At 39.3% G+C, this 131,459-nt stretch overlaps 7 protein-coding genes and 6 pseudogenes across 7 annotated transcripts; 2 read left to right on the top strand and 11 right to left on the bottom strand.

Moving 5' to 3' along the window:
• Positions 1 to 11,078: 11,078 nt before the first annotated feature.
• On the bottom strand, positions 11,079 to 11,978 carry LOC118728645 (taste receptor type 2 member 10). The gene has a single exon (XM_036455369.1). The coding sequence runs from the start codon at positions 11,976 to 11,978 to the stop codon at positions 11,079 to 11,081; it is 900 nt and encodes a 299-aa protein (XP_036311262.1).
• A 692-nt stretch (positions 11,979 to 12,670) lies between these two features.
• Positions 12,671 to 13,266, top strand: LOC118728646 (annotated as a pseudogene).
• A 16,986-nt stretch (positions 13,267 to 30,252) lies between these two features.
• LOC118728647 (taste receptor type 2 member 42-like) lies at positions 30,253 to 34,104 on the bottom strand. Its single transcript, XM_036455370.1, has 2 exons — positions 33,424 to 34,104; positions 30,253 to 30,405 (listed from the first exon to the last, which is right to left on the bottom strand). Exons 1-2 carry the CDS (start codon positions 34,102 to 34,104, stop codon positions 30,253 to 30,255), a joined length of 834 nt encoding a protein of 277 aa, XP_036311263.1.
• A 16,041-nt stretch (positions 34,105 to 50,145) lies between these two features.
• On the bottom strand, positions 50,146 to 51,096 carry LOC118728648 (taste receptor type 2 member 43-like). Its single transcript, XM_036455371.1, has one exon. The coding sequence runs from the start codon at positions 51,094 to 51,096 to the stop codon at positions 50,146 to 50,148; it is 951 nt and encodes a 316-aa protein (XP_036311264.1).
• Positions 51,097 to 52,093: 997 nt separating this feature from the next.
• LOC118728651 lies at positions 52,094 to 63,684 on the top strand (annotated as a pseudogene).
• Positions 61,197 to 62,190, bottom strand: LOC118728409 (annotated as a pseudogene).
• A 3,384-nt stretch (positions 63,685 to 67,068) lies between the features above and the next one.
• LOC118728654 lies at positions 67,069 to 69,371 on the bottom strand (annotated as a pseudogene).
• An 11,016-nt stretch (positions 69,372 to 80,387) lies between these two features.
• Positions 80,388 to 81,362, bottom strand: LOC118730130 (taste receptor type 2 member 31-like). The gene has a single exon (XM_036457866.1). The coding sequence runs from the start codon at positions 81,360 to 81,362 to the stop codon at positions 80,388 to 80,390; it is 975 nt and encodes a 324-aa protein (XP_036313759.1).
• Positions 81,363 to 83,022: 1,660 nt separating this feature from the next.
• LOC118730128 (taste receptor type 2 member 20-like) lies at positions 83,023 to 84,000 on the bottom strand. The gene has a single exon (XM_036457865.1). The coding sequence runs from the start codon at positions 83,998 to 84,000 to the stop codon at positions 83,023 to 83,025; it is 978 nt and encodes a 325-aa protein (XP_036313758.1).
• Positions 84,001 to 90,343: 6,343 nt separating this feature from the next.
• LOC118728655 (taste receptor type 2 member 19-like) lies at positions 90,344 to 91,503 on the bottom strand. Its single transcript, XM_036455377.1, is given in 3 exon segments — positions 90,344 to 90,547; positions 90,549 to 90,759; positions 90,761 to 91,503. Coding segments are annotated over 3 exon segments (1,143 nt in total). The 5' UTR covers positions 91,489 to 91,503.
• Positions 91,504 to 97,744: 6,241 nt separating this feature from the next.
• Positions 97,745 to 98,812, bottom strand: LOC118730127 (taste receptor type 2 member 31-like). Its single transcript, XM_036457864.2, has one exon. The coding sequence runs from the start codon at positions 98,810 to 98,812 to the stop codon at positions 97,835 to 97,837; it is 978 nt and encodes a 325-aa protein (XP_036313757.1). The 3' UTR covers positions 97,745 to 97,834.
• Positions 98,813 to 107,508: 8,696 nt separating this feature from the next.
• Positions 107,509 to 108,570, bottom strand: LOC118730132 (annotated as a pseudogene).
• Positions 108,571 to 125,559: 16,989 nt separating this feature from the next.
• LOC118728656 lies at positions 125,560 to 126,892 on the bottom strand (annotated as a pseudogene).
• Positions 126,893 to 131,459: the final 4,567 nt, after the last annotated feature.

Consider the following 131,459-nt stretch of genomic DNA (forward strand, 5'->3'; position numbering starts at 1 on the left):
GGGTGGAGCCAGCTGTGAAGAGGAGCTGTGGGTGGTGAGCAGCTGGCTCTGCTCCTGAATGGGGCCAATCAGGGATGGAGCTGACTTGGGGGCTGGGCCACAGGCTGACTGGGGTATTGAGGGCCCATTGCAGGTGGGGTTGCCTGGAGGTTGGCCAGCTGGCCCTGCCCCCTATTGGGATGGGGGACAATCAGGGCAGGGCTGGATGGCCCCACCTCCCGATGGTGCCAGTTGGCTGGCTGCAGTGGGTGTCATAACAACCAGTCATTCAGGTTGTTATGGCATTCTGGTCACTGGCTTTTTACATATATAGATATTTTATCTTTTTTTTTAAAATCCCCACTCAAGGATATTTTTCCATTGATTTTTAAAGAAAGTGGAAGATGTGGACACCAAAGAAAGGGTGTCACTACTATCACTACTAGCCCTTTGGCGAGGTCCAGAAAATGGACCTGGTCCATAGAAAAAGTAATAGACAGCCAGTATGAAATGGAATTGCCATGGCCTAGAACAAGGAATATCCTTACATGATATTATTTTACAATGTGATTAAATTTTTTTCCAGATTTGTGTTACCCCAATTACTTATAATAGTACCTCAAACCATTGGGGATCAATAAAAAATCATCTTTCTGGTGCTTGGAGACAAAAGTAACACATCTCTTAATATTCTAAAATTTCAAAAGCATAATATACAATTATCCCAAGCAAACTTACAAACCAATTCTTTGAATGTCTGGCAGCAATTTAAAACTGACACTAAGGGATTTAATCCCTTCCATTGTGTAAAGGGCCTCCCTGGAAGGCACCTGAGCATTCTATTTTGGCCCTTCTTGCTCTTTTGGCCAAGAGGGACTCTCTTCTCACAATCCAATAGCCCTCAACTGCTGCCTGAGCTTTCTGTTCATATCGAGGTTGAAGCCTCGTGATGACTGGTACCATGGATCTGTCTCTCACCCAGTGGGGCAAGCTAGGCCCTAACTGGAGAAGAAACCTGGTTCCCCAAAATATGTGATCAGTGCTGAGGCCACACCAGCAGGCGTGGGAATCCTAAGGCAGGAGTTGGACGTAGAGGCCATGGGGGCATAGGATACCAAGGAGACGAAACTAAACCTCACATCACCCTGTTTGGTCTTAGAGGATGGCTGGTTAGCCATTGACGGGTAAGATTTCTTAGGGAAGGAACAACCTAAGACAGGCACAAAGAGGGGCCATCAGGAGAGAACTTGGGAGTCAACTGAGGTGGGGGACAGACCCTCAACCCCAAAATTTTGCAGGGGCCTGAAACCTCACCCCTGCTGAGGGAGTCTTCTGGCCCCATGGCTGCTTAACTTCCCATGCCCAGCTCAAATCGGGACCCAGGTAAAAGACAGAGACGTGGCTGACAGCAGCTGCCCTTGCACTACCACAAGACATGTTTGAGTTGTCTTTTAAACATGGTGTGGGAAAGTGGGTTTTGGATATCTAAATGCAGCCTACCACCAGGAATGCTCAGGGTCTACTCAAGAAGGCAAATAATCCTCTCCCCTAATATTTACCCAGTAAAATAAGATTGTTTTTGAGTAATAAATTTAACAATAAAATAGTAGACAAGTTTTCAGGCTAATTTAAATTGGCTAATTGAAATAAGTGAATATCCTAGAAAAACTAATTGCACTGGACAAAAAGCTGTTCCTAAAGTGTTAACTAAAATTTTTATTGGTAGTTCATCTCAGGATAAAATCTCACAATAGGCAATGAACCTAAAGCAGTCATATTATAGTGCAAAAAATTAAAATTTAAAAGCTATCAAGACTACAGTATACAATTTTCAAAAGCCTCCTTATATTTAAATCAAAAAAGGGGGAAGGTAGAAGAATATCATGTAAGGAAAAATATCCTGACAGTAAATTACATCTAGAAAATCTGTACTTTAGAAAATTAATTGTAATGCTATCAGCAAGACACCCATGAAAAACACACATGGTGTCAAAACAAGTCAGAGGAAAATCATTTGGGGAAAAAATGAAAAAGGATCCCAAGTCAAATTTATGGATAATATTCCTTTATTAACTTTTGGTCGAGAATATGTTTATATATTTTCAGAAAACAACTCTGAGACCATGTAGATTCTGGCAACAGAGAGGAATTGATAGGACTACTCCAACCATGAAGACAATCAGTCTAGAGATGGAAGTCGCTGATGACCATAATAGCAGTCAGCAGCTGGGTATCACTGCAGGTTGCTCAGGACGAAAGCAGAGAGGGTTGGACTTGCATTACCACCATTTGCCCACCATCCAGAACTGAAATATCATTACTGTTTGACATTGAAATTAGGTCTCAAAAGAACTGGTAGCCCAGAAAGAAGCTCACTACAGACTGATTCATATGCCTTTCAGCATAATGATTATTGCTTGTCTCATTTTTGATTCTTATAAGTATATTTCTAGTAGGACATGATCTCACTCATCTAGGGGAAATGGTGAACAACATAGACTGATGAACAAGAACAGACCCAGAGATAAGGAGCCATGGGTCAGACTGTTGGACCTCAAAGGGAGGGTGGGGATAAAAGGGAGAGATCAACCAAAGGACTTACGTGCACGCATATGAGCCTAACCAGTGGCCGAGGACAATAGGAGGGTGAGGACATGAGTGGGAGGGGGAGGTGGAGATTGGAATGGGGGGTTGAGGACAAATATGTGATGCCTTAATCAATAAAGAAATTAATTTTAAACAATTGCCATTACATATATCATGTAACTAGAAAAATTTTCTGTTTAATAACCCTTGCATTAAAAGAAAATTACAAAGGATATTTTAAAATGCTTTGAGCTGAATGACTGTAGAGAGCCCCTTGGGAATGCAGATGGGTGACCTTTAATTATCATCAGCTGAACTCAAGGCATAGGCAGAGCCATGCCGGCCCTGAGAACATGTTTCCCCAAAAGGTGGCAGACTCTTATCAGTACAGACTTCTTATCTTTATCCCTCTGCTTGGAATGAGGAAGGAAGAGGACCTTGATTTACTCAGGTCTTGATTTGCTAAATCCCAGGAATGAGGGAATGAATAGGACCTGGGCACACCCAAAACTTCTTTTACCTTAAACGCCCCCCCCCCCCCTTTGGAAATCAATAAATGCACTGTGTTGTCTATGGTGGGTGTTGACTTTCCCTCCATCAGAGTGACAGCCTACACCTGGATCCCAGCTTGTATCTATTTCTGCATCCTGGTCTTTTTTTTCTTTTCTTTTCTTTAATTTCTTAATCCCCAGCTCCTCCACTCGGGATCCTGTCCTTTCCCTGCGGGTCGCAGAAAACAGAGAAACAGTCCCCACAAATGACAATATAAGAATTGTGTGTCAACATTGTGGAATATATTTAAAGCAATATTTTAGGCAGAAATATACAGTTTTGGAAACATATACTAAAAAAAAAAAAAAAAAAAAAGAAAGAAAGAAAGAAAGAAAGACTGAAAACAAACTAGAAAAACAACTAACTTTTGCTTTTAAGAAAATGGCAAACCAGATGTCTGAGGAAATATTTCCAGTGCAAAAATACATAAAAATATGTACAAACAAATTTTTAAGTTCACAACCCCAGAAAAGTTTGTGGGTGAAAGGGCAGGGCCGGGCGAGGATGAGCTCCCAACTCCGCCCCGTAGGGCGGAGTTATCCCTGGCCCTCAAAACCCCTGCACTGGGAGAAATTCTCTCTCTTCTGCCATGCTGCCAGCATGAGTGGGAGGAGCCCATTGCTAGCATGGTACAGGCTCTTTTGTTTATTGCATCGGACTCGGCTCCCTGGTGGTCCTTGGGGATCACGAAGTCTGGGCATAACAGATGGGGGCTCGTCCGGGATCCCCAGGACCATTAGGGAAAACCCGATCCGGAGAGTCTGACTGGCCGCGGTAGGTGTGTGCGCGCTCTGGAGGGACATAAAACCCCTCATGGAACTGGTGCCCGAAGACGCCTGGTGGACGCACCATGAAGGCTACGGGCAGGAGGATCAGAAGACGTTCTGACCTGGGAGGGCCCGAGAGGGACCCTGATGGGGAGAGGGATAAGCCTCTCCCAGGACGAGGTGAGCGGCATGAACCGTTGCCTCACCTGTGGAAAGTGAGCCTTTCCCAGGTCTGAGTTTGGTATCTGTGGGCAACATGGCGCCCCAGGATGGAGCCGGCGAAGTGTGGCCGGCGTGGCGGTGCTGGGCCCCCTGGAGGCATTGGGTCGGAGGGGGGGCTCCTGCGGGGCTCAATCTGCGCGTCGGAGCGCTGCTGGGCAGTGGTGGCCTCGCTCGGGGAGCAGGCGCTTGGGTTAATTTGCTGGCTGCCTGGAGAAGGGGAGGCGGAGCCGGGAAGCCGCTGGGGCGACCCGCGCTTTCTCCTCGGGGCCGCCTGAGTAGCATGGCTGGGGCAGTGGCCGAAGCAGCCTCACTCAGGGGGCCTGGGCCCGAGGGGCCTGGGCAGGCGTGGAGGCCATCCGGTCGCTGGCGACATCGGGTATGGGAGAAGAGCTCAAGGGCGAATCTCTGTGCTCAGTAAAGAGAAAAGGCCAGTTCAAAATGAGTGCGCATAGTTTTGGGCTGTGCTTAAAACTTTTCTGTGTACAGAATGAGCTTTAAATGTGGGGGAGATAACTGGGAGATAAATTAAAACTGGTTTCCCAAGTCATTGTAAGCAGCTTTTGAAATTCCCCGCCACCATGAGGCGGAAACTAGATGGTAATGGCTGAGAGTCTTCAGGTAAAGAATGTGTTCATTTGCATTTGAATGCTGCTCCAGCTTCAGGGAGTGGCAGGTCACAATGGTTAGTCTTCCTTGTCATTGGTATCAGCTAAGCAGAGTCATATAGCTACTTAAGTATGAATTGTGATTGACCTATGATTTTCTGACATTGTCTTAAATCCTAGTAAACTGCCTCTGGTGTGGAGAGGTCTAGGGGAGGCCGGAGAGTGCAAGACTATTAGCTCTCCTACAAAGAGATTATTCAGTGCTTTGTTTGAACTTCAGAAAAAATTTTGAGATCTGAAAAAATTGTATGATTAGATCTGTTGCTGAAACTTTACCCTAAATAAGCAGGATGTATTAGAAATGTAATGTTATTAATCTAAGAAATGCCAAATTTATTTGACTTGCCAGCTTTAAAAGTTCAAAGTATAAATTGAATTAGGAAAAGTTAATTGCAGTAACTAGATGCCTAGAATATGGCAGGCTAAACTGTATTATATATGTTAAGAATAAGCAGTAATGATCAAAGATCTCAAGGATTGATTTATTCTCATTTGTCAGATGAAAAAGTATGTAATGCTTACACTTGAAAAATTATTTTAAGTCAATGATGCAGTATTTTTTAAGTCAGTTTTTCTAAAGTAATGTTTTATATTTGATTTGTTTTGATTTTCTCATATGCCATTGTTGTGCATCTTGTATTTTGTTTAAACTTTGGGAATCATTTTTGTTTTCAGTCATGTGTATCTACTTTATAGGTTTAAGTAGACTTCATCACAAAGGTTTATAATTTATTTAGAATTGTGTTAAAACAATGTGAAAACAATTATTTGTATGATTTAACCCCCTGCGACTGCTTGGACAATTTTCACCGATGTTCTGCAGCGGGGAGTAGAGGGGCTTAGAAATGTAGATAGATCTGTATCTGTAGGAAAAATGTGACATTTTAAAATTCAAGCTGTTAGAGGCCTGGGAACAGGTATTGGACCTGCTCCCTCCTCCCTTGCCTTTTCTTTAAAATTTGAGGCATGGTTATGTATTTTTGAAAGATAAGGTTTTTATAAAAATTATAAAGAGTATGTCCTGACAGGTTAGCTAGGAGAGGCAAGCCTGTTAGTTTCCTGATGGGCATGGGGGCACCCTATTTAGTCTTGAGAGAGCCAATAGGACCCGTACATCAGCCCAGGAAGCCACCGGACAAACTGCCTGTTTTCCTTGGACATCAAGAAGGACTGTGGTCCTCGGAAGAAACACGTACTGGGGGAATGCAGCTGTTGAACTGGTCCAAAGTGGAACAACGGATCTTTGAGGAGCTAAAGAAGGTTCTCATCTCAGCAGCTGCCCTAGCCTTGCCGGACGTCACAGAGCCCTTCCACCTCTACGTGAGTGAGGTAAGAGACATTGCCAAAGGGGTTCTCACTCAGACTCTAGGTCCCTGGAAGAGACCTGTTGCCTATCTGTCTAAGAGACTGGACCCTGTGGCAGCCACAGCATTGTTGGTAAAGGAGGCAGATAAGCGGACTCTGGACCAGGAGCTAACCTGGATGGGCCAGGCTTTTCTCCTGGACCAGTCCTGTGTCCAGATTCATAAAACTCTGGCCATCAACCCTGCCAGCCTGCTTCCAGATGATGATGAGGAACCCATTCATGACTGCACAGAGGTAACAGACGACAAGGTACTGTTCACGGATGGGAGCAGTTACGTTCAGGATGGGACCTGATATGCAGGGGCAGTGATAGTCACCCTGGACCACCCCATTTGGGCACAGTTCCAGAACTTTTGGCCTTAATCCAGGCCCTTTGATGGAGACACTGTGCCATCCACAAAGAAAAGAGGGTTACCAACTGCAGCCAGAAGGAACTGGCTGACCAGAAGCAAGCCACTGAAGGACCAGATGGTTAATGGATCCTCCAGATGACAAGACTGTTGGTCCTAGAGGCTCTAGGTCAGAGTTGCCCGGTGACACCAGGTTAAGTGTCACCAAGACTTCTGAACTTCTGTGAGGCAGAGTTGCTAGAAGTACTGTCTGTGCACAGGTAAATGCTAAGCAAGGTAAGGGGATCCCCCCTGGGAATTCAGGTCCCAGGGAACCTCCCCAGGAGAGCATTGGTAGGTGGATTTCAGAAATTAAACCACCAGCATTAAGGTCTAGTTTTTATAGACACTTCAGATTAGGTTGAAGTATACCCCACTATCAGATAACAGCCCCACCTTGGTAGCTAAGGTATCTCAGAGTATAGCTCTAGCCTTAGGACAGGTAGGTGCGACTCGGGAGGAAGGGGGTTTAACTAAATGTGTCTTAGAATCAGTGAAAATTGGACCAACCCCCTGTCCTTTGCCCTCTTGAGGGCCAGGTGTACCCCTTACTGGGACAAGTTTCCCCTTTTTGGGAGGGGATCATGTATGGTAACCATTTCCTTGCTCAAGTCCTTACAGGCTCTGCAGTTTGCTTGTTCCAGATGCACTGCCAGTGCCCACCGCAGACCCTGTAGCCCCGGAACTCAATGTGGGTAAAGAAATTCGCTGCCCAAGGACTCAAAGGGATGCTGTACTTTATCCTGAGCACGCCCACTGCTGTTGAAGTAGATGGCACCCAGACCTGACTACATGACTCCCAGCTCCTGCGTGGCCTGGATCCTGGCAACTACAGGCCAGGAGGAGAACTGGTGCCTGCAAGAGGGGAACTGGACTTCAGTGAGGACAATACTGATGGGAACTGTGGTACTAAGGGTCTTGATAACTGTATTTGTTGTTTATGCTGAAAGGAAGTAGGCTGCTGAGTCAATGATTTGACTAGGCACATTAGACAAGGGGGGAATGAGAGGGCAGGGCCGGGCGAGGATGAGCTCCCAACTCCGCCCTGGGCAGAGTTATCCCTAGCCCTCAAAACCCCTGCACTGGGAGAAATTCTCTCTCTTCCGCCATGCTGCCGGCATGAGTGGGAGGAGCCCATTGCTAGCATGGTACAGGCTCTTTTGTTTATTGCATCGGACTCAGCTCCCTGGTGGTCCTTGGGGATCACGAAGTCTGGGCATAACAGTGGGTTTGTTTGTTTATCCTCGAGTACCAAAAATGGTGGGAAAGTGCAAATTTTGAGAGAGAGAAAATGCTGAAAATAGGACCTTGGGGCATTTTGAATCTTCTTTTAATCTAGAGCTTAGTTTTAAAGGATCATGTGCTTGGAGAATAAGATACCTAGCTTGGGCCTCTTCAAGTCTGGACATGAAATTGGATTCTATCACTATACTAGGAACACTGAAAGGCAATTATTTACAGAGCAGCAAGACAATAAAATATACCCAGCAAAAGGCTAAATTTTTAGGGGGAGTACCTCTCAACCATGACATGAATTGAAGGAAGGAAGGAAAGGAGATGCATTGCTCTGAGAATTTCTAATTATTACCTTGTACATATGTATATTTGGGACCAGAATTTGCACGACCTATGTAGCCTTTATTACCTTTGTAGTAAAATTGCAAGCTGAAAATTTAATTTAAAGAAGTTCAGGATTGGGGGATTCCCCATTCAGCATCATAGGTAATGTTAAATCCTTTCTAGCAAAGAACACTATAAACTTGACCTCAAAGAACTTCCACAGAGACTTGACCTCAAAGAACTTCCACAGAGAAAGTTTAATGAAACTGTGTTTCCAATAGAATCACAAATACATGATGATCAGAAGTCTATAATCAAGAGTCAGCACAAATAATAAAGTAAATAACAGACATTAGACCAGCAGACATCAGAGTTAGTAATTACAGAGTATATAAAAATGCTGAGGAATCCTCTTTTGCTCCTTTCTCAAGGAAAGTTAACTAGTTTTATTTATGTAACTTGTCTTCTATTTTATTACATTTCCCAGGCTACTTTATTTATTGCCTAAGTTATAGTACTTTTAGAAACCCATAGAATACTAAAAGAAGAAAATAAAAATCTGAAACCCTACTGTCCATAGTTAAGAGATATAGCCATTAAGTTTATATATAAATGCATTCAAAACAGCTCTTTAATCAACATACCTTCCTATATCTATCATAAAATTTATTGTGAAAACATAGTAGATACATGTTAACAATTAGTTTAGTGTTACAAATATATATAACTTTTCCTTCAGGCTTTTATGTGTGTGTGTGTATTTAATTTATGTGCAATAAACCATATTATTTTATCAGAATTTTTATTGATAAAAAGAACATGTACTAAGCCAAAATTTGCAAAAATTACAGAATAAGAAACCATAAAGGGAAACATATAGGTTTGCATACTTATAAATTATCACTTTATTTTCCCAAACACCATGAACTTATTTACAAAACAGTAAATAAAGCTAAAGATCAGAACACATATATAGCATGATGTTAATATGTAAAGTGTCACATAATTGATGAGAATCATAGACATGAGAAAATAAAAGTAAAACAATTTCTAACAATTTATGCCATTTGCTAATAATTTTGTAAAATGCTTGATCTCCCTAGTAGTCAAATACATTTAAAAAGATGTTTCTGTGATCAAAGTGATGACAACCTATATAATAAAAACCCAGTAACCAAATAGCAGAATGACCAGAACAACTAATTGACCAGCTGCTATACCATACACTGACCACCAGGGGGCAGACACTCAAAGCAGGAGCTGCCCCACTGTGGTCAGTGTGCTCCCACAGGGGGAGCTCCCCTCAGCTGAGCAGCCATTCAGAAGGCGGGTCCTCAGCCTTTGGGCTGACCAGGATGAGCAGTACTCCTACAGAGGGCTGATCCTTGCAAGGCAACACTCCCCACCAGGGCTTCTAGTTAATATAATAATCTTGGGTGATTTTGAGATTGGAAGAGTATGGATATATTTTCACTACTAAATTATTAGTTTAACTATTTCTGCAGAGCACTTTATCAATCTGGGAGGAATTTATGAAATTTAGAATTTCTCTTAAAATAATTTAAAATATTTCACCCTCTCTATGGGAGTCACACTGGACTTCTCCATTCCTAGAATGCTAAACTCTCCTTCCAGCCTACACAAATGCTGCTCCCCCACCATATTCTTATGAAATTGTCAGATCTTAAACCTCAATGGAATTATCTCTACTCCCAGGACCAAGTCAGGTTATTTGTATAGCATACTTTCGTTTTTCTCTCCCCAAATAGATATAATTAAGTTATTGTTTTCTACTTATTTGTTTTTCTACTAGAATATCTTACCCATTATACTGGGATCCTGTTTAGTATTATATTCCCAGCACATGAATTAGTGTTCAAAAATATTTATTAAATGAATTAAACCTTTATATTTAAAAATCTTCCAGGCATCATGTAAGTATAAGGCAATGAACTTTTGCAAGCTGCCAAAATAAGTCCACTTGGTTCACATCCTGGGTTGGATATAAATATCCACTTTAATAAACAATATTTGAAATATGTCCTTGAGTGCAAGTTTGTGCGTATGAGTGTGTGTGTGTGTGTGTGTAAAAATCCTAAAGCAGGACAGTTCATCCTTCACACTTATTCTATCCTGAGTCAGTTTGTGTTCATGGCATATCTCCTTGACTATGTGGAGTCCTTTAGATGTGTCCTTCTAGCAGCTTGTTCCTGAACTCTTATTGGTTCATGATTTTGCTTCATGTCACATCAGTAGATGTGAAGAACATAAAACCTGATTTTATTCGTGCTTTTATCCCTTTCCTCCAAGTAGACTCAGCTTCCTGACCTATTTTTAACAGAACCACACTTGATGGTATGACTACTGCTACTACATCAAACACACACCAGTAAAAAACAAACAAAAACACATTAGGATTAATATTTAAGCAGTCAAAATAAAATTAACCTTTTAAAGAGTTAAAATTGCAAGCTCAAAGAAACACCCATTTCTCTGCCTCTCAAGTCCATGTTTTCAATGTCAAGGTTGATCATCACTTTCTTTACTTTTATTTCTTTTAGTCTGGGTCTCTTGGTGACAGGGTGCCAGTGCTTCAGGGAAGTCAGGCAAAGCACAGTGAAGAGTCTGGTTTCACATGCTTATTCCACCACCATCAACTGTGCTGTGAATAGTCCCCATGCTTTTTTTTTTTTCCCCCCCTCTGGGAGATGTGTGGAACGAAATTTCAGGGTGTGGAAGCAGACTGAATCATGGAATTCGCACGTCAGGATACAATCTCTTTGAAGAATGAAATTTCCTGAGATGTCATCGAAATCATTGTGGAAGATTTTAGTGATGTTTTGTGACACAGTTAAAGCCAATGCAAGAATGTGATGCAAGTGAAATATATTCAGGCGTTTCTTCATTGGATTATTCTCACTGAGCAACGATTTCTCCCCAGGCCTGACTATGGAGTTCTGAGAGGTTTCTCCTTTCCCCGGCTGAATATTAGTTTAGTTATTTAAAGGCCATAGTACCTTCAGAAAAGCCTGCTTTAGCTTGCTGTTTCCTAGAATCAGGAGAAATGAGTGACCGCAGGGATAGGTGACTGTGGCGGCCATACCAAAAATAAACAGCAATTTGCTTTCTGGAACAGAAAAGGATGATATTTCTATGGCAATGCCTATAACATGCAAGATCAAGAGGATAAGAAAAGATATTAACACTTTCATTGCTTTCACATGTGCTTCTGTGCTGGGGTCTCTGACACCTAGGGCACTCGATTGCATTTGCCTGTTGTGTCTCCAAAGAGAAATGATTAACAAGAGGCATGAAATCAGGCACAGTGTAAAGAGGAAAATGACTCCCAGATTGAGCAAAATTTGGTAAGCAGCGTACTCAATTTTACTTGCGTTGAGAGGCCAGGTTTTGTTTCTATTACCTGTTTTATAATCATTAATAATCTTAGCAATCTGTGGGAAAATAAATAACCATGAAACAAACATCCATCCCATGAGAAGAGGAAGTACTCTATTGATTCTATACTTCAACCAGAGAAAAATGTGGTGGGAAAAATTAGCTATCTTCAGGAAATAGAAGATGCTGAGACTGGAGGCAAACAAGATACTTAAGTGATTTATAGTTATCCATGCGTAAGTAATACATTCAATTAGGATTCCAGAGGAGTACAAATGTGGAGAGAATAACTTTACTAATCCATCTATAATTATTATCCATATCAGAAAAATTCTCGAAGTAGCTAAGCCAATGAGAATCAAGCCAATTACAGAAAAGTTTTTGTTCTTGACACAGTCAATGCAGTTTACAAGTCCAATAAATCCATTTCCTAAAACCCCCAGTATTGATTCACCAAGTACTATAAAAATAAGGAGACCTTCTGCTATACTCAGCATAGCTTCCAAGCCCTAATATAGTTTCTGTTACATATATGCTAGATTACCTGATGCAGGAGGAGGAATGTGTTGGCTGGCTGTTGAAAGAATTCTTTTCTTTTCTTTCATTACATAAATATTTCAAAGTGCCCTGGTTAATGCTTTTGATGGAATCTGAAATACCTTCATAGAGACCCTTCCACTTTTATGTGTGAACTCAGCTCATCTAGAGAATGGGTTCCTGTCTGAATGTGCACCTACAATTTGTTAACATGCAAATAGAAGTTTGTTTAATGGATTTGACTTGTCTGAGACTATTTTGCATTTGTTAACCTGACTTGTTGTCCAGGAGAACCAAACACAATATCTCTAAGAAACAAAACACAACAGAAACAAAAATTGGATTTCTTTGTAATTTTCTAATATCACCATTAACATCATTATTTATCTTGTGTTAATTTGGGCAGGGAACACTTCTAGTTATAACATAAAGAGGACAATTGATTATGAGTCAATTACCTAGACACTGGCCGGTGTTGGGGAGTGGGAGCGGGCCGAGTGAAGTCAAGGGGGAAAAGGGAGACATACATGATACTTTCAACAATAAATAATTTAAATTTAAATATATTTACCTAGGCACTGAACTATTTATTAAATTATAGTTTTATTGATTTCAGAGAGGAAGGGAGAGGGATAGAGAGATAGAAACATTAATGGAGGTGCTTAGGGAAGTGAAGTTGAGCCCACAGGAGCAGCAGAAGAGATATCTCTGTGAGCAGCATGGAGAGAAACTCCAGCTCTTCTGCAAGGAGCTTGGGATGATTATATGCTGGCTTTGTGAGCCTTCTGGAGAGCACTGTGGTCACCATATATTCCTCATGGAGGAGATTGCCCAGTTGTGCAAGCATGAGCTCTAGGAAGCTCTAGATACATTGAGAGCAGAGCAGAAGGAAACTGAGAAGCTGATAGCCCACCTCAAAGAAGACACAACTCCATGGAAGAGAAAATATGTCCAGGATTGTCTTAAACAACTGAGAGAAATCCATGATAGTAAGGAACAGACGGAGCTGCAAAAGCTGGAGAAAGAGGAGGGAGATAATCTCCATGACCTGCTCAGACTGAGAGCATGTTTTTCCATCACAGGTAATTGTTTTGAGATCTCACCTTAGATTTGGAGCATCCGTTGCAGGGGTCAACAGTAGTGATGCTGCAGAATGTGAATGGCATCATAAAAAAGATTATGGACTTCATTCTGAGGAAGCCAGACACTCTCTCCACATTTCCTTACGTGAAAGTTGTATTACTGTGAACCTTCCCAAGAAAATTCCAGATGAAGATTTCTGAATATCGGAGACAAATGAGACTGTTAGGTTGGAAGGCCATTGTATAGGAACCATTCACTTCTCGGGAAGATGATTATAAGGATTGCAATATCCTGGGCTCACCGTTTACTACATCGGGGTAGCATTACTGGGAGGTAAATGTGTCAGAGAAATGTCCCTGGATCTTGGGAGTATATTGTGCAAAATGTAACATTAATAGTTTTTAACAAGATTATGCTAGATATTAACCTAAATTTGGCTACTGATTATAGAATCAGCTTGAATATAAGAATTTTATGGGTTTTGCCAATCCCTGGACCTCAGTCTCCTTCTTTCTTTCTTCTTACTATTCCTCCCCATTGTGTTGGGGTTCCTAGACAGTGCTTGCTCTGTCTCATTTTTTAATGTTACAAACCTTGGGTTTCTCATGTATAAATTCTATCCATGCTCTTTTTGTTTCTAGGAAATAATTCCATATTTCAATCTTATGAAATGTACTGGCCCCACGAGACTATGTTCTCTAAGCTCTTAAATCTCTTACACCTTCACCCACTTTTTTGTAGTGCTTCTGGCCTTGGGTACACATGCACTGAGCTTAGCTGCCTTCTCCGGCACGCCTGCCCCCTTTTTAACATCCTTCATTTACCAATAGAGTGTACAAGTTGCCCAAGTGCCTTGTGTTATATTTTCCCCAATGTCTTGTTTGCATTAGAAGAGAATTTTTATTCACGAATTTCTATAATCAGAAGCAAAATCACTAATGCTTCATTAAAAACACACACACACACACACACACACACACAAAACAGTATGGAGGTGATATCTCTGACAAAATTTCATTTCTTCTGCTACTGAAAAGAAAAGGAAAGCTTATAGACAACTGTATATATTATTTAATACTTTGTATAGGAGTCATTCACTACAGAATGTGTCCTCAGGAGTGTGTCAGTTTACCCATGATGCTCCTTAGTCATTAAGGAGTGAAGGAGAATATATAATAAATAACTTTGAGCCTGATCTCTCCATATACCTTCAGTGTGACCTTTAATTAGATACTTGAGAGCTGACTTTATTGTTTTTTTTTATTAAAGTCCTGGTATAAAAATCACACTATAGTTAGGATCATTGTGAGAAGATAAATGCCATCTATATATATATAAAAAGTCAGCAGGCCTGTAATGACCAAAATGACCAGTCACTATGATTCTCACTGTGGCCAGCAAACTGGCCAGATTTTGAGGTGGGGCCAGCCAGCCAACCTCCTGCGGCCCTGCCCACCAGCCAACTCACTCCTGATCAACCTCTCTCACACTATTGGCCCAAAGTCCCTCCCCCCAGCTGGCCCCACCTCTGATTGCCCCCCCTATACCAATAGGGGATGGGGCTGGCTGGCCAATCTCCTGCAGCCCCTCCTCCCACATGGCCTCACCCCAGATCACCCCCCTATCAGAAGCAGGGCCAGCCAGCCAACTGCCTGTGGCCTCTCCCCCTGGCCTATCCTGCCTTGCCCCTGATAGGCCCCCACTATCCCAATTGGCCTGCAGCCCCTCCCCCTAGCCGGACATGCCCCCTGATCGTCCTTCCTATCCCAATAGGGGGTGAAGCCAGCCAACCAATCTCCTGCAACCCCACCTCCCACCTGCCCCACCCCAGATTGGCCCTCCCACCTCCATCAGGAGCAGGGCCAGCTGGCCGAACACCTGTAACCCCTCCCCATGGCTTGCCCCATCCCTGATCCCCCTCCCCCACCAAGTGGGGGTGGGGCTGGCCAGCCAACCTCCCACAACCCCTCCCACAGAAGCTGACCTCTAATAAGGGGTGGGGCATGCCGGCTAATTGCCCACAGCCCCTCCCTCCAGTTGGCACAGCCCTGATCTGCTCTGATTGGGGCTGCACCAGTAGGATCCCATCTGTGCACAGATTCATGCACTGGGCCTCTAGTTTAGTATAAAACATGTAACTGTCTCAACTTAATAAACTTTTTCTCTACTAATTACTGAGAAATATAAATTGTGTCAGTGTTGCATGAAGCAGGTTTGTGCCTTCAAGGCACTATGGTGGTTTTTACTGAAGTCTCATGTTTTAGATCCCAGAAACCTCTGAGCTGGAGTAGGCTCTCCCAGTGACAGACAAGCCTGTGTGTGAGACAGTGAGAATTTTATTATAATTATAGCTTGCTATGTATTGGCTTAATTAGATCATCTAAATTTTGTGGGATTCAGTATCTCATTTGTAGAAAAAATGATGGAATTTAACTGATGTGTTATTGTGAAAATTGAACAAAAAATGTTTGTAATAACTTCAGTCATTTCTAGCATATAATGAATAATCAAGTATGCTACCTGTTTAATTTTTGTTTGCCTCTTACTGTGACTGAAATAATTTAAGAATACATAGTAGGTTTTTTTTTTCAACTTTATTACCCTTGCTCTGTTTTAAGAAGTAAAATAATGATGAAAAATGACTATTTTACTTAAATTTTAACTAACTATAAAATAAATGTTTCTAGCTGCCTCATTAAAAAAAAAAAAAAAAAAAAAAAAAAGTATAATTTGCCGAAACCGGTTTGGCTCAATGGATAGAGCGTCGGCTTGGGGGCTGAAAGGTCCCGGGTTCGATTCCAGGCAAGGGCATGTACCTTGGTTGCGAGCATATCCCCAGTAGGGGGTGTGCAAGAGGCAGCTGATCGATGACTCTCTCTCATCAATGTTTCTAACTCTCTATCTCTCTGCCTTCCCCTCTGTAAAAAATCAATAAAAAAAAAGTATAATTACATTAGATAAAAATGGACTAAATACTCCAAGTAAAAGATAATACTGACACCCAGGATTTTAAAACTCCAACAATATACTGGTTATAGGAAATATAATTTAAATATAAAGACATGCAAAGCTTGGAATTAAAATTATGGAAAAATAGACTATGCAAACAATATCCAAAAGAAATCTGGTATAATTATAATAACATCATATAAAGTAGACTTAAAAAGCAATATTAGAGAAAAAAAGAAGAAGGGTATTTTACAGATAAATGCTCAATTCATCAGGGTTATATGGCAATCCAAAATTTATACTCCAAATAATCTAGCATATTTTACAAAATTAAAAGAGAAAAGACAAATCTATAATCATGAAAGCCTTTAAAACATATAACTCAAGAGCTCAAAATGTACATGGATCCAAAATCAATAAAAACAAAGAAAATCTGAACAACACAATTAACAAACTTGATGTATCCAACAATGGAATAATTCATATACTTTTCAAGTACAGATAAACTATTTTTTTAACCAAAATTGACCATATGTGAGGCTAAAAAAATCACACAAATGTTAAATGAGTAAAAACTTTCAGAATATTTTCCTGATAACATATTGATAACATAAAATTCAATATTTATCAGCAAAATGCAAATCAAAACCACAATGAGCGAGAGAGAGAGAGAGAGAGAGAGAGAGAGAGAGAGAGAGAGAGAGAGCGCGCACTCGCACGCCGAATCCTAACCACTAGACCACCAGGGAGATTAAAACCGCAATGAGATATCACCACACACTTGTTAGAATGGCTGTTATCACAAAGACAAGAGATAATAAATGCTGGTGAGGATGTGGAGAAAAGGGAACCCTTGTGCGCTGTTGGTAGGAATGTGAGTTGGTACAACTAATTTGGAAAACATTTTGGAGATTTCTCAAAATTTTAAAAATAGAAACTATTGTGTGATAAAATATCCCACTTCTGGGTATTTATCCAAAGGAAATGGAAACACTATCTGGAAGAGATATCTGCACCCTCATGTTCACTGCAGCATTATTCACAATAGAAGCATCCTAAGTGTCTGATGAATGGATAAAGATGATGTGATATATAATATATATACATATTATTCAGTCATGAGAAAGAAGAAAATCTGGCCTTTAGCAACAGCATGGATAGGCCTGGAGGACATTATGCTAAGTAAAATAAGCCAGCCAGAGAAAGCCAAATACTATATGTTCTCACTTATATGGGGATCTAAAACAGCCAAATCATAAAATTAGAGAGTAGAATGGTAATTTCCAGGGGGTTAGGAATAGAGAGATGTTAGCCAAGGGGTACAAAGTCTCAGGTATAAGATGATTAAGTTCTGGGTGTCTACTGTACAGCATAATGACTATAAGTAACAACACTGTATTACTATGTGAAAGGTAGAGATGTTTACTAATCTGAATTGTGGTAATCATTTTGCAATATATACATGTACCTAATCATTACATTATATACCTTATATTTATTTTTATATATCAATAACATATCAATAATATTTCAATAAAACTAGAAAAAATTAAATAAACAAAAAGATAACTAAAGAAAAACCTAACTTACTGAAAATTAAAAAACAAACAAAACACTTATACTCATTGAGTTACCAGAGGTTAGAATGAGAGAAGAGACTTTTAGGACAATAGCAGGGTTTTTATTTTTTTTTTTATTTTTTTTTTATTTTTTCCCCTATTTTTTTATTTATTAAATTATTATCTGTGTACATATTTTAACTTTGCCCCCCCCCCCATACATACCCTCCCTCCCCAGAGTTTTGTGTCCATTGGTTGTACTTATATGCATAGTCCTTCGGTTGATCTCTTATCTCCCCCAGATCTCCCTACTCTCCCCGCTGTAATTTTACAGTCTGCTTGTTGCTTTACTGTCTTTATATCTATCTTTTGGTTTGTCAGTTTATAATGTTCTTTAATATCCATAAATGAGTGAGGCCATGTGATATTTCTCTTTCATTGACTGGCTTATTTCACTCAGCATGATGTTCTCTAGTTCTATCCAGGTTGCTGCAAATGATGAGAATTCCATCTTTTTTATGGCAGCATAGTATTCCATTGTGTAGATGTACCATAGTTTTTTGATCCAATCATCTGCTGACGGGCACCTAGGTTGTTTCCAGATTCTAGAATAGCAGGGTTTTTAGAGTTGTGTAGCTTTAATAACTACTTACATAATTTGTATTCATTAATTTGAATATCTCAAATTTTTCTTGGTTAAAGGAACATTTATTTTAACTCTACCAAAGCCCTTCAATTTTCTCTATTCTCTTTTCAAAGAAAACTAACTTTCAGGGTTACCACACAAACAAGATGCAAATATCACACACATATAGACAAAGAGAATTTCCATTTTACCAGGAACCAAAATTTTATGCAAAGTAGGGTAAGCTTTCATGGTAAATAAATCTCAGGTATCTGAAAGCTACTTTGGAAAGGAAATTTTTAAAATAACTTTTAAAATATTCAATAGTCATGATCTTTGCTGACACTTGAAAATCACCCAAAAATCTCTTTTAAAAGAGCCATTGTCAATATTTTGTTTACATCTTTGAAGTTTTACATATTTTTGTGAAAAACATGTGGAATAATTTCCCAATAAGAAACATATAATTGTCATTTTCTCATATAAATATGTTTCTCTATCATGATTGTTTAAGAGTCAATTACTTTTATGTTGACTTCTTGATAATTCCCCTTCTCTTGAAGTTTATGATGTTTTCAACTGTGTATAAGACTGAGGGTTTCCCAATCTCAGACACTGGCATTTTTGGTTAAATAATTCTTTATTTTAATTGTAGGTCATTTGGCAGCATCCCTGGTCTCAACCCACAAGATGCTGGAAGCACTTCACCAACTGTGACTACTGAAATATCTTCAGACTTGGACAAATGTCCCAGGAGGGGTAAAAAAATCACCATGGTTGAGAAACACTGATATACGATTTCAATTTTTATGTTAATAAATAATTATGTGTATGTATGTTTGAAAATATTTATGTTGTTTTCTTTACATTAAAGCATGTTGGCAATAGGTAAAAAACTATGAACTACAAATGTTTGCAAAAGTCAAAACTATACATATCTTACAAAACTTATACCCCTCCATAAATCTTCACATATTCTTGCTTTCCCAAATGAGAGAATGATTCCAGTACAAGTGGAATGAACACTAATATTAAATATGCTATAGATCACAAAGGAAGTCTTGACAAATTTTGGAAGATGCACATGTAAACCATATTCTCAATGTTGCTGAGCAATGTATAATTACATTAGTAAAATCCCAACAAATTCATATAAAATATAATCTAAGTGTACAAAAAGAGAATAAAACAGAAAAATACATGCAAATGAGTAATTGGCTTAGAAATGATCTATTTACATTTACACAACTTAACTGAAAGATAAGTGGAAAGTTTGAATAACATCAGAAATAATGTTTCTAAATTAAGAAACAAAAGATTGTAAATAATGTAAGTATATTCTCAAATATTTATAGATTTAGTATTTTTCCAAACATTGTCTTTAAATAATTATAAATAAAATTCAAGAAGATTTATGGTATTCATTCATCAAAATTTCAGTCAACAAAGATTTTAACCAAGTATTTATTGAAATATAAAATATACTCAAATTAAGAATATACACAAGTGCACATGTGCATGTTTTTTATTCAATTGATTTCTATAATATGATTTTCAAAGAATACATTCTTAACATTTCTATATTTTGGGGGAGGGTAAAGGTTGGGTTTTGTTTTGTAGGCTGGTAATTGATCAATATTTTTTATTAACTTTGGGTATTTTTAAAAATCTAGACAAATTCGATGTGTTTAATCACAACCACATTCTAATAATGCTCTTTTATTAATCTTAAGGTTCTATAAGACTATATTTTCTGATCCTTGATCTATATTAATAATTGTATGCCATAATGTATTGTTTTTAAAATTCTGTTGTGTTTAGTTTCATAAATTCTCTACTATTTTATTCAGCTTTTTTTGTTTATTTGCTCCTTTGTAATTTCCCTTTTTTAAAATAACTATTTTTATTGTTGACACTATTACAGATGTTCCCATTTTCTCCCCTTTACCCACCTCCACCCAGCCTTCACCCCCTCTTCCCTATGGCCATTACCACACTGCTGTCTGTGTCCATGGGTATGTATGTTCTTTGGCAAATCTCTTCACCTTCTTTTATCCAGTCCCCTTCTTTTATGTCAGTCTGCCCCATGTTCCCATAGTGCTGGTTTTATTTTGTTCAATTTCCATTTTTATATGTTTTTGCTGTTATAGAGTTTCTTATTTGTTGTCTTCTTTCACAGCACTATTTTCTTGAACTTGGTGGAAATATTTAGTAAATATTATCTAATATCAATTTCTGTTTTCTATAGTAACTTAATCAAGTAAGCCTTGAAGTCAGGCCTGCAATTTTCCCCCTGGAACCATGGAGTAGATTATTGGGCTATCTTATTTTTCATTCTTTCTTAGATTTAGATTGCCTTGTGCCCTCAAGTTGGACTGACTATGTCTCTTTTAGTGACTCCCAACGATGCAGGAAAGACTAGTGTCTACTGGCAATTCTAATAGAGGAACTTCTCCTCTGTGTTATCTCTTTGGTTTTTCAGAAGCTTTCTAGATATGCCTAAATGAGGCAGGTTAAATGTAACCTGATTCTCCTCTGAGCACGAAGATAGTTGTTGTTTGGTTTTTCCCTTTAAGAGCAAGTTTTTCCCCATCAGAATTATATCATTAATTTGGGAAAGCACCTCATCCTATCCAGGGCTTCTACAGCTCTGACTATGGAGTCTTCACACCATTTACCCAGTCAACCACTCTTGGCTTGCCAACTTGGTACCTTGGTCATTGCTCCATAACCACCTCCACAGGTTTGCTGTTGACGGATGCCACCTAAACTCTTGACAGACACAAAGCCTCTACCTATGATTTAGGATTCCCTCCTTTGTAGCAATAGAAAAAGCTGGCATGAACTGCCCCCACCTTCAGCCAGTGTTCTTCCAAAATCAGGGTTTCCAGGCTGCAATGGGATTGCCATCAAACACCTGGATATCTTTCCTCTGCAGTATTCAATATAAATTCAGGCTTTTGCCTGTTCCTAAAAATAAGTCTTTATATTTCTAGAAATAAACTGATATTCTAAAATATCTCAAAGGAGGATCACGGCAGAGGATTTCCTGGGAGTAGCTATATTCATGGCTATATGGATGTTTGGGGTTGTGGGAATGAAAGAGTCAGACTCTGTGGGTTGGAGCATATAGTAACCACGTACAGGAATGGGGCACAGTGTCAATGGGTAGCTGCATATATTGCCTGGAGGCAATCAGTTCATTCAGGGTTTTAATTCTCCAGATGCTCAGTTTTCTCTTAATTTATAGCACAATATATTTTTAGTATCTTCCTTTTTTATTTTTAGAAACTTTGTTGCTATTAAATGAAAAGGTCAAGAATACACATCTCTCATAGCCATACCTTTTAAACATTTGGAAACGATACACTTCCTCAGAGTTCTTGGAATTTTCTTTTCTTAACAAAAAAGTCCCCCACTGATTAACTTTATTTAAAATTTACCTTTTTTTACGATATATTTTTATTCTTAATTAAAAGTCAATCTCTTAGTTAATAAAAAGTCCCATAAAGTGGTGTGCCATATTAAATCAATTGATTTTGATGCTGTTATTAAATAATACCAATCAAAAGCTAACCAAAAGGGTCTAATGAATTCTCTTTTACCCATTCTTTTTTAGGTTCAAGTCAGAAAATTTGAGTTTGAATCCTAACACTTACACGTTACAGTGAAGTCACTTACATATGATGTACCTCAGTGTTTTTATCTGAGAAAATAGTAACAATAATAAATATTTTGTACAACCTTTGTGAGGATTAAATTAAATAATTATGTCAAATTGCCTAGGATATTTCGTGGAATCCAGGAGATTTTTTTCTCTTATGTCAGTAGCCTAGTCTATGGAGATTTAAAAAAAAACAAACAACTCATAGATATAGGAAACAGAAGGGTGGTTAACAGAGGGGAAAGGTGTGAGGTGAGGATGAAGAGGGTAAACAGGGTCAACTATATGGGTGACCAAAGGAGATTAGACTTTGGCTGGTGAACACACAACGGAGAATATAGATCTTGTATTGCAAACCTGTACACCTGAAAGTTGAAAATTCTATAGGACATTGAAATGAAAGCAATGGTAGAACCTAGGGGGCCCTCAGTGAGTTGTTTTTCAATAGGATATCAATAGTTCTCAGTTCCCCCATGCTGTGAAGGATTGCATTCCCTTGATACAGGACTCAATTTGCCTTAGCAAATTCACAGAAGTCTGTCTCAGTTTTCTGTTCTTCAGAATCATATTGATAGGGTGAATTGAAGGATGCAGCAACACTACAGTCTCACTGATCATCACAATTAATGAGCTTTCTGGTGTGGAGTAGAACCATATTATTAAGAAAACAAAAAACCCATTGAACCATAGTTTGTGAAATGTCTTTCTTTCTTTCTTCCTTCCTTCCTTCCTTCCTTCCTTCCTTCCTTCCTTCCTTTCTTTCTTTCTTTCTTTCTTTCTTTCTTTCTTTCTTTCTTTCTTTCTTCCTACCTTCCTTTCTTCCTTTTTAGGACAATGTAGGCATTAAAATAAATAATGATAGTAGTAGATAATAACCCATTGAATAAAATATGAATCTGTAAGTCCATACTGTTATAAATTAATAGGTGATGCCTGTAATGTTCCATGCTGCCCTCTGGTGGTCAGCGAGCAGTCAAAGTCCTGGTTGAACTCATGGTTGAACAATTTGCATTTTAGGCTTTTATTATATAGCATATTACTACAATCAAATTTCCAGCTATAGTAGCTGGCCATTACAAAAGGATTTTAACAATTTCAATGAATAGTAGACTATCTCATTTCTGCAATTACACCAGTATCAAAAATATTTTTAAAAATACAATTTAGTGTAAAAGATTACCAAAACATGAATTTAATGGCTAAATTTGTATTATGACAGAGACAAGGTGGTTACCTAGAGGAACTAAATGGTTTTAGGTACTAACACATTAATATGAGCTGGGAATCCTGGACGACAGTTTACATGTCCATCCATATTGACCTACTGACTTTTGTGAATGACTCCATGTTAATAATATAGATTAATAGGTGGTTTTTAAATATTTTTTTCTATTCAACTTTTTTCTCTGTGATATCTTACTACACCCACTCATTCAATTTTGTTGACTTTGTTTAATTTTGACATCTCACTTCTGTAGATGTAGATGTATATATTTATACTCCCACATATATACATTTATATATATATATATATATATTGATATATATATATTGATATATATATAACAACTCAGAAAGGTAATACTTCCTCTTCCTCTTCATACTTTTTCCTAGTTACTGAGTTATACCCAGGTTTAGAAAAATGATGCTCAGTGATACATTACACACACAAATGGAAGACTCCAATGAAGCAAAGCAGATCCCACGAAGATGTCTTGCTGACTCCTCTCGCAGGCCTACCTATAATATGTAGCCGAGAGTACCTTTCTTCTCAACCCTCGCTTCAGGTACCAAGGAATACGCAAGAAGGCTTTCCTCATTTGACTGTTTCCAAAAATCACAACATATGAATGCCCTGAAGGATATAAAATTCCTATCACATAATTAAGCATCACAACCAGCTTGCTCTGTGGCAAAAAATGCTCCCAAAGTGATGTGAAATAGGCGAAGTGCTGCAGTGCAAAGAGCACAAGAAAGAAAAACACAGTTTTCATCGCTCTGGAGTGGGCCTCCGTACTGGCATCTCTGGACTTCCTAATGTTGAGCTCCACCTGTTTTGTGTGTCTCCACAAAGAAAGCAGCAACAGGAAAAAGGAAATCAAGGAAACAGAGAAAGGAGGGAGGGACACAATCATGAACATAACCATCTGATCTGGATGTTTACTTCTTCTACTCACATTGAATAAGCCAGTCATATTTCCCTCATGTTTTGGGGGGAAATGATACCAGCAGATACCAAGATGATATGGCAAAGGAAAGCTCAGGAGCAGGAAGGGCAAAGATAGCAGCAGAAGTGTGAAAACTACCTTGTTAATTCTCCATTTCAGCCAAACAAAAAAAGGAGAGGAGAAATTGGCGATCTTCAGGAAATAAAAGACAGCCAGACAAGTAGCTAACCAAGTACTGAGGTGAGAGGCCAGCATCCAGAAACTAGAATAAATAAGGTTTCCTTCCAAAGTATCAGAGATTTCCTGATAGGACAGCCCTGAAAAAAAATTGGCAATTGATAGACACAAAAGAATGATTCTGCTGAAGGCCAAACTGGTAAGAATGAAGTCAACCAAGCATAACTTCTGATTTCTGGCCCAGGCAATGCAGTTTGTGAGTCCAATGAATCCATTCCCTAAAATTCCTGTTAAAAACTCCCCACTTGCTACAGTCACGATAACTTTCTCCAACATAGTCAACATGGCTTCAAAGAGGAAATCCTCATCTATAGTTTGTTGACTGACCAATTTCCAGATGATTTGCTAGATAAGGACATAGACAATATAGTTAATTACACAGTAGTGTTCTTCTCCTTGTGTTTTACTGTGGCTTTTCTTTACAGCCGTGAAACCCAGCGATCTGCAGCTAGACTGTGGAATCACTTTCTGTAACACTCTCTGAACGTTTCAACCTGCTCTAAGAATTTCCAGTCCTGGTCCAGATTGTCAGCTACAAACTGTACTATTCCATATGGGGAGAGATAACTGAAAGATCTAATTCTCATTTGCTAACATGTAAATAAAAGCATGGATTAATTTTCACTCTTTTGAATGAAAATTAATTCTCCTCTCCCAAGGAACTGCTTCATTTGATTTACAAATCTGAATGGTGAAATAGGAACCTCAAACACCTGTTTTCTCCACATTAAAATACTTCAAGATGTAAGTGAAACGAGCAATCCCTGTACTGCTGATCAATTATGAAGCTTTTGTAGTGTAAGTCACTACATTAGAGAGTAAGGTATAGAGGTTATAGAGTTGGAAATTTTCAGAAACTTTGTGTGCAACATATGCATCTAAATTCAGTACCATAATTTCCCATGGAAATTTTTTTTTTCTTTTTTCTTTGCTTTATAGATGCGGGCCTTTTAGCTCATCTGTCATTTGCATCTTAAACATTATTTTTTAATGCTAAGCCTTTTATGAAACATAGGCACTCCAAACTATAAATCACAAAAATTGAATTTATCTTTTTCCTCAGAAGTTTTTTTGAAGTATAAAAATGAGTATAACTTAAAAAAAAAAAATTCTTGAGAAAGTAGGGAGAGTAGGAAGAAAGAAAAGCATTAGCTAAAGCATGGAAATTCTCCCCTCCCTCCCCTCCCCCCCCCCCCCCGAAAATTGTTCAGATTACTTTATGGAAAAGTGCTTTAAATTTTGTAACTATATTTAGGACTATTCTGTTGCATATATTTTTGTTTTTAATACAAAATGCCTAAGAGGTATCTGTTCTAATCACCTGAAATTAACAAGAAGAACATTTTTATTTACGAACAGCTGCAACGCAATGGAACCAAGAGTAATTAGATGTCATCCCCAGCCCCACTTTTCTGATGGGGTCTTTAGAGCAAATAATCTAATAGTAAACCTAAAAGTTCAAATTTATGACCCAGCTAGCCTGAGGGAGGAGATAGTGTGAGCCACTGTTCCTGGAATGTGTAAAGGCAGGACCACATAGACACTTCTGCTACTTAGATGATGCTTTCAGACTAATTGAACTTGACACGTCAACCTCTCAGAACAAAAAATGGGGGTCCACCACAACCCAGACACAATAAAAGAAGAGATTATGGGTTTTGTTTTGTTTTTAATCATCAAGTTGGTTGCCAACAAATCACATTCAGAGAAAGAATGCACCTTCACTGTTTCATGCCCTCAGGACCAGAGATAAAATAAGAGAAATAAGAGAGATAGAAGATTGATAAAATTGATGATACCTTTTTTTTTTAATTCTCTCTCTCTCTCTCTCTCTCTCTCTCTCTCTCTCTCTTTCTCTCTCTCTCTCTCTCTCTCACTTTTTGTTAATCCTCACCCAAGGATATTTTCCCATTGATTTTTTTAGAGAGAGTTGAAGGGAATGGGAAAGACACAGAGAGAAACATGGATGTGAGAGAGACACATCAATTGGTTGCCTCCCACACACACCAATCTAACCTGTATCCAAGATTTGTGCTCTTAACCTTAATTAAACCCAGGCCCCCTTAATCCTCCAGCCAATGCTCTACCCACTAAGCCAAACAACTAGAGCTCTCTCTCTTTTTTAACCTGTCTAGTATTGAATGATTCACTCCATGGAATAAGGAGAATTTATAAAATCTGGTTCTTAATTTCTCAAACGAATCCAGTATCAATTCTGTAATGATAGAGCTAGTCCTTTGTAGGTCATCATTCACAGAAGCCAGAAACCTGTGTCAACCTGATTTCACCTTTGTTCACCTTTCACACGTATTTGGTTACTACATCCAGGTGATTTTATGATTTTAATGTCTCTCAAATCTACTCCCTGCTCACCAAGCCTATGGCAACCATCTTAGTTCATACCCTCATCATTTTTGCCAGTGATGATAAGATTCATCTTCTCATTGTTTCCTCTATTTATAATCTTGTTCTTTTGTAGAGGGTTTTCCCCAGTAATAACCTGATTATTGTTTTCAGAATGAATTCCAAATGCATCAATGTACAATAGAAAGTGCCCAGGAAGGCACATGAACATTTCCTTAAGTATTGTCAGCTGATTCCAGTGGTGTTGACAGAGCCATGTCCTGGAAACACACCTTGCCAGAGGTAGGAGTATTGTCAGCCTGACCTTCAGCCCAGGTGCCAGGAGGTAGGTTTCATTATCTAACTCCAGCCAAGCACCAGGAATGAATATGATTCCGGCCCACCCAAGAATGCATATAATCTCCTTTGTCTTGACCTTTAGTAAAACATCCTGGTTTTTGCTATATAAAATAAATGTGCTGTATTGGCTCTGGGACCCTGTCTCTCCATCAGAGGACAGTGGTCCCACCCAGTCCCAGCTTTCTCTACTTTATTTGTGTCTGTCTCTTTTATTTTCTCAATCCTTCATGGCCCCTACTCAACCACTGTCTAGATGCGCTGGACGTGGAGAAGAGAAATATTTATACATCAATATTTTCATGTTTTATTTCTGGCACTCATTCCTTCTCTTATTCTTATAGATACTGTTTTACATACAATTCATTTGGGGAAAATGACCCTCATTAGCTGAACTTGGACTTGGTGTCCTTTCCTTTACCCTGTGTCTAAAATTTTTAAATTACAAAGGAAACAAGAAAAGTATTTTTTAAAAGAAGACTGTTTTTACACTCTAAAAAAATTGAAATCAGTTTATGCAGATATAAAATACAAATGACTTAAGATGTATAAAATTACATTAAAATATATTTAATATATTTTAATATCTTTAATATCTTAAAATCTTAAGATATCTTAAGATATGTAATATCTTAAAATCTAAGTAAAAAATATAATTTAACAGGGCATTGATTCTTCCCAAAAGTTGCTGGATATAACTGGTTTTATAAAAGACTTGTTCAAATAACAGTCCTTTAATATGACAATTTATACAAAATGTTAAATAGAATAGAAATTTGCAGTTTCCTGATAATGTATATATCTATATATCATGAATCATTAAATATAAAGGTAATAAAGTGGAATAAGTGAAGGATATACAGGTTGTTTCTTGATTCTGAGAAACTAGTAACAAATATTTATAATTTTATCCTTACAATTGGAAAACTGATGTGCATAATAACATTTTAGTCAATATATGTCTGTCATGTATACTTTATTACATTTTTATTAAAATTTTCCGAAGAAGGGAGAACTGGAATACTATTAATATAATTTGTTGCTGGCAAAAGCTCTTATAACTAGATATTCCACTTAATTTTTTTATTGTTGATTTTATTACAGATGTCCCCCATTTTCTTCCCCTTTGCCTCCCTTCACCCCTAGCAGGGGAGAACAGTTAGGGGTGACCAGGCCAGCAGGGGAGGACAGTTAAGGATCATCGGCAGGCAGGGGAGCAGTTAGGCATTGATTAGGCTGGCAGTGAGTGGTTAGGGAGTAATCAGGCTGGCAGGCAGAAACAGTAGGGGCAATCAGGTAGGCAGGCAGGTGAGCAGTTAGGAGCCAGCAGTCCTGGATTGTGAGAGGGATGTCCGACTGCCTGTTTAGGCACGATCCCTGTGGGCCTAAATGGGTAGTCAGACATCCCTCGAGGGTTCCCAGATTGGAGGAGGGTGTAGGCTAGGCTGAGGGAAATCCCGCTCCCCATGCACAAATTTTGTACATCAGGCCTCTAGTCCTATCTAATAAGAAAACATGCAAATTTACCATACCTCCACTATGCCCACCAGCCAATCAGAGCAAGTATGCAAATTAACTCAATAAAGATGACAGCAGCCATGGAGCCAGAGCTAGCAGGAGGTTTGGTTTCCTCTGGCAATAGAGAAAGCCAAGCTTCCACCTGCCCTGGCCAGCCCTGGCCTCTGCTCAAGGCTACAAAGTTTTAATTATAGAAGATAAATAAATCCCAAATACCTGCTTCCAGCTGGTCCTGGCATCTGCTCAAGAAGACACTAAAAAAAAAAAAAAAAAAAAAAAAAAAGGAGGGGCTGGGAGCTTGGGTCGCTGGGGGGCGTGGCCAGCCTGCAAACAGCTATCAATCAGCCCCTCACCCATGCTGGCCAAACATCCCAGCAGGACCCCCAACCCTGAAGGGGGTGTGGCCAACTTGAAAACATCCCTCAGCCTAGGGGTGTCGAACTCAATCAGAGAAGGGGCCAAAATCTAAAATCCAGCCTAAATCGCAGGCCGAATGGTTTACTGAACAGTCATAAACTGTCATTGTGATGGAAACACAGCGGAGTGCAGTGATGACAGCGCGGTGCGGGCCACATTGCAAGGCCTGGCGGGACGGATTTGGCCCGCGGGCCTTGTGTTTGACACATGTGCCTCAGCCCCTCACCCAGGCTGGCCACACCCCCCAGCGGGGACCTTCACCCCATGAGGGTGTGGCCAGCCTGCAAACTACCACAGGCCCCTCATCCAGGCCACCCCACACCCCAAGGGAACCCCCACCCTGATCCGGAACACCCTTCAGGGCAAACCAGCGGGCCCCATTCATGCACCAGGCCTCTATTTATACTAATAAAAGGGTAATGTGCCAATTAGACTGGGAGACCTTCCAGGAGACCTTCCGGACATTCTTCTGGACAAAGCCATGGTGGCAGGGCTGAGGCAGAGGTGGTTAGAGGCCAAGACGGGAGGGCAGTTGTGGGTGATCAGGCCAGGATGGGATGGTAGTTGTGAGTGATCAGGCTGGTGAGGGGAGCAGTTGGGAGTAAAAAGACCAGCAGGGGGACCAGTTGGAGGCAAGCAGGCTGTCAGTGAGGGTCAGTTGGAGGTAATCAGGATAGCAGGGGGCGGGGAGGGAGTTTGGAGTGAGTAGGCCAGCAGGGGGGCAGTTGGTGGCAAGCAGGCCAGTGGGGAGGAAGGTGGGTCAAGCAGGCCAGTGGGGGTGAGAGGGAAATTGGGGGTTATCAGGCTAGTGAGGGGGCATTTGGGGGCAAGTAGGCCAGTGGCAGGGGTAGTTGGGGGCAATCAGGCCAGCAGGCAGAGGGGTTAGGGGAAATCAGGCAGGCAGGCAGGTGGGCAGTTAGGAGCCAGTAGTCCTGGATTACGAGAGGGATGTCTGACTGCCAGTTTAGGCCTGATCCCTATAAACCGGCAGTAGGACATGCTTTGAGGGGTCCCAGATTGGAGAGTTTGCAGGCTGGGCTGAAGAACACCCATCCCTCACCCATGCACGAATTTCGTGCACCAGGCCACTAGTTTCAAATAAACATTTAAAAATATTTGATATTACATATTACAGAAGAACCCCAAAGAAGGGTGAAATACCATACAAAAACTTAAGTTACCGATATTTCCTTCCAGATTATATGTTCTGGTCTCCAGAGTAGTCTATGAATCTCAGGGTTTCCCAACTTTCAACAGCACTTCAGCTGCCCATCACCGAAAGGGAAGCCTTTCTGAGTTCACCATTTCCCAGAATCAGGATAATTGATTTATAATAGCCTGGCCAAGCAAAAGGACCAGTTTGTTCTGCATCACCTCAAAATGGAAAATTGTTATAAAAAGAGACAGGAAATAAACAACAAATAGTAACAGGAAAAACATCACACTTTTCATGGCTCTTATATGGGCCTTTGGTGTCTAAATGGTACATGGATAATTTCTTGATTTACCACATTGAAATAGTATGTATACTTGTTTTTTGGATGTGCAATTAATTTCTTTTTAAAAATTGCAGGCTCAGAAAGCACTCAGGTAGGCTAATGGGTAGGCACATAATTCTCCTTATAGAAATTATTTTCTTCCAGAGAGTTAGCTGCACTCTAATCCAGGTACTCTATGTTCTCAACATAAAATGAAATTTCTCATAATTGATGGTAGAAAAAAAACAAAAAAACACCTGAGCTCTTATTTGCTAACATGCAAATAAAGACATATTCTTTTTCATTATTTTGCAAAACTTTCCTTATTTAACCTCTATCCAATTTTTTAACCGATTTTAGTTGTTTTCAATACCATTCAAAAAACTCAATGCCTGGAATTCTAACATACAGCAAACACCTACATTAGTATCATAGTTGGAATTTGGGGAGCACCAAGTTCGTCACTACTGAGGTGTGATGAAGGAAAACCAATGGGACATTTCCATAGTTTATGTAAGGCTTTTGCTAACCAAAGCATTCAAGTTTCCTGAGTGAACCCAGCAGAGTCACAACTGCTGAGTGCTAGATGCTGATAATTTATATCTACAAAATAAAAGAGAAAGATACAAATTAACCATACCTTGAAGACACCCACCAGCCAATCAGGAATGAGTATGCAAATTGACCCGCTAAAGATGGCAGATTAATTTGCATATGCAGGCACCCAGCGGCTGGCCGGGGGTGAGGCAGGACCCTTGCATCATCGCCATGGTTACCATGCAGGTGTTCTGCACCGCTCTAGCTGCTCAGGGCCTTTAGGCAACATGGAAAGGTGGGGCCGGAGCAGAAAGGTGGTGCCAGCAACCAGGGAAAGGAAGGCCCATTCTTGTATGAATCTAATTTATTTATAAATTCATTACTTGCATGTTCCCAAACACACATTGCTTGAAGAATGCCTCATGGGGTTGTTGTCTAGGAATGACTGTCTTCTTTTTGTCAATAAGAAAATGAGGCTCAGAGAATCCAAAATCATATGGATTCAAAACCTCTTGTTTTCTCTCTAATAATTCAGACTGTCATTCCTTCCTTCATATTAATTGAGCTTCTCTTGGTGTTAAAAATCATACTATACATCAAGATATTTTAAAAATATGATTACTTTTGATATTTTACACTGACCCGTAAGCATTTGGCCAACTTTAGAAACTATAGACAGGGCTTGTGAAAAATGATAGAACTCTAGCCAACAAAACAGTCTCTGAGGTAAAGCCAGATATTGGCAATATTGAGAGGCTCATCTGCAGAGCATGAATTCTCCTCATTTGTGCCTCACCTCCCCCTCAGTGATACACATTACATTATAGTCAGCAAGGGCTCTTAGGTTTTATTCAGCTTGTCCTTACATCTTCCCAAAGAATTCTATTGTGTCTCTATGCCATGATTTATTTGTACATTTTATAAGTAATGGGCGTTTATATGACTCCCCAATTTCAGCTATTAAGAACAGTAGTAACATGCACATTTTGCATATACATTCTGTTACACTTGTATGAAAAATCCTCTAGGATAAAAACCAGTACAATAAACAGGTCTTAGGATATGAGTCTTCACCTTAAATTCATAATGCCATACTCTTCTTTTTCTCCATTTTTAAAATTAAGGTATTATATGTGTACATATCTTACCATTGCCCCACCAACCCCACTCCCATACATGCCTTCACCCCCCAGTGTTTTATGTCCATTGGTTATGCTCATATACATGCATATAAGTCCTTTGGTTGATCTCTTACCTCCCCCACCTCTCCCTAACCTTCCTGCTGTAATTTGACGGCCTGTTTGATGCTTTACTGTCTCTGTATCTATCTTTTTGTTCATCAGTTTATAATGTTCTTTATTATCCACAAATGAGTGAGATCATGTGGAATTTTTCTTTCATTGACTGGCTTATTTTACTTAGCATAATGTTCTCCAGTTCCATCCCGGTTGCTGCAAATGGTAAGAATTCCTTCTTTTTTATGGCAGCATAGTATTCCATTGTGTAGATGTGCCATAGTTTTCTGATCCAGTCATCTGCTGTCAGGCACCTAGGTTGTTTCCAAATAATGCCAGACTCTTGTACAAAGTTGTTTTACCAATCATAATCCAAGAACTACAGCTGAAAATTCCCATTGTTTCAGATCCTTTCCAACTTTAGAAGCATCACACTAATATTTATATTTACATTAGTATTTATATAAATTATTATTATACTTAGCATTTACAATTCATTTTATATCCTAATTTCAAACTTATCTTTACTTTGAAAATTTTATGTTTCTTTTTCCCTTTAGGTAATTGTAATTCTATATACACTTATTCACATTGCATTTTATATTGTTTATACATTTATCAGTATTTCATTATAGACTTTTATAACCATACTGCTTCAGGTCTCAAATACTCTACTGTTACCAGAAACTGTTAATACAGTGGAGACATGTAATTTAGTCAAATGTTATGTCATATCACAAAAATCTTACATCTATGGATGAAGACAGTGGCAGGGGGTAAGGGTGGGGTGGGGAATCAGGTAGAGAGGAGCTATGGGGTGAAATAAAAAGAGGAATACCTGTAATAATCTGCACAATAAAGATTTATTATATATTAAAAAAAAGGAAAATGTAATTACTTAAAGGCATGTTGTAGAGAAATTTTAGTGCTGTCTAACAAACCCTGATATGAAGAAATGCTGAACGTTTTCTATTAAGGTACTTTCCCATAGAAAGCACAAGGTTATTTCAAATTCTGTTTATAAAGTTCAAGGCGATCTGTCTTAGCTTGCTGCTCCCACCAATTATAATAAAAGAGTGGCCTGAGGGAAAGATAGTAAAAATCATCATGATAAACATCTTGACCTGATATGTCTGTAAATCAGTGAAGATCCAAGATGCTGTTAAAAGAGCAGTAATGTAAATGATGAAGAGGAGGAGGAACATTGTCACCATCTTCATGGCCCTTCTATGGGCCTCTGTGCTTGAGTCCCCTGAGCCGGTCAGGTTGAGCTGAAAATTCTTGGTGTGTCTCACCAAGGACAGAAATAAAAGGAGCAAAGAGATCAGGGACAGGGAAAAGGGGATAATATAAGTCAAAGTAAGAAGAAGAAGAAGATTTTTAAGATAGAACATTTCATTTGCCTCTAACTGCAAAGTCATATTTGTTTCATGTGCCCTGTAGGAATTCAACCAATATTCACTAACAGCGAGATGCAGTAAGATATTAAGAGACTGTAGGGAGAAAGACCCCAGGAGAAGCAGAAGAAGCACTCTGTTGACTCTCCACTTCAGCCACGTGAAAAAGGAGTGGGAGAAATTGGCTATCTTAAGGAAGTAGAAAATGCTGAGGGAGGTGGCAAACCAGATAGTCAGTTGATTAGTTAGTGCCCAAAGAATAGTAACCACCTTTGCTAGTTTACCAGTAGCGTACAGATGTGGAGCTATCCCCACTATAAATGAATCCAATAGCGTTAGAAACAGTTGAATGATTCTGGCCAGAGCCAAGCTGGTGAGGATGAGATCAGCTGAGGAAGCTTTCCCAGTCCTGAACCATTCCATGCAGTTGACCAGTCCAATGAATCCATTTCCTAACACTCCTAAGATGAGTATTCCTGTTGCCACGACTAGAATGGAGACGTTTATTCCAAACGACATCTGTATGAGAATTTTTCTAATGAAAACTTTATAGTGAAACAGTTGCAGATGGACATCCATTTACGATGCTTGCCATAAACATTTTCATCGTAATTCCAGAAAGAACAACCAAAATTCTGCTTTGAGATATAGTTTCAGAGACCTTCACAAAAGAATAGTGCATTCTATTTGTATTGCAAGTCCAGTGCTAAACTGAACAGTTCTGTGAAGACACACACATTTCAGGAATACTTGCAGCATTTCTTACAATCAGCTACCATAGAAGCACAAATGATGTCCACTTGTCTTGACACCAGCTGCAAATTTTCATTTGTGCCACTGACTAAATGGTGATGCAAAGTAAACATGCAAATCTGAGAAAGATTATTTTACACAAATGTGTATTTTTATCTCCTTGGAATATACATCTCAATGCAAATATTTTAAGGTTTGAATAGTAATTTCAGGGGGGGGGGCCCTTTATATAATTTTGTTGTTACTTGTCAATAAGATTCTCAGACATCAAGTATTTTTGTGGATGCATTTAATTTATATATAAATTATTTACAATTATAATAAATTATTAAATTATTTCTAGTTCAAAGACATACATCTAAATGCAAATACTTTAAATTTTGAATAGTAATTGCTAGGGGGAAAGCTTTTAGTATATGTGCTGCCGAAGCGAGCACAAGGGGGGGGAAAGCTTTTATATAATTCAGTTATGATTTGCTACTTATCAATAAGATCCTTGTACATATCTAGTATTTTTGTTGATGTAATTTAATTTACATAAATAACTTATTGCAATTATTTCTAGTTCAAAGCCCACACCCAAGTCCTAGAACAAATATCCTAAAATAATCATGGAGAAATATTATAAATGCTAACTCAGAACTTATCAGCAAAATATACCCGGAATATACACAAGGCAGCTACAAATGCTACAATGCAAAATCAATTATAGTTTTGTGAAGTCAGGAATATTTAGTGGAAGCTTGAATTATTCAGAATTTATGAAGGAATACAGAAGCAAGTTCAAGACTGATGTAAAGGCATTGAAATTATCAGTGACATGAACAAGTATGATGCCCTTCTAAGCACAGGATATTTTTCTTTTATAATACCTTATAGGCTTTTCAATGGAAAGATTACTAAGTGCCCTCTAATATCCATGTCCTAAATGAAATGTCTTTATCTTTCTGGGCAATAGATTGACTATGTTTTTCAGACTCTTTTACAGATGGTTTGGCAAAGTGAATGATGTGGATCAATGTCTTATGAGTGAAAATTACAGGCCCACCCCCAAAATATCCCTCACACATGCTCCCCCACATATTTCTACCTCCTCCCTGCTGTCTGGAAGAGCCATGATTCCAAGGCAATCTTGGGAGCCACATGTTTAAGGTGGCATACTTGTGATCAGCCTCTTCACTGGATAACAGCATATAGGAGGCTCATCAGACATATTCAGGACTGTTTAAAAAGCAATAGGGAATTTACATTATGTATGAGTTGCTTTATGTTTTGGAGCCTATTGGTGATCTGTTCATTCACCCAGTCTAAGGCAGTAATTGGAACCGAGCACATACAGATTTGTAAAGAGGCACTGGAATGGTGAAGTCACAGAACCAGGAAAGCTATGCCACTTATGGATTTTGTGATGGGTTTTTATTTCATTGGTTTTCCAGATCTGATGTGCTTTATTCATGTAATTATTTAATATTTTGAATATCATTTTTTCCATTTATCCCATGGGCTGGGTTTTATGTCCTGGGGACTTAGCAGGAGATAAGAAACACATCATCCCAAATTATAGTACTTACATTCTACTGAGAAAGACAAGGAACAACACAACAGATGAATAAATCAGATCTATGAAAAATATACATTAAGGTATCTATAACATTGTAAAGATTTCATAATACTGCTTTCCAAGGGAGGATCCAAGATGGCTGCTCAGGTAGACATCTAACCGCAGCAGCACACAACAATTTCAATGGAATACAACTAAAATGTAGAGTGGACATTGCCCAGAGCTACAGGTAGTCGACTGACTGAAAATGCTACAACAAGAAGGAAAGAGAAAACCAGAAGGAAAATCAGAGGAGCTGAAAAAAAGCCTAAGGTACAGAGACATGCTGCGCACTCACGCGCACGGAGAGATCACAGCCAGAGAGGAGGAGAGGGCTGGGTGCTGCCTGGCGTTCCCTAGCAGGAAGGAAATAAAACCCCCAGCCTGGGCTAAACTCCCGAACCGGCAGCGCTGACCCCCAGTTATGGGCCAGACCCTGGGGACCCAGGCTCTGGCAGGGGGAGACGGGGCTGTGAGGCAGAATCACAGGGGAGCAGCGAAAAGCAGGGCCCCCGGAGTCGCGTGCACATTGCTCACAGAGGACTGAATGTTGACTCTGATGCTGGATTACCCTAGCCGGAAGAAACAAAGCCTCCGGCGGCACTGAGCCTCAGTCCGGACTGCTCTGAACCCCAGTCCTAGGCCAGACCCTGGGGACCCAGGCTCAGGCAGGGGGAGACGGGGCTGTGAGGCGGAATCCCAGGGGAGCTGCGAAAAGCGGAGCCCCCGGAGTCGCGCACACTGCGTGCAGAGGACAGTCTGTTGACTTTGATCCTAGACTCCCCTAGCAGGAAGGAGAAAAAAAAGCTCCAGGCTGGAGGAACGCGATGAGGAGCAGGAGACCCTGCCAGACACCGGCCAGCCGGGCACCAGCAAGGAGCCGGGTGACGGGGCCCCCGGGGGGGAGGGGGGTGCCCCTGAGCCTTCAACCGCTGAGCACAGGCAACAGAGCCAAGGCCGGGGGCTGCTTCCTGGGCGGCGCCGACCCCGGCAACAGGCTGAAGCAGCGCAGGAGCCTGCGGAGAACAAAGGGGTGCCACAGGCCAACCTGCTGAGCTCCCAGGACAAGGAGGAAGAAACCAAAGAAGTTCTCAATGTGAAGAAATCAAGTGAGAGCAAAAGATAGTAAAATTACTTAAGAAAGAATACAAAGAAGATCTTGAAAAAATCAAAGACTAAGTCAGAACTCAACTCACCAGCCAACATTGCAACATAAATGCGTTTAAAAAAAAAAAAAAAACCAAAAAACCCCCAGAATGTTGGAACAGTGGCGGCCAGGCCTAGAGTGGCCAGGCACAAGGCAGTGGCAGCCGGGCACAGAGCAGCAACGGCCAGGCCCCAGAGCAGCAGCAGCCAGAACCAGAGCATCAATAGCCAGCACTGGAGCAGCCAGACCTGGGGCAGTGGCAGCCAGGCCTGAGGCGGAGGCAGCCAAGTTGAGGGTGGCCAGTCCAGAAACACCCAGACCCGGAGTGGCCAGGCCCGGAGAAGCCGGGCCCAGAACAGCAGTAGCCAAGCCCAGAGCATCCAGGCTGGGAGCGGCCAGGCTTGGAGCGGCCGGGCCTGGGGCAGTCGGGCCCAGAGCAGCTGGGTTGGGTGCGGCCAGGCCCGGAGCAGCAGCTGCCAGGCTGGGAGTGGCCAGGCCCAGAGCAGCGGCTGCCAGGCTGGGAGCGGCCAGGCCCGGAGTGGCCGGGCCCGGAGCAACCAGGCCCAGAGCAGCCGGGTCGGGTGTGGCCAGGCCCAGAGAAGCAGCAGCCAAGTCCAGAGCAACTAGGTCAGGAGCAGCAGTGACCAGACCCGGAGCAGCTGGTTGTGGAACGAACCAGAGCAACAGAGACCAGGCCCGGAGCAGCCAGGCCCGGAACAGCTCGCTCCTCGCCTGCCCCTGCCTCACGGCTGCCTCTCAGACATGGCTGGAAACTTTTGTGGGAACTTGAGGGTCTGCTGAATCAAGTGATGAAGGCTTAGATCTGGATGTGTTGAGTTAGTATAGCGCTGGGGTGTTGATCTGTGAATGCCTTGGGTGGGGCCTGGATGAGGCTGGTTGACCTATTTGGAAATGTCTTTTGTGTGAAGTGTATCATTGGGCATGTGGAGGTATTATTGATATGAGAAAATGCTAAGTAACTGATTTACTATCTGAAAAGGGATTTACTATCGGGGAAAAGGAGGGAGGAAGAGACTGAACAAAAACTGTGCACCTATGGATGAGGACAATGGGGGATGGGAGGGGGCAGAGGGTGGGGTGGGAACCTGGTGGAGGGGGGAAGAAATGAGGAACCTTTGTAATAATATGAACAATAACGATAGATTAAAAAAAAAAAGATTTCATAATACTAAACTTATAGTTGTTAAACAAGGTTATACATTTCATTATTATAATAGAACTTGCCACCAAAGTTATGTCAACACACTTTCAGTTTCATCATTTTGCACAAGATTATAAATAAAATAGATCTTGAAGACATTTTTAATAATTATTACATAGACATCACAGATATCAATTACCATGTGTGCTTAAAGGTCATTGACTTATACACTACAATTATATACTACACTTATTGTGAGCATGTATTTAAGATTGTAAAATTTTTACTTTTTCCCCCTGAAATTTAAAGGGAATGTTTACTAGTGGGTAGCCAGGTGGAGAAGATTATTAGTGTTCTGGGGTCAAACCCTGGGTTCAAAAATAAGACCACTGGAGGCTGATTAATTAATTAAAAAAAAGCAGGCAAGGATTTATTGACTGGCCAGGACAGCCGCGAGAGCACCACACGCAGGTGGACTCCAAATGACTGCACCGTTTCAGGGGTAGGCAGTCTCTTTTAAAGATTCAAACCACAGGAATTTTCCTTTGTTCTAAAATCCTAAAGACTAAATTCTAAAGACTGGGGACAGCCCACAGGGTTGGTTCCCAGTCACATCCTGCTAGACATTGGAATGTGGCCCTACCTTGCCCATAACACAAAAGCAGAACTAAAGGTTATCTACAGTTTCTACCCCTGAAGCTACTGAGTCAGTGGGAGTCAATCTCCTGTAACTACCCTATTGTTTAAGCAAAAGGTGGAAGTCAGATAGCAAGGTTAAAATTCAAACAGCAGTTTTTACCAAAGTATGGTTGTCACTATATTTCATTTAGCAGTTCAGAGACCCAGACATGGTTTAGGGTAAACTAAATAAATGGACATTAGTTTTTTATTTTCTTGTTTTTATCATTGTTGTTGTTAAACTTTGCCGAGGATATTTTTTCTTTTCTTTCTTTCTTTTTTTTTTAATCAATCTTTATTGTTCATATTATTACAAAGGTTCCTCATTTCTTCCCCTTTCCACCAGGTTCCCACCCCACCCTCTGCCCTTTCCCCATCCCCCATTGTCCTCGTCCATAGGTGCACAGTTTATGTTCAGTCTCTTCCCGCATCCACCACTCCCCTTTCCCTCCCCCCACCCCCAGAATTGTCAGTCCACTCCCCTCCCATATCTCTGATTCTATTATAATCAACAGTTAACATTGTTTATCAGGTTTTTTAATTTCCTTGTTTTTTTTTAAATTAATAAACTTTTTTATTTTATTTTATTTATATATTTTATTGATTTTTTTACAGAGAGGAAGGGAGAGAGATAGAGAGCTAGAAACATCGATGAGAGAGAAACATCAACCAGCTGCCTCTTGCACACCCCCTACTGGGGATGTGCCCGCAATCAATGTACATGCCCTTGACTGGAATCAAACCTGGGACCTTTCAGTCCCCAGACCGACGCTCTACCACTGAGCCAAACCGGTTTCGGCTAAACTTTTATATTTTTAAGAATAAATTTTAAAATCTAATAATTTTAAAAATCCAAGAGGAAGGAACACTTCCAAACTCCTTCTATGAAGCCAGCATCACCCTAATACCAAAACCAGATAAAGACAACTCAATGAAAGAGAATTACAGGCCAATATCCCTCATGAACATAGATGCCAAAATCCTCAACAAAATTCTAGCAAATCGTCTCCAGAAGAACATCACAAAGATCATACACCATGACCAAGTAGGATTTGTTCCAGGAATGCAAGGATGGTACAATACAATATCCGCAAATCAATAAATGTGATACATCACATAAACAAATTGAAAGATAAAAATTATATAGTCATATCAATTGATGCAGAAAAAGCATTTGATAAAATCCAACACCCTTTCCTGATAAAAACTCTTAACAAGGTGGGAGTACAAGGATCATACCTCAAAATAATAAAAGCCATATATGATAAACCCATGGCCAACATTATACTCAATGGGCAAAAACTAAAACCATTCCCTCTAAGAACAGGAACAAGACAGGGATGCCCACTCTCGCCACTCCTGTTTGACATAGTACTGGAAGTACTAGCCATTGCAATTAGACAAGAGGAGGAAATAAAAGGCATCCAAATTGGAAAAGAAGAAGTAAAGTTATCCTTATTTGCAGATGACATGATATTGTACATAAAAAACCCAAAAGACTCCATTAAAAAACTAATTGACTTAATAAATGAATTTGGCAATGTAGCAGGATACAAAATTAATGCCAAGAAATCCATGGCATTTCTATACACCAACAGTGAAACTACAGAAACAGAGACTAAAAAAGCAATTCCACTTACCATCGCACCAAAAAAATTAAGATACCTAGGAATAAATTTAACTAAGGAAGTAAAGGACCTATATGCAGAAAACTACACAACACTGAAAAAAGAGATAGAGGATGATGTAAGAAGATGGAAGAATATACCATGTTCATGGATTGGTAGAATCAACAATCTATAGGTTCAATGCACTCCCCATTAAAATACCAACGGCATATTTCACTGACCTAGAAAGAACTCTCCAAAAGTTCATTTGGAACAATAAAAGACCCCGAATAGCCACAGCAATCCTGAGAAAGAAGGGTAAAGTAGGAGGGATCTCAATACCAGACTTCAAACTGTATTACAAAGCCACTGTTCTCAAAACAGCCTGGTACTGGCACAAGAACAGACATATAGATCAATGGAATAGAATTGAGAACCCAGATATCAACCCAAATCACTATGCTCAATTAATATTTGACAAAGGAGGCATGAATATACAATGGAGTCAAGACAGTTTCTTCAATAAATGGTGTTGGGAAAATTGGGCAGACACATGCAAAAGAATGAAACTAGATCACCAACTTACACCATACACAAAAATAAACTCAAAATGGATGCAGGACTTAAACATCAGACGGGAAACCATAAAAATACTAGAAGCATCCACAGGCAGCAAAATCTCAGACGTATGCCAAAAGAACTTCTTCACTGATACTGCCCCTAGGGCAATGGAAGCTAAAGAGAAAATAAACAAATGGGACTACATCAAAATAAAAAGCTTTTTTACAGCAAAAGAAACCATCAACAAAACAACAAGAAAGCCCACAGTGTGGGAGAACATATTTGCTAATAACACCACTAATAAAGGTTTAATCTCCAACATCTACAGACAGCTGATACAACTAAATAAAAGGAAGGTGCATGATCCAATTAAGAAATGGGCAATGGACCTAAATAGAATATTTTCAAAAGAAGACAGAAGGAAGGCCAAAAGGCACATGAAAACATGCTCAAAGTCACTAATTATCCGAGAGATGCAAATAAAAACAACAATGCGGTACCATCTCACACCTGTCAGAATGGCCAACATCAACAAATCAACAAACGACAAGTGTTGGCGAGGTTGCGGAGAAAAAGGAACCCTCGTGCACTGCTGGTGGGAATGCAGACTGGTGCAACCACTGTGGAGAACAGTGTGGAATTTCCTCAAAAAACTGAAAATGGAACTCCCATTTGATCCAGTAATCCCACTCCTAGGAATATATCCCAAGAAACTAGAAACACCAATCAGAAAGGATATATGCACCCCTATGTTCATAGCAGCACAATCTAGAATAGCCAGAATTTGGAAACAGCCTAGGTGCCCGTCAGCAGATGATTGGATCAAAAAACTTTGGTACATCTACACAATGGAATACTATGCTGCCATAAAAAAGAAGGAATTCTCATCATTTGCAGCAACCTGGATAGAATTGGAGAACATCATGCTGAGTGAAATAAGCCAATCAATGAAAGAGAAACACCACATGACCTCACTCATTTGTGGATAATAAAGATTATTATAAACTGATGAACCAAAAGATAGATACAGAGACAGTAAAGCAACAAGCAGATTGTCAAATTTCAACGAGGAGGGGAGGAGGATCTGGGGGAGATAATAGATCAACTGAAGGACTTGTATACATGCATATAAGTACAACCAATGGACATAAAGCTCTGGGGAGGGAGGGGATGGGTGGGAGGGAGAGAGGGGGGAAAATAAATAACTAAATAAATAAATCCTAACACTAAAAATAAATAAATAAATAAAATCTAATAATTTTAAACCTTGTTTTTTCTGCCCTGGGAACTGAGAAGCAAACTTGTTTATATGTAAACTTGCCCTTAGGCTATCAAAAGGCGTAGCCATTCAAATGTAAATGGACACATTGTTTAAAGATAGCTGCTGGCTGGAATTGGATTACCTGTTCTGGGTGGGAAGGGCTTGTCCTCCCCTTTCTCAATTGAAATTAAGATGTTAGCTTTAAAACCTCTTTTTGGCAAGAGACCTTAAACTTTCATAACTTTAAATTTTTCAGGTAATAAATCAATTACTTAGTATTTTCTCAAATCAATAATACCTCCACATGCCCAAGGATACACTTCACACGAAAGACACTTCCAAATAGATCAACCAACCTCATCCAGACCCCACACAAGGCACTCACAGATCAACATCTTATCATTAGCAAGAAAAATTCTCTGGTCTGCTTACTCCATACTATCATTAATGTGATTCATTTTATTAGAAAACAAAGTAGCACTGTATATGTGCAAATATACCCAAACACTACACTAAATATGTATTTTGTTTTTACAAATTTGGCTTTTCTATAAAAGGGGTCAAAAGGCCAGAGCAAGGCAGAGTCCTTCCTTGTGAGCTGGGCTCCCACCTGGACCCCAATATTTCCAAATTAATATTTTCTAGGCTCTTTCATTTGCCTGAGGCCTCCTCCAGAACCCTAACCTTGAACCTGAACCCTGACCCCATGGGACATGGGAGGTGGGGGGGGGGGATACTTATACCTCAGGAAGGAAATTTCAAAGTCCTGAATTTTTAAAGTTCTTGTGATTTCAAATACTTTGATAATGATTTTGCTTCCTAATCTTTGATGTAAATCAGTTATTACTTTCTTGATTGAGTGATATCCTTTTTAAGATGGTGGTGTTGATTCTACTCTCTGGGATGGTATCAGTATGGCAGGAAAGAAGTATGCTTTTGAAATGAAGATCCAAAGCCAGTTTTTGTTTAACTATACAGACTATAACCCTCCAAGAAAGACCAAAACTTTGGGTCACTTTTGTGTGTTGCCATCATATTCTGAACTTGGATCATTTTATATTTTTATTAGCAATACTACTAAAAAAATGTTATTCCCCAAAACCGATTTGGCTCAGGGGATAGAGCATCAGCCTGTGGACTGAAAGGTCCCAGGTTCGATTCCGGTCAAGGGCATGTACCTTGGTTGCGGGCACATCCCCAGTAGGAGGTGTGCAAGAAGCAACTGGTCGATGATTCTCTCTCATCGATGTTTCTAACTCTCTATTCCTCTCCTTTCCTCTCTGTAGAAAATCAATAAAATATATATTTTTAAAAATGTTATTCACATATAAAACAGATAAATTATTATTATTCTGTGTAAAGAGACTGTGACCTATATGGTATATGTCCCATACCATAAACCTTCAGTCTAATAAAAACTTCTTTAACATAAAAAGTATATATACACTGTATATATTTTTTTCAAATAATCAAAATATAAATGCATCAATTAAATGGACGCAATCCTATTTCATGAGCTATTTTTTTAGTAGTCATTTTATATTTGCTCTACTTGTACTGTTAGAAATGGGTCTCTGTAGCTTAATTCCATGATTTTAAGATCATCCATAAACAATTTGCTCAATTAATACATTTAAAATGAAAGAATATTCCATTTCTAAAGGTAATCACTTGATTTTAACTTAGACAATTACTAACATAATTTAGATGCAATGATCATTAAGAAATAATTTACACATTGCCCAAATTTCATGCGTAAACATTTGAAATATAAATTACTAAATAAGATAACAGGATGATGATGAGGATGATTAATGATGATGATGACATGATGATATGATGATTGAGGCAGTTAAATAGGAGATTCCTAACTGATAGTTGTGACTTCATCCAGTTTTCTAAGAAAGAGAATTCACTGTAATGAAAGAACATTACCAATATGTCCCATGGCCTTATGATACACAATTTTCAGCATCAGGGCTAACTTGAAAGAACAACTTCACCTAAAACTTCATCAAGAGTTAGTTAAAAAAAAAACCCACCATATTTCTATTAATATTTTGCTTTTTTTTTTTTAACTGCATTATAAAATTAAGGCACTGTGAATCAAACAAAAAGAACTTTGCTGGTATAGAATTGTCAAATAGAATGCAAATAACCTCTAGATAAAAATACAGTATATAGCTGAAACTGGTTTGGCTCAGTGGTAGAGCGTTGATCTGCGGACTGAAAGGTCCCAGGTTTGATTCCGGTCAAGGGCATGTGCATTGGTTGTAGGCACATCCCCAGTAGGGGGTGTGCAAGAGGCAGCTGGTTGATGTTTCTCTCTCATCGACATTTCCAACTCTCTATCCCTTTCTCCTCCTCTCTGTAAAAAATCAGTAAAATATGTTTTTAAAAAACACAGTATATAAACTTTCTTTCATATTTTAATAGCCTCATTAGCAAGAAAAATTCTCTGGTCTGCTTACTCCATACTATCATTAATGTGATTCATTTTATTAGAAAACAAAGTAGCACTGTATATGTGCAAATATACCCAAACACTACACTAAATATGTATTTTGTTTTTACAAATTTGGCTTTCTATATCTCTGTCTTTTTTACTCCATGAAGTAACTAAGGCATTTATAAGTTGCATTTGTTCATTTTTATTTTTATGCTGTAATCTATTTGTGTTGTATTCTATTTCCATGATTTATTTGCCACTTTATAACTAATGGGCATTTATATGAGTCCTCAATTTGAGCACTTAAATAACTCCTCAATTTCAACTATTAAGAACAGTAGTGGGGGATGAGGACAATTATGTGATACCATAATCAATAATAATAAAAAAAGAACAGTAGTAACATGCACATTTTTGTGTATTTATTCTGTTACACATGAATGAAAACTTCTCTAGTATAAAAAGGAGAAGTACAATTAAGGGGCTTAGGACAAGCATCTTCACATTAAACGCATAATGCCATACTCTTGAACAGAGTTGTTTTACCAGTACATAATCCAAGATATATAGTAAAAAAATTCCTATTATTTCAGGTCCTTTCCAACAGTAAAAGCATCACACTAATATTAACACTTTTATGTTTATATAACATATTATTACACTTAACCTTTAAAATTCTTTTTCGATTCTACTTTCAAACTTATCTTTAGTTTGAAAAATTTGTGTTACTTTTTCCCTTTCGGTGATTATAATTCTATATACATTTACTCATATAGTATTGTATATTGTTTATACATTTATCAATTATTTCATTGTAAACTTTTATAACTATATTTCTGGTCTCAAGTACTCTACTCTTACTAAAAACTGAAGACATGTCCTCTGGTCAAATATAATATCATACCACTTTAAGAAAATATAATTACTAAAGTCATGTTGTAGGGAAATTTTAGTACTGTTTAACAAAGCCTGATATAAAGAAATGCTGAACATTTTCTATTAAGGTATTTTCCCATAGAATGCACAAGGTTATTTCAAATCCTGTCTATAAAGGTAAAAGTTTTGCCTTTCTCAGAGAATTTTCCTCAGTGGCCTCAAGACAATCTGTCTTGGCTTGCTATTTCCAAAGATTATAAGAAAAGAGTGGCCTGAGGGAAAGGCAGTTGAAATTACTGTGACAAACACCTAACTTCATATGACTGTACTTTAGTGAAGATCCAACTTTCTGTTAGAAAAGAAATAATGTAAATGATGAAGAGGAGGAGGAACATTGTCACCATCTTCATGGCCCTTCTATGGGCCTCTGTGCTTGAGTCCCCCGAGCCAGTCAGGTTGAGCTGAAAATTCTTGGTGTGTCTCACCAAGGACAGAAATAAAAGGAGCAAAGAGATCAGGGACAGGAAAAAGGGGATACTATAGGTCAAACTAAGAAGAAGACTTTTCAGAAAGAGTATTTCATTTTCTTCAAACTGTAAAGTCATATTTGTTTCATGTGCTCTGTAGGAATCCAACCACAATTCAGTAAAAGCATCATTCATTAAGAGGTTAAGAGACAGGAGGAAGAAAGACCCCAGGAAAAGCAGAAGAAGCACTCTGTTGACTCTCCACTTCAGCCATGTGAAAAGGGAGTGGGAGAAATTAGCTATCTTAAGGAAGTAGAAAATGCTGAGGCAGGTGGCAAACCACATAGTTAGGTGATTAGTTAGTGCCTAAAGGACAGTAAACATGTTTGCTAGTTTACCAGTACCGTAAAGATGTGGAGCTATCCCCATTATAAATGAATCCAAGAGTATCACCAACAGTTGAATGATTCTGGCCAGAGCCAAGCTGGTGAGGATGAAATCTGCTGAGGAAACTTTCCCAGTCCTGAGCCATTCCATGCAGTTCACCAGTCCGATGAACCCATTTCCCAGCACTCCTAAGATGAGCATTCCTGTTGACACAACCAGAAAGGTGGCCTTCATTTCAAATGACATTGCTATAAGAATGTTTCTAATGTTGTGCCTCAATGAAAGCTTTATAGTGAAACAGTTGCAGATGGACATCCATTTACAATGCTTTCCATAAACATTTCCATCATAATTCCAGAAAGAACAACCAAAATTCTGCCTTGAGATGTAGTTCCAGAGACCTTCACAAAAGAATAATTCATTTTGTTTGAATTGTAATTCAAGTGCTAAACTGAACAGTGCTGTAAAGACACATGCATTTCAGGCATGCCTATAGTATTGCTTACAGTCAGCTACTATCCTATCTAAGATAGAGGAATATGGTAATTGATTCTCACACCATCACAAAGATTGTGGTGCCCAAAGCCAATAATGTGGGAATATGCTAATTGAGTACCCCTCTCTCAAAGATAGCAGTACCCACAGCCACAAGATGGCAGGACCCAGACCCCTAAGCTTTGCTGTGCATCTTCTTTCAGAGTCCCCCAGTATCCTGAGCCCCCAGCTGCCCAGGGCCAGCCTGAGGCACTTGCAAGTCTCCGATGGCAGCTGCCCAGCCACCCAGGGCCATACCACGCTCAGGTAACTAAAGCTGCCTGAAGCTTGTGCTGCCAGCAGTGGCAGCAACAGTGATGTACGGGGCATCGCCTTCACCTGATCACCAGGTCACCTACAGCCTCTGAGGACTCCCAGACTGAGAGAGGGGAGGCAGGGCTGAGGGACCCCTCTCCAATGAATGAATTTGCATGCACCTGGCCTCTAGTATAAACATAAATGTTCTCCACTTATCTTGACACCAGCTGTAAATTTTCCTTTGTGCCACTGACTAAATTAAGAAAGTAAAATATGTAAAGTTGCAAATCTGAGAGAGATTATTTTCCACCAATTTGTATTTCTATCTCCTTGGAACATACATCTAAATGCAAATATTTTAAATTTTGAATAGTAATTGCTAGGGGGAAAGGTTTTATATAATTCAGTTATGATTTGCTACTTATCAATAAGATCCTTGTACATATCTAGTATTTTTGTTGATGTAATTTAATTTACATAAATAACTTATTGCAATTATTTCTAGTTCAAAGACCACACCCAAATCCTAGAACAAATAACTAAACATAATCATGGGGAAATAGTATAGAAGTTAAATCAGAACTTATAAGCAATGTATTGCAGGGATATACACAAGGCAGCTACAAATGCTACATTGCAAAATTAATTATAGTTTTGTGAAGTCAGGAATATTTAGTGGGAACTTGAATTATTTAGAATTTATGAAGAAATGCAGAAATAAATTCAAGACTAATGTAAAGGCATGCCAAATTATCTGTGACATGAACAAATATGGCACCCTTCTTAGCGGAGTAACTTTCTTTTACAATATCTAATTGGCTTTTCAACTGAAAAGCTTCTGAGGTTTCTAAGTGCCCTCCAATATCCATGTCCTAAACAGAAAGTCTCCTTTCTGGGCAATAGAGTGACTATGTTTTTCAGACTCCCTTACAGATGGTATGGCAATGTCAGTGATGTGGATCCATGTTTTGTGAATGAAAATTAAGTGCACCATTTATAGGCCCACACCCAAAGCATCTCCCACACATGCCCTGCTGTCTGCAATAGCCATGATTGAAGCCAATTGTGGAAGGCACATGTCTGAGATGACATACTTGTGATCAGCCTTGTTCCATGGATAACTGTATAGAAGGGACACCTTGAACACATTAGGACTGTGTAAAAAACAATAGGGAATTTAGATTATATATGAGTCGCTTTATGTTTTAGAGCCTATTGGTGACTTCTGTTCATTCTCCCAGTCTAAGGCAGGAAATCTATGCCACCTACTGATTTTGTGATGGATTTTGATTTTATTGGTTTTCTAGATCTAATGTGGCTTATTCATGTAATTATTTAATATTTAGAATATCATTTTCTCCAGTTATGCCATGGGCTGGGTTTTATGTCCTGGAGACTTAGCAGGAAACAGGAAACACATCATCCCAAATTATAGTTCTTATATTCTACAATACTAAGCAGACATGTGATAAAGTAACAAAGGAATAAATCAGATGAGTGAAATATATATAAGGTATAGATATTACTGTTAAAATATCATAATACTACCATTTTAGTTGTTGAACAAGGTTATACTTTTCTTTCTTCTTAAAAAAAATCTTTTTTTCTTTATTGTTTAAAGTATTACATGTTTCCTTTTTCCCAGTTTGACTGCCCCCCCCAGTCACTTCCACTTCCCAGGACAAGCCACACCACCCCAGTTGTTGAACAAGGTTATACATTTCTTTCTTATGATAGAACTCAAAACCAAATATATTTCAACACACTGTCTATTTCACTATTTCCTATAAGATTATAATACAAACAGATCTCAAGACTTTTTTTTATAATGTTACATAGATGTCATAGATATCAGTTTCCATGTGTTCAGAAAGATCATTGACTTATGTATCATAATTATATACTACACTTATTCTGAGCATATAGTTAAGATAGGTAAAAATTAAATGTTTTCTCTGAAGTTTAAAAGGAATCTTAAATAGAAAGATGGACCAGATGATTCCAAATTCAGAGGCCCAAACATGGTGAATATGTAAACTAAATTAATTGATATAAGTTTTTGAATTAGAAAATGTCTTCTCAATTTAAAACCAATAGCATCAGTAAAAACATCATGATTATTTTGCTTTCTTCTTTATTACAATTGTAGTACTTGTTTATTTTCTAATCTTTTACCTATTGTATTAAATCTCATAATCTTTAGTACTATTTATTGTACATGAATATGAAATACATTCTAAATGTGTTTGACATTTTTTTAATTTCATTACAATCTTTTCCTAAGAGTTCTGATTGTTTTCTATTAGCCAAGAAGTAAGAATTCATGATGTAACAATATCTATTTCAAGCATGTATCCTCAGAGTGTGATTTAGAATTGAATACCCTTGCCATCCCAAAGATTAGAGGTTCAAACAAGAAAATTTGAACTCACTGTGGTACATATGTGTGGTACTAATTATAGTGGAAAATGTCAGTAATTCCCTGAGATGAGTTATCAGTCCTAAAAATTGCATAAATATAGAGCATAAATTCTTTGTTTGCAAGATGATAACATAGAATATGTATGTGAAGTATTCATAAATTTATAATTCTGAGCAATTTCTTACAATATTTTATAAAATTAGATTGTTTACCTGAAAACTATAATATGGCAATCTTATAATTTTTCTTGTATTTTTTATAAACATGCACACATATATATTTTTGCGATAAACTTCACTACAAGCTTTTCTAGGTATACCTGACCTAATTCCATGCACATTAAGAAGTGAAGTAGGAAGTACAAAACATTGAAAACTTCACCAGCAAATTTCACCAGTTTATTTTCTTACAGAAGACACAAGGTTCCCCGTTGATTTCCTTTCCTTCAGCCAGCACCTCACCTGCCTCAGAAATGACAGAAAGGCTTGTCTCAGCTTCTTATTCCCCCAAATCAGGATAAATGAGTGGCTTGATGGATACAGGGCTCTAAGAACCTTGCAAACCAAGGTAAGTGAATTGTTCTGCTGAGTACTTGAATTCCAAACTGAGATGATTTGAGCGAAGAAGGAAATGACAAACAACAAGAGAAAGGAAATCACAGTTTGCATGGCTCTTATGTGGACCTCAGTGCTGGGATCTTGGGATCCTTTGCCACTGAGCTGCATCCTCTTGAGATGTTTCCACAGGGAAAAGACCAACAGCAGAACAGCTGTCAGCGACATAGTAAAGGGTATGAAGTTTGCAAGAATGATTATGATCACATTTGAAAGGTATGCAATGTCACTCAATTTGCTCTCCCAAGTGATGTTTCCTTTATATACATTCATCTCCATTTTTGCATTTGTGCTTGCCACTGCAAGATGAAAAATCAAGAAGACCAAAGTGCCCCAGAATATCATGAGAACCACTCTTTTGGCTCTCCATTTTAGGTGAAGAAATAAAAGGCTGGAGAAATTGGCTATCTTGAGCAAATAAAGTATGCTGAGGCTACAAGCAAGCCATAGACTAAAATGGTTGCTTACTACCCAGGTAATATGAATAATAGCTTTTACTTCTGAATTATAGATGGGTGGATGCAGCACAGACCCATACCAATTGAATACTATTATCGCGAGTGAAGTAATTCTGGAGACAGCCAGAGCAGTGAGAATTCCATCAGCACAGGAGATCTTGTGTTTCTTGACCCAGTCAATGCAGTTCACCAGCGCTATGAAGCCATTGGCAGAACTTCCTAGAACACATTGCACTATTATGAGGATGGAAAGAATGCTCGGTAATAAATTTATCATGTCTAAAAAATAAAAAGCCGAGTCTAATATTATTGGTTGTGAATCCTTTACTATTCTGGCCGTAAGTTCTATTTGCAGCTGATCTTGAATGTGTATAAAATTCTTCTTTCTTTTAAATTCTATGACCAATGCCAAGAAGAAAGCAACAAGGAATGCTAATGCAAGAGTTTGATGTTTTCTTTATGAAAACATTCTTATTACCCAAACCGTTCAAATTAACTCCTATTCAAATAACGTCCTTGCTGTAGGCTGGAATATATCATAACTGATGCTGTTGTAAAAGCTGAATTTTCATTTGCCAGCATGCAAATGTAGACATATTCTCTTTCATTGATTTGCAATTTTCTTTGTTTAAGCTCTCCATAATTTGTATTCATCAACTGTGTCTTTAGGAAAATGTAAAAGCCCAATACTTTTAATATACAGTGAAAGCTGGCCTATATAAAGAAGAGGTAATAGGAAAATTGACCATCACATCTACACAAGTTTTCTGCCCCCATTTGGTCAAAGATTGCCACCCCATGTGGACACAAGATGGCCACCATAAGATGACCAACAGAGTAGGGCAGTTGGGAGGGATCAGGTCTGCAAGGCAGAGCGTAGGGGCCAGCAGGTGAAGAGAGTTGAGAGGAGCCAGGCCTGCAAGGGAGGGCAGTTGAGGGTGACAAGGACTTCAGGGGAGGACAGTTGGGAGGGATAATACCTACAGTGGAGGGTAGTTAGGGGGGACCATGCCTGCAAGGGAGGGCAGTGGGGGGAACTTGGTCTGCAGGGAAGGGCAGTTTAGAGAGGTACAAGGCCTGAAGGTAGGGCTGTTGGGAAGGGCCAGGCCTACACATGAGAGCAGTTAGGGGTGACCAGGCTGGCTGGGAAGGCAATTAGGGGTTACCAGGCTAGCAAGGGAGAACTTTTGGGGGTGACCAGGCCTGGAGGGAAAGGAGCTGTGGACAACCAGGCATGAAGGGGAGGACAGTTAGAGGTGACCGGGCCTCCAGGGATGGGCTTTTGGGAGTCACCAGGCCTGCAAGGGAAGGCTGTTGAAGGGGAAGCAGGCCTGCAGTGGAAAGCTGTAGGTGAGTTTCCAGGTCTGCAGGGGAGAACAGTTGGGGTGGGACCAAGCCTGCAGGGGAGGGCAGTTTGAGGCAATGAAGGTGGCAAGGGAGGGTAGTTAGAGGTGACCAGGCCAGCAAGGGAGGGCAGTTAGGGGCAACCAGGCTGGCAGGGAAGGGCAGTTAGGGGTGACCAGACTGGCAAGGGAGAGCAGTTAGGGGCATTCGGGCCTACAGAGGAACAGTTCAGCATTGATCAGACTGGCAGGGGAGTGGTTAGCCAGGTAATCAGTCTGGTAGGCAGAAGCAGTTAAGGGCAATCAGGCAAGTTGGCAGGTGAGTGGTTGGAGTCAGTTGTCCTGGATTGTGAGAGGGATGTCTGACTGTCTATTTAATGGGATAATGCCTAAATGGGTAGTCAGGCATCACTCAAAGGCTCCCAAATTGGATACAGTTCAGGCTGGGCTAAGGGACACCTTCCCCCCCACCCCCCCTTCCATGTACGAATTTCCTGCACCTGGCCTCTAATCAAAGGATAAGGACAAACACTTAAGAGCAGATTAATCCTTCTGAGCTGACCTCATTCGTCTTGTGTTCCATTTCCAGAGGTTACTTAATAGAAATAGATGCAACTACTATTAGAGAATATCTTCATAGATGTTGTAAAAGCTGCATTGTAAGACGTTTTTACTATAGCAACAGATATTCAAAATGCAACACAGTAGTTCATGAGACACAAACTCTCTATAACATAAGATTGGACTGACATTTACAAGACATAGTGTCCAAATTAATAATCCATCCAGAAAAAAGAGGTAAAGAGCAAATGCATGAGTTTATAAAGAAATTATTATAGAAGTACCTCAACCTGCTTTCCTACAACCAGTCCCTTGAAGCAAAAGATCTAAGAAAGCCTTAGAATCAGTTTTTCAGATATCACCTGAACTTCATATGTCTTTTTAAAAAAATATATGTTTTATTGATTTTTTACAGGGAGGAAAAAAGAGGGATAGAGAGCTAGAAACATCGATGAGAGAGAGACATCGATCAGCTGCCTCTTGCACACCGCCTACTGGGGATGTGCCCGCACCTAAGGTACATGCTCTTGACCAGAATCGAACCTGGGACCTTTCAGTCCGCCGGCCGACACTCTATCCACTAAGCCAAACCGATTTCGGGTATATGTCTTTATTACTAAGATTCATTGGTGATAATGAAGACACGGGATATTTTAAGCTATTGAAAAAAAATGTTTCTCCAAATTTCAGGAAAAGCTGCTGGGACTGAACAGCAGACCCTGATTGATGGATGAACAGATTACTCTGACTCAAGTTTTTTTGTGAAGGAGAAGGCTAAGGGGCTATTTGGCTTTAGGAAATAAGCATCCTCCATTGTCTGCCTTCTTAGGCTTTTATTGTAACAACAGCTTGAACTACAACTAACTATTAGATATAATCAGCAGGGTAAGCACCCTTGAGAAAACACATGCCTCTGTAGTGTCCTTAAGCCAGGACATGTCTAAGTGAACACCTGGGGGCACAGACTTGTTTGGAAAAGTCAAGGCAGGGATAGGCCCCTTCAGCAACTCCTGCCCAATGCCAAGCCACAGAAAGCAGCTATTTGGGCTAGTAGAAAACTTTCTGAGAAGAAAAATGGATCTTGACCTAGCTTGTCAGGTAGAAATAATTTCTGGCCATTACTTGTTAGAGCAATAGAAACTCCAAGGGAAGTTCCATGTGTAACAGCTGATGCAGCAATGCAAGCTGATTGGCCTAGAGCAGGTCTGATGGTCCATGGGCTAAACATAGATGGTCTTCACTCATTCATTCTGGTCTTGTGGTTTCTCCTCTGCAAATTACTTGAAGATTCTGAGAATATCAGGAGGCAGGAAAGACACAAAATAAGGTGGCTTCTCAATGTCATTTTGCATCTCACCAAAGAGTGCATCTCACCAAAAATATTTACCAGAAGTAATGGCTGCCATTTTGTGTTAAGACATAACATCTATTTTCCATTACCAAGCAGCATATTTATAAGTACAACTTGCAATGATAGAATGCATCTGTTTTACTAGCAAGTATGTACTAAGGCATTAATATCTCAGAAGGGAAATTTCAAAGTTCTGAATTTTTAAAGTTTTTGTGATTTCAAATTCTTTGATAATGATTTTGTTTCCTAAATCAGTACTTTCTTCATTCAGCTATATTCTTTTTAAGTTGGTGATGTGGATTCTACCTTCTGATTGGCACCAGTAAGGCAGGAAAGAAGTGTGCTTTTGAAATTAAGATTCAAGGCCAGACTTTGTTAAACTATACAAATTGTATCCCTCTGAGAAAGACCAAAACTATCAGCCACTTTTGTGTGTTGCCATCATTTTTAAACTTGCATTGTTTTGTTTGTTTGTTTGTTTTTGTTGTTTACTTCTAAAAGAGAAAAGTTGTCATTATTCTGTGTGAAGAGACTGTCTCCTATGTAGTTTATGGTCAGTAACATAAACCTTCAGTACAATAAAGACTTCATCAACACACACATATATATATATGTGTGTGTGTGTGTGTGTGTGTGTATACACACACACACACACACACACACACAAATATATACAAATAACCAAAATATAAATACATCAATCAAAGAGACACAATCCTATTCCATGAGTTATTTTTTAGGAGTAATTTTGAATTTATTTTATTTCTAATGTTAGAAATGGGTCTCAGTAGCTTAATTCCATGATTTTTAAGATCATCCATGAATAATTTGCTCAAGCAATACATTTAAAATGAAAGAACATTCCATTTTTAAAGCTTTTCACTTGATTTTAACTTTGCTAATTACTAACATAATTTAGATACAATGAGCATTAAGAAATGATTTACACATTGCCCAAATTATGTGTGTAAACATTTTAAATATAAATCACTAAATAAGAACAAGATGATGATGATGATGATGATGATGATGATGATGAAGGCAGTTAAATGGGAGATCTCTGAACATTGTAACTTTATCCAGTTTTCTAAGAGACAGAATTCATTGTAATGAAAGGACATTACAGATCTATTCCGTGGCTTATGATACCTAATTCTCAACATCAGGTCTAATTTGAAAGAACAATATCACCTAAAACTTTATTAAGAGTAAGTTACAAACAAAATATTTATGATAATGTATTTGCTACTTTTTACTGCATCATATAATTAAGGCACTGTTATTCAAACAAAAAGAATTTTGTTTATATAGAATTATCATATGAAATGCATATAACCTCTATATAAAATACAGCATATAAACTTTATTTCATATTTTAATAGCATCATTAGTAAGCAAACTTTCCTTCTCTGCTTATTACATGTCCAGCTATTGTCATTAATCTGAATCATTTTATTACAGAAGTTGCACTACATATGTGTAAACATACCAAGTACTACACTAAATATGTATTTTGCCTTTCTATGTCTGTATTTTTTCTCCAATAAGGAGCTAAGAAAGTTATAGGTTGAATTTGTTCATTTTCTATTGTGTCCGTATGCCATGATTTACTTATCCATTTTATAACCAATGAGCAATTATGATTTCTCAATTTGACCATTTACATGACACCTCAATTTCAGCTATTAATAACAGAACTAACATGCATATTTTGCAAGTATATCTGTGACACATGTACAAAAAATTCTCTAGTATAAAAAGGAGAAGTACAATTAATGGGTCTTAGGATATGCGTGTTCACATTGAATGCATAATGCCATATTCTTGAACAAAGTTGGTTTATGAATGCATAATCCAAGAAATATAGTATGAATATTTCTATTATTTCAGATCCTTTTCAACATTAAAAGCATCACACTAATATTAACACTTTTATGTTTATGTAACATATTATTACACTTAACTTTCACAATTCTTTTTTGATTCTACTTTCAAACTTATCTTTAGTTAGAAAAAATTTGTGTTACTTTTTCCTTTTCAGCAACTATAATTCTATATATAATTATTCATATTACATTGTATATTATTTATACATTTATCAATTATTTCATTATAGAATTTTATAACCATACTTCTTCAGGTCTCAAATACTCTACTGTTACCAAAAACTGTTAATACAGTGGTGATATACCCTTTGGTCAAATATTATGTCATCACTTTAAAAAAATATAATTACTAAAGGCATGTTGTAGAGAAATTTTAGTGCTGTTTAACAAACTCTGATATAAAGAAATGCTGAACATTTTCTATTAAGGTATTTTCTCATAGAATGCACCAGGTTATTTCAAATTCTGTCCATAAAAGCAAAGGTTTTGGTTTTCTCAGAGAATTTAAGTGCCACAGTGGCCTCAAGGCAATCTGTCTTAGCTTGCTGTTTCCAAAGATTATAATAAAAGCATGGCCTGAGGGAAAGGCAGTTGAAATCACCATGATAAGCATCATGACTTCATATGACTGTACTATAGTGAAGATCCAAGTTGCTGTTAGAATAGAAATAATGTAAGTGATGAAGAGGAGGAGGAACATTGTCACCATCTTCATGGCCCTTCTATGGGCCTCTGTGCTTGAGTCCCCCGAGCCGGTCAGGTTGAGCTGAAAATTCTTGGTGTGTCTCACCAAGGACAGAAATAAAAGGAGCAAAGAAATAAGGGACAGGAAAAAGGGAATAATATAGGTCAAACTAAGAAGAAGAAGACTTTTGAGAAAGAGTATTTCATTTTCTTCAAACCGCAAAGTCATATTTGTGTCATGTGCCCTGTAGGAATTCACCCACAATTCACTAAGAGCATCATTCATTAAGAGGTTAAGAGACAGGAGGAAGAAAGACCCCAGGAAAAGCAGAAGAAGCACTCTGTTGATTTTCCACTTCAGCCACGTGAAAAAGGAATGGGAAAAATTGGCTATCTTAAGGAAGTAGAAAATGCTGAGGCAGGTGGCAAACCACGTAGTTAGGTGGTTAGTTAGTGCCCAAAGAATACTAACCACCCTTTCTAGTTTTCCAGTAGCGTACAGATGTGGAGCTAGCACCATTATAAATGATCCAAGAGTATCACCAACAGTTGAATGATTCTGGCCAGAGCCAAGCTGGTGAGGATGAAATCAGCTGAGGAAACTTTCCCAGTCCTGAGCCATTCCATGCAGTTCACCAGTCCGATGAACCCATTTCCCAGCACTCCTAAGATGAGCATTCCTGTTGACACAACCAGAAAGGTGGCCTTCATTTCAAATGACATTGCTATTAGAGTGTAGTGAAACAGTTGCAAATGGACATCCATTTACGATGCTTTCCATAAATATTTCATCATAATTCCAGAGAGAACAACCAAAATTCTGCCTTGAGATGTAGTTCCAGGGACCTTCACAAAAGAATAGTCCATTTTGTTTGAATTGTAATTCCAGTGCTAAACTGAACAGTGCTGTAAAGACACACACATTTCAGGCATACCTGTAGTATTGCTTATAGTCGCTACTATCCTACCTAATAAAGAGGAATATGTTAATTGACTCCCACACCATCACAAAGATGGTGGCGCTCACAGCCAATAAGGTAGGAATATGCTAATTGACTGTCCCACCCTCAAAGATAGCAGCACCCACAGCCACAAGATGGCAGTGCCCAGACCCTTAAGCCTTGCTGTGCATCTGTCTTCAGAGTCCCCTAGTCTCCTCAGCCTCCAGCCACCCAGGGCTGGCCTGAGGCACAGGCAAGCCTCAGATGGCAGCTGCCCAGCCACCAAGGGTCACCCCACGCTCAGGGAACCTGGGCCAGCTGAGGCTTGTGCTGCCAGTAGTTATAGCAGCATAGATGTATGGGTTGTCACCTTTGCCTGATCACCAGGTCACCTACAGCCTCTGAGGACTCCCAGACTGAGAGAGGGAAGGCAGGGCTGAGGGACCCCTCTCCAATGAATGAATTTGCATGCACCTGGCCTCTAGTATAAACATAAATGTTCTCCACTTATCTTGACACCAGCTGTAAATTTTCCTTTGTGCCACTGACTAAATTAAGAAAGTAAAATATGTAAAGTTGCAAATCTGAGAGAGATTATTTTCCACCAATTTGTATTTCTATCTCCTTGGAACATACATCTAAATGCAAATATTTTAAATTTTAAATAGTAATTGCTAGGGGGGAAAGCTTTTATATAATTCAGTTATGATTTGCTACTTATCAATAAGATCCTTATACATATCTAGTATTTTTGTTGATGTAATTTAATTTACATAAATAACTTATTGCAAATATTTCTAGTTCAAAGACCACACCCAAATCCTAGAACAAATAACTAAACATAATCATGGGGAAATAGTATAGAAGTTAAATCAGAACTTATAAGCAATGTATTGCAGGGATATACACAAGGCAGCTACAAATGCTACATTGCAAAATTAATTATAGTTTTGTGAAGTCAGGAATATTTAGTGGGAACTTGAATTATTTAGAATTTATGAAGAAATGCAGAAATAAATTCAAGACTAATGTAAAGGCATGCCAAATTATCAGTGACATGAACAAATATGGCACCCTTCTTAGCGGAGTAACTTTCTTTTACAATATCTAATTGGCTTTTCAACTGAAAAGCTTCTGAGGTTTCTAAGTGCCCTCCAATATCCATGTCCTAAACAGAAAGTCTCCTTTCTGGGCAATAGAGTAACTATGTTTTTCAGACTCCCTTACAGATGGTATGGCAATGTCAGTGATGTGGATCCATGTTTTGTGAATGAAAATTAAGTGCACCATTTATAGGCCCACACCCAAAGCATCTCTCACACATGCTGCCCATACATCTTTCTTTGCCCTGCTGTCTGCAATGGCCTTCCATCATGGAGGCCACATATTTAAGATGGCAGAGTTGTGATCAGCCTTCTTCCCTTTATAACTGCATAGAGGAGACTCCTTGAATAAATCAGGACTGTGTAAAAAGCAATAGGGAATTTAGATTTTGTATGAGTTGCTTTATGTTTTGGAGCCTATTGGTGACCTCTGTACATTCATCCAGCCTAAGGCAGTAATTGGAACTGAGCACATACAGATTTGTTAAGAGGCATTGGAATGGTGAAGAAACGGAGCCAGGAAAGCTATGCATCCTACTGATTTTTTAATAAGTTTTTTCCCCCCCATTGGTTTTCCAAATCTAATGTGGCTTTATTCATGCATTAAATATTATTCATTTAATATTTAGAATGTCATTTTCTCCATTTATCCCATGAGCTGGGTTTTATGTCCTGGAGACTTAACAGGAAACAGGAAACACATCATCCCAAGTTATAGTTCTTATATTCCACTGAGCAGACAGGTGATAAAGAAACACATGAATAAATCAGATGAATGAAATATATACATTATGGTATAGATATTATTGTTAAAATATCATAATACTACCATTTTAGTTGTTGAACAAGGTTATACTTTTCTTTCTTCTTAAAAAAAATTCTTTCTGCCAAAACCAGTTTGGCTCAGTGGTAGAGCATCAGTCTGCGAACTGAAAGGTCCCAGGTTCGATTCCAGTCAAGGACATGTACATTGGCTGCAGGCACATCCCCGGTAGGGGGTGTGCAAGAGGCAGCTGGTCGATGTTTCTCTCTCATCGACGTTTCTAGCTCTCTCTCTCTCTCTCCCTTCCTCTCTATAAGAAAAATCAATAAAATATATATTTTTTAAATTCTTTCTTTCATTTTTTATTATTTAAAGTATTACATATGTCTCATTTTTCTCAGATTGACGACCCCCGAGTCACTCCCACTTCCCAGGACAAGCCCCACCACCCCAGCAATTGAACAAGGTTATACACTTCTTTCTTATGATAGAACTGGCAACCAAATGCACTTTAAGATACTCTCTATTTCACCATTTTACATAAGATTATAATACAAGCAGATCCGAAGACACTTATATAATAATTACATAGACATCATAGATAACAATTTTCATATGTGCAGAAAAGTCATTGACTTATGTACCATTATTATATACTACACTTATTTTGAGCATATATTTAAGATAGGTAAAAATTAAATGTTTTTTCTGAAGTTTAAAAGGTATTCTTTTTTTAAAAATATATTTTATTGATTTTTTACAGAGAGGAAGGGAGAGAGATAGAGAGCCAGAAACATCGATGAGAGAGAAACATCGACCAGCTGCCTCTTGCACACCCCCCCAGGGGATGTGCCCGCAACCAACGTACATGCCCTTGACCGGAATCGAACCTGGGACCTTTCAGTCCGCAGACTGACGCTCTACCACTGAGCCAAACCGGTTTCGGCTAAAAGGTATTCTTAAACAGAAAAATGGACCAGATGATTCCAAATTTAGAGGCCCCAACATAATGAATATGTAAACTAAATAAATTGATATAAATTTTTGAATTAGTAAGTCTTCTGAATTGAAAAACAATAGCATCAGTAAAAACATCATGATTATTTTGCTTTCTTCTTTATTACTATTGCAGAACTTGTTTATTTTCTAAGCTTTCACCTATTGTATAAAATCTAATAATCTTTGGTACTATTTATTGTACATGGATATGAAATAATTCCAAATGTGTTTGTCTCTCCTTAAATTTATTACCTGCATCTTTTCCTAAGAGTTTTGATTGATTTCTGTTAGCCAGGAAGTAAGAATTCACGATGGAATAATATGTACTTTAAGCATCTATCCTAAGTGTGTGATTTAGAATTGAATACCCTTACCATCCCAAAGATTGGAGGTTCAAACAAGAAAATTTGAACTCACTGTGGTACATATGTGTGATACTAATTACAGTGAAAAATGTTAATAATTCCCTGAGATGGGTTATCAGTCCTTAAAAATGCATAAATATACACCATAAATTCTTTGCTTGCAATATGATAACATAGAATATGTAGGTGAAGTATTCATAAATTCATAATTTTGAGCAATTTCTTACAATATTTTATAAAATTAGATTGCTTACTTGAAAACTATAATATGGCAATCTTATAATCTTTCTTGTATTTTTTATAAACATGCACACATATATATTTTTGCGATAAACTTCAGCACAAGCTTTTCTAGGTATACCTTACCTAATTCCATGCACATTAAGAAGTGAAGTAGGAAGTACAAAACATTGCAAACTTCACCAGTTTATTTTCTTGAAGAAGACACAAGGTTCCCCATGTGTCTTTCCTTCAGCCAGCACCTCACCTGCCTCAGAAATGTCAAAAAGGCCTGTCTCAGTTTCTTATTCCCCCAAATCAGGATAAATGAGTGGCTTGATGGATACAGGGCTCCAAGAACCTTGCAAACCATGGTAAGTGAATTGTTCTGCTGAGTACTTGAATTCCATCCTGAGATGATTTGAGTGAAGAAGAAAATAGCAAACAGCAAGAGAAAAGAGATCACAGTTTGCATGGCTCTTATGTGGACCTTGGTGCTGGGATCTTGGGATTCTTTGCCACTGAGCTGCATCCTCTTGAGATGTTTCCACAGGGAAAAGATCAACAGCAGAACAGCTGTCAGCGACATAGTAAAGGCTATGAAGTTTGCAAGCGTGAATATCATCACATTTGAAAGGTGTGCAATGTCACTCAATTTGCTCTCCCAAGTGATGTTTCCCTTATATAAATTCATCTTCATTTTTGCATCTGTGATTGCTGCTGCAAGATGAAACACCAAGAAAACCAAAGTGCCCCAGAATATCATGAGAACCACTCTTTTAGCTCTCCATTTGAGGTGAAGAAATAAAAGGCTGGAGAAATTGGCTATCTTGAGCAAATAAAATATGCTGAGGCTAGTACCAAGCCACAGACTAAAATGGTAGCTTACCATCCAGGAAATATGAACAATAGTTTTTACTTCTGAATTATAGATGGGTGGATGCAGTACAGTCCCATACCAATTGAATACTATTATCGTGAGCGAAATAATTCTGGAGACAGCCAGAGCAGTGAGAATTCCATCAGCACAGGAGATCTTGTGTTTCTTGACCCAGTCAATGCAGTTCACCAGCACTATGAAGCCATTGGCAGAACTTCCTAGAACACATTGCACTATTATGAGAATGGAAAGAATGATCGGTAATAAATTTATCATGTCTAAAAAAAAAAAAGCTTAGTCTAATATTATTGGTTGTGAATCCTTTACTATTCTGGCCTTAAGTTCTATTAGCAGCTGATCTTGAATGTGTATAAAATTCTTCTTTCTTTTAAATTCTATGACCAATGCCAAGCAGAAAACAACAGGGAATGCTAATGTTTTCTTTATGAAAACATTCTTATTACCCTAACAGCTCAAATTAACTCCTATTCAAATAGTGTCCTTGCTGTAGGATGGAATATATCATAACTGTTGTTGTAAAAGCTGAATTCTGATTTGCTAGCATGCAAATAAAGACATATTCTCTTTCATTGATTTGTAATTTTCTTTGTTTATGCTCTCCATAATATGTATTCATTAGGAAATATAAAAGCTCAGTACATTGAATATACAGTGAAAGCCATCCTATATAATAAAGGGATAATATGCTAATTGACAATCACTCCAATACACAGGATGTTCCCAGCTGTGTGGTCAAAGATGGCCGCTGCCATCTGGACACAAGATGGCCAACACAAGATGGCCAGCGGGGGAGGGCAGTTTTGGAATATCAGGCCAGCAGGGGAGGATATTTGGAAGTGGGGAACCAGACCTTCATGGGAGTGCAGTTGGGGTGGAACAGGCCTGTAGGGAAGGGCAGTTGGGGCAAACAGGACAGCAAGGGAGGACAGTTCAGGGGGACGAGGGCTAAAGGAGAGAGTAGTTGGGATGACCAGGCCATCATGGGAGGGAAATTGTGGGAGACAGGGCCTGCAGAAGCAAAAGAAGATCTAAGAAAGCCTTAGAATCATTTTTTTCAGATTGATATGTCTTTATTACTAGAATTCATTGGTGATATTGAAGGCACAGGATACTTTAAGCTATTGAAAAAGATGTTTCTCTAAGTTTTAGGAAAAGCTGCTGGGACTGAACAGCAGACCCTGATTGATGGATGAACAGATTACTCTGACTCACATTTTTTTGTGAAGGAGAAGGCTAAGGGGCTATTTGGCTTTAGGAAATAAGCATCTTCCATTGTCTGCCTCCTTAGGCTTTTATTGTAACAACAGCTTGAACTACAACTAACTATTGTATTAGATACAATCAGCAAGGTAAGCACCCTTGAGAAAACACATGCCTCTGTAGTGTCCTTAAGCCAGGACATGTCTAAGTGAATACCTGGGGGCTTAGACTTGTTTGGAAAAGTCAAGGCAGGGGCAGGCCCCTTCAGCAACTCCTGCCCAATGCCAAGCCACAGAAAGCAGCTATTTGGGCTAGTAGAAAACTTTCTGAGAAGAAAAATGGATCTTGACCTAGCTTGTCAGGTAGAAATAATTTCTGGCCATTACTTGTTAGAGCAATAGAAACTCCAAGGGAAGTTCCATGTGTAACAGCTGATGCAGCAATGCAAGCTGATTGGCCTAGAGCAGGTCTGATGGTCCATGGGCTAAACATAGATGGTCTTCACTCATTCATTCTGGTCTTGTGGTTTCTCCTCTGCAAATTACTTGAAGATTCTGAGAATATCAGGAGGCAGGAAAGACACAAAATAAGGTGGCTTCTCAATGTCATTTTGCATCTCACCAAAGAGTCCATCTCACCAAAAATATTTACCAGAAGTAATGGCTGCCATTTTGTGTTAAGACATAACATCTATTTTCCATTACCAAGCAGCATATTTATAAGTACAACTTGGAATGATAGAATGCATCTGTTTTACTAGCAAGTATGTACTAAAGGCATTAATATCTCAGAAGGGAAATTTCAAAGTTCTGAATTTTTAAAGTTTTTGTGATTTCAAATTCTTTGATAATGATTTTGTTTCCTAATTTTTTATGTAAATCAGCAACTACTTTCTTCATTGAGTCATATCCTTTTTAAGTTGGTGGTGTGGATTTTGCTTTTTGGATGGTATCAGTATGACAGGAAAGAAATTAAGATTTTTTTTGCTTTTGAAATTAAGATTCAAAGCCAGACTTGGTTAAAGTATAAAATTGTATTCCTCCAACAAAGAACAAAACTACTGGCCACTTTTGTGTGTTTCCATCATATTTTAAACTTGTTTTTTTTCTTTTTGTTGTTTACTTCTAGAAGAGATAAATTATCATTATTCTGTGTGAACAGACTGTCTCCTATGTGGTTTTTGGTCGGTAACATAAGCCTTCAGTACAATAAAGATTTCATCAACATATATATATACATATAGTGTGTGTGTGTGTATGTGTGTATGTGTGTGTGTATTCAAATAACCAAATTATAAATACATCAATCAAAGAGATACAATCCTATCCATGAGTTATTTTTAGGAGTCATTTTTCATTTATTTTATTTCTAAAGTTAAAAATGGGTCTCAGTAGCTTAATTACAGATTTTAAGATCATCCATGAATAATTTGCTCAAGCAATACATTTAAAATGAAAGAACATTCCATTTTTAAAGCTTTTCACTTGATTTTAAATTTGCTAATTACTAACATAATTTAAATACAATGAGCATTAAGAAATGATTTACACATTGTCCAAATTATGTGTGTAAACATTTGAAATATAAGTCATTAAATAAGGTAACAGGATCATGATGGTGATGATAATGATGAAGAAGGCAGTTAAATAGGAGATCTCTCAAAGGTGTGACTTTATCCAGTTTTCTAAGAGACAGAATTCATTGTAATGAAAAAACATTACATATCTATTCCATAGCTTATGATACCTAATTCTCAACATCAAGTCTAATTTGAAAGAACAATATCACCTAAAACTGTATCAAGAGTAAGTTGCCAACAAAATATTTCTGATAATATATTTGCTATTTTTTACCACATTATAAAATTAAGGCACTGTAAATTAAACAAAAAGAATTTTGCTTATGTAGAATTATCATATAGAATGCATATAACCTCTATATAAAAGTACAGTATATAAAATTTATTTCATATTTTAATAGCATCATTAGCAAGCAAACTTCGCTTCTCTGCTTATTACATGCCCAGCTATTGTCATTAATCTGAATCATTTTATTATAGAAGTTGCACTACATATGTGCAAACATACCCAAACACTACACTAAATATATATTTGGTTTCACAAATTTTCTTTTCTTTTTTTTTCTTTTAAAAAAAATATATATTTTATTGATTTTTCACAGAGAGGAAGAGAGAGAGAGATAGAGAGTTAGAAACATTGATGAGAGAGAATCATCGATCAGCTGCCTCTTGCACACCACCTACTGGGGATGTGCTCGCAACCAAGGTACATGCCCTTGACCGGAATCAAACCCGGGACCTTTCAGTCCACAGGCCGACGCGCTATCCATTGAGCCAAACCGGTTTCGGCACAAATTTGCTTTTCTATGTCTCTGTATTTTTTCTCCATCAAGGAACTAAGAAATTTATAGGACTAATTTGTTCATTTTTGTGCTGTTTTCTATTTGCCCATATGCCATGTTTTATTTTTCCATTTTATAACTAATGGGCATTTATATGATTTCTCAATTTGAGCAAATACATGACTCCCCAATTTCAGCTATTAAAAACAGTAGTAACAGGCACATTTTTGCAGGTATATTCTGTCACACATGGATGAAAAATCCTCTAGTATAACAAGGAGGAATACAATTAATGGGTCTTAGGATATTCATCTTCACCTTAAATGCATAATGCCATGATCTTGAGCAGAGTTGATTTACCAGTGCATAATCCAAGAAATATAGTATGAAAATTCCTATTATTTTAGGTCCTTTCCAACATTAGAAACGTCAAACCAATGATAACATTTTTATAATTATATAACATATTATTACACGTAACCTTTACAATTCTTTTTAGACTCTACTTTCAAAGTCATCTTTAGTTTGAATAATTTGTGTTACTTTTTCCTTTTCAGTAACTGTAATTCTATATACAGTTATACACATTACATGGTAAATTGTTTATACATGTATCAATATTTCATTATAGACTTTTATAACCATACTTCTTCAGGTAGCAAATACTCTGCTCTTACCAAAAACTGTTAATACAGTGCTGATACACACTTTGGTCAAATATTATGTCATATCACTTTAAGAAAATATAATTACTAAAGTCATGTTGTAGGGAAATTTTAGTGCTGTTTAACAAACTCTGATATAAAGAAATGCTGAATATTTTCTATTAAGGTATTTTCCCATAGAATGGACAAGGTTATTTCAAATTCTGTCTATAAAAGCAAAGGTTTTGGTTTTCTCAGAGAATTTAAGTGCCACAGTGGCCTCAAGGCAATCTGTCTTAGCTTGCTGTTTCCAAAGATCATAAGAAAAGAGTGGCCTGAGGGAAAGGCAGTTGAAATCACTGTGAAAAGCATTATGACTTCATGTGACTGTACTTTAATGAAGATCCAACTTTCTGTTAGAATAGAAATAATGTCAATGATGAAGAGGAGGAGGAACATTGTCACCATCTTCATGGCCCTTCTATGGGCCTCTGTGCTTGAGTCCCCCGAGCCGGTCAAGTTGAGCTGAAAATTCTTGGTGTGTCTCACCAAGGACAGAAATAAAAGGAGCAAAGAGATCAGGGACAGGAAAAGAGGGATAGTATTGTTAAAACTAAAAAGAAGAAGACTTTTGAAAAAGAGCATTTCATTTTCTTCAAACTGCAAAGTCATATTTGTGTCATGTACCCTGTAGGAATTCAACCACAATTCAGTAAGAGCATCATTCATTAAGAGGTTAAGAGACAGGAGGAAGAAAGACCCCAGGAAAAGCAGAAGAAGCACTCTGTTGACTCTCCACTTCAGCCACGTGAAAAGGGAGTGGGAGAAATTGGCTATCTTAAGGAAGTAGAAAATGCTGAGGCAGGTGGCAAACCACGTAGTTAGGTGGTTAGTTAGTGCCCAAAGAATACTAACCACCTTTGCTAGTTTACCAGTAGCGAACAGATGTGGAGCTAGCACCATTATAAATGAATCCAAGAGTATCACCAACAGTTGAATGATTCTGGCCAGAGCCAAGCTGGTGAGGATGAAATCTGCTGAGGAAACTTTCCCAGTCCTGAGCCATTCCATGCAGTTCACCAGTCCGATGAACCCATTTCCCAGCACTCCTAAGATGAGCATTCCTGTTGACACAACCAGAAAGGTGGCCTTCATTTCAAATGACATTGCTATAAGAATGTTTCTAATGTTGTGCCTCAATGAAAGCTTTATAGTGAAACAGTTGCAGATGAAAATCTATTTATGATGCTTTCCATAAACATTTCCATCATAATTCCAGAAAGAACAACCAACATTCTGCCTTGAGATGTAGTTCCAGGGACCTTCACAAAAGAATAGTCCATTTTGTTTGAATTGTAATTCCAGTGCTAAACTGAACAGTGCTGTAAAGACACACACATTTCAGGCATACCTGTAGTATTGCTTACTGTCAGCTACTATCCTACCTAATAAAGAGGAATATGTTAATTGACTCCCACACCATCACAAAGATGGTGGCGCCCACAGCCAGTAAGGAGGAAATATGCTAATTGACTGCACCACCCTTAAAGATAGCAGCACCCACAGCCACAAGATGGCAGTGCCCAGACCCCTAAGCCTTGCTGCACATCTTTCTCCAGAGTTCCCCAGTCTCCTTAGCCTTCCAGCTGCCCAAGCTCAGCCTGAGGCACAGGCAACCTTCAGATGGCAGCTACCCAGCTGCCCAGGGCCATCCCAGGCTCAGGTAATTAGGGCTGGCCAAGACTTGGGCTACTGGCAATGGCAGCAGCAGAGGTATGATGGGGCATCACCTTCCCTTCGCCTGCTACAAGGTCACCTACAGCCCCTGAGAGGGCCCAGACTATGAGAAGAGAGGCAGGGCTGAAGGACCCCCCTCCAGTGCATGAATTTGAACATATGTACTGTGGTACATATGTGTGATACTAACTACAGTGAAAAATGTTAATAATTCCCTGAGATGGGTTATCAGTCCTTAAAAATGCATAAATATACACCATAAATTCTTTGCTTGCAATATGATAACATAGAATATGTAGGTGAAGTATTCATAAATTCATAATTTTGAGCAATTTCTTACAATATTTTATAAAATTAGATTGCTTACTTGAAAACTATAATATGGCAATCTTATAATCTTTCTTGTATTTTTTATAAACATGCACACATATATATTTTTGTGATAAACTTCAGCACAAGCTTTTCTAGGTATACATTACCTAATTCCATACACATTAAGAAATGAAGTAGGAAGTACAAAACATTGCAAACTTCACCAGCAAATTTCACCAGTTTATTTTCTTGCAGAAGACACAAGGTGCCCCATTGATTTCCTTTCCTTCAGCCAGCACCTCACCTGCCTCAGAAATGACAGAAAGGCCTGTCTCAGCTTCTTATACCCCCAAATCAGGATAAATGAGTGGCTTGATGGATACAGGGCTCCAAGAACTTCACAAAGACAGAGAACTGAATTGTTCTGCATGAAATTAAAATTCCAAAATGAGATGACTTGAGTAAAAGAGTAAATGACAAACAGCAAAAGAAAGGATATCATAGTTTGCATGACTCTTATGTGGACCTCGGTGCTGGGATCTTGGGATCCTTTGCCACTGAGTTGCATGCTCTTGAGATGTTTCCACAGGGAAAAGATTAACAGCAGAATAGCTGTCAGTGACATAGTAAAGGCTATGAAGTTTGCAAGCATGAATATCATCACATTTGAAAGGTGTGCAATGTCACTCAATTTGCTCTCCCAAGTGATGTTTCCTTTATATACATTCATCTTCATTTTTGCCTCTGTGATTGCTGCTGCAAGATGAAAAACCAAGAAGCCCAAAGTGCCCCAGAATATCACTCTTTTGGCTCTCCATTTGAGGTGAAGAAATAAAAGGCTGGAGAAATTGGCTATCTTGAGCAAATAAAGTATGCTGAGGCTAGTACCAAGCCACAGACTAAAATGGTTCTTACTATCCAGCAAGTATGAACAATAGTTTTTACTTATGAACTATAGATCGCTGGATACAACACAGTTTCATACCAATGGAATACTATTGTCCAGAGCAAAGTAATCCTGGAGACAGCCAGAGCAGTGAGAATTCCATCAGCACAGGAGATCTTGTGTTTCTTGACCCAGTCAATGCAGTTCACCAGCGCTATGAAGCCATTGGCAGAACTTCCTAGAACACATTGCACTATTATGAGGATGGAAAGAATGCTCGGTAATAAATTTATCATGTCTAAAAAATAAAAAGCCAAGTCTAATATTATTGGTTGTGAATCCTTTACTATTCTGGCCGTAAGTTCTATTTGCAGCTGATCTTGAATGTGTATAAAATTCTTCTTTCTTTTAAATTCTATGACCAATGCCAAGCAGAAAACAACTGGAAATGCTAATGCAAGAGTTTGATGTTTTCTTTATGAAAACATTCTTATTACCCAAACAGTTCAAATTAACTCCTATTCAAATAGGGTTCCTTGCTGTAGGATGGAATATATCATAACTGTTGTTGTAAAAGCTGAATTCTGATTTGCTAGCATGCAAATGAAGACATATTCTCTTTCATTGATTTGCAATTTTCTTTGTTTATGCTCTCCATAATTTGTATTCATCAACTTTGACATTAGGAAAACATAAAAGCCCAATACATTGAATATACAGTGAAAACTATATTGTTCAATAAAGCTTGGTCATAGATTTGATCACTGAAAGGTTCAGTGGGCCAGGATCAGGCACCTATCATATGTATCAAAAAGCTTTTAATTCAGGAGACCGGTTGCAGATGGGCTGAGTCCAACAAAAAGGAGTCAGAAGAGAATGCAGGGATGGGGAAGACTTTTCTTAGCTACTAGAGGCCTGACACACAAAATTTGTGTGTGGGTACAGTCCCTAGGCTTGGCCTGTGATCAGGGCCATCTTCCCCAGCTGCTGGCAGCCGCCACCACCCACCCGGGGTTCCCATTCACCATCGAGGGATGGGAGACTGCATGGCCAGAGGGAGGGACCAAGAGGTGGTCAGTGTGCCTCATAGCTACCAGTACAGCTGTCATTCTGGTTGTTCTGCTATTTTGTCAATTTGCATATTACTCTTTCATATATGTATATAGACCAGGGGCCCAGTGCAAGAAATTTGGGCACTGGGGGAGGGGTGGGGTGTCCCTCAGCCCGGCCTGCACCCTCTTCAATCCCCTTGGGAGAAATCCAACTCCTGGTATAGGCCTGACTTTACAGGGATCAGGCTTAAACCAGCAGTCAGACATCCCTCTCACAATCCAGGACTGCTGGATCATAACAATTCGCCTGCTTGCCTGCCTGCCTGATTGCCCCTAACTGCTTCTGCTTGCCAGCCTGGTCACCTCCTAACTACTCCCCTGCTGGCCTGATTGACACCTAACTGCTCTCCTGCCAGCCCAATTACCCTCCACTGGCCTCCCTTGAAGGCCTGGTCCTCCCAACTGCCCTCCCCTGCAGGCCTGGTCCCTCCCAACTGCCCTCCCTTGCCAGCCATCTTCTGACATGTGGGGGTGGCCATCTTGTGATGATGTGGAGGATGGCCATCTTGTGATGGCATGGGGGCAGCCATCTTGTGGCCATTTTGTGACGAAGTGGGGGCAACCATCTTGTGATGTGAGGGTGTGAGGGTCAATTTGGATATTATCTCTTTATTACATAGGATGTGCTCCAATCTTTCTACTTCCAAGGAAAGAGGCAAAGGAGGGTTGATGAAAGTTACAAGGGAGGCAGCAGGGTGAACTATTTTTTAGGGAGGGAAGGGAGAGTTTCCTCCTGATGAGAAGTTTCAAAAGACAGCAGTCTACTTCTGCTACCCTCTGTCCCCAGAGACACAATTTCTGATTGGCATCTGGCAGGACAGGGCAGTTGAAGGTACAAGACTAGGAGTGCCTTTCTGCATGTAGCTCCCTGGAGAGTCTCTTCCAGCCAAGGAAAGCTTTGTTCTAACCATTTCTCCCAGAGCCAGGGCTGCTGGGTGGTCTGGGGCAGGAGGGCAGAATGGAGGTGGGGCAGGGCAGGAAGAAGTATGGAGTAGAAGACTGACGGGTAGGGAGTAGAGGGTGAAATCTGGAGGGGGAGAGGGCTGGTGCAGAAGGAGAGTTGGGGTCAGCATAGGAAGGTTTAGAGGTACTGGGAGAGTAAGAGGGATCAGCAGTTGCCAGAACAGGGGAAAGGGTCTACGGAATCAGGTGGGAGTTCGGGAGGGTGAATATAGACTAAGTCATTCCCCAGACCCTGCCATCCCAGGTGGCTAGTGGGAGGGATCCATAGTGAGTTGCTCAGCCCTCTACACTTTGTGTCTGAGACTCCAGAACATGGGGCCAACACACCCCATCCCTGCCACCCCAGCCAAAGTGCTGTTATTTGGAATGCATTTGCAAGCACATGGATTGTTTTCAAGTTAATGTTTTTTAATTCACTCTGTTTCCCACTGTCATTTTTTATTGAAAAGATGGATTCTGCTGGTGTGTGTTCCTTTACAAGGATGGCAGGGGTGTTCACCACAGGCAGAGATCCAATGAGAGACAGAGACAAAAGGTCCAGCGAGACATGGGGAATGAGTAAACAGGAGTAGAGAGCAAGGAACAGGGAGAAAGATACACAGGGCAAGACAGACACATGACACAGGGTGCTGTGGATTGGGATAGAGCTTCCTGGCCCGGTGAGAGGGCTCAAATGGCTCATACGGTGGAGCAGTGGCTCTGTGGGCGTGTTCGCCTGTGGTGCAGCTCCCAGGCCTGGGGAGCCGGTGAGCTGAAAGCCCTGGATAAGTAAAGCTAATTACATGTGTCCACATAGCCTCACTGGAGACCATGAGCTAGCCATCCCTCCCCCAGCCTTCCCCCTGTGATCCTGCCCCAGCAAAGGGGCTTTGCTGGCACAGCTGGGGCTGAGCACCTTGGGGAAGAGCATGCAGGCAGAGAGCTCCTGGGGCCCAGGGCTTTGGGTGAGCCCTCTACCTCCTCCCTCAACTCCCTGCAATTACATACTCGAGCACACGTGCTGTGGCCCTAGGACGGCAGACCACAACTGGGTTAGGAATTGGACCAGAACTTGGTGTGAGCTCCCCTTGGCCTTGTGCTGAGTGGGCCATGGTGGCATGGGCTCCAGTGTTTGGGTCCTTAGGTTTCTATTACCTGGGCCTCCTAAGCATTCCAGTCTCTGCAAAGATTTGAGATAGGGCTCTTCTTGTATCCTACCATGGGGAGTGCCTGTCTGGAGCTGAGGCCCCAGGATGAGGAAAAGACAGAGTCTGGTGCTTGGCTTTTGGTGATCAGTTTGACTCTGCCTGTATGTGGCACAGGACTCCAAAAGAGTGACTTTTGTGAGCTTTCATTGCGTGTCCATACCGTGATTGCCTCCTCTGAGACACGGAGCCCAAGGGGAAGTGTAAATTCCTCACATATGAATGAGGCTTTACACTTTAAACTGCTAGCCCAAATCAGTAATCTGATTTTGTGGTTTCAGGAAACGTTTGGTGGGTTGAATTGAAGTGGTAGCAGGGTAGGGTTTTATATTTCTACTAGAGGCTTGGTGCCCAAAATTCACACCTAGAGAGTGTGTTCCTCAGCCCAGCCTGCACCGTCCCCAATCTGGGACTGCTTGAGGGATGTTTGACTACCTGTTAGGGCCTATTCTTGGTGGGATCAGGCCTAAATGGGCAGTAGGGCATCCCTTTCACAATCCAGGACTGTTGGCTCCCAACCACTCACTTGCCTGCCTGTCTGATTGCCCCTAACCTCTTCTGCCTGCCAGCCTAATCACCCCCTAACCACTCCCTTCTCAGCCAGATCAATGCCTAACTGCTCCCTTGCCAACATGATTGCCCCTAATTTTCCTCCCCTACAGGCCTGGTCCCCCCACAACTGCCCTCCCTTGCAGGCCTGGTTCCCCCCACCCCAATGGCCCTTCCCTATAAGCCTGGTCCCCTCAACTGCCCTCTCTTGCAGGCCTGGTACCCCCAACTTCTCTCCTCTGAAGGGCTGGTCACTCTTTATTTTTTATTGATTTTTTTATTTTTATTTTTTATTTTTACAGAGAGGAAGGGAGAGAGATAGAGAGATAGAAACCTCGATGAGAGAGAAACATCGACCAGCTGCCTCTTGCACACCCCCTACTGGGGATGTGCCTGCAACCAATGTACATGCCCTTGACCAGAATCGAACCTGGGACCTTTCAGTCACAGACCGACACTCTACCACTGAGCCAAACCAGGTTTTGGCAGGGCTGGTCACTCTTAACTGCCCTCCCCTGCAGGCCAGGTCCCCTCCCCAACTACCCTCCCTTGCAGGCCTGATGCCTCCCAACTGTTCTATCTTGCAGGCCTGGGTTTCCCCCAACTGCCCTCCCCTGCAGACTTGGGTCCCCCGAACTACCCTCCTCTGCCAGCCAGATCACCCCTAAATGACCTCCCCTGAAGGCTCAGTCCCTCCCAACTGCTCAACCCTGCTGGCCTGATCACCCACAACTGTCCTCCCCTGCTGGCCATCTTGTGGCAGCCATCCTATGTCCACATGGGGGTAGCCATCTTTGACCATATGGGGGTGGCCATCTTGTGTGTTGGAGTGATGGTCAATTTGCATATTACTCTTTTATTAGATAGGATTATTAGATAGGATAGAGGCCCAGTGCACAGGTGGGGGCTTGCCCTGATGGAGGCCCCAATCAGGGTTGAGGTCCCCACTGGAGGAGGAGCCCACCTGGGCTTGTGGTTGCCAGTGTTTTGCAGGCTGGCCATGTTCCCGATTGAGTTAGGGATTCCCCAAGGCTTACCTGGGATTGGGGCCTCTGGCAGTTGCAGGCTGGCCATGCCCCCAAACAGGGTCGAGGGGTCCCTGATGGGGGTGGGGTGGCCTGGGTGAGGGAACACAGGGGGTGTTGGCCAGCCAGTCCCACCCCCAATCAGTCTGGGTTTGCTGGCTACAGTAGGCATTCATAGTAACCAGTCATTAGATAATTCTGGCATTCTGGCTTTATGGCCACTGGCTTTTTTATATATATAGACTAGTGGTCCAGTGCACAAAATTCATGCACAGGGGTATCCCTCAGCATGGCCTGCACCATCTTCAATCTGGGACCACTCAGGGAATGTCTGATTGCCTCCAATTGCCCCTGCCAGACTGCTCACCCCCAACTGCCCCCCTCCCCCAGCCAGTCTAATCACCCTCAACTGCTCTCCTCTCCTGGTCTGATTGCCCCTAACCACCTCTGCCTTGACCCCACCACCATGGCTTTGTCTGGAAGGTGTCCCGGTCTAATTAGCATATTACCCTTTTATTAATATAGCTTGCTGAATACAAGCAACTTAGCTGATATAAGGGTCCAGTCCTTCATTCCTCCCACCACCAGGTATCTTCTGGTTATATGAGCTATGCAGTGTTCAAGGCTGCAAGCTTTCTGCAAGATATCTGCTAAGAACAATACGTTTTTCTCTGCTCCATTTTATTCTCTTTAACCTTTTCAGTCATCATTATTACAGATATATTAAAATTTTTATTGAATGTATTGGGATAACATTGGTTAATAAAATTTTATAGGTTTTGGAGAACCAAAATGGTGGCATAGGTCAGTGCCGATATTCACAGCCTCTTATAACCACAACAAAATTATAGTAAAAATATAGAATGAACAGCATTCAGAACTTCCTAAAATCTGACTGAATAGAAGTCCTACAACTAAAGAAGTAAAGAAGAAAGTACATTGAGACTGGTGGGAGGAGCAGAGGTGAGAACGAGGTTGGTCTGACCCCGATGTGTGGTGTGCTTTGAATCTGGAGGGTATCTCCACTGCAGAGGCCTCTCATGAGAAGCAAGGGGTCCAAGCCCCACACCGGACACCTGGTTCCAGAGCTGGGAAGAGAAGTCTCTATAACTTAGGGCTATAGAAATCAGTAGAGATTGTGGCTAAATGACACAGAGGCTGCTGGAGACCCAAGCAATTGCTCTTAAAGGGGCCATGTATGAACTTACTCAGACTCCAGTGCCTGGGCAATGGCTTGGAGGTGGGGAAGGGGAAGTGGGGGTCTAGAGACATACTAGGAGGAACTGGATTGGCTGGCATCAGACCAAGAACTCAGGGCAGCTTTCTCCCAAACAGTGATACTTGTATGGGTCACTGTTCTCATGCAGAGACCTCCCCAGTCACAAAGCTGACTGGCAGCTATATCTGTGTTTTAATCAGCCTCGATCATACTGTTTGCTCCACCCTGGTGATTCCCTGAGAACCCATCCCACTCAATTTATAGTCCCACCCAAGCTGTTTGAAGAAGCTTTTCTATATGAATGGTCTGTTCTGGCTCAGGCCTCAGATATGCTGAAAATATCTCAAACAAGCAGCTGCTAGCATCAATGTGCCCCATATTTATCAATAAGAGTCCCAAGACCCAGCACTAGCACCAGCCTGCCTTGGTACACTTCCAATCCCAATACAAGTGGCAGCCATCTGCAGAAAACTCTGTAACTTCTACCAAGTGGCCCCAGACAGGGACTGGCTTTGCACCTTTTAGGAGGCCCCAGAGCCAGTGCAAATTGAAGACATGTTCAGACCATACCAGATTACACGCTACACATCCAGGCTCAGTGAGTGCGAAAGCCCCACTAAATCCAGACCTGCCCCATAATAATGTCTTCTGTACAGAAGCTCTTCCACTGTAGTTGAAGCTAGTCCTCACAACCAACTGGACTTGGTCAATTCCTCCCAGTGACACAAACAACAATAAGGCTCAACTACAACAAGATTGTACACACAACCCACACAGGGATACACCTAGAGTGCCCAGCTCAACTGACTTGGGAGGCTAAGCCACTGGGCCCTGAAAGACACTTACTACATAAAGTCACTATACCAATTCCAGGAGATATAGAAGCATATACAAGAAAGGGGCCAAAATGCAGAGACAAAGAAAAATATCACAAATGAAAGAAAAGAAGAAATCTCCAGAAAAAGACCTAAACGAAATGGAAGCAAGCAAACTACTGGATACAGTTCAAAACAGTGGTTATAAGGTTGCTCAAAGATCTTAATGAGAGCTTCAAGGGACTTAGTGAAAATTTCAAGGATCTTAGTGAGAATTTCAAAGACATAAAAAAGGACCAGTCAGAAATGAAGGATAATTTACAAAGAATCAACAGTAGAAGGTTCTGAGAATCAAATCAATGATTTGGAATATGAGGAAGTAGATTGTTAATCTCCTTTTTGTTTAGTTCTTTTCTGTTCTTTCATTTTGGACATGTTTCTTTGTTTCCTCCTATTGACTGTGTTTGTTTTTATGTGTTAAGTAGAGCTGCTGTGTCTCCCAGGTTTGGAGAATGGCCTTGTGTAATAGGTGTCCTGTAGGGTCAGTGGCACAGCCTCCTTGGTTATCTAATCTGGGCACTCCAGAGAATTCCCTGTATGCACTATGTACACCCTCCAATTTAGTTGAGCCGTGATTGTTGTTGGCATGTCAATGGGAGCATGTTGTTGGCACTAGATCAGTCCTAGTGAATTTTTGCTATCTGTATTCATTCTGTGCTGAAGCTGAAGTGGTACAATCAAGGTAAGCAAGTTCTCTGTATGTTCGAAATAAATTTTACAAAAACTTCACAAACTATTGTGTGAGGATTAAATCTTACTTACCTCTGGAGAATATTAATAAGATAGATTCTATACTCCCTTCAATGAGTGTCAGTGACAGATAAGAACACCATTTTAACACTTTGGGGGGCCTCTGTGGATGAATCACAGTGCAGGTCCTCGGGATTTTGGAGCAAAATCTTATCACCTTCTGCAGGTAGAGAGACAGCTCATAGCCTGCAGCTGAACCTTAGTAGACACAAAATACTTGACCATGGACTACCAAGCTATCATGTGACCTGAGTTGCCCATTATGACCTGAGTGTTATCTGACCCATTGAGCCATAAGTTGCACATGCAAAATCACTGATTGAGATTGGAATATATAAGATCTGGCCCAAGCAGGCCCTGATGACACCAGTAAGTTACATAAAGAAGTGGACAAAATGCCCATGGTCCCCTCTCCTGCTACACTGCCCTTTCTTTTCCTGCCTGCATCGCTGGCCTCGTGGAGAGTTCCTACAATCAGTTGACACAGAAAGAGTCTTGGGCCTGGTTTACAGATGATTCTGTACAACATGCAGGTGCCATCCCTAAGTGGGTAGCTGCAGCATTGCAATCCCTTTCTGGGACATCTTCAAATGGAAGCAGTGAAGGGAAATCCTCCTACTGACATTCTGACCATTATACCTCAGTGTTCATTTTGATTTGGAGGAGAAATGGGTCGAGCTGTAAATATATACTGAGGCACAGATTGTGGCCAATGGTTTGACCAGATGGTCAGCAGCTAGGAAGGAACATAATTGGGAAATTAGTGATAAAGAAATTTGAGAAACAGGTACATGAACAGAATTCTCTGAATGGGCAAGAATTGTGAGGATATTTGTGTCCCATATGAATGTTCCCAAAGCGTGGCGTCAATATAAATTTTAATAAACAAGTAGATAAGATGACGTGGTCTGTGGATAACAGTCTTTTCTCAGCCACCTCTTGTATTACCCAATGGGCTCATGAACAACATAACCACAGGAGTAGGAACAAAATGGTCACTTCTGAATGTCAAATGTGCCAATAGCACAAACCAATACTGAGTCTCAAATATGGCACCATTCTCAGGGGTGATCACCCAGGTACCTGGTGGACTACTTTCACAATGGAAGAGATGTATTGTTCTTACTGGAAGAGATGCCTGCTCTGGATATGGATTTGCTTTTCCTGAGTGCAATGTTTCTGCCAAAACTACCATGCTTGCACTTACCCAATCCTTATCCACCATGAAGGCGCCGTGTACAACATTGCTTCTGATCAAGGACCCAACTTCACAGCAAGATAGGTGTGGCAAAGGGTCCAGGATCATAGAATTTACTCATCTTAACCATGATCCCCATCATCCCAAAGCACTTAGCTTAACAGAATGGGATAATGTCTTTTTTAAAGACACATTTGCAGTGTTCATTAGATGACAATATCTAGCAGGGCTGAAGCAAGGTTCTCCAAAATGTGACACATACTTGGAATAAACATGCAATAAATAGCACTGTCTCTCCAAGAACCAGGATTCACAAGTGCAGGAATCATGGGATGGGAATGCGAGGGTCACCACTCACTATTGCCCCTAGTAACCCAGTAGCAAAATTTCTATTTATTCTTCCTGTGACCTTATGTTCTGGCCTGGAGGTCATTGTATAAACTGAGGAGCTGTTCTACCAGGAGATACAACAGTGATTTTATCAGACTGGAAATAAGACTGCCATCTATCCATTTTGTACTCCATAGGCCTCTCAATCAACAGGAAGAAAGAGGTAATTGATCTTGGCTCCCAAGGGGAACCCCACTCTCTTAGATTCATATTAGAAAAAATCTTTTGTATTCTTCTTCTATAAATCATCTTCTATGGGGAATCTGAATAGAATACATAAGACCAAGCTCTTAAAGAAAGCCTTTTTTATTTTTAATAGTGTTATTTTGGTCTAAACGTTAAAATAAATCTTTAGGTAGCAAGGTAGAGCAGATGGTTGGAAATTCAGAAGCCCAAACATGGTTTAAGGTTAAACTAAATAAAGTGACATCAGTTTTTTACTTTTAAAAAAAGTCTTCTCTCCGAAACCGGTTTAGCTCATTGGTAGAGTTTCGGTCTGCATACTGAAGGGTCCCAGATTCGATTCCGGTCAAGGGCATGTACCTTGGTTACGGGCACATCCCCGGTGGGGAGTGTGCAGGAGGCAGTGTCTCATATTTATACCTTTTGAGTCTCTTTCTTTACAGATATTACAAAGAGCTCTGTGTGAGTTAATGTTACAGACATTTTAAATCTTTAATACATAATAACTTTGTACTTGGCATAAGAATATGGGAATTATCTATGACATTGGATGGCTAGCTTACAAGGTCAGTATTTCTCTCTCATCGAGGTTTCTAGCTCTCTTGCTCTCTCCCTTCCTCTCTGTAAAAAAATCAATAAAATATATTTTTTTTAAAAAAGGTCTTCTCAATTCAAGCACAGTGAGAAATGACTTTCCTAACTGCATGGGGAACCATAACTGCTTTGAAACCTCATGAACATTTTGCTTTCTCCTTTATCCCTATTGTAGAACTTGTTTATTTTCTAAGCTTTTACATATTGTATTAAAACTAATAATCATTAGTACTGTTTATTATACATGATGGAATAATATCTATACCAAGCATCCATCCTCAATGTATGAAGTAGAATTGAATATCCTTGGCATCTAAAAGATTGTAGGTTCAAACAAAAAAATCTATACTCACTGTGATACCTATGTGTGGTACTAAATACAATGAAGAAAAACAATGATTTCCTGTGATGAGTTGTCAGTCCTTAAAAACTCATAAATATAGATAATAAATTATTCACTTGCAAGATGATAAAATAGAATACATATGTGAGATACTCATGGCTTCATAATACTGAGGAATTTCTTATACCATTTTGTAAAATTAGATTTCATCCTTGAAAATAAAAAATAATATAGCAATTTTCTTTATTTTTTATAAATTTGCCTTCATATGCATATTTGTGATAAGCCTAGGTAAAAGTTTTTCTAGGCATGTGGTATTGTCAATCATCGAATGAGATACAAGATGCCTTAATGAGCCGTTAATTAGGAGTCATTTATTGTCAGTGGCCCAGAGGGAAGTGTCTCTTTCAAAATCTCTGAGCCCCAAAATAGAGGAAGTGTCTCATATTTATACCTTTTGAGTCTCTTTCTTTACAGATATTACAAAGAGCTCTGTGTGAGTTAATGTTACAGACATTTTAAATCTTTAATACATAATAACTTTGTACTTGGCATAAGAATATGGGAATTATCTATGACATTGGATGGCTAGCTTACAAGGTCAGACAGTTAGTTGATCTTTTACTATTGTTTGAACTAAAAAATAAAACTAAAGAAAACCAAACAAACAAAAAAACAAAACGACATCATTTTACAGAATAACAGACTGTCTTAAAGAGACAGAGTTTATAATGACAGAGTTTACAGGACTAGGGACTATCTAATAATAACAGAGAATTCAATCAGCAGTTTTTTACAAGATGTAGGTTACAATGCTACAGGTATACCTTACCCAATTCTATACACACTAAGAAATGTAGTAGGAGTACAAAACGTTATAGACTCCATCGCTTTTTTTTTTCTGCCAGAAGACACAAGGTGTTCTCCTTACTTCTTCTTCTTCAGCCAGCATTTCAGCTGCCACAGAAATGACAGAAAGGCCTGTCTTAATGTTTTGTTCCCCCAAATCAGAATCAATGAGTGGGCTGAAGGATGCAGGATTCTAAGAACCTCACAAAGCATGAGAACGGAATCATTCTTCGGAGTTATAAAAGTCCAGATTTGGATGATTTGAGCAAGAAAATAAATGACAAATAGCAAGAGAAAGGAGATCACAGTTTGCATGGCTCTTACATGGACCTCGGTGCTGGGATCTTGAGTTCCTTTGCCACTGAGCTGCATCCTCTTGAGATGTTTCCACAGGGAAAAGATTAACAGCAGAAAAGCTGTCAGGGACATAGTAAAAGGTATGATGTTTGTAAGCGTGAGTGCAGTCATATTTAAATGGTGCATAATCTCCAAGTTGTTCTTCCAAGTGATGTTTCTTCCATAATCATTCATCTGCATTTTTACACTTATGATTATCACTGTAAGATGACAAACCAAGATGAACAAACTCCCCCACAGTACCATGAGAACCACTCTTTCAGCTCTCCATTTTAGTTGAAGAAATAGAAGAGAGGAAAAATTGGCTATCTTGAGCAAATAAAATATGCTGAGGCTGGTGACCAGCCAGAGGCTAAAATGGTTGCTTATTACCCAGGTAATACCAATAATAGTTTGTACTCTTAAACTATACAAAGCTGGATTAAACAGAATTGCATACCAATAGAATATTATTACCCAGAGCAAACCAATCCTGGAGACAGCCAGAGCAGTGAGAATTCCATCAGCACAGGAGATCCTGTGTCTCTTGACCAAGTCAATGCAGTTCACCAGCACTATGAATCCATTGGCAACATTTCCTAGAACAAATTCTGTCACTATTAGCAAGGAAAATAATTTTTGTAGTAAGCTTATCATGACTTCAGGGGGAATGTCAAGTCTGGAAAAGAGAGTGCCAAATGTAATATTACTGCTCATGATTCCTTTATATCAAAGTTCGACATGCACCTGGTTAGTAAATGTGCAGTGAAGTGCTCATTTCCTTTTAAACTCTGAGATCATAGACAAGCAAAAAATCACCAAGGTATGCTAAGGTCTGGGTTTAAAGCTTGCTTCACTGATACATTATTCCAGTGATTTAAATGAATTCCTGTTCTGACAGAAAGGAACTTGCTATAGGCTGGAAGATTTCATAGCCCATGTTGAAATGAGAGCTGAATTCTCATTTGTTAACACACAAATAGAGGCAAATTCCCTGTCACCATTTGGTAATGTTTTGCCTTTCTCACCTTTACATCATTTGAATTATTCAAGTTAAGATGTAAGCTAGTAAAATTTTAAAATCAAATACATAGGCTATTCAGGCAATGTCTAGTGATGACCAGATTGGCTCATTATTGCTGACGATTTATCTTAACAAAAACATTGGATCCACACAGAAAGACTTAAAGGAATGTATCTATTGGTTTTCTAAGTGTTTCCTTTCAAAAACGTTCCAATTTCCCTAGGACCATTAGGAAGGCTAATACTAAAATTGGTTGCAGATAATATTCATAAATATTCATAAATAGCTTCATTATGTACAAGCTTATAAATATACGCACACCACCTATACATTTCATTTGTTCTCCTGAAAAAGTCTGATGAGCAGTAAGATACAAATCCTTCTCCTGTAATTTCCAAAATGAAACATATATATTATAGAGGTCTTTTAGATTTAAATCTGCTTCTCTTTCATCAGGCTTTTTTTTAGACCATTATTAATATTGTCAAGCATATATCTCATACTTAGTTCTTTTATAAAGGTTTCTCTCTTTAATCTTTTTAATATTAACACATTAAATATACTGTCAAAATCTTTAGCAATGCTATAAATATTCCTGAAATTTCATTGTGATTTTGATTGTAAATGCATTGGGCACAAGGGCTTGGACAAATGGCTACCTTATGAAATTGATTCTCTCTACTCAAGAACATAGTATATATTTACATTTGTTCAGACACTCCTTTATGTTATTAAGTACAACTTAATAAGTGTTTCAGTAAAATATGACCTAATATTTCTGAGATACAAGGCGCCTTAATGAGCCATTGATTAGGAGTTATTTATTGATGGTGGCCCAGAGGGAGGTGTCTCTTTCCAAACCTCTGAGTCCCAAAATAGAGGAAGTATCTCATATTTATACTATTTGAGCCTCTTTCTTTGAAGATATTGCAAAGAGCTCTGTGTGAGTTATTGTTACAGACATTTTTAACCATGAATACATAATGACTTTGTACTTGGCATAAGAATATGGGAATTATCTATGACATTGGATGGCTAGCTTATAAGGTCAGACAGTTTGTTGCTCTTTTACTATTGTTCGAACTAAAAAACAACAACAACAACAACAACAATATCATTTTACAGAATAACAGACTGTCTTAAAGTGACAGAGTTTATAATGACAGAGTTAACAAGACTAGGGACTATCTAACAATAGCAAAGAAATCAAACAGCAGTTTTATACAAGATGGGGATTCCGATGCTTCAGGTATACCTTACCCAATTCTATACACACTAAGAAATGTGGTAGGAGTACAAAACGTCATAGGCTCCATCGCTTTTTTTTTCTGCCAGAAGACGCAAGGTGTCCCCTTACTTCTTCTCCTTCAGCCAGCATCTCAGCTTCCACAGAAATGACAGAAAAGCCTGTCTTAATGTTTTGTTCCCCCAAATCAGAATCAATGAGTGGGCTGAAGGATGCAGGATTCTAAGAACCTCACAAAGCATGAGAACAGAAGTATTCTTCGGAGTTATAAAACTCCAAATTATAATGATATGAACAAGGAAATAAATGGCAAATAGCAAGAGAAAGGAGATCACAGTTTGCATGGCTCTTACGTGGACCTCGGTGCTGGGATCTTGAGTTCCTTTGCCACTGAGCTGCATCCTCTTGAGATGTTTCCTCAGGGAAAAGATTAACAGCAGAAAAGCTGTCAGGGACATAGTAAATGGTATAATGTTTGTAAGCGTGAATACAGTTTTATTTGAAAGGTGCATAACCTCCATCAAGTTGGTCTTCCAAGTGATGTTTCTTCCATAATCATTCATCTGCATATTTACATCTATGCTGAGCACTACAAGATGACAAACCAAGATGAACAAATTCCCCCACAGTACCATGAGAACCACTCTTTCAGCTCTCCATTTTAGGTGAAGAAATAAAAGACAGGAGAAATTGGCTATCTTGAGGAAATAAAATATGCTGAGGCTGGTGGCCAGCCAGAGACTAAAATGGTTGCTTACTACCCAGGCAATACCAATAATAGTTTTTAGTCTTAAACTATACAAAGCTGAATAAAACAGAAATCCATACCAATAGAATATTAATACCCAGAGCAAACCAATCCTGGAGACAGCCAGAGCAGTGAGAATTCCATCAGCACAGGAGATCTTGTGTCTCTTGACCCAATCAATGAAGTTCACCAGCACTATGAATCCATTGGCAACATTTCCTAGAACAAATTCTGTCACTATTAGCAAGGAAAATAATTTTTGTAGTAAGTTTATAATAACTTGGGGGGGGAAATCAAGTCTGGAAAAGAGAGTGCCAAAGGTAATGTTACTGCTCATGATTACTTTATATCCCAAAGTTCGACCTGCACCTGATTAGTAAATGTGCAGTGAAGTGCTCATTTCCTTTTAAACTCTGAGATCAATGTCAAGCAGAAAATCATCACCAAGGTATGCTAAGGTCTGGGTTTAAAGCTTGCTTCACTGAAGACATTGTTCCAGTGATTTAAGTGAATTCCTGTTCTGACAGAAAGGAACTTGCTATAGGCTGGAAGATTTCATAGCCAATGTTGAAATGAGAGCTGAATTCTCATTTGTGAGCACGCAAATAGAGGCAAATTCCCTTTCACCATTTGGCAATGTTTTGCCTTTCTCACCTTTACATCATTTGAATTATTCAAGTTAAGATGTAAGCTAGTAAAATTTTAAAATCAAATACATAGGCTATTCAGGCAATGTCTAGTGATGACCACAATGGCTCATTATTGCTGACAATTTATCTTAACAAAAACATTGGATCCACACAGAAAGAGTTAAAGGAATGTATCTATTGGTTTTCTAAGTGTTTCCTTTCAAAAACGTTCCAGTTTCCCTAGGACTATTAGGAAGGCTAATACTAAAATTGGTTGCAGATAATATTCATAAATATTCATAAATAGCTTCATTATGTACAAGCTTATAAATATACGCACACCACCTATACATTTCATTTGTTCTCCTGAAAAAGTCTGATGAGCAGTAAGATACAAATCCTTCTCCTGTAATTTCCAAAATGAAACATATATATTATGGAGGTCTTTTAGATTTAAATCTGCTTCTCTTTCATCAGGCTTTATTTTTTAGGCCATTATTAATATTTGTCATGCATATATCTCATACTTAGTTCTTTTATAAAGGTTGCTCTCTTTAATCTATTTAATATTAACACATTAAATATGTTGTCAAAATCTTTGGCAATGTTATAAATATTCCTGAAACTTCATTTGATTTTTATTGTAAAAGCGTTAGGGACAAGGGCTTGGACACAATGGCTACCTTATGAAATTGATTCTCTCTACTCAAGAACATGGTATATATCTACATTTGTTCAGACCCTCCTTTATGTTCTTAAGTACAACTTAAGTGTTTCAATAAAATATGACCTAATATTTTTGAGATTTATCTCTACACACCTTATAGTTCTTATAGCCATGGGAACCTTTTCCTGGTGAAGTTTCCTGAGTCTTGGGAGAGCCCCATGCTCTGGGAATTTTTATTCTGCTCTGTGCTTGCTCTATGTGGTACGTCACTTAGCATCTTAGAACTTCAGTTCTTCACCTGAGCAATGGTATTATGCACATTTCAGGATCAGTAAGTTATGAAGTACACAGTTTACATGGCACCTAAAAGTATAACTTCCTCTTTTTAGTGGCTTCCTATTACATATGTCCACTTTTAATTTTGTTTCATAGCTTAAGTTCTTTATTAAAATTTCTCCTAAGTCACATAGAAGAGATGTTCAACATACATTTATTCAATGAATAAATTAATGAACTACATTAGGAAAACAGGAAAATCAATTTCAATCACAAAGCCTGCTCTCTGAAGAGATCTATTTGTGAATGTAAGCCATGAGTAAAGACTTCTTCATTTCTAAAACATAGATTCTATTATATTAAAGGTGTAGCAGTATTGAACACAGGATATGTGGCCATAATTTTCTCTCCTATACTCCACCTCTTGAACTCAATTTATTGTAAATGTTTTAGTTACTCACCAGAAAAACCAAGTACCTGATAAAATGAAATACAGCAAAACATCAATCTCCCAAAAAGCTTTTTGTGATTAAAAGACAATCATTACTCAAGATTTGGTAGTCTTATGCATTAAAATGAAAATCAATTGAAGCACATGTTTGAAAAGCATATTGGCAAATACAATTTATTTCTAAACGTAAATTAGATATTCCTACTAATAAATATAATTAATAAATTCTTAAATGTGAAACCAATGATTGAAAAAGATGAATGGAAAGAAAGCATCTTCATGTATTGGAGGAATTTCTATAAAAACATTTGTATACTGGGTCCTATTTTTGAGGTAATAAATTTTGTGTATGCAATTTTCAATAGTCTATAATTTATTCTTCATTTTCAATAAAAAATTTTAGACATATACTCGAAATTAGGAATATTTTGTGTATAAAAGTATAAAGTCCTATTTTTAGTAACTTTGTGTTACTCACATACCTACACATATATCTGATATTTTACAGATTTCTTATTTTAAAATCTGAAAATGGTTAAAATTGACACAGTTGTAGGGGTCAGACATTTGCATGTTGCTTTCAAGTCCCAAGGAGAGTAAACTGGGAGAGTAAACTCCTGGTGAATTAGTGAAAAGCCATCTCCTCATAGGCAGAGGAATACCTTCTGTTTGAAAAACAAAACAGGAAGAGCACAGCATTAAACCAAGCTTAGAACTCCTCTGTACCCAAGGCCCACAACTGCACATGTAGTGCATTCAGAAAACCAGTGAATGTTCTGGATGTTTGGAGGACATGAGTACATCTGAGTGGCACAAGAGTAGACACAAATGTGTGTGCTTTCTCGGCTTCCCTAGAGCAGTGGTCAGTAAACCGCAGCTCACGAGCCACATGGGGCTCTTTGGCCCCTTGAGTGTGGCTCTTCCACAATATACCACATGCAGGAGTCCACATACAGTGCAATTGAAACTTCGTGGCCCATGGGCAGAAGTTGGTTTTTGGCCTGGGAGAGTCTATTTTGAAGAAGTGGCATTAAAAGAAGTGGGGATGTCGGTTGGGCGAGAGGAGCCACGGTTCGCAAACTGCGGCTCCTGAGACACATGCGGCTCTTTGCCCCTTGAGTTTTTAGCAAAGGCCAGCTTAGGAGTTCCCTAATTAAGTTAATAACTACTTACCTGTATAGTTTAAGTTTAAAAAATGTGGCTCTCCAAAGAAATTTCAATCCTCGTACTGTTGATATTTGGCTCTGCTGACTAATGAGTTTGCCGACCACTTGTCTAGGGAAGCTGAGAAAGTACCACACACTGCCGTGGACCATCTCCTAATCTTTGGGTAAATACCCTGCCTGAGCCAGATCATTTGTCCATCTTGGACTTGAATACAACACCACATTGTGCGGCATGAGATCTCACTTTCCAAATGGCCACCGAGGGGCTAGATCACATGTGTCAAACGCAAGGCCCGCGGGCCAAATCCGTCCCACCAGGCCTTGCAATGTGGCCCACACTGCGCTGTCATCACTGCACTCCGCTGCGTTTCCATCACAATGACAGTTTATGACTGTTCAGTAAACCATTCGGCCCGCGATTTAGGCTGGATTTTAGATTTTGGCCCCTTCTCTGATTGAGTTCGACACCCCTAGGCTAGATGAACAGCGATGTTAGTTCTGCTTTGGATAAAACCTGGCCAATGGGAAATAGGAGACATGAGAGGGCCAAAGGTGTGCATTCTCTCTCCTCTTTCTCCTCCATGGACTAATGCTGCATATGGTTCCGCCTTATAACTGTCCCAAAAAAGTCTTTTGCTCCAATCACTGACCATCATTTTGTCTCTCAACACATGTAAAGTGGCAGCCATCTGAGTAATGTATCACAGCACATCAGTCTTTGTCTTCTCTTGCTTCATTTTTACATGTGCTTTCTATTGCTGCTTCAGATGCCTTCCCAAATAAATGTTATCACTTTAATCCCTGACTTTGATTCTGGCATTTAGAGGCCCCAGGATAAGGTGTTCATTGAATTGCAGACTGTTTTTAACTCACTTTAAGTGACTTTATAATCTATATATATAAAGGCTAATATCCTAAGTGTCCATCTGGGTAATGATGTCATATAGCCTCACCCAGCTTCCACTCCCTAGCTACTAGCCTCCTTGGAGTTTCTTCAGCTCCAAAACACAACTTGCTGCATAGCCAGCTGGAAACCATATGTTTGTGAAGAATTTTTTTGTTCCTCATCTCATTTGATCCTCACAAAAGTCCTGGAGTAGGTAGATAGAAGATTTGGTGGAATCCTATTTTCTTTTCATTTGCCAGAAAACTGAGATTTAGAAAGATTAGAAACTTGACCCAATTGAAAAGAAGTAAGAAATGGTTGTCCTTGAAAATGACTTCAGGTTTTCTCACTGTGCAGAATGTAGTCAAACATTGTTGCAGTTAAATATTTTACCCTTTGTTCTCTCTGTGTGATCTACAATAATAATCTGCTTCATGTTGATATTTACTACTGTGTTGCTCACAATTAGTTTGAAAGAGAACTTGGGGTGCTTCACTGGGCTGGAAAAAGTTTTAACTAAATCAGAAAGCAGGTCTAATTAAGCAAGCTTGTTTTATATCTATAAAAGGCTAAGTTAACTTGCACATGAGTGATACATATAAAGCTCTCGCTCGTACCAATCACCCTCATGTGTTTCCGTCTGTCATTATCCATTGTGAATTTGGTTGACACTTCTAATACAGAGAAAGGGCAAATGGTGACATTAAAATATTTCTTCTAATTAATTTCCTTTCAATATGCACATTTTAGTAGGGCAGCTGAGGTAGTAAAGCAATTACTAAATTTTAATAAGTCAGATAACATTTTTAAATATACAATACTCAGCTTGAAAAATATCATTAAAATATCAGAAATTTATATATATACAAATTTAGAAAATCCTTTATATGCCTTTTTTAAACTATTGTGATAGATGCTATCTAATTTTAATGTTCCACCTTGTCTCTATCCACTCATATGATATGACTGAGTCAAGGCTATATTCTAGTGATATTTCACCTATACCATAATGCAATAGTCAAAATTTTTCTCTGAAAAATGCTTCTCAGATGTCCTGTTACATGAACAAAGAAATTTATGCAATCTACAGTTTTTTAATTGTTCCTCAGCCTTACTAAACTTATTTCATTCACCCATTTTTTTTAAAATGTATTTTATTGATTTTTTACAGAGAGGAAGGGAGAGAGATAGAGAGATAGAAACCTCGATGAGAGAGAAACATCGACCAGCTGCCTCTTGCACACCCCCTACCAGGGATGTGCCCGCAACCAATGTACATGCCCTTGACTGGAATCGAACCTGGGACCTTTCAGTCCACAGACCGACGCTCTACCACTGAGCCAAACCAGCTTCGGCTCATTCACCCACTTTTGACCAACTATTGTATCGATTGCCTGATAGGCCAGGGGAGTGACTAGTATACAACATAGACATGATCATCACTTTTCTGAGGCTTATATTGTACTGAGGAAGATAAATTATATGCACACAAAAATGAGAAGTGGACATGATTTATTTTAACTTTTAGAAGATGTTAATATTTTATAACCCAAGAGTAAATGCAGTCATGTAGAATTCAAGGTGCTGAGCAAGATTATACCTTCCTTTCTTTTTTCTTTTTTTTAAATTTCTTTAATGACTAAGGTATCACATATTTGTCCTCATCCCCCCATTGTATCTTACTTTCTTGCTATAGAGCTTTCTATCAAGGAATATTCAAACACATTTCCTTTGATTTCATCATTTTCCAATTATGATAAAATAGATTCTTAAGATAGCCCCTATAACTTTTATATAGACTTTAAAAATTCCATTTTAATGTATGCAGAAAGAATCATTGAATTACATGTTATAATTTCCTTACTATAAATACAATAAGCTTTTGTTTTATGGGGAAGATTTAAGTATTCTTATCTGAATTTTAAAAGAAAATTTAAGAATGAAAATATAGGAAATATTTGTAAATATAAATCCCAGAAATAATATAGGAAAAACATGAAATATTTGACATCACACTTCAACTTCAACAATAATTTCCCTTCAAAAACTAAAGAATGAATTTCCTGACAACATAAATTTGACAACTTTTCAATAATGTCTCAATCAAGTTTCTTTCAACTTTATTGCAGCATTTGATTTTTCTAAACTTTTCAACTATTTGTATCAAATAAAATATTCTTTAATACCCTTTATTGTATACATGTATAATATGTCACTCTTGAATTATAAGTAGATTTATAATTTACTTTAAATATGTTTGCCACTCTTAAATTCTTAGCATAAGTTCTGGTTGCTTCCTGTTAACCAGAAATTAAATATTTACTGTGGAATAAAGTCTGTCCCAAAAAGCATAATCACTGTATGATTTAGAATTGACTATCCTTACCATGAAAAAGATCAGAAGTTCTAACACTGAAATCTAAACACACTGGGGTGCAAATTACAATTAAAAATAACAATGATTTTCAGAGTTAAGTTGACAGCTCTTAAAAATCTAAAATTATAGGTCACAAATTTTTCAATTGCAACATGCTACCATGGATTATGTATGTGAAATACACATGACCTTATAATTCTGAGGAATTTCTCACAGTATTGTGTATAATTACAATGCTTTTCCGAGGGGGAAAAAAATTGATTCAAGGTATGTTCTTTCCATTTTTTGTCTCATAGTTTTCATACATCCACATATATATTTTTTTATCTGATAAACAGGCATATCTTTGAAAATTTTTCCATTATATACACTATGATAAAACCAGTAGGAAGTGTAATATGTTACAGGCTCCACCACTTTATTTTTGCTGGAATACAAATGATTTAATTCTTAGTGTTGAAAGTTTCCATTCTTCCAGCCAGCACCTCACCTGCCATAAAGCTGAGACAAAGTCCTGACTTAGCTTCTTGTTTCCCCAAATCAGAATTAGTGAGTGGCCTGAAACATAGGCAAGTGCCCAAACCTGGAAACACAGGAAAACTGGTATATCCTGAGGATTATAGAAACTCCAAACCGAGATGATTAGTCACAAAGTAAATGGCAAACAGCAAGAGAAAGGAGATCACAGTTTGCATGGCCCTTATATGGACCTTGGTGCTGAGATCTTGAGTTTCTTTGCCACTGAGCTGCATCCTCTTGAGATGCTTCCACAGGGAAAAGATTAACAGCAGAAAAGCTGTCAGGGACATAGAAAAGGGTATGAAGTTTACAAGCGTAAATACAGTCAAATTTGAAAGGTATACAATATCTCTCAAGTTGGTCTTCCAGGTGATGTTTCCTTGATATCCATTCATCTGCATTTCTTCATCTATGATTAACACCGCAAGACGAAAAACCAAAAAGACCAAAGTCCCTCACAGTATCATGAGAACCACTCTTTCAGCTCTCCATTTTAGGTGAAGAAAAAATAGGCTGGAGAAATTGGCTATCTTGAGCAAATAAAATATGCTGAGGCTGGTGGCCAGCCAGAGGCTAAAATGGTTGCTTACTACCCAGGCAATAGCAACAATAGTTCTTATTCTTAAACAATACAAAGCTGGATTAAACAGAGTTGCATACCAATGGAATATTATTACCCAGAGCAAACCAATCCTGGAGACTGCCAGAGCAGTGAGAATTCCATCAGTGCAGGAGATCTTGTGTCTCTTGACCCAGTCAATGCAGTTCACCAGCGCTATGAAGCCATTGGCAACATTTCCTAGAACAAATTCTGCTATAACTAGTGTGGAAAGAACGCTCACTAATAAACTCATCGTGTCAAGGAGGGGGGAAAGGCCAAGTCAAATATCACTGGTTGTGATTCACTTAATATTTTGACCTGAAATTCTATTTGCAGCTGATCTTAAATCTGCATAAAATACTTGCTTCTTTTCAATTCTATGACCAGTGCCAAGCAGGAAAGCACCAGGGTATGCTGATGGGAGAGCTCGGTGCTTTCTTTATGAAAAACGTTGTGTGTTCCAAACAGCTTATATGAACTCCTATTCAAATACCTTATGTCCTTGCTGTAGACTGGAATATCTCATAACTGATGGTGTGAAAGCTGACTTCTCATTTGTTAGCATGCAAATATAGACATACTCTCTTTCATTGCTTTACAATTGTCCTTCTTTAACCTCACTATAATTCACGTTCAGCAACTCTGTCATTGGAAAAATTTAAAATCCCAATACATTGGATAGATAATAAATATTCAAGAGTTTAATGAAGCGTGGTCATAGATAGGATTCTTATCATCACAAATTTTTAAAAAAATTTTAATTGGATTTATTGCGATGACATTGATTTAATACAATTGTATAGGTTCTGGTGTACAATTCTATAATATACCATCTGTATATGATATGGTGTGCTTTGTATTGTGTGTTCACCATCCCTAGTCAAAGCTCATTCCATTTATCCCCCTTTGGCATTTTTGTTTTTAATGTCAGATAAATTTAGAAAGAATTCAAGATTTTTCTACTAAAGCATCTAGCTTTTCATGGTACCCCAGGAAAATACTCACTAAGAGCTGACTGCTGATATCTAACATTTAATTATACTCTTATTGTTTATTAACTCATAAGCATACAAAGCATACTTAAGCACACATACACACACACACACACACACACACACACACACACACACACTAAATAAGAACAAAAGTAATGAATTAGATTTCCTAAAAAAAAATAACATTATCAAGAAAATCAAAACCTTTGCCTTGGAAAGATATATATATAACTTAGGGTTACATAATGCAATTTCAACACTCCCAAAAGTTATCCCAGCCCACAATGCTCTAAAGATGTCAAAACATTAGTGAGAACCACCAATAGCACTGTTTCTCTTACAGAGGAGTCTTTTCATGAACATGTACATGACCAAGTTGGTTCTTTTTTTAATTTGTGCACTGCTAATATATTATTCCTCATTTGTGGTAGCTGTGGTGTACAGATACTATAGGGTTCTCCATGATTACTGTTCCCATATGTTCATACCACATATAATTTTAGTATGGGCAAGACCTGTAACTTAGTCTTCAGAATATGGCAAGCATAAAGGGATTGTACATATAATTAAGATCTCAAATCAACTGATTCTGAGTTCATCAAAAGAGAGATTATCCTTCACATGCCTGATGCAATCAGGTAAAGCTTTTGAGAATGCTGGGCCTCCCCTGAGTGAGAGAGATTCTTACTAGCCTTGAAGAAGTAAACAGTCACATTACAAAGTACCTATGCAGAGCGCTGCAAGAAAATGAACTCTGCCAACAATTTGTGTGAGCTTGAAAGTAGGCTCTTCTCTAGTCAAGCGTGAAAGGTAAGAATCCTATCTAATAAAGAGGTAATATGCAAATCGACCATCACTGCAACACCAAGATGGCCACACCCATGTGGACACATGATGGCTGTCACAAGATGGCTGACAGGGGAGGGCAGTTGGAAATCAAACTAGCAGGGGAGGGCAGTTTGGAGGGACCAGGCCTGCAGAAGGCAGTTGTGGGTGATCAGGCCAGCAGGAGAGAGCAATTGGGAGGAACCAGGCCTACAGAGTTGGGCAGTTGGGGGTGACTGGGACAGCAGAGCAGGGCAGTTGGGGGGTGGGGGGAACCAGGCCTGCAGGGAAGGGAGTTAGGAAAGACCAAGCCTGGGAGAGAAGGCAGCTGGGGGAGACCAGGCCTATAGGGGAGGGCAGGTGGGGGAAACTAAGTCAGCAGAGGAGGGCAGTTAGGGTCAATCGGGATGGCAGAGAGCAGATAGAAGAGAACAGGCCTGCAGGGGAAGATAGTTGTGGGTTATCAGGCCAGCAGAGGAGGGCAATTGGGAGAGACCAAGCCTGAAGAGGTGGGCAGTTGTGGGGGAACAGACCTGTAGGATAGGGTAATTGGGAGAGACCAGGACTGCAGGTGAGGGCAGTTGGGGGCAAGTAGGCTGGCAGGGGAAGGCAAGTAGGGGTGATCAAGCAGAAGAGGGCATTTGGGGATGACCAGGCCTGCAGGGGAGAACAAATAGGGGTACCCAGGCCAGAAAGGGAGGAAAGTTAGGGGTGAACGGATCAGCATGAGTGGGCAGTTAGAGGCAATTCGGCTGGCAGAGAGCTGTTAGGCATAGATAATGCTGGCAAGGGAGTGGTTAGGGAATGATCAGGCTGGCAGGCAGAAGCAGTTAGGGGCAATCAGGTAGGCAGGCAGGTGAGGGGTTGGGAGCCAGCACTCCTGATTTTGAGAGGGATGTCCAACTACAGGTTTAGACATTTGACCTAGATGGGAAGTCAGACATCCTTTGAGGGCTCCCAGATTGGACAGGATGCAGGCTGGACTGCGGGACACTCTCCTCTCCACACCTCATTAACAGTTTTTTTCACCAGACCTCTAGTTCAGTATAATTGAAACCCCTGCATCTTTGTAAGATCCTGCTGAAGCACAGAACACAGCTAATTTGTGCACAGATTCCTGAGCCCCCCCCCCCAAAATCACACAGTAATACTATATGTGTGTTTGTGGGGTTTAGCCACTACATTTGTGGTAATCTGTTACAGAGCAATAGCAAATGAATACAGTGGCAATAATAGAGAATTTGATTTTGCTCTATTTGGTAGAGAAAAATCACGTGTCTATCTGGTGAGAAATGCCCCAGATTTGGTTTCATAAGTTTGTTGATTCATCTGTGTAAGAATATGCTTCTTCTGCAAAGGATTATGGTGCTTCCGGATTTGCACTGGTGAATTTTTGCTATCTGTATCTCTCCTGTGCTGAAACTGAAGTGATACTATCAAAGCATCCAGCTCTCCATGTATCTGTATTCCATAACAAAAATCTTTCACCTCCTTTTGTGTATTAAAGCTTGCCTACCCCTGAAATTTAAATAGATTCCATACTCTGTTATATGAAGTGTCAGAGACAGAATGGGATGCTGTTTTCAGCCTGACAGGCCTCTATGGGTGAATCACAGTGTAGGTCCTTGGGATGTTGGAGCAGTCTTGCCATTCTATAGAGCTAGAGACAGCTCTGAGCCTGCTACTGGACCTTCATAGAAATAAAACACTTGGCCATGGGCCACCAAGTTACCATGGGACCTGCCCTGCTCTTTATGACTTGTGTGTTTTCCGAGCAATGGAGTCATGGAGTTGCACATACGCATCAGCGAATGAAAGTGGAATATTTAGGATCGTGCCCAAGCAGGCCCTGATGGCAGTAGGAAGTTACATGATGAAGTGGCCCAAATGCCCATGGTCCCCTCTCCTGCTACACTGCCCTTTCTTTCCCAGCCTGCACCACTGGCCTCATGGATAGTTCCTACAATCAGTTGACACAGAAAGAAGAGCCTTGGCCCTGGTTTAAAGACGATTCTGTACAACATGCAGGAACCATCCCTAAGTGGACAGCTGCAGCATGGCAGTCCCTGTCTGGGACATCTTCAAATGACAGCGGTGAAGGGAAATTCTCCTAGTGACAGAATTCTGACCATTGTACCTGGGTGTTCACTTTGCTTTGGAGGAAAAATGGGTAGATCTGTAATTACATACCGACACACCGACTGTGGCCAATGGTTTGGCCAGATGGTCAGCAGCTTGGAACAAAATGATTGGGAAATTAGTGATAAGGCAGTTGAGAAAGAGGTACATGGGCAGAATTCTCTGAATGGGCAAAAATTGTGAAGGTTTATGTCGCATATGAATGTTCCCAAAGGGTGGTGTCAGCACAAATTTTAATATACATAATAGATAAAATGATGGGCTCTGTGGATAAGTCTTTTCTCAGCCAACTCTTGTATCACCCAAATGGGCTCATGAACAACATAACCACAGGAGTAGGAACAAAATGTTCACTTCTGAATGTCAAATGTGCCAATAGCACAAACCAATACTGAGTCTCAAATATGGCACCATTCTCAGGGGTGATCACCCAGGTACCTGGTGGACTACTTTCACAATGGAGGAGATGTATTGTTCTTACTGGAAGAGATGCCTGCTCTGGATATGGATTTGCTTTTCCTGAGTGCAATGTTTCTGCCAAAACTACCATGCTTGCATTTACCCAATCCTTATCCACAATGAAGGCACTATATATAAAGCATTGTTTCTTATCAAGGATCAAACTTCATAGCAAGATAGGTGTGGCAAAGGACCCAGGATCATGGAATTGACTCATCTTAGCCATGCTCCCCATCATCCTGAAGCAGCTATCGTAACAGAATGGCATAATGGCCTTTTAAAGACACGTTTGCAGTGCTCATTAGGTAGCAATATCTAGCAGGGCTGAAACAAGGTTCTCCAAAAAGGTGACACATACTTGGAATCAGCATGCAATAAATGGTGCTGTCTCTCCAGGAACCAGATTCACAAGTGTAAGAATCACGGGATGGGAATGTGAGGATCACTACTCACAATTGCGCCTAGTAACCCAGTACCAAAATTTCTTTTTCATCTTCCTGCGACCTTATTTTCTGGCCTGGAGGTCATTGTATAAAGTAAGGAACTATTCTACCAGGAGATACAACAGTGATTTTATCAGACTGGAAATAAGACTGTCATCGAGCCATTTTGTACTCTCAATCAACAGGAAGAGAGCTACTGTACTGGCTGGGGTAATCTAAGGGGAAAACCACTCCCTTAGACTCATACTAGCAACAATCTTTTGTATTCTTCTTCTATAAATCATCTTCTATCGTGAATCTGAATAGAATACATATGACCATGCCCGTAAAGAAAGCCTTTTTTATTTTTATTAGTGTTATGTTTGTCTAAACTTTAAAAGAAATGTTTAGGTAGCAAGGTGGAGCAAATGATTGGAAATTCTGAGGCCCAAACATGGTTTAGGGTTAAACTAAATAGACTGACATCAGTCTTTTACTTTTAAAAAAGGTCTTCTCAATTCAAACAGTGAGAAATGGCTTTCCTAACTGCATGGGGAACCATAACTACATTAAACCTCATGATCATTTTGCTTTCTTTATCTCTATTTAGAACTTTTATTTTCTAAGCTTTCACCTATTGTATTAAATATAATAATCATTACTACTATTTATTATATATATATGTAAACTATGTTTGTTACTCATTAATTTCATTACATGCATTTTTTTTCTAACAATTCTTGTTATTATTCCTTAATCATGAAGTAAGAATTCATGATGGAATAATATCTGTACAAAGCATCCATCCTTAATGTGTGAAGTAGAATTGAATATCTTTGGCATCTAAAAGATTGTAGGTTCAAACAAAAAACTATACTCACTGTGATACATATGTGTGGTACTAAATACAATGAAGAAAAACAATTAATTCCTCTGATGAGTTGTCAGTCCTTAAAAATGCATCAATACAGATAATAAATTATTCACTTGCAAGATACTAGAATAGAATATATATGTGAGATACTCATGGTTTCATAATCCTGAGGAATTTCTTACACCATTTTGTAAAATTAGACTGCATGCTTAAAAAGAGGATAATATGGCAATCTTTCTTGTATTTTTTATAAATATTCCCACATATGCATTTTTGTGATAAGGTTAGGTAAAAGTTTTTCTAGGCATGTGGTATTGTCAATCATCGAATGAGATATAAGATGCCTTAATGAGCCATCAATTAGGAGTCATTTATTGCCAGTGGCCCAGAGGGAAGTGTCTCTTTCAAAATCTCTGAGCCCACAAATAGAGGAAGTGTCTCATATTTATACTTTTTGAGCCTCTTTCATTACAGATATTACAAAGAGCTCTGTGTGAGTTATTGTTACAGACAGTTGTAACCTTGAATACATAAAGAGTTTATACTTGGCATAAGAATACAGGAATTATCTATGACATTGGATGGTTAGCTTGCAAGGTCAGACAGCTAAGTTGATCGTTTACTATTATTTGAACTAAAAACAAAGTCATTTTACAGAATAACAGAATGTCTTAAGGTGACAGAGTTTATAATGATAGAGTTTACAGGTCTAGGGAATATCTAATAATAACAGAGAATTCAATCAGCAGTTTTTTACAAGATGGAGGTTACAATGCTTCAGGTGTATCATACCCAATTCTATAAACACTAAGAAATGTAGTAGGAAGTAAAAAACGTTATAGCCTCCATTGCTTTGTTTTCTGCCAGAAGACACAAGGTGCCCCCTTATTTCTTTTCCTTCAGCCAGCATCTCAGCTGCCACAGAAATGACAGAAAGGCCTGTCTTAACATTTTGTTCCCCCAAATCAGAATCAATGAGTGCACTGAAGGATGCAGGATTCTAATAACCTCAATAAGCAAGAGAACGGAAGTATTCTTCGGAGTTATAAAACTCAAAATTGCAAAGATTTGAGCAAGGAAATAAATGACAAATAGCAAGAGAAAGGAGATCACAGTTTGCATGGCTCTTACATGGACCTTGGTGCTGGGATCTTGAGTTCCTTTGCCACTGAGCTGCATCTTCTTCAGATGTTTCCACAGGGAAAAGATTAACAGCAGAAAAGCTGTCAGGGACATAGTAAAAGGTATAATGTTTGTAAGCGTGATTACAGTCATATTTAAATGGTACATAATCTCCATCAAATTGGTCTTCCAAGTGAAGTTTCTTCCATAATCATTCATCTGCATTTTTGCATCTATGCTTAGTACTGTAAGATGACAAACCAAAATGAACAAATTCCCCCACAGTATCATGAGAACCACTCTTTCAGCTTTCCATTTTAGGTGAAGAAATAGAAGAGAGGAAAAATTGGCTATCTTGAGCAAATAAAATATGCTGAGGCTGGTGGCCAGCCAGAGGTTAAAGTGGTTGCTTATTGCCCAGGTAATACCAATAATAGTTTTTATTCTTAAATTATACAAAGCTGGATTAAAAAGAAATCCATACCAATAGAATATTATTACCCAGAGCAAACCAATCCTAGAGACAGCCAGAGCAGTGAGAATTCCATCAGCACAGGAGATCTTGCGTCTCTTGACCCAGTCAGTGCAGTTCACCAGCACTATGAATCCATTGGCAACATTTCCTAGAACAAATTCTGTCACTATTAGCAAGGAAAATAATTTTTGTAGTAAGCTTATCATGACTTGGGGGAAAAAGTCAAGTCTGGAAAAGAGAGTGCCAAAGGTAATGTTACTGCTCATGATTCCTTTGTATCCCAAAGTTGCACTTGCACATGGTTAGTAAATGTGCAGTGAAGTGCTCATTTCCTTTTAAACTCTGAGATTAATGTCAATCAGAAAATCATCACCAAGTTATGCTAAGGCCTGGGTTTAAAGCTTCCTTCCCTAAAGACATTGTTCCAGTGATTTAAATGAATTCCTGTTCTGACAGAAAGGAACTTGCAATAGGCTGGAAGATTTCATAGCCAATGTTGAAATGAGAGCAGAATGCTCATTTGTTAACACGCAAATAGAGGCAAATTCCCTTTCACCATTTGGCAATGTTTTGCCTTTCTCACCTTTACATCATTTGAATTAATCAAGTTAAGATGTAAGCTAGTAAAATTTTAAAATCAAATACTTAGACTATTCAGGCAATGCCTAGTGATGAACAGATTGGCTCGTTATTGCTGACAATTTTCTTAACAAAATCATTGGATCCACACAGAAAGACTTAAAGGAATGTATCTACTGGATTTCTAAGTGTTTCCTTTCAAAAACGTTCCAGTTTCCCTAGGACCATTAGGAAGGCTAATACTAAAATTGGTTGCAGATAACTAATATTCATAAATAGCTTCATTATGTACAAACCTATAAATACACACACACCACCTATACATTTCATTTGTTCTCCTGAAAAAGTCTGATGAGCAGTATGATACAAATACTTCTCCTGTAATTTCCAAAATGAAACATATATATTATGGTGATCTATTAGATTTAAATCTGCTTCTCTTTCATCAGGCTTTATTTTTTAGGCCATTATTAATATTTGTCATGCACATATCTCATACTTAGTTCCTTTATAAAGGTTTCTCTCTTTAATCTTTTAATATTAACACATTAAATATGTTGTCAAAATCTTTGGCAATGTTATAAATATTAATGAAACTTCATTTGATCTTGATTGTAAATGCATTAGGGACAAGGGCCTGGACACAATGGCTACCTTATGAAATTGATTCTCTCTACTCAAGAACATGGTATATATCTACATTTGTTCTGACCCTCCTTTATGTTCTTAAGTACAACTTAAGTGTTTCAGTAAAATATGACCTAATATTTCTGAGATTTATCTCTATACACCTTATAGTTCTTGTTGCCATGGGAACCTTTTCCTGGTGAAGTTTCCTGAGTCTTGGGAGAGCCCCATGCTCTGGGAATTTTTATTCTGCTCTGTGCTTGCTCTATGTGGTACGTCACTTAGCATCTTAGAACTTCAATTCTTCACCTGAGCAATGGTATTATGCACATTTCAGGATCAGTAAGTTATGAAGTACACAGATTACATGGCACCTAAAAGTATAATTTCCTCTTTTTAGTGGCTTCCTGTTACATATGTTCACTTTTAATTTTGTTTCATAGCTTAAGTTCTTTATTAAAATTTCTCCTGAGTCACATAGAAGAAATGTTCAACATACATTTACTCAACGAATAAATTAATGAACTACATTAGGAAAACAGGAAAATCAGTTTCAATCACAAAGCTGCTCTCTGAAGAGATCTATTTGTGAATATAAGCCATGAGTAAAGACTTCTTCATTTCTAAAACATAGATTCTATTATATTAAAGGTGTAGCAGTATTGAACACAGGATATGTGGCCATAATTTTCTCTCCTATACTCCACCTCTTGAACTCAATTTATTGTAAATGTTTTAGTTACTCACCAGAAAAACAAAGTACCTGATAAAATGAAATACACCAAAACATCAATCTCCCAAAAAGCTTTTTGTGATTAAAAGACAATCATTACTCAAGATTTGGTAGTCTTATGCATTAAAATGAAAATTAATTGAAGCACATGTTTGAAAAGCATATAGGCAAATACAATTTATTTCTAAACATAAATTAGATATTCCAACTAATAAATATAATTTAAAAATTCTTGAATGTGAAACTAATGATTTAAAAGGATGAATGGAAAGAAAGCATCTTCATGTATTGGAGGAATTTCTATAAAAACATTTGTATACTGAGTCTTATTTTTGAGGTAATAAATTTTGTGTATCCAGTTTTCAATAGTCTATAATTTATTCTTCATTTTCAATAAAAAATTTTAGACATATACTCAAAATTAGGAATATTTTGTTTATAAAAGTATAAAGTTCTATTTTTAATAACTTTGTGTTACTCACATACCTACACATATATCTGATATTTTACAGATTTCTTAATTTAAAATCTGAAAATGATTAAAATTGACACAGTTGTATGGGTCAGACATTTGCATGTTGCTTTCAAGTCCCAAGAAGACTAAACTGGGAGAGTAAACTCCTGGTGAATTAGTGAAAAGCCATCTCCTCATAGGCAGAGGAATACCTTCTGTTTGAAAAACAAAACAGGAAGAGCACAGCATTAAACCAAGCTTAGAGCTCCTCTGTACCCAAGGCCCACAACTGCACAAGTAGTGCATTCAGAAAACCAGTGAATGTTCTGGATGTTTGGAGGACATGAGTATATCTGAGTGGCACAAGAGTGAGCTGTGTAGACACAAATGTGTGTGCTTTCTCGGCTTCCCTAGATCAGTGGTCTGTAAACCACACCTCACGAGCCACATGGGGCTCTTTGGCCCCTTGAGTGTGGCTCTTCCACAATATACCACATGCAGGTGTCCACATACAGTGCAATTGAAACTTCGTGGCCCATGCGCAGAAGTTGGTTTTTGGCCTGGGAGAGTCTATTTTGAAGAAGTGGCATTAAAAAAGTGGGGATGTCGGTCAGGCGAGAGGAGCCACTGTTTGCCAACCACTGACCTACCAGTGGTCGGCAAACTGCGGCTCGTGAGCCACATGCAGCTCTTTGCCCCTTGAGTTTTTAGCAAAGGCCAGCTTAGGAGTTCCCTAATTAAGTTAATAACAATGTACTTACCTATATAGTTTAAGTTTAAAAAATGTGGCTCTCCAAAGAAATTTCAGTTCTCATACTAGTGATATTTGGCTCTGTTGACTAATGAGTTTGCCGACCACTTGTGTAGGGAAGCTGAGAAAGCACTACATACTGCCCTAGACCATCTCCTAATCTTTAGGTCAATACCCTGCCTGAGCCAGATCATCTGTCCATTTTGGACTTGAATACAACACCACATTGTGGAGCATGAGATCTCACTTTCCAAATGGCCACCGAGGGGCTAGATGAACAGAGATGTTAGTTCTGCTTTGGATAAAACCTGGCCAGTGGGAAATAGGAGACATGAGAGGACCAAAGGTGTGCATTCTCTCTCCTCTTTCTCCTCCATGGACTATTGCTGCATATGGTTCCTCCTTGTAACCTTCCAAAAAAACTCTTGTGTGCCAATCACTGACCATCATTTTGTCTCTCAACACACATAAAGTGGCAGCCATCTGAGTAATGTATCACAGCACATCAGTCTTTGTCTTCTCTTGCTTCATTTTTACATGTGCTTTCTATTGCTGCTTCAGATGCCTTCCCAAATAAATGTTATCACTTTAATCCCTGACTTTGATTCTGGCTTTTAGAGGCCCCAGGATAAGGTGTTCATTGAATTGCAGACTGTTTTTAGCTCACTTTAAGTGACTTTATAATCTATATATATAGGCCAAAACCGGTTTGGCTCAGTGGATAGAGCGTTGGGTTGCAGACTGAAAGGTCCCAGGTTCGATTCGGGTCAGGGGCATGTACCTTGGTTGCGGGCACATCCCCAGTAGGGGGTGTGCAAGAGGCAACTGATTGATGATTCTCTCTCATCGATATTTCTAACTCTCTATCCCTCTCTCTTCCTCTCTGTAAAAAATCAATAAAATGTATTTTTTAAAAATCTATATATATAAAAGGCTAATATCCTAAGTGTCCATCTGGGTAATGATGTCATATAGCCTCACCCAGCTTCCTCTCCTTAGCAACTAGCCTCCTTGGAGTTTCTTCAGCTCCAGAACACAACTTGCTGCATAGCCAGCTGGAAACCATATGTTTGTGAAGAATTTTTTTGTTCCTCATCTCATTTGATCCTCACAAAAGTCCTGGAGTAGGTAGATAGAAGACTTGGTGGAATCCTATTTTCTTTTCATTTGCCAGAAAACTGAGATTTAGAAAGATTAGAAACTTGACCCAATTGAAAAGAAGTAAGAAATGGTTGTCCTTGAAAATGACTTCAGGTTTTCTCACTGTGCAGAATGTAGTCAAACATTGTGGCAGTTAAATATTTTACCCTTTGTTCTTTCTGTGTGATCTACAATAATAATCTGCTTCATGTTGATATTTACCACTGTGTTGTTCACAATTACCTTGAAAGAGAACTTCAGATGCTTTCCTGGGCTGGAAAAAGTTTAACTAAATCAGAAAGCAGGTCTAATTAAGCAAGTTTGTTTTATATCTATAAAAGGCTAAGTTAACTTGCACATGAGTGATACATATAAAGGTCTCGCTGGTAGCAATCACCTGCATTTGTTTCCATCTGTCATTATTGATTGTGAATTTGGTTGACACTTCTATTACAGAGAAAGGGCAAATGGTGACATTAAAATATTTCTTCTAATTAATTTCCTTTCAATATGCACATTTTAATAGGGCAGCTGAGGCAGTAAAGCAATTATTAACTCAATTTTAATAAGTCAGATAACATTTTTTAAATATGCAATACTCAGCTTGAAAAATATCAGAAATTGACATATATATGTATATGTCAATTATATTGTGTGTCAATTTTATATATATATATATATAAAAAAAGAAAGTAAGGTGCAATCTTGCTCAGCACCTTGAATTCTACATGACTGCATTAACTCTTGGGTTATGAAATATTAACATCTTCTAAATGTTAAAATAAATCATGTCCACTTCTGATTTTTTGTGCATATAATTTATCTTCCTCAATACAATATAAGCCTCAGAAAAGTGATGATCATGTCTATGTTGTTTACTAGTCACTCCCCGGGCCTATCAGGCAATCGATACAATAGTTGGTCAAAAATGGGTGAATGACACGCGGTGCGCACGGAGAGGACGGAGCCGGAGAGGAGGAGGCGGCTGAGTGCCTGGCTGGTGTTCCCTAGCGGGAAGGAGATAAAAGCTCCTTCAATAAAAGCTCCAACACACAAATTTAGAAAAATCTTTTATATGCCTTTTTTAAACTATTGTGATAGATGCTATCTAATTTTTATGTTCCACTTGTCTCTATCCACTCATATGATATGGCTATATTCTAGTGATATTTCCCTATACCATGATACAATAGTCAAAATTTTGCTCTGAGAAATGCTTCTCAGATGTACCTGTTACATAAACCAAGAAATTCATGCAATCTACAGTTTTTTTTAAGTTTCATTTTAATTGTTTCTCAGCCTTAATATACTTATTTCATTCACCCATTTTTGACCAACTATTGTATCGATTGCCTGATAGGCCCGGGGAGTGACTAGTAAACAACATAGACATGATCATCACTTTTCTGAGGCTTATATTGTATTGAGGAAGATAAATTATATGCACAAAAAATCAGAAGTGGACATGATTTATTTTAACTTTTAGAAGATGTTAATATTTCATAACCCAAGAGTTAATGCAGTCATGTAGAATTCAAGGTGCTGAGCAAGATTGCACCTTACTTTCTTTTTTTTAAATTTCTTTAATGACTAAGGTATCACATATTTGTCCTCATCCCCCCATTGTATCTTACTTTCTTGCTATAGAGCTTTCTATCAAGGAATATTCAAACACATTTCCTTTGATTTCATCATTTTCTAATTATGATAAAGTAGATTCTTAAGATAGCTTCTATAATTTTTATATAGATTTAATAAATTCCATTTTAATGTATGCAGAAAGAATCATTGAATTTCATGTTACAATTTCCTTACTATACATACAATAAGCTTTTTGTTTTATGGGGAAGATTTAAGTGTTCTTATCTGAAGTTTAAAAGTAAATTTAAGAATGATAATGTAGAGAGAATCCAAGATGGCTGCACAGGTAAACACCTAGCCGCAGCCACACACAACAATTTCAATAAAATACAACTAAAATATAAAATGGACATTACCCAGAACTACAGGAAAGTCGACTGACTGGAAATTCTACAATGAGAGGCAAGGAGAAAACCAGAAGGAAGAGTGGAGGAACTGTAAAAGCCTAAGGTACGGAGACACGCGGCGTGCGGAGAGGACAGAGCCAGAGAGGAGGAGGCAGCTGAGTGCCTGGCTGGTGTTCCCTAGCGGGAAGGAGATAAAAGCTCCGACTGTGCTGGGCCCAAGTTCTGACTTCTCTGAACCCCAGGTCTAGGCCAGACTCCCGAACCCAGGCTCCAACAGAGAGAGCTGGGCTGCAAGGTGGAATCCCAGGGGAGCGGCGAAAGGAGGTCCCGGAGGCACGCACATTACTCGCAGAGAAGGGACGGTTGGCTGTGCCGCGGGATTGCCCTGGTGGGAAGGAGACAAAAGCTCCAGACTGCTATGAATGCCACCTCCAACCATACTTCCAACTGAACTGAACCTCATTTCCAGGCTCATTGGGGGAGAGCCTAGACTGTTTGGTAGCAGGCAAAAATCGAGGGCACCTTTCTCTCAGAGGTGCTTGCACTGAGTACTGAAGGACCCTGGAGACTACTGAGACTCAGGAACCGCATAGGGCGGGGCTGACCGAAGCCAAGGCTGTAGGCTCCACCCTGAACCCCCTTCCCTCCCCCCTCTCGCTTCATCAGGGAAGCTGCAAAAATGCCGAGACAAGGAAATAGATCACAAATGAAAGAAATGGAGGACAAAAAGCGACTGGATATAGAGTTCAAAACCACACTTATAAGGTTGTTCAAGAATCTCCTAGAAAAGGCCGATGAAATAAACGAGACCTATGAGGATATGAAAAGGGATCAACTAGAAATAATAAGGGATCAACAAGAAATAATGAGGGATCAACAAGAAATAAAGAATACATGTCTAAAATAAAAAATATTATACAGAGTCCTAAAAACAGAATGGAAGATCACAAGAATCAAATCAAATATTTGGAACATAAAGAGTCAGACGACACTCCTCCACAGAAGCTAGAAGGCAAGAGAATCCAGAAAATTGAAGATAATGTAAGAAACCTCTCGGACAACTTCAAGCGAACCAACATCAGAATTATGGGGGTCCCAGAAGATGAGAGAGAGCAAGATATCAAAACATACTGAAAGAAATAGTGACAGAAAACTTCCCCCACCTGATGAAAGAATTAGACTTACAAGTCCAAGAAGCGCACAGACTCCAAACAAAAGGAATCCAAAGAAGACCAAACCAAGACAAATCATAATTAAAATTCCAAGAGCAAAAGACAAAGAGAGAATATTAAAAGCAGCAAGAGCAAAGCAGGTAGTTACCTATAAAGGAGCACCCATATGATTGTCAGCTGATTTCTCAACAGAAACCATGCAGGCCAGACAGGAATGGCAAGAAATATTCAAGGTGATGAATAGTAAGAACCTACAGCCAAAAATACTCTATCCAGTAAAGCTATCACTCAGAATCGAAGGCCAAATAAAGAGCTTCACTAATAAAAAAATAAAAAAATAAAAAAAAGCTAAAGGAGTTAATCAACACCAAACCAGAATTATATGAATTGCTGAAGTGAGTTCTTTCGGAAAAGAAAGTAAATAAAGATAAAAATTATGAACAACAAATACGTAACTATCAACAAGTGAATTTAAAAACCAAGGAAATTAAAAAGAAAAAAAAACTGATTGACAATATTGACTGTTGAATATAATAGAATCAGAGGTATGGAAGGGGAGTGAACTGATGATTCTTGGGGAAAAGGGGCGGGGAGATGTGGGAAGAGACTGAACATAAACTGTGCACCTGTGGATGAGGACAATGGGGGGTGGGGAAAGGGCAGAGGGTGGGATGGGAATCTGGTGGAGGAGAGCAATGGGGGGGGGGGGAGGCGGAGAGGAACATTTGTAATAATATGAACAATAAAGATTTAAAATAAAATAAAAAGAATGAAAATGTAGGAAATATTTGTAAATATAAATCCCAAAATGGTATAGAAAAAACATGAAATATTTGACATCACACCTCAACTTCAACAATAATTTCCCTTCAAAAACTAATGAATGAATTTCCTGACAACATAAAATTTGACAACTTTTCAATAATGTCTCAATCAAGTTTCTTTCAACTTTATTGCAGCATTTGATTTTTCTAAACTTTTCAACTATTTGTATCAAATAAAATATTCTTTAATACCCTTTATTATATACATATGTACATTGTCACTCTTGAATTATAAGTAAATTTATAATTTACTTTAAATATATCTGCCACTCTTAAATTCTTAGCATAAGTTCTGGTTGCTGCCTGTTAACCAGAAATTAAATATTTACTGTGGAATAAAATCTGTTCCAAATAAGCATAATCACTATACGATTTAGAATTAACTATCCTTACCATGAAAAAGATCAGAAGTTCTAACACTGAAATCTAAACACACTGGGGTGCAAATTACAATTAAAAATAACAATGATTTTTCACAGTTAAGTTGGCAGCTCTTAAAAATCCAAAATTATAGGTCACAAATTTTTCAATTGCAACATGCTACCATGGATTATGTATGTGAAATACACATGACCTTATAATTCTGAGGAATTTCTCGCAGTATTGTGTATAATTACAATGCTTTTCCGAAGAAAAAAAATTATTCACGGTACATTCTTTCCATTTTTTTCTCATAGTTTTCATACATCCACATATATATTTTTTTATCTGATAAACAGGCATATCTTTGAAAATTTTTCCATTATATACACTGTGATAAAACCAGTAGGAAGTATAATATGTTACAGGCTCCACCACTTTATTTTTGCTGGAATACAAATGATTTAATTCTTAGTGTTGAAAGTTTCCATTCTTCCAGCCAGCACCTCACCTGCCATAAAGCTGAGACAAAGTCCTGACTTAACTTCTTGTTTCCCCAAATCAGAATTAGTGAGTGGCCTGAAACATAGGCAAGTGCCCAAACCTGGAAACACAGGAAAACTGGTATATCCTGAGGATTATAGAAACTCCAAACCGAGATGATTAGAGTCACAAAGTAAATGGCAAACAGCAAGAGAAAGGAGATCACAGTTTGCATGGCCCTTATATGGACCTTGGTGCTGAGATCTTGAGTTTCTTTGCCACTGAGCTGCATCCTCTTGAGATGCTTCCACAGGGAAAAGATTAACAGCAGAAAAGCTGTCAGGGACATAGAAAAGGGTATGAAGTTTACAAGCATAAATACAGTCAAATTTGAAAGGTATACAATATCTCTCAAGTTGGTCTTCCAGGTGATGTTTCCTTGATATCCATTCATCTGCATTTCTTCATCTATGATTAACACCGCAAGACGAAAAACCAAAAAGACCAAAGTCCCTCACAGTATCATGAGAACCACTCTTTCAGCTCTCCATTTTAGGTGAAGAAAAAATAGACAGGAGAAATTGGCTATCTTGAGCAAATGAAATATGCTGAGGCTGGTGGCCAGCCAGAGGCTAAAATGGTTGCTTACTACCCAGGCAATAGCAACAATAGTTCTTACTCTTAAACTATACAAAGCTGGATTAAACAGAGTTGCATACCAATGGAATATTATTACCCAGAGCAAACCAATCCTGGAGACCGCCAGAGCAGTGAGAATTCCATCAGTGCAGGATATCTTGCATCTCTTGACCCAGTCAATGCAGTTCACCAGAGCTATGAATCCATTGGCAACATTTCCTAGAACAAATTCTGCTATAACTAGTGTGGAAAGAACGCTCTCTAATAAACTCATCGTGTCAAGGAGGGGGAAAAGGCCAAGTCAAATATCACTGGTTGTGATTCACTTAATATTTTGAGCTGAAATTCTATTTGCAACTGATCCTAAATCTGCATAAAATACTTGCTTCTTTTCAATTCTATGACCAGTGCCAAGCAGGAAAGCACCAGGGTATGCTGATGGGAGAGCTCGGTGCTTTCTTTATGAAAAACGTTGTGTGTTCCAAACAGCTTATATGAACTCCTATTCAAATGCCTTATGTCCTTGCTGTAGAATGGAATATCTCATAACTGATGGTGTGAAAGCTGAATTCTCATTTGCTATCATGCAAATATAGACATACTCTCTTTCATTGCTTTGCAATTGTCTTTCTTTAACCTCACTATAATTAATGTTCAAAAACTCTGTCATTGGAAAAACTTAAAATCTTAATACATTTAATAGATATTGAACATTCAAGTGTTTAACAAAGCTTGGCCGTAGATAGGATTATTATCATCACAGATATTTTAAAATTTTTAATTGAATTTATTGAGATGACATTGGTTAATACAACTGTATAGGTTCTGGTGTACAATTCTATAATATACCATTTGTGTATGATATTGTGTGCTTTGTATTGTGTGTTCACCATCCCTAGTCCCCCTTTTGCATTTTCACTTTTAATATCAGATAAATGTAGAAAGAATTCAAGTTTTTCCTAGTAAAGCATCAAGCTTTTCATGGTACCCAAGGAAAATAAAGACTCACTAAGAGCTGACTGCTAATAACTAACATTTAAGTATACTCTTATTGTTTATTAACTCATAAGCATACAAAGCATATTTAAACACACACACACACACACACACACACACACACACACACACTAAACAACAACAAAAGTAATGAATTAGATTTCCTAAAAAAAATAACATTATCAAGAAAATCAAAACCTTTGCGTTGGAAAGATATATATAACTTAGGGTTACATAATGCAATTTCAACGCTCCCAAGTCATCCCAGCCCTCAATGCTCTGAAGATGTCAAAATATTAGGGAGACCCACCAATAGCACTGTTTCTCTTACAGAGGAGTCTTTTCATGAACATGTACATGACCAAGTTGGTTCTTTTTTTAATTTGTGCACTGCTAATATATTATTCCTCATTTGTGGTAGCTGTGATGTACAGATACTACAGGGTTCTCCATGATTACTGTTCCCATATGTTCATACCACATATAATTTCAGTGCGAGTAAGACCTATGGCATACTTCTAGTCTTCAGAATATGGCAAGCATAAAGGGATTGTACATATAATTAAGATCTCAAATCAACTGATTCTGAGTTCATCAAAAGAGAGATTATCCTTCACATGCCTGATGCAATCAGGTAAAGCTTTTGAGAATGCTGGGCCTCCCCTGAGTGAGAGAGATTCTTACTAGCCTTGAAGAAGTAAACAGTCACATTACAAAGTACCTATGCAGAGCGCTGCAAGAAAATGAATTCTGCCAACAATTTGTGTGAGTTTGAAAGTAGGCTCTTCTCTAGTCAAGCGTGCAGGTAAGAATCCTATCTAATAAAGAGGTAATATGCAAATCAACCATCACTGCAACACTCAAGATGGCCACACCCATGTGGACACATGATGGCCGTCACAAGATGGCCCACAGGGGAGGGCAGTTCTGGGAGATCAAACCAGTAGGGGAGGGCAGTTGGGAGGAACCAGGCCTGCATGGGAAGGCAGTTGTGGGTGATCAGGCCAGCAGGGGAGGGCAGTTGGGAGGGACCAGGTCTTCAGAGATGGCAGTTGGGGGTTGGGGGGACCAGGCCTTCAGAGAAAATCAATTGCGGAGGAGTGGGGGGCGGACAAGCCTGCAAGAGAGGCCAGTTGAGGGACACTGGGCCTATAGAGGAGGGCAGTTGGGGAACACCAGGCCTATAGGGGAGGGCAGTTGGGGGCAACTAACCCAACAGGAGAGTGCAGTTAGGGGCTACCAGGCTGGCAGTGGAGGTCAATTAGGGGCATATCAGGCTGGTAAAAGAGGGTACTTCGGGGTGACCAGGCCAAGATGGGAGGGCAGTGGGTGGAGGGGGGGGACCAGGCCTGCAGGTGCGGGCAGTTGAGGGCAACTAGGCTGTCAGGGGATGGCAATTAGGGACAATCGGGCTGGCAGGGGAGGTAATTTTGGGTGACCAAGCCAGCAGAGGAGGGCATTGGGGGATGACCAGGCCTGCAGAGGAGAATAGTTAGGGGTGACTAGGCTGGCAAGGGAGGGAAGTTAGCGGTGAATGGGTCAGCATGAGAGGGCAGTTAGGGGCAATCCAGCTGGCAGAGAGCTATTAGGCAAAGATGAGGCTGGCAAGGGAGTGGTTAGGGGGTGATTAGGCTGGTAGGCAGAAGTAGTTAGGAAGGTTAAGGGCAGGAGCCAGCAGTCCTGATTGTGAGAGGGATGTCCAAGTGCACATTTAGGAATTTGGCCTAAACAGGAAGTCGGACATCCCTTGAGGGGTCCCAGGTTGAACAGGATGCAAGCTGGGCAGTGGAACACATTCCTCCACACACCCCATTAACAATTTTTTTTCACCAGGTCTCTAGTTCAGTATAATCAAAACCCCTGCAGCTTTGTAAGATCCTGCTGAAGCAGAGAACACAGCTAAGTCTTGCACAGATTCCTGACCCAACCAAAAAAATCCCACCCAATTACTATATGTGTGTTTATGGGGTTTATATTTGTGGTAATCTGTTACAGAGCAATAGCAAATGAATATAGTGGCAATAACAGAGAATGTGATATTGCTCTATTTGGTAGAGAAAAATCTCTTCTCCATCTGGTGAGAAATGCCCCAGAATTTGGTTTGCTAGTCATAAGTTTGTTGATTCCTCTGTGTAAGAATATGCTTCTTCTGCAAAGGATTGCGGTGCTTCCAGATCTGCACTGGTGAATTTTTGCTATCTGTATTTCTTCTGTGCTGAAACTGAAGTGATACTATCAAAGCAGCCAGCTCTCCGTATGTCTATATTCCATAACAAAATCTTTCACCTCCTTTCGTGTATTAAAGTTTGCCTACCTGTGGAATATAATAACATTGATTCTATACTCTGTTATATGAAGTGTCCGTGACAGATAGGGATGCTGTTTTCAGCCTGACAGGCCTCTCTGGGTGAATCACAGTGCAGGTCCTTGGGACGTTGGAGCAGTCTTGCCATCCTCTGGAGCTAGACACAGCTCTGAGCCTGCTACTGGACCTTCATAGAAATAAAACACTTGGCCATGGGCCACCAAGTTACCATGGGACCTGCCCTGCTCTTTATGACTTGCGTTTTTTCCGAGCAATGGAGTCATGGAGTTGCACATACGCATCAGCGAATGAAAGTGGAATATTAAGGAATCGTGCCCAAGCAGGCCCTGATGGCAGTAGGAAGTTACATGATGAAGTGGCCCAAATGCCCACGGTCCCCTCTCCTGCTACACTGCCCTTTCTTTCCCAGCCTGCACCGCTGGCCTCATGGACAGTTCCTACAATCAGTTGACACAGGAATATGACTCTCTTTCACGGCCTGCGTAGAAAGAGTTCCAATTCAGGGTTCAGCTTCTGGAGAAGGGCCGCACACAAATGAAGAGACTTGAAGAAATTCAATTTGGCAATTTGGGGGGCCAGGCGGTAGTCCATCTCTAGTGTGAGAACTACTACTGCTCTGGCCCTGCCATCCCCTTTTATTGAGGCTTTGGGGAAAACATCTTAAGCAACATAAACAGAAATTTACATGTAGCCCTTAGTCAGGAAATATCAGAAACTTTCATGGACAAGGTAGATTCTGCCTTCAGCTAACAAAATCTCAACTAAAGGTTAGAGCAATTAAGGTTGTTGACCAGCCTTCCTGGCTTCCTGTCAACATCTCTTTTTCAGTGAAACTGATTTGGTTTCCAGCATCTCCCCCGTTTTCTTTCCTTAAAAATTTTTGCATATGTATACTAGAAATAAACAAAAAATGAAACAAGCAATGCTGAGAGTCAAATGAAATCAGTCTGCAATAAGTTTCTTTCTGGGCCAACAGTTTTTGAATCCCAGATTCAATGTCAAACAGTTTTTTTAGTCCAAATTTTAATGTCCAACAGTTCTGAGTCCATGTCAGCAATGGTATCCGGATGGTGGAAAAATGGTGGCAATGCAGGTCCGACCTCTGGTTTGGTCCTGGACAACCTGCAGTGACGCACATCTGCTGACTGCTAGTATGGCAAGGCGTCGTCAGCATCTTCCATCTCTGGTCTGTTTTTCCTCTTGTCTTTATGGCTGGAGTATTCCTGTCAATTCTTCTCTGTTGCAGGAATCCACATGGTCTTGGAGTTGTTTTCTGAAAATATACAAACATATCTCGACCAAAATTAATAAAGGAATCTTTTCTATAAATTTTACTTGGGATACTTTAATTTTTTGCCCAAACAATTTTTCTTTGACTTATTTTGATACTATGTGTGTTTTTCATGGCTGTCTTACTGTTATCATTACAAATGAAAATTGGTTTTCAAAAGAAGAAAAATTTTTCTAGATGTAATTTACTTACAGGACATTTTTTCTTACATGGTATTTTCCACTATCCCCCTTTTTTCTATTTAATTATTAGGAGGCTTTTGAAAAAAATTTTTATAATGCTGTTTTGATAACTTTTAAATTTTAATTTTTTGTACTAAAACTATGACTGCTTTAGGGTTTATTGTATGTTAAACAATTTTACCATGAAATGGACTACCAATAGAAATTTTGGTTAATACTTTAGGAACAGCTTGCTATACAATTAAATTTTCTTGAATATTAACTAATTTCATTTAGCCAATTTAAATTAATTTGAAAACTTGACTATTTTACTGTCAAATTTAATACTTTAACAACAATTTTATTTATTTTTTTTTATTTTTATTTTTTAATTAATTTATTTATTTATTTTTACATATTTTAATGATTTTTTTTGCCCCCTCCCTCCCTCCCCCATATCCCCTCCCTCCCCATAGTTTTATGTCCATTGGTTGTACTTATATGCATGTATACAAGTCCTTCGGTTGATCTGTTATCTCCCCCAGATCCTCCTCCCCTTTAACAACAATTTTAGTTTACTCTGTAAATATTAATGGAAAAGATTGTATGCATCCTTGAGAAAGCCCTGAGCACTCGTAGATTTAGGCTGGATTTAGATGTAGGACAGTCGCCATTAGCCACTTCTCTGTTGCTTGGGTCTCAATAAGAGCCGTGCCAAGTCTCTTGTTTGTAGCTGGGTCTCAATCTGAGCTGGACCAAATCTGTTTGTTGCCTGGGTCCCAATATGAGCTGGGTATGGGAAGCGTGAAGCAGCCATGGGGCAGGAGACATCCCTCAAAAGGGTGAGTGTTCAAGCCCCTACAGCGTTGGGGGGATGAGGATCTGTGCCCCACCTCTGTTGGCCCCCAAGTTCTCTCCTGATGGCCCTCTGCGGCTGTGCCTGTCTTAGGTTGTCCCTCCCTTGAGGAATCTTACCCGTCATTGGCTAACCAGCCATCCTCCGGGGCCAAGCAGGGCGATGTGAGGTTCAGTTCTGTCTCCTTGGTAGCCTATGCCCCTATGGCCTCCATGCCCAGGACCTGCCTTGGGATCCCCTCGCCTGCTGGCAGGGCCCCGGCATTGATCACATATCTTGGGGAACCCAGGTTTCTTCTCCAGGGAGGTCCCAGCTCACGCCATTGTGCGAGAGATGGATCCATGGTACCAGCCACCACGAGGCTTTAACCTCAGCATGAACTGAAAACTCAAGCAACAGCTGTGGGCAATTGAATTGTGACAAGAGAGGTCCTCTTTGCAAATAAGGCAAGAAAGGCCAATATAGAATGCTCAAGTGCCTTCCCAGTGAGGCTTTCCACACAGTGGAAGGGATTAAATCCTTTCATGTCCTTTTAAATTGCTGCCAAACATTCAAAAATTAGATTTTTAATTTTGTTTGGAATAATTGTACAATATGCTGTTGTAAAATATCAAAAATTATAAATGACATTGTAGAATAATACCATGCAAGGATATTCTTTGTTCTAAGCAAATGGCAATTCAAATTCAAACTGGTTATTAATTTCTTTTTGTATAGACAAGGTCTTAGTTACATTTCTCTGCACCTCTCCCAGGAGCAAGTAGTGATATTCCTCTACTTTGGTGCAAGCCAGAAACCTCTCTTTAATTTTATACACAAAGGAGCATTGGTTTGATTTTGTGTCATACAAAAAGGGAAGCTGGGTGGCAACACCTGTGTAATTATACTTCCTTGCCCCACCCATTTTCCTCCTGGATGACCAAGGTGCTTAAGTATTATTGGTGACTACATTGGCAAGGGATCAGCCCACATAAGGGCTTTTACCCATGAAGGGTCAGGAACATTAGTCCTAAACACTTCCACATTAGTCCCAAGTAATATTACCATACAGATGATTACTGCTAACATGGCAAGAAAGACATTCTCAGGTGTCAGGCGTCTATACGTCTTCTTTACCATGCGCCAAATAAGTTAACTGCTTTCCTTTGCCATTAACAATACATGCCTATAAACCTAAAATATTTATATTTATTAATTTTTATTTGATAAGGCTTTCCATGCAATTTCAAGTATATTAAATCTGTTTTAAATCATTTAAGAAGAGAATAAATTTCTTGTATTTCTCCGGGCCCTTGGAGCTTTCCAAGAATCATCTCTATTAAGGCCTTGAAATTTTAACATGGAAAAAACCATCAAACAAATATCTATATCCATATGTGATTTAAATATTATAATACCTTTTATTATTATCTTAAGATATCAATTAAATTTAGACTAGTTTTTGCATAGAAAATATTTGGTTGAGATCACAGAATTAATCCTTTTTTTTAATTAGACCAATAATAAGCAACTTATTTTTAATTCCTAATTATTAGAGAAAACACTTCTTTTTATTTTCTCAAAAACAAGTTATACTTTAGGTATTTTAATTACCACAACTATATAATTTCTTCCAATTTAATTTGCACTTTGAACCTTTAAAGCTGGCAAATCAAATATATATTGCACGACCTATTAATGACACTTCACATTTCTAAGAAAAATACAAGACATAATCAATTTAAGAGCTTCAATTCTGTCCTCTAGATTTTTTATGAGGCAAATTAAAACTTTACTTTTTTATTTTTATAATTAAGCAAACTTCCACAAAAATTTTGCCACAGGAATTTGGAGGAAGTTTGTAGCCATTCAAATGCAAGTTACCACATTCCTTAGCTTACTGAGAGAGTGGTCTTCCTTATAGGATTGCCTTGTGTCTCTTTCCTTCCCCCACATCAAGCTTACTTTGGGAGAAGTTTCAATAGATCTGGCCACACATGTTTTCATGCTTAATAGATAAAGAAAGATCTCAAAAATTTTTTCTTTCTCTTTTGCTTTCTGAAGTAATAACTATCACCCAATTTGGCCAAGATAACACCTAGTTTGCAGGTTCTTTTATAACTTTTAAACAAAGCATTAAGTAATCTCATTTTCGGAGAGCAGATGGCTCTGCCCTCTCCTGTCATCTTTGAATTTCTCCGCACCAGAGGCGGTTTCAGCAGTGGAGTCTCATTTCTTATTACAGATTTTAAATTCCAAATACAAACTAAGATTTTAATTTGAACAAGAAACCACATTCTTTAAGTTTACAAACCAAAAATCTATAATAAAGTTTACTTTATGTTTATAACCTAATTCTTCCCCATTAGCCTGGCTGAAAAAAGACGTTCCCACCCTACCTACAGTTCGCGACTCTGTAGCTGGCCGTGGGCTTTGAGTGCGGTGAATTTCCCTCACCTTTTTTCTGGTGAATCTTCCACACCTTTTCTCCATGTATTTTTCCTCCTTCGCTCTAGGCGAAAAATACCTTCTCCAGAAGCCCCACGTTGGGCACCAGATATATGACTCTCTTTCACGGCCCGTGTAGAAAGAGTTCCAATTCAGGGTTCAGCTTCTGGAGAAGGGCCGCACACAAATGAAGAGACTTGAAGAAATTCAATTTGGCGATTTGGGGGGCCAGGCGGTAGTCCAACTCTAGTGGGAGAACTAGAGTTGCTCTGGCCCTGCCATCCCCTTTTATTGAGGCTTTGGGGAAAACATCTTAAGCAACATAAACAGAAATTTACATGTAGCCCTTAGGCAGGAAATAACAGAAACTTTCATGGACAAGGTAGATTCTGCTTCACCTAACAAAATCTCAACTAAAGGTTAGAGCAATTAAGGTTGTTGACCAGGCTTCCTGGCTTCCTGTCAACATCTCTTTTTTAGTGAAACTGATTTGGTTTCCAGCACAGGAAGAAGAGGCTTGGGCCTGGTTTAGAGATGATTCTGTACAACATGCAGGTGCCATCCCTAAGTGGACAGCTGCAGCATGGCAGTCCCTGTCTGGGACATCTTCAAATGACAGCGGTGAAGGGAAATCCTCCTAGTGACAGAATTCTGACCATTGTACCTGGGTGTTCACTTTGCTTTGGAGGAGAAATGGGTAAAGCTGACATTACATACTGACACACCGACTATGGCCAATGGTTTGGCCAGATGGTCAGCAGCTTGGAAAGAACATGATTGGGAAATTAGTGATAAGGCAGTTTGAGAAAGAGGTACATGGGCAGAATTCTCTGAATGGGCAAAAATTGTGAAGGCTTATGTACCATATGAATGTTCCCAAAGGGCGGCGTCAAGACAAATTTTAACAAACAAGTAGATAAAATGATGGGGTCTATGGATAACAGTCTTCTCTCAGCCAGCTCTTGTATCACCCAATGGGCTCATGTACTACATAACCACAGTATTAGAAACAGAGTGTCTACTGCTGAATACCCAATGTGCCAATAGGAAACACTGACACCGAGTCTCAAATATGGCACCATTCTCAGGGGTGATCATCCAGGTACCTGGTGGACTTCTTTCACAATGGAAGAGATGTATTGTTCTTACTGGAAGAGATGCCTGCTCTGGATATGGATTTGCTTTTCCTGAGTGCAATGTTTCTGCCATGCTTGCATTTACCCAATCCTTATCCACCATGAAGGTGCTGTATACAACATTGCTTCTGATCAAGGACCAAACTTCACAGCAAGATAGGTGTGGCAAAGGGCCCAGGATCATGGAATTGACTCATCTTAACCTGATCCCCATCATCCTGAAGCAACTAGCTTAACAGAATGGTATAATGGCCTTTTAAAGACTCATTTGCAGTGCTCATTAGGTGACAATATCTACCAGGGCTGAAGCAAGGTTCTCCAAAAGGTGACACATACTTGGAAGCAGCATGCAATAAATGGTGCTGTCTCTCCAGGAATCAGGATTCACAAGTGTAAGAATCACGGGATGGGAATGTGAGGGTCACCGCTCACTATTGCGCCTAGTAACCCAGTACCAAAATTTTTGTTTCCTTTTCCTGTGACCTTATGTTCTGGCTTGGAGGTCATTGTATAAAGTGAGGAACTGACTTACTAAGAGATACAACAGTGATTTTATCAGACTGAAAATAAGACTTCCATCGAGCCATTTTGTACTCCATAAGCCTCTCAATCAACAGGAAGGAAGAGGTAATTGATCTTGGCTCCCAAGGGGAACCCCACTCCCTTAGGTAGCCACTGTATCACCACACTCTTAGATTCATACTATCTAGAAAAAATCTTCTTCTACAAATCATCTTCTATGGGGAATCTGAATAAAATACGTATCACTAACCTCTTAAAGAAAGCTTTTTTTCTTTTTAATAGTGTTATTTTTGTCTAAACTTTAAAAGAAATGTTTAAGTAGCAAGGTGGAGCAGATGTTTGGAAATTCAGAGGCCCAAACATGGTTTAGGGTTAAACTAAATAGACTGACATCAGTCTTTTACTTTTAAAAAAAAGTCTTCTCAATTCAAACACAGTGAGAAATAATTTTCCTAACTGCATGGGGAACCATAATCACATTAAAACCTCATGATCATTTTGCTTTCTTCTTTATCCCTATTGTAGAACTCATATATTTTCAAAGCTTTCAACTATTGTATTAAATATAATAATCATCAGTACTGTTTATTATAAGTATATGTAAACTATGTTTCATTACATGAATCTTTTTCCTAACAAATCTTATTACTATCCCTTAACCATGAAGTAAGAATTCATGATGGAATAATATTTATACCAAGCATCCATCCTCAGTGTGTGAGTAGAGTAGAATATCCTGTGGTACTAAATACAATGAAGAAAAACAATTAATTCCTCTGATGAGTTGTCAGTCCTTAAAAATGCATCAATATTCACTTGCAAGATGATACAATAGAATATGTATATGAGATGCTCATGGCTTCATAATTCTGAGGAATTTCTTACACCATTTTGTAAAATTAGACTTAATGCTTGAAAAAAGATAATATGGCAATCTAATCATCTTTCTTGTGTTTTTAATAAATATGCACACATATGCATTTTTTATTTCAGAACAATATTTCAATGACTTGGAAAATATGAACAATTAAATAATATTTTTTAGTTTCTTTATTGATTAAGATATTACATATGTGTCTTTATTTCCCCTTACTTCCTCCCACAATGCTACCCCCACTCATGCCCTCACCCCCCTATTGTCTGTGTCCATTGGATGGGCTTATATACATGCATACAAATCGTTGGTTGATTTTTACCCCCACCCTCCCCTACCTTCCCTCTGAGGTTTGACGATCAGATTGATGCTTCTCTGCCTTTGGTTCAATTTTTCTTCATCAGTTTGTGTTGTTAATTATATTCCACAAATGAGTGAGATAATGTAATGTGGACAAAAATGAACCCTCATGCGCTGCTGGTGCGTCTCTTGACCCAGTCAAGGCAGTTCACCAGTGCTATGAATCCATTGGCAACATTTCCTAGAACAAATTCTATCATCATTAGCATGGAAAATAATTTTTGTAGTAAGCTTATCATGTCTTGAAGGGGAAAGTCAAGTCTTGGAAAGATAGTGCCAAATGTAATATTACTGCTCATGATTCCTTTATATCCGAAAGCTCGACCTGCACCTAGTTAGTAAATATGCAGTGAAGTTCTCATTTCCTTTTAAACTCTGAGATCAAAGTCAAGCAGAAAATCACCAAGGTATGCGAAGGTCTGGGTTTAAAGCTTGGTTCACTGAAGACATTATTCCAGTGATTTAAATGAATTCCTGTTCTGACAGAGAGGAACTTGCTATAGGTTGGAAGATTTCATAGCAGATGTTGAAATGTGAGCTGAATTCTCATTTGTTAACACGCAAATAGAGGCAAATTCCCTTTCATCATTTGGCAATGTTTTGCCTTTCTCACCTTTACATCATTTGAATTAATCAAGTTAAGATGTAAGCTAGTCAAATTTTAAAATCAAATACATAGGATATTCAGAAAATGTCTAAATTGATCATTGGATCTTCATCATCTAGTGATGACCATAATGGCTCATTATTGCTGATGATTTATCTTAACAAAAACATTGGGTCCACACAGAAAGACTTAAAGGAATGTATCTATTGGATTTTGTGTTTTCTTTCAAAAAAACATTCCAGTTTCTCTAGGACCATTAGGAAGGCTAATCCTAAAATTGGATGCAGATAACTAATATTCATAAATTGCTTCATTATTTACATGCTTATAAATACACACACACCACCTATACATTTCATTTGTTCTTCTGAAAAAGTCTGATGAACAGTAAAATACAAATCCTTGTCCTGTAATTACCAAAACGAAACATATACAGTGAGTGTTGAGATTATAATGATCTCTGAAAGCATAATAATATGGCCACTCAGTGTGTGTGTGTGTGCGTGTGCGTGCGCACCTGTGCATCCTATTTAATAAAAGAGTAATATGCAAATTGACCACACCTCTTCTACACCTACAAGCCACACCCACCAGCCAAACAGAAGCAAGTATGCAAATTCACTCAACCAAGATGGCTGCAGCCACAGAGAGTGCAAGAGTCTTGGGTTTTCCCAACAATGGAGGAAGCCAGGGTTTCTGCCTGCCCTGGCCTGCCTTGGCCTCTGCTTCAGGCTACAAATTTTCAATTATAGAAGATAAATAAATGCCATCAAAATTGGCTGCAGCCACAGAGCCAGCAGGAAGCTTGGCACGGCTGAAAGCTACAAAGTTTCAATTATAGAAGATAAATTAATACGATTCCAGGGCCGCCACTTGTGTCACTGGGGGGCATGGCCAGCTGAAAACCACCACAGGCCCCTCGCTCAGGCCACCCCATGCCCCAAGGTAACCCCCACCCTGATCCAGAACACCCTTCAGGGCAAATCAGTCGGCCCCACTTGTGCACCAGGCCTCTGTCCTATCTAATAAAAGAATAATATGCAAATTGACCATCACTCCAACATACAAGATGGCTGCCCCCATGAGGTCAAACATGATGCCCCCATGTGGACACAAGATGGCCATCACAAGATAGCCAGCAGGGCAGGGCATTTGGAGAGGGATCGGGTCTGCAAGGACTGGAATTTGTGGGTGATCAGGCCAGCAAGGGAGGGCAGTTGGGAAGGACCAAGCCTTCAAGGGAGGGCAGTTTGGGATGATCAAGCCTACAGGGGAGAGCAGTTAGGGGTGACCAGTTTGGCATAGGAGGGAAGTTGGGGGCAAGTGGGCCTTCAGGGAAGGGCAGCTTGAGGGGACCCAGGCCTGCAGGGGAGAGCAGTTAGGGGGACCAAACGTGAAAGAGAGGGAAGTTAGGGGTGAACAGGCCTGCATGGGAGGGCAGTTAGGAGCAAACAGACTGGCAGGGGAGCAGTTAAGCATCAATCAGGCTGACAGGGGAGTGGGTAGGGGTGATAAGACTGGCAGGCAGAAGCGGTTATGGGCAATCAAGAAGGTAGGCAGGCAAGCACTTGGGACCCAGCAGTCCTAGATTGTGAGAGGGATGCCCAACTGCCCATTTAGAAAAATCAGGCCAAAACAGGCAGTCAGACATCCCTCAAGGGGTCCCAGATTGGAGAGGGTGGAGGCTGGGAATGTCAACCATTCCCCATGCATGAGTTTCATGCATCAGGACTTTAATATATATATCAGGGAAGGGGACATGGGGAGTTGGCTGGCCTGACTGCTGGTCCAACCTCTGGTGAAGGGGACAATTTGCATATTAGCCTTTTATTATAAAGGATATACACTGAGTGCTAGATTATTAAGCTTTCAGAGATCATAGTAATCTGTCTACTCAGTGTATATCATGGAGAGCTTTAAGACTTAAATCTGCCTCTCTTCCATCAGGCCATTTTTTATGTGGTTTAGCCACTACATTCGTCGTAATCTATTACAGAGCAATAGCAAATGAATACAGTGGCAATAATAGAGAATTTGATTTTACTCTATTTGGTAGAGAAAAATCTCTTCTCCATCTGGTGAGAAATGCACCAGAATTTGGTTTGCTAGTCTTAAGTTTGTTGATTCAACTGTGTAAGAATATGCTTCTTCTGCAAAGGATTGTGCTGCTTCCAGATCTGCCCTGGTAAATTTTTGCTATCTGTATTTCTTCTGTGCTGAAACTGAAGTGATACAATCAAAGCAGCCAGCTCTCCATATGTCTGTATTCCATAACGAAATCTTTCACCTCCTTTTGTTTATTAAAGCTTGCCTACCTATAGAATATAATAAAATAGATTCTATACTCTGTTATATGAAGTGTCAGTGACAGATAGGGATGCTGTTTTCAGCCTGACAGGCCTCTATGGGTGAATCACAGTACAGGTCCTTGGGATGTTGGAGCAGTCTTGCCATCCTGTGGAGCTAGAGACAGCTCTGAGCCTGCTACTGGACCTTCATAGAAATAAAATACTTGGCCATGGGCCACCAAGTTACCATGGGACCTGCCCTGCTCTTTATGACTTGTGTGTTTTCCGACCAATGCGTTCATGGAGTTATACATATGCATCAGCGATTGGAAGTGGAATATAAAAGATCATGCCCAAGCAGGCCCTGAAGGCACCAGTAAGTTATAGGAAGAAGTGACGCAAATGCCCAAGGTCACCATTCTTGCTACACTGCCCTTTCTTTTCCAGCCTGCACCTCATGGAGAATTCCTACGATCAGTTGACATAGGAAAAAAGGCATGCAGGTGCCATCCCTAAGTGGACAGCTGGACATTGCAGTCCCTTTCTGGGACATCTTCAAATGACAGTGGTGAAGGAAATCCTCCTAGTGACAGAATTCTGACCATTGTACTTGGGTGTTCACTTAGTTTTGGAGGAGAAATGGGTAGAGCGTTAATTACATACTGTCACACCGACTGTGGTCAATGGTTTGGCCAGATTGTCAGCAGCTTGGAAGGAACATGATTGGTAAATTAGGGATAAAGAAATTTGAGCAACAGGTACATGAACAGACTTCTCTGAATGGGCAAAAATTGTGAAGGTTTATGTCTCATATGAATGTTCCCAAAGGGTGGTGTCTACACAAATTTTAATAAACAAGTAGATAAGATGATGGACTCTGTGGATAACAATCTTTTCTCAGCCAACTCTTGTATCACCCAATGGACTCATGTACAACATAACCACAGTAGTAGAAACAGAGTGTCTACTGCTGAATACCCAATGTGCCAATAGGAAACACCAACACTGAGTCTTAAACATGGCGTCATTCTCAGAGGTGATCATCCAGGTACCTGGTGGACTTCTTTCACAATGGAAGAGATGTATTGTTCTTACTGGAAGAGATGCCTGCTCTGGATATGGATTTGCTTTTCCTGAGTGCAATGTTTCTGCCAAAACTACCATGCTTGCATTTAACCAATGCCTTATCCACCATGAAGGCACTGTATATACAACATAGCTTCTGATCAAGGACCAAACTTCACAGCAAGAAAGATGTGGCACAGAACTCACACTTATGAAATTACTCATCGTAAACATGTTTCCCACCATCCTGAAGCAGCTAGCTTAACAAAATGGTATAATGGCTTTTTGAAGACTCGTTAATAGTACCAATTAAGTGGCAATATCTTACGGAGCTTGACCAAGGTTCTCCAGGTTACATATGCTTGGAATCAGCATGCAATAAATAGTTCTGACTCTCCAGGAACCAGGATTCACAAGTGCAGGAATCGAGGGATGCAAATGCAAGGGTCAACACTATTGCCCCTAGAAAACCAGTAGCAAAATTTCTGTTTCCTCTTCCTATGACCTTATGTTCTGGCCTGGAAGTCATTGTATAAAGTGAGAAACTATTCTACCAGGAGATACAACAGTGATTTTATCAAAATGGAAAGAAGACTGCCCTCTATCCGTTTTGTACTCCGAGACCTCTCAATCAACAGGAAGGAAGAGAGCTACTGTGCCTGCCGGGGTAATTCAGCTTGTCTCCTAAGGGGAACCCCGCTCCTTAGATTAATACTAGAAACAATCTTTTGTATTTTTCTTCTATAAATCATCTTCTATCATGAATCTGAATAGAATACATAAGACCAAGTTTTTAAAGAAAGCCTTTTTTATTTTTATGTTATTTTTGTCTAAACTTTATAAAAGAAATGTTTAGGTAGCAAGGTGGAGCAGATGATTGGAAATTCAGAGGCACAAACATGGTTTAGGGTTAAACTAAATAGACTAACATCAGTCTTTTACTTTTAAAAAGGTCTTCTCAATTCAAACACAGTGAGAAATGACTTTCCTAACTGCATGGGGAACCATAACCACTTTAAAACCTCATGATCATTTTGCTTTCTTCTTTATCTCTATTGTAGAACTTGTTTATTGTCTAAGCTTTCAACTATTGTATTAAATCTAACAATCATTAGTATTAAATCTAACAATCATATTTATTATACATGTATGTAAACTATGTTATTCTTTATTTTCATTACATGCATGTTTTTCCTAATAATTCTTATTACTATCCCTTACCCATGAAGTAAGAATTCATGATGGAATAATATCTATACCAAGCATCCATCCTCAATGTGTGATGAAGAGTAGAATATCCTGTGGAACTAAGTATAATGAAGAAAAACAATGATTTCCTGTAATGAGTTGTCAGTCCTTAAAAACAGTAATATAGATAATAAATTATTCACTTGCAAGATCATACAATAGAATATGTATGTGAGATACTCATGTCTTCATAATCCTGAAGAATTTTTTACACCATTTTTAAAATTATACTGCTTGAAAACGATAATATGGCAATCTAATCATCTTTCTTGTGTTTTGTATAAATATGCACACGTATGCATTTTTTTATTTTAGAATAATATTTTAATGACTTGGAAAATACAAATAATTAAATAATTTCTTTATTGATTAGGGTATAACATATGTGTTATTATTTCTCGTTATCTCCCACACACACACACCTCTACCCCCGCTCAGGTCCTCTCCCCCCTATTGTCTGGGTCCATTGGCTAGGCTTATATGCATGCATACAAGTCCCTTGGTTGATTTTTTCTCCTTACTGCCACCCTCCCCTACCTTCCCTCTGAGGTTTGACAGTCTGATCAATGCCTTTGGATCTGATTTTGTTAATCAGTTTATGTTGTTCATTATATTCCACAAATGAGTGAGATCATGTGATGTGGAGAAAAATGAACCCTCATGCACTGCTGGTGGGAATGCAGACTGATGCACCACTGTGAAGAACAGTATGGAGTGTCCTCAAAAAACTAAAAATGGAACTTCCATCTGACCCAGTGATCCCACTCTAGGAATATATTCCAAGAAATCAGAAACACCAATCAGAAAGGACATATGCACCCCTATGTTTATAGCAGCACAATTCACCATAGCTAAGATTTGGAAACAGTCTAAGTGCCCATCAGCAGATGAGAGGATTAAAAAACTGTGATACATCTACACAATGGAAAAGCACACTGCTGTAAAAAGAAAGGAATTCCTACCTCTTGCAATAGCTTGGATGAGCCTAGAGAGCATTATGCTAAGCAAAATAAGTCAGTCAGAGAAAGATAAGTATCGCATATGAACTTTAGTAATAAGCTTTGGTAAAAGTTTTTCTAGGTATACCTTACCCAATTCTACAAACATTACAAAATATAGTAGGGAGTACAAAACGTCATAGACTCCATCACTTTGTTTTCTGCCAGAAAACGCAAGGTGCCCTCCCCTCCCTTATTTCTTTTCCTTCAGCCAGCATCTCAGCTTCCACAGAAATAACAGAAAGGCCTGTCTTAACTTTTTGTTCCCCCAAATCAGAATCAATGAGTGGGCTGAAGGATGCAGGATTCCAAGAACCTCACATAGCATGAGAAGGAAATTATTCTGCAAAACTTCAGACGACCAAATTGTGATGATTTGAGCAAGGAAATAAATGACAAATAGCAACAGAAAGGAGATCACAGTTTGCATGGCTCTTACGTGGACCTTGGTGCTGAGATCTTGAGTTCCTTTGCCATTGAGCTGCATCCTCTTGAGATGTTTCCACATAGAAAATGTTAACAGCAGAACAGCTGTCAGGGACATAGTAAAGGGTATGATGTTTGTAAGCGTGAATACAGTACTATTTAAAAGGTGCATAACCTCCATCAAGTGCGTCTTCCAAGTGATGTTTCTTCCATAATCATGCATCTCCATTTTTTGATTTATGCTTAGCAGTGTAAGATGACAAACCAAGATGAACAAATTCCCCCACAGTATCATGAGAACCACTCTTTCAGCTCTCCATTTTAGTTGAAGAAATAGAAGAGAGGAGAAATTGGCTATCTTGAGCAAATAAAGTATGCTGAGGCTAGTAGCAAGCCAGACACAAAAATGATGGTTTACTATCCAGGCAATATAAACCACAAGACTTATGTCAGAACTATATAAAGGTAGATTAAACACAGTTCCATACCAATTTAATACTATTGTCCAGAGCAAACCAATTCTGGAGACAGCCAGAGCAGTGAGAATTTGATCAGCACAGGACATCTTGTGTTTCTTGACCCAGTCAAGGCAGTTCACCAGCGCTATGAATCCATTGGCAACATTTCCTAGAACAAATTCTATCATCATTAGCATGGAAAATATTTTTTGTAGTAAGCTTATCATGTCTTGGGGGGGAAAGTCAAGCCTGGAAAAAATAGTGCCAAACGTAATATTACTGCTCATGATTCCTTTATATCCCAAAGTTCGACCTGCACCTGATTAGTAAATGTTCAGTGAAGTTCTCATTTCCTTTTAAACTCTGAAATCAATGTCAAGCAGAAAATTACCAAGGTATGCTAAGGTCTGGGTTTAAAGCTTAGTTCACTGAAGACATTGTTCCAGTGATTTAAATGAATTCCTGTTCTGACAGAGAGGAACTTGCTATAGGTTGGAAGATTTCATAGCTGATGTTCAAATGAGAGCTGAATTCTCATTTGTTAACACGCAAATAGAGACAAATTCCCTTTCACCATTTGGCAAAGTTTTGCCTTTCTTACCTTTACATCATTTGAATTAATCAAGTTAAGATGTAAGCTAGTCAAATTTTAAAATCAAATACATAGGATATTTAGACAATGTCTAAATTGATCATTGGATCTTCATCATCTAGTGATGACCATAATGGCTCATTATTGCTGATGATTTATCTTAACAAAAACATTGGATCCACACAGAAAGACTTAAAGGAATGTATCTACTGGTTTTCTAAGTGTTTCCTTTCAAAAACGTTCCAGTTTCCCTAGGACCATTAGGAAGGCTAATCCTAAAATTGGATGCAGATAACTAATATTCATAAATTGCTTCATTATTTACAAGCTTATAAATATACACACACCACCTATACATTTCATTTTTTCTTATGAAAAAGTCTGATGAACAGTAAGATACAAATGATCGTCCTGTAACTTCCAAAATGGAACATATACACTGAGTGTTGAGATTATGATGATCTCTGAACACATAATAATATGGCCACTCAGATTGTATGTGTGTGTGTGTGTCCTATTTAAGAAAATAGTAATATGCAATTGACTGCACTTCCATTACACCCACAAGCCACTCCCATCAGCCAAACAGAAGCAAGTATGCAAATTCTCCCAACCAAGATGGTTGCAGCCAGAGAGAGAGCAAGAGCCTTGAGTTTCCCCAACAATGGAGGAAGCCAAGGTTTCTGCCTGCCCTGGCCTGCCTTGCCCTCTGCTTCAGGCTACAAATTTTCAATTATAAAAGATAAATAAATGCCAACAAAAATGGCTGCACCCACAGAGCCAATAGGAAGCTTGGCATAGCTAAAAGCTACAAAGTTTCAATTATAGAAGATGAATAAATACCAGATACCAGGGCCACCACTTGGGTCTCTGGGGGCCATGGCCAGCTGAAAACCACCACAGGCCCCTCGCTCAGGCTACCCCATGCCCCAAGGTAACCCCCACCCTGATCCAGGACACCCTTCAGGGCAAATCAGTCGGCCCCACTTGTGCACCAGGCCTCTGTCCTATCTAATAAAAGAATAATATGCAAATTGACCATTACTCCAACATATAAGATGGCTGCCTCCAAGAGGTCAAAGATGACTGCCCCCATGTGGACACAAGATGGCTATCACAAGATGGCCAGCATGGCAGGGCATTTGGGAGGGATCAGGTCTACAAGGAATGGAATTTGTGGGTGATCAGGCCAGCAAGGGAGGGCAGTTGGGAGGGACCAGGCCTTCAAGGGAGGTCAGTTTGGGGTAATTAAGCCTGCAGGAGAGAGCAGTTAGGGGTTACCAGGCTAGTAGAGGAGGGAAGTTTAGGGCAACTTACCCTGCAGGGAAGGGCAGCTTTGGGGGGGATCCAGGCCTGCAGGGGAGAGCAGTTGGGAACCAAGCTTGCAGGGTGGGCAGTTAGGGGTGACCAGGCCTGCAGGGGAGGGCAGTTAGGGGCAAACAGTCTGGCATGGGAGCAGTTAGACATCAATCAGGCTGTTAGGGGAGTGGTTAGGGGGTAATCAGGCTGCCAGCAGAAGCGGTTAGGTGCAATCAGTAAGGCAAGCAGGCGAGTTGGAAGCAAGTAGTCCTGGACTATGAGAGGGATGTCCTACTGCCCTTTTAGTGTGATTGGGCCTAAACGGGCAATCAGACATCCCTCAAGGGGTTCCAGATTGGAGAGGGTGTGGGCTGAGGGTCAACCATCCTCCATGCATGAATTTCATGCACCGAGACTCGTGTGTGTGTGTGTGTGTGTGTGTGTGTGTGTGTGTGTGTGTTTTTAAATTTATTTATTTATTAGAGTCCTAGTGTATGAATTTCATGCATGGTGGGTTTCGGCCAGTCTGGCCAGGAGGAGGGGACATGGGCAGTTGGCTAGCCTGCTGGCTGGTCAAACTCCTGGTCAAAAGGACAACTTGCATATTAGCCTTTTGTTATAAAGGATATACACTGAGTGGCCAGATTATTATGCTTTTGAGATCATAGTAATCTGTCTACTCAGTGTATATCATGGAGAGCTTTTAAACTAAAATCTGCTCTCTTCCATCAGGCCATTTTTTATGTGGTTTAGCCACTACATTCGTCGTAATCTATTACAGAGCAATAGCAAGTGAATACAGTGGCAATAATAGAGAATTTGATTTTACTCTATTTGGTAGAGAAAAATCTCTTCTCCATCTGGTGAGAAATGCCCCAGAATTTGGTTTGCTTAGTAAGTTTGGTGATTTTTCTGTGTAAGAATATACTTCTGGATCGTGGTGCTTCCAGATCTGCACTGGTAAATTTTTGCTATCTGTATTTCTTCTGTGCTGAAACTGAAGTGATACAATCAAAGCAGCCAGCTCTCCATATGAGTGTATTCCATAACAAAATCTTTGACCTCCTTTTGTGTATTAAAGCTTGCCTACCTATAGAATATATTGTAATAAAATAGATTCTATACTTTGTTATATGAAGTGTCAGTGACAGGGATGCTGTTTTCAGCCTGACAGGCCTCTATGGGTGAATCACAGTGCAGGTCCTTAGGATGTTGGGAGCAGTCTTGCCATCCTGTGGAGCTAGAGACAACTCTGAGCCTGCTACTGGACCTTCATAGAAATAAAACACTTGGCTATGGGCCACCAAGTTACCATGAGACCTGCCCTGCACTTTATGACTTGCGTTTTTTTCGACCAATGGAGTCATGGAGTTGCACATATGCATCAGTGAATGGAAGTGGAATATAAAAGATCGTGCCCAAGCAGGCCCTGATGGCAGTAGGAAGTTACTTGAAGTTGCCCAAATGCCCATGGTCCCCTCTCCTGCTACACTGCTCTTTCTTTCCCAGCCTGCACCGCTGGCCTCATGGACAGTTCCTACAATCAGTTGACACAGGAAGAGACTTGGGCCTGGTTTAGAGATGATTCTGCACAACATGCAGGTGTCATCCCTAAGTGGACAGCTGCAGCATGGCAGTCCCTTTCTGGGACATCCTCAAATGACAGCAGTGAAGGGAAATCCTCCTAGTGACAGAATTCTGACCATTGTACCTGGGTGTTCACTTTGTTTTGGAGGAGAAACGGGTAAAGCTGAAATTACATACTGACACACCGACTGTGGCCAATGGTTGGCCAGATAGTCAGTGGCTTGGAAGGAAGATGATTGGGAAATTAGTAATAAGGCAGTTGAGAAAGAGGTACATGTACAGACTTCTCTTAATGGGCAAAAATTGTGAAGGTATTTGTGTCCCATATGAATATTCCCAAAAGGTGGTTTCGACACAAATTTTAATAAAAAAGATAAGATGATGGGGTCTGTGGATAACAGTCTTTTCTCAACCACCTCTTGTATCACCCAATGGTCTCACAAACAGCATAACCACAGCAGTAGGAAAAAGTGGTCACTGCTGAATGCCCAATGTGCCAATAGCAGACATCAACACTGAGTCTCAAACATGGCGCCATTCTCAGGGGTGACCACCCAGTTATCTCGTGGATTTCCTTCATAGTGGAGATGTATTGTTTTAACTGGAAAAGATGCCTGCTCTGAATATGGATTTGCTTTCCCTGAATGCTTCTGCAGAAACTACATGCCTGCACTTAGACAATGCCTTATCCACCATCAAGGTACTGTATACAACATTGCTTCTGATCAGGGACCCAACTTCATAGAAAAATAGGTGTGGCAAATGGCCCACTCTTATGAAATTATCTTAAACATGTTCCCCACCATCCTGAAGCAGCTATCTTAACAGAATGGTATAATGGTTTTTTGAAGACTCGGTAATAGTACCAATTAAGTGGCAATATCTTACGGAGCTGGACCAAGGTTCTCCAGGTTACATATGCTTGGAATCAGCATGCAATAAATAGTACAGTCTCTCCAGGAACCAGGATTCACAAGTACAGGAATGAAGGGATGGAAATGTTACCCCATTGCAAAATTTCTGTTTCCTCTTCCTACTACTTTGTTTGCTGGCCTGGAAGTTACTGGACAAATGAAAGAACACTTCTACCCACAGACATAGCAACAATTTGATCAAACTGGAACTTAAGACTGTTATCCAGCCACATTGGATTCCTTAAGCCGCTATCAATAGGTACAGAAGGGAGATACTGTGCTGGCTGGGGTAATTAATCTTGGCTACTGAGTGGGGGAAAAAAACTCCCTTATGTGGTCTCTTAGGATTACCAAGCCTTACGATTCATATCTTTTGTGTTATTCTTCTAAAAATCATCTTCTATGGGGAAACTGAATAAAATACATAACACCAAGCTCATAAAGAAAGCCTTTTCATTTTGATTAGTTATGTTTATCTGAAATTTAAAAGGAATTTTTAAGTAGTGAAATGGAGATGATTTGCAATTCATAGGCTTAAACACAGTTTAAGAGAAAACTCAATGACTTTTCTTTTACTTTAAAAAGGCTTTCTAAATTCAAACACAGTATGAAATGAGTTTCTTAACTGCATAGTGAACCATAACAGCATTAAAAATAACATGCTAGTTTTTTCTTTTTCATCCCAATTGTAGAACTTGATTAGTTACTAAACTTTACCTGTTGTATTAAATA

The sequence above is a fragment of the Pipistrellus kuhlii genome, unplaced genomic scaffold (assembly GCF_014108245.1).
Source record: "Pipistrellus kuhlii isolate mPipKuh1 unplaced genomic scaffold, mPipKuh1.p scaffold_m20_p_3, whole genome shotgun sequence".
Taxonomy (NCBI): Eukaryota; Metazoa; Chordata; class Mammalia; order Chiroptera; family Vespertilionidae; genus Pipistrellus; species Pipistrellus kuhlii.

Coding starts and splice junctions, on each gene's coding strand:
- LOC118730130 (XM_036457866.1), bottom strand. CDS start 81,362: ATGAGCAGTAATATTACATTTGGCACTCTCTTTTCCAGACTTGACATT.
- LOC118728647 (XM_036455370.1), bottom strand. CDS start 34,104: ATGTCGTTTGGAATAAACGTCTCCATTCTAGTCGTGGCAACAGGAATA. Junction 30,406..33,423: donor CAGGGGACTCAAGCACAGAG/GCCCATAGAAGG, acceptor TAGACACCAAAG/GCCCATATAAGAGCCATGAA.
- LOC118728645 (XM_036455369.1), bottom strand. CDS start 11,978: ATGCTGAGTATAGCAGAAGGTCTCCTTATTTTTATAGTACTTGGTGAA.
- LOC118730127 (XM_036457864.2), bottom strand. CDS start 98,812: ATGAGCAGTAACATTACCTTTGGCACTCTCTTTTCCAGACTTGACTTT.
- LOC118728648 (XM_036455371.1), bottom strand. CDS start 51,096: ATGATAAATTTATTACCGAGCATTCTTTCCATCCTCATAATAGTGCAA.
- LOC118730128 (XM_036457865.1), bottom strand. CDS start 84,000: ATGAGCAGTAACATTACCTTTGGCACTCTCTTTTCCAGACTTGATTTC.